The sequence below is a fragment of the Ursus arctos genome, unplaced genomic scaffold (genome assembly GCF_023065955.2).
Source record: "Ursus arctos isolate Adak ecotype North America unplaced genomic scaffold, UrsArc2.0 scaffold_18, whole genome shotgun sequence".
NCBI classification, from domain to species: domain Eukaryota; kingdom Metazoa; phylum Chordata; class Mammalia; order Carnivora; family Ursidae; genus Ursus; species Ursus arctos.
The window spans coordinates 42,533,562-42,677,740 of NW_026622852.1; the positions used below are offsets into that span (position 1 = coordinate 42,533,562).

Below are 144,179 nucleotides of genomic sequence, written 5' to 3' on the forward strand. Positions count from 1 at the left end.
AGAAACCAACCCAGAGAGGTAAATTAAATTATATCAGGTCACAAAACACAAATAATCCAATTAAAAATGGGCAGAAGACATGAACAGACATTTCTCCAAAGAAGACCTACAGATGGCCAGCAGACACATGAGAAGATGCTCAACAACCCTGATCATCAGGAAAATGCAAATCAAAACTACAATGAGATAATCACCTCACACTTGCCAGAGTGGCTAAAATCAACAACACAACAAACAAGTGTTGGTGAGGTTGAGGAGAAAAGGAAACCCTTGTGCACTGATGGTAGGAATGCAAACTGGTGCAGCCATTCCGGGAAACAGCATGGAGGTTCCTCAAAGAGTTAAAAATAGAATCCACTAATCACATTACTTGGTAGTTACCAAAAAAATACAAAAACACTAATTCAGGGGGATACATGCACCTCTAAGTTTATTGCAGCATTATTTACAAAAGCCAAATTATGGAAGCAGCCCAAGTGTCCACTGACAGATGAATGAATAAAGAAGAGTGGTGTATAGACACACACACACACACACACACACACACACACACAGAGGAATATTACTCAGCCATCAAAAGGAATAAAATCTTGCCACTTGGCAATGATGTGGATGGAGCTAGAGAGGAGAATGCTGAGTGAAATATGTCAGTCAGAGAAAGACAAATACCATATGATCTCACTCATATGCGGAATTTAAGAAACAAAACAAACAAGCAAAGGAAAAAAAAAACAGAGAGTGAGAGACAAACCAGACTTTTAACTATAGAGAACAAATAAATGGTCACTGGGGGGGGGGGGTATGAGTTAAACAGGCAAAGGGGATTAAAGAGGACATTTATCATGATGAGATTGAGTAATATGTGGAAGTGTTGAATCACTATGTGGTACACCTGATACTAATATAACATTGTATGTTAACTTTAATGGAATTAAAACAAAACCTTAAAATAAAAAATTCATATCAGGTCACATGACCAGAACACGCAGGGGCCAGAGCTGGAAGCTCAGTCTCTCTGACTTTAAAACACATGCTCTTTTGGGGACACTTGGGGGGCTGAGTCAGTTAAGTGTCTGACTCTTGATTTCAGCTTGGGTCATGATCTCAGGGTTATGGGGTCGAGTCCCCCGTTGGGTCCCCTGCTGAGTGTGGAGCCTGCTTCTTCTTCTCCCTCTGCTCTGCCCCACTTGCACTCTTTCACTTTCTCTCTCTAAATAAATAAATACATATTTAAAAAATAAAAACAGGGGCGCCTGGGTGGCGCAGTCGTTAAGCGTCTGCCTTCGGCTCAGGGCGTGATCCCGGCATTCTGGGATCGAGCCCCACATCAGGCTCCTCCGCTGGGAGCCTGCTTCTTCCTCTCCCACTCCCCCTGCTTGTGTTCCCTCTCTCGCTGGGTGTCTCTATCTCTGTCAAATAAATAAATAAAATCTTTAAAAAAAATAAAAATAAAAACATAAATAAAACATATGCTCTTTTGAGGAGAGAAAGATGGCGGCAAATTAGGAGGTCCCTAGGCTCACCTCATTCCACAAACACTACTAGATAACTATCAGTTTATCCTAATACCCTAGAAATCGACCTAAAGACTGATAGAACAAACTACACATCTAAAGGAGAGAAAAGGCCACACTGAAGAAGACATTTTTGTAAAGAAGATATACAGATGGCCAACAGGTACGTGAAAAAATAATCAACATCAGCAATCATCAAAGAAAAGCTTTGTCCAGTATCACAGTCAATGAGTTTATATGAGGTATGATTATTGATGATTAAGAACTAACCACCAGAAGTATGCAATTCAAAACCACAATGAGATATCACCTCATACCTGTTAGAATGGCATTATAAAAAAGACAAGAAATAACAAGTCTTGGAGAGGATGTCGAATAAAGGGAACCCTTGTGTACCGTGAATGGGAATGTAAACTGGTGCAGCCACTAGGGAAAACAATGCGGAGGTTCCTCAAAAAATTAAAAAAGGAAATACCATATGATCCAGCAATTCCACTTCTTGGCATATATCTGAAGGAAAGATAATACTAACTCAAAAAATATATATATATACACCCACATGTTCCCTGCAGCATTATTCGTAACAGCCAATATACGAAAACAACCTAAGTGTCCAGTGATAGACGAATGGATAAAGAAATATGGTACATATATAAATAAAACATTATCCTGCAAAAAAAAAAAAAAAGAAAAAGCCAACCAAACAAACAAAAACAAACAAAAAAACATATACTCTTTCACCAAACCATTTACAGTCTCTCTGGGCAAAGCAGAAAATGAACACTTAATTTAAGTTCATGCAGAGGATTAGGTCAGGAGATGTCCTCCCCCCCCCCCCCCCCCCCCCCCCGCCCAGGAACACCAAAATAAAACAAAAACCAGGAATTTCAGTATTCCAATTTGGAACATCAACCCTTTCGAGTCCCATGTTCTGGCCTTTGCTGCTTATAGAATATGGGCCATGTCACGCTCTCGGTTGGTGACTTCCCTTATTCCAGGTTAGAAGGGAAGCTATTTATAAAGGAGGCATACATTTTAGTGAGAAAACAGATCCTCTATCATATTTTGATATGTCATGCATTTCATTCATCACAGATATTTTGTGGCAGGTTGAAAAAATGGCCCTCAATCTCTACTCATCCCACATCCATTCACTGTGACACTGTGGCTCGTTCATGAAGAGGGTAATCTATGTCCCCATGCTTTTACTTTGGGCTGCCCCCATGTCTTGGTTCATCCCCCAGAACGTGACAGAGTTAGCATGTGCTCGTTGTGAGGCTGGCCTGTAAGAAGCTTCGCGTGTTTCTGTTTCTCTCTCTTACTCTTGCTCCCGGTCATGCCACGGGAACAAGACTGGGCCAGAGTGTAGGAGGACAGACGCATGTGGACAGTCACGCTCAGAAGCAGAGCTGCTAACCGCATTCTCATGAGAAAGCCCAGCAGAACCCAGAAGAGCCACCCAGCCATGGCTGCCTTCAATTGCTGACCCGCAGAACTGTGAGCTAAATACGTGGTTGCTGCTTTAAGCCACAGAGTTTTGGAGTGCTTGCTTTGCAGCATCAGATAACTGACATACATTTATTAAAATATGACCGAGTGCCAACTTCGTGGCATGCCATGGGGACACAGAGGGGATTAAGTTACGGTCCCTATTCTCAAGGAGCAGCCAGCACTCCAAATGGGAAGTCAGACATGTAATCACACACGTCAAGTTACATGACTAATCAAAGTAACTTGTGAAATCCTTTTCATGGGAACAGTTCTACTTCCTCTGTAAAGAGGCCACCATTCCAAGGAGCACAGTACTGGTTGGTTCCAGTACTTCTGTGATAGTGTCATCCAAACCTCAGACAGCAGCAATGATCACGCAGCAAGGAGCCTTGAGGATTACCCGATGCTATTTATATCTATTCTAGGATCGCCATTAAGTAACCTCAAATGGGAGCCAGGAGCTTGGGGTCAGAACTTTTTGGAAAGACTGCTGTAGAGGGATGATCTCCTCTGTAAATCTGGAATGGCTAATACTTGGGGGTACCAAGCAAAAAGGTCAGTCCCTCGGACTTTTCCTGAATGAAAGAATTAGCAGAGCTGTCAGAGGTTTTCTGACTACCTCTGACTCTTCAGAAAGACAGCTAAGGAAGCGGCAGAGAGATCAGCATGAGAAGCTGAACCTGGGTTTGACTCCCAACAGAGGCTTTCACTATCCAATTGTCAGCTGGTTCCACAATCTCCGTAAGCTTCACCTGGCTTGTCCTTAAATAGGTAAGGTTCTGAGGAGGACTAAAGGCGCCTGGTACCTAATTAATGTTAATTCCCTTTCCCATTTCTTCCATTCTTAACTCCCCTTTGCTTTCTGTTACCTTCCTTCTTTTTCCTGTGGCTCCAACCAGAGTCCCAATACATTAAGCTCAATGAAACCGATCCTAATTATCAGCAAACTGGATGTGTCTGAAGGCTTCCCCAATGTCTGTCTGTAAAAGTACCTCTTCAAAGTGGCTATCAATAACTGCTTGAGTAATTTTATCTATTCATGAGCATGAAGGGCTGAGACAAAAGGGCTGAGACAAGTCAGCTTGGAACAAACTCTTTGCATTGAATGCAAATGCACGTATCAGCCGCTGGCCTGTCACTTCGGTCCACAGGAGGAATGGTGGTTTCATGACATCCTCGGCACCACAATGGACTAACTCTCAACTGGCTGGAACATTAAACATGACCAAGGACGTAACTAGATGGACTGTCCTAGAACTTTTTCTTCGAATGCAGTACATTCGAGATTCTTATGCACACCAGAAAGGAAGTGGGGAAATTCTTTCCTCTTCTTTTTCTTTGCTCTTAACCTCAATCACATTACTCTTGCTTTAATTTCCTTCTATAGAAAGAACGCCTAACAGAAAGCACATGTGAGAATTACACAAAAGTAGAGCAGAGTGAAAACTGAAGTCTGTGGAATATATATATCTCAAGACTTATCAATGAGGAGGTGAAGTGACGACCTCTTGGATGCACAGTTTCCTCATCTGTATGCTGGCAAGAATCATTTCTGAGGTTAGTATGGGATTATAGGAATGCTCCAAGGTAATGGATGTGAAAAACGGTAGCGTCTCTACGAAAACACTTTCCTCAAGACCTTACTGGTCTCCCTGCCGGGGGATCCCTTCCTTTCCTTTAGAGATGTTTGGTGGTGCAGCCTTCAGTTCATTCTGGCCCCTGCTCAAATTGCACCTCCTTAGACTTCCCTTGATGATCTTATCCAATAATCGCCATCCTATCACTCTCTATCTCCTTATCTTCGTTAAGTTTTATTTGGAGCACTTATCTGACATTGTATCATGTATTTACATGTTACTTCGTTAATTGACCATCTCTCTTGCAATAGAATGCCAGCTTTGTGGAGGCAGGGATTTGATCCATTTTGTTCACCTCTGTAGCCCCAGCACCTATAATCCCGCGAGATGGTAAGCATCCAAAATAAACATGTGTTAAATGAATGACTAAGTTAATGACTGCAAGATTATTTTCACATCAAAACTCACAGGCACAGAGTGGGCATCCTATACGGGTAGGCTGAATTAATGAGGGTGCATACTTGTGTGTGACCCAAATTGGGGAGGCAGGATGCTCCAGCAAGCCCGTGTCTCCCTTACTTAGCACCCCTGCAGATTGCGTAAGGAATGTCCAGACGCCTTCTCTTTCCAGCATGACGTAATGTGGAATGAGAAAACTTGCAGACCATGCTGCTCACAGACGAGACAGATGATCTCATCCCCTTCCTGGGCATTCCCGGGCTTTGCTGTTAAAAATTAAATAAATAAGTAAGTAAACCCTACAGTGTTCAGTTCACAGGTGGTTGTTTCAGCCCTCACCGTGTGCTGGCAAAATAGTGGAACCCATCTCTTAGCTCCCTGGTGACTGGGGGAAGGAAAGTCATGTCGGATATCGTCTGGCCTGTTCCTTAGGCCACACGGAATGGATTTTTGACTGAGAAACGAGGACATATGGGGGGAAATACATTTCAGCATCAGCCACAGGGGATAAGCTGTGAGTAACTAGCTGGGGGTGATGGGGAGTTTAAAAAACAAAGTACGCAAAGTGTTTCATTGACACCAGAAGGCTGAGGTTGTTCTTGGGACTGTTTCAAAGGCTTGGGGCCTGAAGGAAGAATGTACCCGATTTCTTTTACATGGCTCACTTTCATTTACAAACTCCTTTGGTTTTGATGTCCGGGTATACATTAAGATGAACAGAATTCTAATTTATCATATTTATTGCTCTACAGTTTGCAACCCCTTTCACATGTAGATCCTCACAAAAGCCTGGAAAGTGAGGGACACAGAATTATCCCCATGTGTGGTTGAGGCTTAGATTCAAGAAGGAAGGTGAACAGGGGTGCCTGGGTGGCTCAGTTAGTTAAGCGTTTGACTCTTGATTTCAGCTCAGGTCATGATCCCAGGGTCCTGAAATCAAGCCCTGTGTTGGCTGGGTGTGGAGCCTAGTTAAGATTCTCTCTTTCCCTCTCCCTCTGCCTTCCCCACCACTTCTCTCTCTCTCCTTCTCTAAAAAAAAAAAAAAAAAAAAAAAAAAAAAAAAAAAAAAAGGGAGGGGAAGTGAATAGGTCACAATCATGCAGTTAGGGTGCAACAGAGCTGCTGGCAGAAGCCAGATCTGGTTATCTGGTTATCTGGTTATCTTTATGTCCAAATTGCTATAATGGAAACTTCCAGACTTAAAAGGTGATCTCTCTTTGTCAATCACAGAGTCTGTCTTCACCTGATTTTCTGTATCCCTTTCTTCCCTCATCAGTCACTTTCCCACCCTATAGACACCCTATTCAGACACTAATGTGGGACAGGTCTGTGCACAAACCAAACGGAAGTCCACCTGGGTGTCTCATGAACAATGAACACATCCAAATGGAGCTGTCGGCTCCACCCTCCAAACCTGCTGCCCCCTCTCTTTGCTCTCCCCTTCCCACCAATCTCTTTCTTTATCCAGAAACCAGTATCACCAGTTGCTTGAGTTGTAAACATAAAGCTTATCCTTGGTTTTTACCTATCCATAACCACTTTCTCCATCCAACCCATGATAAAACTCTTCCAATTATCACTTCCAAACTATGTCTTGGCTCCGTCCACTTTTCCCCATCTTCATTGCCACCATCTTAGTTCTAGGCCACCACCCTTGCTCCCCTGTCTTTACAACAGCCTTATAGCTGCTGACTCCTCTTCCACTCTTGTTTCTCCCATTCATCTTCTTCATTAAAAAAAAAAAGCAATCGTCCTGTTGTATGTCTGTCTTGGGCTTATCCCCCTGCCTCCACACCCAAGGTTTCCTGATGCATTCATAAATCCCAAAATCTTTGATGTGACCACCCAGCTCTGCTTAATCTTGTCCTTGGCTTTCTCTACAAACTTATTTGTGCTCCCTTTACACTAGCTTATTCCATTCTAGGAGCCCTTGGTGGAGACGAATGTTTCTTGAGGATAAAATCTACAGAGAAGAACGCGGGAGCTTGAATACTAGGATAGAATTCTGGTGATACTGTTTGAGCTCCTGGGTCTGGCTGAGCCCTAAGCACAGCACCGAGTTATCCCCTCTCCTACTTTTTTTTTTTTTTTTTTTTTTTTTTTACAAATTAAAAGTCAAGTTGATTTGAGTTGACTTTCATTTGCAACAAGATATTCCTGGATTTTTAGAAACTCACAGTCATGTGGGGGAAAAGTTGACACGTGAATAGGCAAATTCTTTAAAAAAGAGATGGTTGGTATGATGTGGGGAAACACCAGGGACTTTTAGTCAGCCTGGGAGGGGAAAAGGGCCATGGGAGTCTTCCCTGCAGGAGACATCTGGTCTGAATCTCCAAGCATGTGAAGCATTTGACAGGATGTTTCTACCAACCAGAGAATGGTAGAGGCATTCCAGCGATCAGGGAAAGTATGACTCAAGGCATGGTGTGGAACAGTGTGACAGGTTCAAGCAACCACAAGTAGTACTATGGCATAACTTTAATGCAGCACAGAGGATGGAGTCAAGGAAAGAGAAGCTGGAAAGGGAGACAGAGGCCAGACTAGGTGGCTAACGGGGTATCCTAGCAAAATGAATAGTATCCTAGAAGTTTTGAGGATAAACTTTTTCCACTTTTTAAAATGGGCCTTCTGATCCCTGCCCAGCTACCCTAAAAGATTAGGGTGAAGATCGCTCAATAAAATGGCTGTAAGTGTGCTTTGAACAGGGTAATTATTAACTAATTAATACAAAGGAGACAAAAACACTGGAATCTACTGGGCATTTCCTCTGGACCAGGATAGAGACTCAGGACTGGCAGGAGATGCTGAGGACGTGCTTAGTGGGTTTGGTAAGTCCCCCTGAGCTTTCTGTTCCTGGCAGCAGATGGGGGTAGGGCACCTGTGGGAGGGAGGATAGTAGCTAACCCTGAAGGGAGAGAAAAAAATACTTGGGAACTTGGCCTATTTTACAACTGCCCTGAGCAGGATCTGCCCCCTGCACCTCAGCTCTCCTCTCACACCCCAGCAACACAAAGATCCCAGAATGGCTTTTGAGATGTTAAGTCCAAACAACAGCAGCAATCAGAAGCTTTGTTTCCAGAAACTGTGCCCCCAACCTCCCCTCAGGTCTTACTTCCTGTGTATGTTAACCCTTTCCCACCCAGGCCTGCATCATGACACAGTTGAGCAAAGCCAAGAAAATGCCCTAGCTTCAGGCTCCTACATAGGCAGTGCCAGCTCCAGGGTGGGGAGATGACTGGGTTCTTGGGTGCTCGGAGGACTGGAAAGTAGGGTTGTAATTGACAATGCACCAGAACAAGGGTTTGTTCTTCGGAGTGTGTGTGTGGTGGGGAGGGGGGGGACCTATCCATGAAACTAGGAACTCTCAAGCCACATTCTTGGCATCAGCCTTCCCAGACCATTTACTATGGCCACTAAGGCTTGGACTGGTTATGGGCTGATTGCTTCTGCTATTTTACTTTTAAAACGGGATGAGCTGGGATGGTGAGCCTGAACTCTGAGATATTGCAGTCTGGATCGGCCTAAATAAAATGACAAAGGATTGTCACAAGAAATGAAACAATGTGCTTCTTCAGTTTAGATTTACTCACTAGCTGCTGAGAAGCTGTTCAGTCTCAGGTATTGTGTTAGCACCCGGCAAGATCAATACGGCACTGCCCAGCCCTCCAGAAACTGGCAGCCCATTAATGGTGTGGAACCGTGGCATTAGCTCCCAACCAGAAGCCAAAGGATTGCGATCCCTCCCCAGTTCTGCCACAGAGCTGTGCATGCCCACATACAAGGAAATGGCTTTTTGTCCACAAAAATTCTATCTTGGCAAAGAGGGACCATCTTATAAACAAGGTCTGACAAGTCGTGCAGATTTATAGACAAATCTCTCAGTTGCTTTGTTTTTCATAACAAAAATACTACTCAGTGAAAACACATTAGCCTATTAAAGTCAATGCAAAGTGTGTGTATTTATAGAGATTATCTGACCAAATGGTAAAACAGGAGGCAAAGCTATCTATTACATTTTGCAATGTTTCCTGATGGACTGTTTGTGGTATTCAAGAATATACATGTCTACAGAATAAATTTCAAAAGAAAATAAATAGTGCTCTATTGTTAGGCAAGTTAGTCCTTGTGGCTTGTGGATTAAAACAGGACTAGACCTAAAAAAAAAAAAAAAACAAAAAAAACCCAAAACCCAAAAGAACAAAAACAAAAAAGAGTAGACCTCAGATGAATCAGATAAATGCAAAGGTAATGGGCTCTGGAAAGCTGTTAAATGACCTTAGGACAGATGGATCCATGTCAGGAGTTTGTATAAAACAGGTTCACGAAAAGTGAGAGTTGGAAGAAAAAGAAATGACTGAATATATGTATCATTTTAGGACTTGAATGGTAACTGAACTGACTGAATACATGGTAACTGAACTGACAAACTGAATAAGGTAAGTAGACATTTTAGTGTTTCACCCACATCTCCCATGTTCAAATATCTAAACGGCCAAATATCTTGTCTCTTGGAATCTTTCTGGAAAAATGAGACAAGCCTTGATTAGATGCTGTCCTATGCCTCAGCACATATGGTAAGGGGCTGATGAAACCACTTGGTTTACGCAAAGGTACTACTACCTCCCACCTCTGAGCTTCAGTCTCCTGGTCTGTGAAGGGGAAGTGATGAAGTGCCTGCTTCCTCCCCTCACTGGAAATCATGGCACTCGGCAAGGCAGAAAGCTATGAAAAGCCATACATCTGCACACTGGCTTTATTTTGTATTTGATTCCCAGCTAATTGAGTTGGAGAGCCTCATTAAACAAATACACCTCTAGAACTTAACATTCTCTTCCCCAAGACTCAAAATGGGAAAAGTGAATTTCCTTTCTCTTATCTGTTATATAAATTTAGGAATTATAAGGCACCTCAGGAGGAAGGAAATGACTGTTGACTTCATGATACTTGGTGCCTTTCTTGCCCCCAACCAGATGGACCAAAGTGTAAGTGTCATGTAAGGAACATAATGACATTTAAGGGAGGGAATGTGAGAAGCAAATAAAGTTTTGCAAACTCACTTTTTTGAGTCCAGTTGATCTGAGACATTAGCTATCCCATGGGATGGATCATTCCAGACATTTTTTTGTCTTAAATGGCCTCTGACACTTCTATACTTATTTATTTTAACTGGGGAGCCTAGAAATACAGTTCAGCTATATTGGTGGGCTCTGGCTAGCTACGCAGTCTTTATATAACTTGATTGGACACATCTATAGAAAGGAAGAGAGGACATTTTTTCTTTAATGTAAAGTCTTCATAACAGAACTTTGGGCATTCTGAATTTATGTGTAGCTCATAGCTGCTGCTTCTCTCTGGAGAAGGAAAACCATGTTTAATATCTTGCTTTAAAGGCTTTTGCTTGTTCCAACCTTATTGCTGTAGAGCCTAGTTCAATCTGTGTGTATTTAAGAAAGAGGAAACAGGCTGGGAGCAAAACTGTGTGCTGATTTCTTCCCAAAACAACTTTTTTTCTTCTTCTTCTTCTTTTTTTTTTTTTTTTTTTTGCAAACCCTGAGAGCCTTTAAAAAGCTGCTTTGATTAGCTTCCACACCACTCCCCCCCACAAACACAGAGTGAGATGCTAGTTTGTGGCCCAGGATTAGAGAAAGAGAAGAGCCGCGACTCTCACGGGACAGCTTGGCCACTCAAGTCTTCCAAACCCAAGAGACTTTACATAAATTGGAGATGCCCTGGAAGGGGACCAGCAGCCTTTTGAGCTCTTTACCCATCACTAATTCTGGCTCCAGCTGGACTCCGGCTCGGGTGATGAAAGGGACTGAAAGCAGCAGGCTCAGCAAGCATTCGGATGGGATCTATTCAAGCTGCATTTACTCACCCTGCATTATGGGGTTTCCATGGAAACAGGTGTATGTTTCAGTGTGTTACATGTGGAGGGGCTGTACCTTATAGTCTCCCCTTGTCAGGAAAATCTGATCACGTGCTACTTCCTTCCTAGTTGTCTGAATGGGCTCTACCATGAGTCAATCCCCTCTTTCCATGAGATATGCACAGAGAGAAATGCCCAAGGCCAGAGTCCAAGATCCTGAAACCACAGATCCCACTGGAGACACAGGAGAATGGAGTCTGCTCTAAAGACACCTGGCATGATTGTGGCAGATCAGAAACTGAGGCCCGGCCCCTTTCCTGTTCTCACTTGGCTCCCAGCCTTGGCTGGGTTTTGAGGGCCATGAGATGAAAAGATCATCTGGACATTGTTCATTGTGATTCTTTTTTAAAGGGTGCGTTTCGTTAGGCAGCTGGTACCAAAGAGAACTCCATGCATGAGGCTGGAATAATTGTCCTCTAAGACATCCATCTATTGGTCATTTAACAAGCCTGAGAACTGGATGTTTGCTAACAGTTCATGGGATCACAGAGTTGTATTCAAAAGGAATCCAATGTAATGTCATTATTGTAGGAGGAAACACCCTCTCTCTTACTCTCCTGTTCCCACCCACCTTGGGTCATAAAATAAGAACCTCTCCCATCTGAGAACTTTCAGAGAGGAAGAATTGATTCTTCTTTCTAGTCCCCTCACTTAAGACAGTATCACTTGTCTGGTAGTGACAAGGGTCTGAGTTCTGTTTGTCGGTATTTCTCTGCAGGGTGGGTCTATGTGTTAAAGATTGTGTACCATGTGACCGCTCTTGAGTTCTCAAGTATCTTGGTGCTTGTCTTCTAGACTTTTAGACTATGATTTAAATTTATTTATCCAGTTTAGTGATTTTATTTATGAAGACTTAATTCAGGGTTGAAAAATCAGTAGCCCTGAAGATAAATCTTATCTTTTGATACATTATTGTTTCACTTGTAGAATAACTGTGGAGTTTTGATTTAGACATGAAACCTTAAGAACTGGGCACCTGGGTAGCTCAGTCAGTTAAGCATCTGCCTTCGGCTAAGGTCATGATCCCAGGGTCCTGGGATTGAGCTCCACATGGGGCTCCCTGCTCAGCAGGGAGTCTGCTTCTCCCTCTCCGTCTGCCTGCCTTTCCCCCTGCTTGTGCTCTCTCTCTCTCACTTGCTAGCTCTCTCTCTTTCAAATGAATAAATAAAATCATAAAAAAAGAAACGTGAAGAATTGAGAGACTGTACAGCACAATTCTGAACTTCCAACTGACCTTGGAAGATCTGGCAGTGTGGCCTCTACGTGGCAATCATCAGCAAGCAGGAGACAGCCAAGTCTGACCCTTAGGTGGGGCCAGGCTCTCCTGTTTGCCAGAGGGCCCTGGACACCCACTTCATACGTTTGCAATATCTAACACTCCAATGTGCGTTTGAGTGTGTGCCCTCTGCTAATGTGAGGCTTGATACGAAGAGAGAATTCCTGATTCTCTCTAGAGAGGAGATCATTTGTTAAAGTTTGTGTGACATGTAACGTTGTCCTTCAGTGTGTTACTGGGGAGTGTGTGGGAAGCCAGGAGTTCCCCATGGCTGGCTAGGTTAGGGCTTGCTCTCCTCATGTCAAAGGGCTGAGGTCTAATTGTAACAGCACCTGCCCGGCACCGAAGAGCTGGCAGAAAGGAGGCAGAGGGCAGCTTCATCTGGGAAAAGCAGAGCTGGGTTCCAGAGAAGGAACAGGATTTCAGTAGGCAGAGAAGGAGAAAAAGGTTTCTAAGCTGAAGAGTCATCATGGGGGGGGGGGGGGAAGAAAAAGGTAATTATAAAGCATATGAAACCTTAGAAGATTATAAATACTTTGGTATGCCTAAAATGTAGGACATGTGACAGAGACTAGGGAAAGATGAGGCAGGGACCAGGTAACAAAGGGTCCTCCTTGGTCAATGGAAATCTGCTGAAAGTTAATTTTAACTAATTTCTAATTACATAAGTAATGCACAATTACATTTTATTTGAAAGTTCTAAAACATTACAGATAAACTTCTCTTTGACATCTGTCTAATCCTTCTGCCTTCCTCATCCACCTAGAGCACCAGGGCTTCTCAAATTGGGACGCCTGCCATTTTGGGCTGGATAATTCCTTACTGGAGAAGGCTGACCTGTACACTGCGGGGTGTTTAGCGGCATCCCTGACCTCCACCCACTTTACAGCTATACCACCACCACACTTCCCAACAGTTGAGATAACCACCAATGTTCTCTAGACATTGCCAAGTGTCCCATGGGGGCAAAATCACTCCTAGTTGAGAACCATTGACCTAGCAGTAACTGGTGTCATCCATTTGCTGTAGAAGCTCACGGACCTATGTCTATACATTCACCTGTCCATATGTTTACCATGTTCTAGTCTTTTTCTGTTCATGTTCTGCTTCTCTTTTTCACATATGTACTATTATGTTACAGGCATCAGTTTTTACGGTGCTTTCACATACCTATGAGTTTGGGGTAACTAAACACGCTGGTACATAGGAAACTGTCAGGTTTTCTCTTTTTAATGGCATAAATTCTGTAGTAGGGAATATATCACAGTTTATTTATCTATATCTATGTTATTGGACATTCACTTTGATTTTCTTTTCTTTCCTATTTTAAACAATCTTGCAAAGACTGTCCTAACACACATTGCCCCAAGCACACAGAAGTCTGTCCCCAGGATACAAGACAGCCTTGCTGTTATTCATCTCCAAAATGACTACACCATTAACTGAATTCTTTGTGCTTCTTAGAGAAATGCTTCTTTCCTATTGAAAACAACCCCAGAGGGAAAAGAAAAAGGGGGCAAGGGAGAGGAGGGCAGAGGCGAAAATGAAGAAAACAAAGAAGGGTTTACCAGCCACTCCACTGATTGGAACCACAGTGCTGCTGGGTATCAGTTTAGAAGAAAAAAAAAAGTGTTTTTGGTGAGGAGATGAATAGCGCGACAGGGTATTTCAGATGTCAAAGCAGGCATCCTGGCACAACGGGAGGGAGAGAGAAAGATGAAGTTTCCAGATTTGTTTCCCAAAGTTTCTCAAGACTTTGCCCCTCACCCTCTGATCTGATCCACAGCCAAAACCAACCAGCCTCCAATATGCCTTATCCCAAAGAAATGCGTCCCTTTAATTCCTGCTTAAGCCAATTATCTGACATATGTCTTATGTTTTGAGAATATATGTATATATATACACACACACACACACACTCTCAACAGACCCCCTTCCTTCATAGGCTGATAGGTTGGCACAGGGCTGGACTCCCCCATGGGAAATTAGTTTATAACCTCGTCCTTGTTCATCTCACCACATTAGTGGGTGTTTAGTACCCCACAGCCTTCCCTGTACTATATCCGGAGGGAGGAGCGCCAGAGCCTTTGGGATTAATCAGCTCTGTTCTGGGAGAAGCTGAACCATAAGGTTCTCATTCTGTTTGGGCCCATGGCATGCCTGATGAGCAATTTCCCTCCCATCCTTCGAGATCTGGCTTCCCTTGCGTAATACTTTGACCTCCTTGTGCTCCTGACTTGCTTTTTGATGCTTCCCCCTATAATATCTTATATACTTACCTTAGAACCTCTAATGATTCATCTCCCAAGAGCAATACCTTGAGGGCAAGACTCCATCTAAGATAGACTCACGTACCAGACTCTGTATAGCACTGCATTCCACTGGGCAGTGAGTCACAGAGCCAACCCAAATCAGGAGATAGAGAAAAGGACACCGCCTCACAATGGGAGGAGCCTAAAGTGTTACTGCAAAGAAACCTGGATACAGGGAGGGAATTATTGCAGCTATTTTTATAAACAATCTATGCAAGGCAGTTTTATTAAAATTAAAAATGCTTAGACTCAGTGACCTGATCATTCCACTTTTCTCTACCTGAGAGAAAATTTACACATGTGCATAAGGAAATATACGTTAGGACATTCATGGCAAATCTGTCTGAAATGCAAAGCAAATAAACTCAAGATCCAGTAACATAGATACAGATGTACTGTGATAGATGCACAGAATACTACGTCATGTTAAAGAAACAAAACAAAACAACCTGAGAGTTACCTAGGTACCAGCATGTTTAAATATCTTAAACACTTAGTCATGCGAAATAAGCAAGTCAAAAATTGATGCATATAGGGGCGCCTGGGTGGCACAGCGGTTGAGCGTCTGCCTTCGGCTCAGGGCGTGATCCCGGCGTTCTGGGATCGAGCCCCACATCGGGCTCCTCCGCTGTGAGCCTGCTTCTTCCTCTCCCACTCCCCCTGCTTGTGTTCCCTCTCTCGCTGGCTGTCTCTCTCTGTCGAATAAATAAATAAAAAAAATCTAAAAAAAAAAAAAAAAAATTGATGCATATAACGTAACAGCACATACGTGAAAAAGAAAAAAAAGAACACGTTCTACTGATAAATACATGTATGGGTAAATATACAGAAACGGGTCCATGAACTTCTACTGCAAACAAATAACACTAGTTACTGTTAGGTTGCTGGTTCTCAACGGGGGGCTATTTTGCCCCCATAGAACACTTGGCGATATCAGGAGACATTCGGCAATGTTAGGAGATATTCTGGTGGTTAGAATTGGGGATGGAGTGATGCCACTGGCATGCAGTAGGTGAAGGCCGGGGATGCTGCTACTTATCCTACGGTGTGCTGGACAGCCACCTCCAGCAAAGAATGATCCATCCCCTGTGTCAGTAGTACCAAGGCTGAGAAGCCCTGCTAAAGTAGAGATCAGAGTAAAAAGACGCATGTCAAAAAGAAGTTTATCTACCACGTTTTAGACCTTTTAAAAAAAGTGTAATTGTGAATTACTTATGCAATTACAAGTGCCTGAAAATTGACCTTCAGTAGATTTCCACTGACCTGTAGAACCATTTGTAAGCTTGTCTCTCCCAGGTTCCTAGTACACAGCCTACATTTTAGACACGCCAAAATATTTATACTCTTTCAAAGTTTCCTGACTGTCTTTATTTCACATGATGTTCTGAGCTCTAGATAGCTGCAGTGTTTATCCTACATTTCTACTTGGATGTCTAATAAGCAGGCCAACAATAACCTGCACAGAACAGACCTGTGATTTCTACCAGCCCCGAGCTTGCTCTTCCCTCCATCGTTCCCTTATCAGGGCTTCACAACTCTCTCCCTCTGGCTGCCCATTTCCCTCACTTTCCACGTCCACTTCACTCACAGCACCCGTCAGCTCTACCTGCAAGCTGTATCCTGAACTGACCATTTCTTACTACCTTCTGTCACTCTCCTGTCACCCTAAGTAAGCCATCTTTGTGTCTTTCCTAAGCCACAGAAAAGGACTAGAGGGGATGAAGGGGACTGGTGCCACATGGCCAGGAAAGCAGATTGTAGGGATTGAGAACAGAGCTGAAGAAAGCATGGTCTCTAAGAGGGTGTTACTGAGGACCAGAGTATGGAAATATGCCCTTTTTGGTAATAAAAGAAAATCCTAAATTAGTAGAATAAAAAACTTTACTCATGAAGACAGTTGGCTAATTTTTCAGGGAGTTTTTCCAAACTGGGTTTCATGTGGTAATCAGACTTTGGGAGAGGATTTAGTCAGAGGGCACAGCAGCCCTTTGTTAGTGTGGCCACATGGCCCATGGTCTGCCATGGCAACAGAGGAGGACTGCTTGGTGTTCTTGAAGAGGAAGAGAGCACCAGTATAGATCTGCTCAGTGAGTAGACCGAGGAGCCAGCCCAGGTTAGAGCCTGGGGTTGCAATTTCACCTATTTATGGGATTGAAGTGGGAGCCTGGGGTTGCAATTTCACCTATTTATGGGATTGAAGTGGAAGACTGATTATGTTTGATGAGTCCTGGAGTTTAAGTCAGAAACCAGTATAAATCCTCACTTTGAACCTATACTAACTGAGCTTACTAAATAACTGAAGGTCTCACTTTCTTTAGCCACAAAATGGGTTTAATAATTTCTGGCTAACTTCTATTCAACATAGTGCTGGAAGTCCTAGCTAGAAAAATTAGACAAGAAAAAGAAATGAAAAGCACTCAAATCAGAAAGAAAGAAGCAAAAGTGTCTGTTTGCAGATGACATGATTATATTTTAGAAAATCCTAAAAGCTCAACAAAAAACTGTTAGAAGTAATAAGCAAATTCAGAAAAGGCACAGGATACAAAGTCAACATATGAAAAATCAGTGCTATTTCTACAGACAAACCGTGAACTATCTGAAAGGGAAATTAAGAAAACACTCGCAATTACAATAGCAATAAAAAGAATAAATATTTAGGAACAAACTGAACCAAAGAGGTAAAAGATTTGTACACCAAAAACTTATATTACATTAATGATGGAAATTAAAGAAAATAAAGATAAACAGAAAGGTATCCTGTGTTCACGCACTGGAGGAATTAATATTGCTAAAATGTCCACTCTACTCAAAATGATCCACAGAATTAATATAATCTTTATCAAACCTTAATGGCATTCTACCAAAAATAAAAAAAAAAAACCAACAACAACACAGTATTAAATTTCACATGGAACCAGAATACTCAAAGCAAGAAGAAATACCAGAATACTGGGGCAAGAAGCAAAAAGCCAGAGGCATTACACCACCTGATTTCAAAATATACACAAAGCTGTAGTAATCAAAACAGTATGATACTGGAAGAAAAACAGACGTATAAACAAATGGAACGGCATAGACAGTGCAGAAATTACTCCATGAATCTACAGTCAACTGATCTTCCACTAGGATGCCAAGAACATACAATAGGAAAAAGATAGTCTCTTCAACTAGTTGTGTTAGAAAAACTAGGTATCCACACGCTGAAGAAAGAATTTGAATCCTTATCTAATACCATTTACAAAAATCAACTCAAAATGGAATGAAGCCTTACATGTAAGACCGGGAGCCATAAAACTACTAGAAGAAAACAGGGAAATAGCTTCTTGACATTGGTCTGAGCAATGATTTTTTGGTTATGATTCCAAAAGCATAGGTAACAATAGCAAAAGTAGATAAGACTGAATCAAACTAAAAAGCTTCTTCACCCCGAAGAAAGAATCCACAGAGTAGAGAGACAATGTATAGAATGGCAGATAATGTTTGCAAACCATATATCTGATAAAGGCCTAATATCCAAAATACATAAGGTGTTCAACTCCATAGCACACTTATTTTTTAAAGTGTATTTATGGGTTTTATTGAGGTACAATTCACATACCATAAAATTCTCCCTTTATAAGTGTACACTTCCCTGGTTTTAGCATACTCACAAAGTTGTGGAACCATCATTACTACCTAGTTTTGGAACATTTACATTACCATAAAGTAAATTCTGTACTCATTGGCAGTTACTCCCCTATACCTTCCTCCTGCTTTCTGTCTCTATGGATTTTGTCTATTCTGTATATTTTACATAAATGGAATCATACAATATGTGCCCCTTTGTGTCTGGTTCCTTTACCTCACCATGATATTTTCAAGGTTCAGTCATGTTGTAGAATGTATCAGTACTCCTGTCCTTTTTCATAGCTGAATAATATTCCATCATAGGAAAACATAAAGTCCACACAAAAATTTGTACACAAAAGTTCATAGATAGAATTACTCATAGTAGTAAAGAGGTGACACAACGCAACATTTTGTAATTGATGAATGGATTTTTTGATTTATGGAGCTGGGAGCTCCCTGGTGGCAGGAACTATGTCTTATTCAAAGTTTTATACATAACAGGTATTAGGTGAATGGTCAATAAGTGAACGAATGAATGACTACTACCACTATAATAATTTGTAATAACTGACTATTACATTAATTATGATGGGATGACGATATTGAAAATGAGGGAAATTATTACTAATTAAGTAATGAGCTTGGTTAGATTTCTGACTCTCTCTAGATTTTGGTCCCCTTGTAATAAAATGGGGCTGATAGTGATGGTTAAAATAAAATCAGGGATGTGGTTATTATTCTTATTTGTAAACTTAATACCCCACTGTACCCTTCTCCCCTTTGCCAGGCCTGCCATATATATCATAACAACAGGCAATTGCTGAGCATTTAAGATATGTACTAGTAACCAAGAGGAAAGGACCCACTGCTTAAGAATTTCTTTGGATTGTATGATTTCACTCATATGTGGAATTTAAGAAACAAAACAAATGAAAAGATGCTCAACACCATTAATCATCAGAGAAACGCAAATTAAAAGCACAATGAGATATCACTTTACACCTGTCAGAATGGCTAAAATCAAACCACAAGAAATAACAAGTGTTAGTGAGGATGTGGAGAAAAAGGAACCCTTATGCACTGTTGGTGGGAATGCAACTTGGTGCAGCCACTGTGGAGAACAGCATTGAGGTTTCTCAAAAAATTAAAAATAGAATTACCATATGATTCAGTAATTTCACTACTGGGTATTTACCCAAAGAAAATGAAAACACTGAATCAAAAAGATATATGCATCCCTATGTTTACTGTAGCATTATTATTATTATTTTTTAAAGATTTTATTTATTTATTTGACACAGAGAGACAGCCAGCGAGAGAGGGAACACAAGCAGGGGGAGTGTGAGAGGAAGAAGCAGGCTCCCAGCGGAAGAGCCTGATGTGGGGCTCGATCCCAGAACGCCAGGATCATGCTCTGAGCCGAAGGCAGACGCTTAACGACTGCACCACCCAAGTGCCCCTACTGTAGCATTATTTACAATAGCCAAGATATGGAAGCAACCCAAGTGTCCATTTGTAGCTGAATGGATAAAGATGTGATACACACACACTGGGATATTATTCAGTCACAAAAAAGAATGATATCTTGTCATTTGCAACAACATGGATGGATATAGAGGGTATAACGCTAAGTAAAATAAGTCAGAGAAGACAAATACCATATGATTTCATTCATACGTGGAATTTAAGAAGCAAAACAAATGAACAAACTAAAAAAAAAAGAGACAAACAAACAAAAAACTAGACTCTTAAAAACAGAACGAATGGATGGTACCAGAAGGGATGTGGTGGTAGGGATGGGTGAAATAGGTGAAAGAGATTAAGAGTGCACTTACTGTGATGAGCACTGAGTAATGTAGAGAATTGTTGAATCGTTATACTGTATACCTGAAACCAATGTAACACTGTAGGTTAGTTATACTTCAATAAGAGGAAGGAAGGAAAGGAAGGAAGGAAGGAAGGAAGGAAGGAAGGAAGGAAGGAAGGAAGGAAGGAAGAGGGAGAGAGAGAGAGGGAGAGAGAGAGTGGGAGGGAGGAAGGAAGGAAAGAAGGAAGAGAAAGGAAGAAACTTTTCAGACTCAAAATGGAAAAAAAAAATGAATTTCTTTGTATCAAACAAAATTCCCATTCTGTCAGAGCTAAAACTACACTTGTTCTCCTGGATAGTATTAAATTAGTTCTAAAATGTTTATGAATCTCTGAAGAAAGGTTGAGGTTGTGGTTCATGTATTTTAGGATTTTAATGTTTGTTTCATGTTTTTCTCAATTTCAATTTAAAAAAAATCACTAAATCTGAAGCTTCCTAAGGCAGGACCATGTCTTTATCATCATGTCTTCAGTGACAAGCAGAAGCGTTGGCACTTAATAGGTGCCCCATTGATGTTTTGCAGATGACTACATAGATACTTCATATAAAAAGGTGTCAAAACTGGTCTCTGGCCTCAGTGTGAACATGTGAACTCAGTGCTCCCCAGATTTCACCCCCAGACAAGTACCAGAAACAGTGAATTGGAGTAGATCCATCCAAAGAAATCATGCCTTCCAGACATGACCTGTTTCCCAGCCTAACTCGTTGGAAAAGGGTATGACCTCGTGCAGGCCGACTGGGGACTGGCTTGCCGAAGGAGAAAGTCATGTCATGGGAAATGAAATATAGAACCTAGGGCCTTTCACAGACTGAGGGACAAAGCAGATTATTTGTGGTGGGGACAGAGACAGTCATTTTAGCTTGTATCTCCAGACTTAAAAAAACAAAAAAAATATTCTAGCCAGTGTTTGTGGCTGAGCCCTGGAGAAACTAACCTCAGAGCCATATGGCTGATGGGAATAAGGGTAAGGAGACTAATTTCATCTGTAAAATGATAGGCCTGAACGAGATAATGATCACTCATCTCTCCCAGCTCTGATGTGTGGTTTTTGGAGAAACCCTTCTGAGGGGGATGTGGTATCCCCCCCAGCACCCATGGCTAGGAGAGCCACGAGAGGCCCACATGGCTGCCATGGGGGTCCTGCTGGGGGTTTTCTGACTTTCTTCTGCAGCTGCGTGCACCCAGCTTCCCCTCTTTCTGCTCACGTGTGTTCTCCCACGGTACACACATGTTACCTACGCGACAGATGCTCACCCTGAGGGAGGAAGGCTTTCAGCCACACTCTGGTTTCTGGAGCCATCACATTCACTGGCGTGTTTCTAAAACAGAAGCCTGACTTCCCTTTGAAAATTGTACCATAGCATCCATTGCATTGATTGAAGTCCAAATTCTTGTAACAAGACCCGAGACCCTAGAGTGTGGTAGGTAGGGTCTCAGTTAACCTCTCCGGGATCATCCCTGGCTACCGCCTCCCTCAGCTGCACTAGGTTTGCTTTCCCTTTCTTCTTTTTCTTCACAAATACCATGTCTTCTCTCACCTGGAGCTTTTGCGTATATTGCTTTTTATACTCTTACAAAAACTCATGATCTTGAAATATGTGAACAGACTGCAGCTCACCTCTGCTTACAACTTCCAATGTCTTCCCGTTTACACAGAATATAACTCAAACATCTTACCATTCTTTTTTTTTTTTTTTAAAGATTTTATTTATTTATGTGACAGAGAGACAGCCAGCGAGAGAGGGAACACGCAGGGGAGTGGGAGAGGAAGAAGCAGGCTCCCAGCGGAGGAGCCCGATGTGGGACTCAATCCCGGAACGCCGGGATCACGCCCTGGGCCGAAGGCAGACGCTTCACGACTGCCCTACCCAGGTGCCCCACATCTTACCATTCTTTACATGGTTTTACAAACGCTGGCCCTGTGCCCCTTCTATCTCATATCTTCTTTGCACTCTCGATGACAGTCACGATTGACTTCTTTTTGTGCCCAGAACATGCCAAGGACTGAATCTAAGACCCCTGCACTAGCACCTTACTGCTTGCACAGAAGTTGTCCACATCATCGTATGGCTGGCTTCTCCGCCTTCCTGGGGTTTCTTTCAACTGAAATGAAACTTCTTGGAGTGGTCTTCTACAATGACCAAGTCTGAAAATAGCTCCTTTCCACTGAAGTCTGTTTCATTTTTCTACATGGCCTGGATTGCTTTCTGATATTTTTTAAATCACTTATTATTGACCAAAGAGCTTGGCTATTACTGATCAAAGACCTTGGCTGTCATGTTCAATACTGGATTCTCAGTTTTTAGAATAGCTTCTAGAAATGTTCAATACTCAGGACTTTGTGGAAGGAAGGAAGGAGGAAGGAAGAGAGGGAGGGAGATCTGTCATTATCCTGTCCTTCCTTTCACATGTCTAACTTCTAATTCCTCACTTAGACTTCACTTTCTCCAGGAAACCTTCCCCAACCTTGGAAGATGAGTTAGGTGACTCTCATCTGTGTTCCCTTAGCAGTTGCTACTTTTACAAAGTATTATGATGCAAAAGTCTCTTTGCTTCTTGTCATTCTCCCCTTGACTATGTTTTTATAGGCAAGACCTTCGACCTGGACACTGCCACATTCCCAGTGCTTATCCTAGTCGTGAGCATCTGAATAATTTTAAAACTCAGAGTAAACTGTTTACTCTTTTGCTAAAAATATGAAGTGCTTCCTAGGTAGTCACTGCTATTCTCTGGGTTAATTCACTCAAGAATGAGAAGAGATTACTATTTTGGGTTCCTGGACCCAATTCCAACATGGAGGGGGGCTTCCCACACAACACCAAGCAATTCTTGGACACCCTTTCAGAGAATTCAACTCAATTTTGACACACTCTACCCAGAGATTGATCAGGTTCCACAGGTGAAGAGTTCAGTCCTACACGACTGTCTCTACCCACCCCACCCCAGAAGCCAGTCACAAGCCCAGCAGGCTATAAAACAGAGGCTCCTACCCTCTCCTGCTCCACGGGTTTGATTAATGTGCTATAGCAGTTCATAGAACTTAGAGAAACATTCTGCTCATTAGGTCACCAGTTTCTTATAAAAGAATATAACTCAGGAACAGCCAGACGGAAGACATGCATAGCGCAAGGCACAGGGAAAGGCTGTGGAGCTGCCATGCTCTCTCCAGGGCATCTTTTCCACCACCTCCAAGTGTTTGTTCATCAATACTGGAAGCACTCTGAGCCCTTTCCTTTGGGTTTTTATGGAGCCATTGGTGATTGAACTTAATCTCCAGGCCCCTCTCTCTCCCTAGAGGCCGGAGGTTGGACTGAACATTCCAGGCCCCTAAATCACAGGGTTGGTTCTTCTGGCAACCAGCCTCCACCCTTCCTTACCTAAGGGCTTTCAAAAGTCATCTCATTAACATAACAAAAGACTGTTTTCATCTCGAAGGAAATTCCCAGGGCTTTAGGAGCTCCCTGCCAGAAACTGGAAGACCAAATCTATATTTCTTATAACAAATCACAGTATCACAGGGACTATTAGCAAGTACCCGCCAAGTGCTGGTGTTTTACTTAAAATTTCTCCTCTGATTCTCACAAAAGCCCTCAGTAGGAGTAAAAGCTGACTCCCATTATGGAGAATTAAATTTATTAAATTTATGTGGGCATTAAGGCACAGGCAAAGCAATTGCTTGGTCAAACTAAAATAAAACATAGTGTCTGTCCTAACTCTGCATGTTCTCTTTCCAACACCTGTGCTCCACATAGGGGGACCCTGCCCCAGGCACGCTTGGCGATTTTATTAGCCACCCTCCAATCAACAGCTGTCTTCCTGGCTGCTCTGAAAGGAGACCATAATCAGAGGTCTAAACCTGAGGCCCTGGCTCCAGGCACCCCCTGGGGAAGTGGCTGATTGAGGCCTGTATTATCACCTGGCTAAGTCCCAGTGTTGACCTGCCCCCTTCCCTGAGTGTCTCCTGGCAACCCTCTTCTGCAAATAGATAAAAAGAGAAAATGGAGGGGCATTCATGGATGGTTGGTGATGACTTGTTTTTTGAAAGAAAGCGTACTGCAAAAATCCTGAGTGTACAGGTGCCGGCTTCTTTCCTCCCAGGCATCGAGGTTGCTGGCAGGGCTGACAACTGATCAGCGTAGGCAGTCACCTCCAGCCTCACTGGTACCTGCTCATTTAGCTCCTTTTGCTCTTTGACCCCATGCCCAGTTTTTGCTGAGTCCCCTACAATCCTGGCTTAGCGTCTTCAGAGCTCACTGCAGGGGATTCATAGGGAAACAGTAGCCAAATCTAATTGGGCAAATGAAAACTTCACAATGTGGGCAGGTAACAGCTCAAGTGCTCTGCAGGACCCCGGAACCAGCGGGCTTGTCACCCCTCAGTCTCCCCCGAAAAGCTCAGTGTGAAAACCTCTGCTTTGGGGCTCACTCTTCCACATACCATTTAGAGGGGTCCTCCTCACCTGCCAGAGTCTGGTGGCGACAGGCAGTCACTTCCTTTCTCAGCCTTGATGGGGACAGATGTCAGAGGCTCTGGGAGAAGTCAGGACACCCAAAACTGTGTGACCCAGTCTTGCTGTAAACTCACTGTGTCATGACCTTGGGAAAGTCATTCTTCCTTTTTGAGGGTTGGCTTCCTGAGCCACACATTGAGTGGTCCATACATGTAGTGATACGCAGTGTCATCTTAGCTCAAGAGCCTCCTCTGGCTTTTTAATTTTGTGATTTTAAAGATATGCTAAACCAACAGAGAACGCTGCCCACCATTGATTAAGTAGAAGAAGCAAGTTCCAGACTGCTACAAATGTGGGAAACAAAGGCAGAAGGAAATGTAGATAAAATTAACTGTCCCTAGAACTTGCAGCCCATTGACAAATACTTGAGAGGCTGGCAGAGTATAATGTTCCCCCAGGAAACTCCCACCTTGCTAGAGGGAAAAACTACCCTAGTTTGACAATAGCCTGGCCTCCAGTATCCTGTGAATCACCTTTAGCATAAGAAAATCCTTTTGGAACTTCCCTTTGTCTTTACTCCCTCCATCCCACCCCCTAAAGTATATAATCAGTTGCTCCTCACAAGCCTGGGGCAGCTCTTTCTGCCCACAAGGTCCTATCTCTGTGCTTTTATAAAACCACCATTTTGCACCAAAGACATCTCAAGAATTCCTTCTTGGCTCTGGACCCCAAACACCAACATACTCCAAAACACATCACCAACAGAGCAGTCCACTGTTTGCTGAAATACATAACTGATGGGGAAAACAAAGGCAGAAGAAAAATTATTAAATTTCGTTACTACCTACAGTCCATTGACAAGTCCTTGAAACAGGCAGAGTGACATTCCTCTAGGGACTCAACTGCCTCAACGTTGATACTTTGCTAAGGGCCAAAGGCAATCCTAGCCCGAACCTCACCCGCCTGCCCCAGGATCCTCTAAGTCTACTTTAAAATACAAAAATGTCTTTGGAAACTTCCTTTATCTCTAAAACCCCCAAGATACGGGTTGGCAATCACCCCCCAAGCATACTGATGAGGGAACAGAAGGTAAGCCGAGGACAAAGCAGAAGCTGACACCCCACAAACTACCCCCACCATGGGATATATGTGACATTCCTCATGCACTCCTGGCCGCCCTAAAGCTAATTGGAAAGGCAAAAGTTCTAGAGATAGGAGTCTACCTCAGTTTACAAATGTCTTAGCAATCTACAAGAACAAAGCATTTCTATCAATAACCTAGTTTCCAGAAGAGATTGTAAGTACAATTAAATGTCCTTATAACCTGCAGCCCATTGACAGATACTTGAGGCGGGCAGAATATAACGTTCCTCCAGAAGCTCCCAACTATCTTCCTGTTAATGCCTTGCTACAGGGAAAAACAACCTTAACTTGACAATGGCAAGGCCTTGTATCCTGTGAGTCTTCTTTAACATATGAAAATCCTTTGGAAACCTCTCTTTTCCTTACCTCCTCCAACCCCATAGTATATAATCAGCCACCCCTCACAACCCCAGGGGAGCAGCTCTTATGCTTTAATAAACCACCATTTTGTACCAAAGACGTCTCAAGAATTCTTAGTCATTAGCTCCAGACCTCATCCCACTGAACCTCACCTATATTCCAAAACTACATTATATGACCCACTGATAATACATCCGAAGGGTCTCATGACTGAGTTTCTAATAAACAGTAATAAATGACCCTTCCTAACAATAGCTAGCCCCCTCAAGATCTTGGAAACCTTGCTTCCAAAATATCGGGGAGGCTTACACTATCCCTAACCCCGTCCCAGCTTGAAGATATATAATCATCACCCTTCATGACCCCATCGACCCATCGCAGCTTTTTCTGCCCAGAGGACTTGTCCCCCTGCTTTAATAAAACCACCTTTTTGCACCAAAGATGTCTCAAGAATCCATTCTTGGCTGCCGGCTCCGAACCCTAATGTCTTTCCTACATCACATGTCTTTCTAACAAGTGTTGTTTTTGGTAATTTAAAATAATAACCAACATACTAAAAGCCACCTTTTGTTAAATTTCTCATTTCAACAGTTAATCAATTCATTCCAAAGGCTGCTTTGATGCCTACTTGATACCAGGCTTTGGGACACAGAAGTGAGTAAAATAGAGTTGCTGTCCTGGAGGAGTCTAAAGTCTTGGGAGTTTGGGAAGACTCATGATTTATTTTTAAAAGAGTAATTGCCCTGCAGTTGAGGCTGGCCTGCCTCCATGTCTGATAAATAGAAAGGACACTGACAGCCCCTTTTCTTATGACAAAGAGTGTATTGTTCACATTCTCTTCAGTGTCACAGCCTCTCCTTAGTGTTTCCCCTGAACTTGCCCTTCCTAAACTCCTACCCAACCTTGAGTTTGTGCCAATAATCTAGTACTTAGTCATACACATCTTCTTTCCCTATTTCCACCTCCTCACCCCCCATTCCCTCCTTACTTCACTCCAATGAGACTCTGTCCCCTCCATTCCACTGAGAGTTTTCTTGTCAAGGTTACAATGCTATAGATGTTTCATTGCTCACATGCCTGAGCACGCACTCAATCTCTCCCCCCCACACACACACCCAGAAAGACAAACATGCACATTTGCAATAATGTCTATTGGCAGACGGACTGTTGACATTCTCCTGACACTGCCTCCTAGAGCTGGTGGACTATACTTGGGTTCTTTAGTGACTTGCACACGACCTTTCATCCTTGGTCCCTTTTTATGTTGGCAGCCTCACCCCTACTTTGCTGATTCAGGATTCTATCTTCCCTTAGTGTGTCCTTCCCAACACTATACCTTCATTCATGCTGCTCTCCCTGCTTGGAATGACCATCCTCTTTGCGCCTAACTAGAACATTCCTACTCATCTCTGCAGTGAACACTTTTCTGTCTTATTCCCCTCACTCTTTTTTTTTTTTTAAGTTATCTTCTGTTCCCTCTTCCTAGAGTACCTTGATTTCCCTTTGGGGAATTACGTCTTTCCTACTGTTGGCAGAGATGCCTTCTGGATTCTTCATCTCACCTACTTGGTACAGACATGGAATGGGCATTAACCTAATCTCGGCCAACCACATTTTTTCTCTAGAAGAATGCATGTAACGTATGAATTATTTTATTCCATCAATGTTTCTGGGTCCAGATACCAGGAAATATCAGCCACCAAAGCCCTCTAGAGCAGCCTGGCTCCCATGCATTTCAGTCTCTTCCTTTGGCCTCTTCTCCTGACTTTAGACCTTATTCATTCCCAACATATGCCTTTTCAGATTAGGTCATTCAAAATTGGTTTCTTCTCCTTGCAACAGAAAAATGGCAACAATAAGAAGAAATACATCCTTTAAGACTCAGATAGGTGGTGAACGTCCCTGCAAAGTTTACTATGTCTTTCCTAGCCCCTTGTTGCTCTAGTAGACCCCTCTCCTATAGCATTATAACTGACTTCTCCTCCCTGCATAGGCTCCCTGGGGGTAGAGATTACAGCTCATTCAGTGTTGTGCCCCTAGAGCCTAGGACTCACTTTATCTAGCATACCATTGGGGTCCAGATGAAGTCTGTTCAAGAGTGAATGAAGAATCCGAACTCCTGTACCTACAGGGCTGGTATATTCTCTCTTCTAGACCGAGATAATGACTTGACTGGGTATTTTCCTTTTTAAAGAAGTTAAATTTCAACTCAAGTGTCCATCGAGAGGTGAATGGATAATGTAGCACATACATGCAACAGACTGTTGCTCAGCCATAAAAAAAAGAATGAAATCTTGCCATTTGCAACAATATGGGTGGATCTAGAGGGTATTATGTTAAGTAGAATACAATTCCCAAAGCACACCAGGAATTTTAAATAGAGAAGCCTTAATATAAGAAAGAGACTATACGTGTGTTAGAAAGCTGACCGAGCAAAGAGGGGATGCCAGGTAATCCAGACATTAGTAATTAGAGCTAGTAACTGCTATCCCTTGGGCAGCCAGAACAAAAAAAGAAAGAAGAAATTAGGAACTAAGAGAAGGATCCCTGCATTGCTGATTCTCCCAACTCTGAGAGGGGGTGGGTGTTGTCACAGGTGCTTCAACCTCTGAGCAGGGCACCCTGTGGCCAGTGAGGTGCCCGAAAGCCGGTGCTCAGACCTCAGTGGGGGTACATTTTGGCCAGTGCCAGAACTCTCAGAATGTGAGCTTCTAGGGAGGCATCCCACAGTGGATACCAGGAGTGCTGAAGGAAGCTGGAGGCTGGAGCCACAGCTGTCTTGCTTCTGGAAGATGTCTGACAGGATCTGGGAAGAGGAAGAAAAGCTTCATCTTGCCACTTTCTAGTCCCCTGTCAAGGGAGCCGAATGGGACGTGAGCCAGCAAGAACTGTGGGAAATATAGTTTGCAGGTTCCCAGCTCCAGCATGACTCTATAGAGTACAGAAGGCAGTGGGGAGTCTTGGGCCTGAGAGACTCTGGGTAAATAACTGACATACATAATTCCCATAAAAAGCGACTATGTAGAGTTGGCCTCCAAGCTAATATGATAAATACAGTCTCCCTATTTTGTAACCCATTTCCAGCACAGTTCCCACTAACCCTCGAGTAAGAAATTACAGCTTGGGATAGGACCTCCGTGGAAAATTCTGGTGCCAATATAAAAAGTGGCTCCAAAGTCAAAGCATTCCTGCGAGCCATGACACATGGAGCCCATGATTTATTTTAGCTTTTCCTTATTATTATTATTATTATTTTGCCTCCTTCTGCAGTCCCTGGTTCCAAGAACCTCTTCTGGGCCAGATGCCCCCATGGCTCAGATGCTTGGAAATGGGGCCATTTCCTACAAAGCCTGCTGCTCTTCAGACCACCCTGCCAAACCCCTTGCTGTGTGCAGCCACACCCTCTCCTCCAGGCTTGCATTGCTCCACATGTCCTCACCTCACATGTCACCACCCTCTTCCTTCAGAAGAGAACGCCATAACTTGACACATCCCATTTCCAGACTCAGTTCCTTTTCTTCTTCATTGTCTACCACTTTTGCTCATTCCTTCATTCTGAGGTTGGATAGAAGTCCTTGGATGTCTTTCTAATTATTATGCTCTTCTCCTAGGATTACCATGTAAAGAGTGCCCTTTTCCTATAGTGACAGTGAAATTCTGAGGCTATATGAAGCTTTAATTGCTTCATACAACCACAATTTTTTTTTCATCTAAACCTCACTGACCCACTGTTAGGTTTTGGGATCCAAATAATCATATTTAAATCCTGACTCCAGGGGTGCCCGGGTGGCACAGTTGGTTAAGCATACGGCTCTTGGTCTTGGCTCAGGCTGTGATCTCAAGGGTTGTGAGACTGAGTTCCACAGTGGGCTCCAAGTTCAGCAAGGAATCTGCTTGAGACTCTCCCTCTCCATCTGCCCCCTGCTCCTGCTCTCTCCCTCTCTTTCAAAAAAAAAATTAATCTTAAAAAAAAAATCCTGACTCCTACTTGAAAAACTACCTAAATTCTTCTGAACATTAGTTTTGTCTACTTTAAAAGAGGACTAATACCTACTTATAGAATATGAGATGACACAGGCTGTTGCTGCATCTGGCACAGAGTAGGACAAGGGCAATCTTCATTCTCTTTCCGCAAGTGAGAGTGGTATTGTTCTCACACACATATGGGGAAAGGAGGACAAAGCATTATATAAGTCTAGCCTGGGCCATATAGTGGATTTCATAATAAGAAAGGATTTAAGAGAAAAATCTGAGCAATGCTATGTGGAGAATTATTTTTCTGTTCTTATAAGAAGACAGGAGTGATATTATGACCAGATGAGTTCCTACTGTAGACTGACTTCCCCCTCTCAATGTTACCCCTGTGCACATCTGTTATTTGTGTAAGAAGGGGAATAAAGAGGGGAGAGCTGGGAGCAAAAGCATGGGGCTGGGACAATATGGGATATTCCTAGGGAAAGAATGGCAGATTAAGGGCTAGAAAGGTGACTCTGAATCACACTATCTAGATCCTTGAATGCTTGGCAAAGGAGTTTTCATTTTATTACTTAGGTAATAGAAAGTCAAAACCAGAAAGAGTAAAAAAATAAAGAATCTTGGAAAATGGATTTGACATTTTATATATAAAAGCTTTTACTTAAGGAATGGCAGGAAAAGGGATTCAGAAAAATGCAAGATCCAGGGTGATTTATCTTCTGCAATTCTTTTCCCCCCACAAAAGATTTTAGGAAATATATACTTAAGGTAAGTGCCAGAGGCTGAGCTGTGAGCTGTTCCTGTCATTTTACTTCCCTTTTTTCCATTTGCATAGGACACGACTTGCCACTTCGTGCTTCAAACACAAAAGAGATTCCACCAATGGACCAACTGTGATTCTATGCAAGGGAGGTGATGGGTCTCATCATGGATCTGTTCTGGTAGGAGCATTTGGTCTAGAACAAGATCATTGCTGCTTTTAAGGACCTAATGTTCTGGAACAGATGCATAAAGTGACCAGGGTAATCAATATGGTAAATATAATGAGAAGCATGGGCAAGTACTGGATCCTCCAGGTGGGGTTTGTAGGGCATCAGGGAAAGTTTTCTGGAAACCACACATAGTAGAAAGGGATGACTAAGCTAAGTTATCCCTTAAAGAATAAGGAGGGTCAACCATTAGGAGGAAGGGCAGGAGCCAGAGAGAGTCAGGCAGAGGAACAATCGAGGGAACATGGAGAGATGAGAAGCATCCCAGTGCATCAGGGCTGACCACAAGTAATCTGGGGTCCTGGGTGCTGAACAGGTGAGGCAAGACCAGAAGATTAAGTCTAATATGCTTGGCCCAGAAGCTTGCACTTCATCTTGTAGCTGCTGTGGGTATGTTAAGGGGCTCTGAGCAGAAGAGTGATACTGTGGAATTCACATTCGATTCTGTTCTAGTGGCTGCATGAAGGAGAGAGCAAGATGAGAGGAGAGACACCAGATGGGAGGTGTTGGCAGTATTCTAGGAAGGCACAAGGGATGGGACCACAGGGGTGCCTAGGAGAGTATGGAAATAGAGTCTGTGGAAGTTGGCAGTTGATTGAAACAGGGAGATGAGATGTCCCAGATGTCTAGCCATGGACTGGTGGACACTGCTGCCCACCACAAGACAGGGGACACACGAGGAGGAGCCACTGTGGGGAAACACAATATGCTCAGCTTTAGAAGCCATGAATTTGAGTGGCCTTGAGGAAGCAGAAAACTCATCCTCTCAGCTGGACCACTGAGCACCAATTTCCGCATCTCATTTAAGAATGGGAAACTCACACCTGGTTTTCAGGGAAAGATTAATTTGCCCAAGGAACTCGAGCTGTTGCTTTTACCAGACTCATTTCATTAGAACCCTCTTTACATTAACTTTAAGGAAAGAAACAAACTCTGTCTTCAAAGTGGACACAAGCTCCTTTCTGAATCAAAGGTTCTGCTTCTGTTGGTCATCCTAAGCCTTGAAAAATCCCCCTCCCTGTAGAACCGGCCCTTGGGTTTCACATGTGTCCCTGTGTGATGTTCCTTCTGCCTTGTCTTGGTAGCATAGTGACAGATCACAGCATGAGGATCCCAGAGGCGGAAAGGATCCTGCTGAGAATACTTATCAAAAAATTCAAAAGTCTTGAGAAATAAAGATGATTCAGAAAGAATTCTGAAATTTATGAAGGCTTTTGAAATAATCTTTGTTTCATATTCATTTCCCTCATATTTCCAAAGATTTTGAAATTCAATTCACTCTTAAATATTGCCTGTTTCTGTCAGAGTAGGGATGCATGATTTTTTCATCTCTATAAAAGCCATCTGTTTTGAACCCAAAGATTTTTTTCCAGTGGCAAGACAGAAAGGGGGACAGAACAAAAACCCTCAGCCCACATTTACTACTAGTAAGCCATGAAATAAACAAGTCTCACTATCCTCACCACATGTGCTCCTGGAACAAAAGGGATTTTGGTGTGACGGATCCAATTTTTGCTATGAACTGCGAACTAGCATATTTTTAACTTGGCTTCTGAGGTTGATGAGGGAGCTTTCTTGTCTTTCCCTAATAAAATGCAGATGACTCTCCTTTCCAAGCTCCTAAATCCCCAAAGCTGTGTTTGAATATGAATCTCATCTTCTTCAAGGATAAGAACAGATTTGCAATTCAGTAAGTCACATTGTGCATCAACTCTGTTCCTCAGTCCAAAAATATTTCTGAAGGGCTTGACAAATAGTAAGTAAGTGTACACTAAATATGTATTAAATGAATGTGTGAGAGGACATTAGCATTAGCCCTAGAAGATGAAGACCTGGGTTTAAATTCTGGCTTTCCAACTATCTAGAGTGGGAGGGAGTACTGGGTGCCAGTTTAGAATAATGACCTTTAAGTGAGTTAGATCAGGATTCGGACCCTGGTTCCATGCCTTCCCAGCCATGAGTGGGTTGGATTTGGGTCAAACTTCACAACTCTCTGTAACTCAATAGGATGCAATAGTTGCGCTTGAGGACCCTGGGGTTGCATCCTGCTTTTGTCATTTATTATCAAGAGCGTCTTGGCAATTCCTCAAACGGCCTGATTTCCTTACCTGTAAATTAGAGAAAATAACTGTGCTTATTTTCACGAGGTTGTTGTGAGCACTTATGAGTTAATACATGCAAACCACTTAGAGTAGAGCTTGGCATATGGTAAGCACTCTGTAGGTGTTAACTATTATTCTATTATTTTTATTATACTACCACTTACTGTGCTATTCTGACTCTAAGAATGTACAGGTTTTTTGCTTTTTTTTTCTCTAGAAAGAGGTTCCATAACATTCAACATCTTGGGGGTGGTGTTAGGATAGTCATTTAACCTTGAACACTTTAGGTTTCAGTTTTCACACATGTCACTGAGGTAATGCTCCCTCCCTACCCCTTCTCTCTCCCTCTCCCTCTCCCTCTCCCTCTCTCTCTCTATATATATACACACACACACCTATAGCATAGGTTTTTGTGAGGCTCAAATAAGATCACAAATGTGAAAACACTTAGCTAACTCTCAAGTGCTCCATAAAAGTGAGTTTATTAGTTGGAACTCTTTCCACTACGAGTGACAAAAACTCAACTCAAATCAGTATGCCAAAAAAGATTTATTGGCTCTTGCAACTGGATTCTAGGGTAGCTCATAGTCCCAAAGGAAGAACTGTAAAAACCAGACTTTAGGAACCCAAACTGATGCTCATTATAACTCAAACACACAGTTTACACCTGTGTGTCATCTCTGATGGCTGAAACTCTTTCCCTCTCCATATAGTTCTTTGTAACGAGGAAGATGGCGTCAGGATCCCAGCTTCATATTGTTTCAGTATTCCAAGCCAGCAAAAAGAGAAAATCTCCCTTGTATATCCCTCCCTCTCTTGTATATCCACTTCAAGGAAGGATTCTGATTGACCCTGATTTAATCTCTTGCCTAAACTTGGGCCAATCACTGGGTATGAGGGGATAGATTACTAAGACTGTTCAGGCTTGGTCATAACCCTTTCCATTTAGTGTGGAACAGAGGCATATTGTAGTAGGTTTCTCCAGAGAAACAGAACCATAGGACACGTATATGTATAACTACATCTGTACCTATATTTATAAGGAGAGTTTTTCTTTTTCTTTCTTTCTTTCTTTCTTTCTTTCTTTCTTTCTTTCTTTCTTTCTTTCTTTCTTTCTTTCTTTCTTTTTCTTTCTTTCTTTCTCTCTCTCTCTCTCTCTCTCTCTCTTTCTTTCTTTCTTTCTTTCTTTCTTCTTTTCTTTCTTTCTTTTTTTCTTTATTAAGGAAATGGCCAATTATGGAAGCTGCCAAGTCCCAATATCTTCAGGGCAAGTCAACAATCTGGAGAACTAGGAGAGCCAATGAGGTAATTCCAGTCCAAGTCTGAAGTCCTAAAAACCAGGAGAGCCAATGATGTAGTTCTAGACAAAAGGTCAGCAGGCTCAAGAACAAGCAGAAGCCAATGTTCCAGTTCAAAGAAGGTCAGGGAGGAAGAATTCTCTCTTATTCAAGGGAGGGTCAGCTTTTTGTTCTATTCAGGCCATCAACTGATTGGATGAGGCCCACCCACATTATAGGCTGCAATCTGCTTTACTTAGTCTGTTGATTTAAATGTTAATCTCATCCAAAATATCCTTACAGAAACACCCAGAATAATGTGTGACCAAATATCTGGGCACCCTGTGGCCAAGAGAAGTTGACTCATAATATTAATACCAAGAGATATATTACCAGAAGGGGAAAAGTAAAAAACAAAGATACTGAGCAGATTAAAAAAATATTATCATAGATTATCATTATTAATAGTAGTTTATTTAACTTCTGTAGAGATGACTACAATGAGCCTCTGTGTATCTGAAAGCCAAGATTAATTACACCCAAACCCTTCAGTGTTACTCAATTTCTGGCAGAGATAGTTAGCAGGATGTTGATCCCATTAGAAGCTGTTTTGGTAGGAGAGAAATCCTACTAGTACAAGGTCCTCAACCTTGGAAATATTGACATTTGGACTGGAAAATTCTTTGTTGTGGGGACTGTCCTGTGCCTTGTAGAATGTTTATAACATTCCTGGCCTCTACCCACTGGATTTCAATAGCGCTTAGTCCCCTTGCATTCCACCTTGTGATAATCAAAAATGTCTCCAGATACTGTCAAATGTTCCCTAGGGAACAAAATCTCTCCCCATTTCTCGTTGAGAAGAACTATATTACTGAATCCCAGCTAAGTAATAATTTATACCTCTCTAATCTTCACCATTATTCCCAAAGGATGGAGGGAGTTTTGGTTGGCATTACAACTTGATAACCTCCCCCTTCCTCCTCTATACACATTTCATTACATTGAAATTCCCCACCACTGGGGCACTGAACTGTTGAAAAAGACTGCAGAATGTATGACTCAAGATACTTCAGGGTCTAGTCCCTCCTCTGTCACTGACTTATCATATATGGCTAGGCATCTCCTTCCTCTCCAGACCTTGGTTTTCCATATTGGCAAAACGAGAGGTCCTATAATCTTTCATGTTACTCTAACATTTTATGATACAAATTGATCAACTAGAACTATGAAATGGGAAATCACCAGACAGTATTCAATAGTTGAATAATTTGTGGCTAAGACCCTAAATTTCCCACAGCATCTCTTTTGTTTCTCAGAAGTTTAGATTACATTGGGTTCCTTGGGGTGTACAGGGAGTTGGGGCAAAAGAAAGAACTGACCTATTTAACCCAGGATCTCTGCTGTTACTTCATGTTTTGTTTTGGGGTATCTATAATGATTCCATCTCTGCATAGGAAAACAGTGTCAACTGGAGAATCACTCAATGAGGCTGAAGCATAATGTTTGTGAGAAATAAACTGGGGGACTGTGCAGAGTCTAGGATGCCAGAGTAATGGGCATGACCCTACTCCCCAAAGTGAGGAGCAGTATGATGCACAATAGAACAAATACCCATACAGCTGGTTGAATTGTTTTTCATCTTTGTGTTTGAAGTTTAGAGAGATGATAGAGTGAAATTAGCCAGATGCAATTTGCAGTAGACAACAGTTTTGCCTCTTATCGTAATTAGTTTTCTTATCGTAATTATTATAGTACAAAATATTCGCTTTACTGATGAAAAAAACTGAAGCTCAAAAAGGAGGAGTTATGCGCAGTGTGAGTTGATGGCAGAGTCTAGATGGACAGCTGGGGCTCAGGACACCCAGTCTAGCAATGTTTCCACCATATCATCCCCCGGGAAAAACTCTGTGGGGAAAAAAGTGTAGAAAAAAACACCATCCCCTGCCCCCAACCCAATATTAGAGCTCAACAAAGCAGGTCATGTACGTGATGGGTTTCCCCTTTTCCTTTCCTCTGCCTGTCCATTGTTAGGTGGGTTTTTCACAAAATTTTCAGTCTTATTTTTGCCACTGGTTCCTAACTACAAGCATATCAGAGCTCATACTGGGACCAAGAACCAAGCTCATGGAGAATATGGCTCATAGTCCCATCCTCCTTCCTGCCTTCCTGAAGAAGCAGCAAACAGAAAGGATGAAAGGCATTAGCTATGCTTCTGTAATGACCTTGCTGGCAGATGGAGATGAGAACCTATGCAGAGCTTTTGAACACTTACTACATTCTAGTTTCCAGTTACTATACTAGTTTCCTGTGGCTGTCATAACAGATTGCCATATGGCGATCTGTTTGGTGGCTTAAAACAACAGAAATGTATTTTCTTACAGTTCTGGAGGACAGAAATGTGAAATCATGGTGTCAGAGGGGCCACGCTCCCTGTAGGGGCTCTGGGGAGAGTCTGTTTCTTATGTTCTCCACTTTTTAGTGGCTCCATTAGTCCTCTGGCTTGTGGCCACATCATTCCAGTCTCTACCTCAATGGTCACCTTTTCTCCTCTTCTTTGTGTGTCTCTTATAAGGACACTTGTCACTGGATTTAGGGCTATCTGGATAACTCAAGATTACATCCTTATCTCAGCATTCTAAACTTCATTACTTCTGCAAAGACTCGCTTTCCAAATAAGTTCCCTTTCATAGGTTCTGGATATTAGGTCATGGATGTATGTCCTGGGGCATCATTATTTAGTCCACTACTTCTAGGAACTGTGCTGATTTTTCTACCTACAGTATCTCATGGACTTCTCACAGGTCTGTAAGTTATGGGTGAACATTCCCATCTTACAGATGAGGAGAATTTGTAAAGGGACACAGAGTTAGAAAGTGCCAGAGGCAGGGTGCACACTTGGGTATTTTCTAACGAGTCTATGTTCTTCCCCAGAGCTTTGGATCTTCCTTCTAAGAGCACACTTATATTGGCTTTGTTTGTTAATAAATACACTTTGGGGTGACGGTATGCAGAAGAGGAAGCAGCATCTATAGATGACATAAGTATCAAAACACTAGGTCGGATAGGGGGATTCCTTCTGGAGGATTGTTACCCTCTTGCAGATTTAAAGGAATCTTAATTCAGTTCTTGGGTTCTGGCCCTGTCTCTGTGTAGCTGTGAATGAATTTTAACAAGTCTGTTTACCTCTTATCCCTCAGATTTTCCAACTATGAAATGAGCAAGTTGGACTTTGAGCTCTCGGTTTATGAATCAAAACTTCCATCAACATCAATCCTCAGGACCTACTTTTTGAAGAAATGATACCATCTTTACAAGTATAATCTATGCTGAAAATATCCAAATTCTTCCTGCCCCTGCTTAACTGGTACAACAGGACCCAAATGCTGGGAAGCTTTAGGATTCACTCTGGTGAGGGACCCTGAAATACTCCTCCCTTCCAGGCCATATCTCCTTCTCAGCCTTGAAAGCCCATCTTGAATATTCCTCCTGTCCTGATCTTGTTAGGCAAAATTAAGTATTCCCCCTCTCTCTTCCTGTATCTTGGCTTGCACACACTTGAATAATGAGACTTACCTTTATGTATGATTATTATTTTCCTTATCTTAGTCTTCTAGAGTGTGAATAAACAAATGAGGGAATCTAGACCTTTTTTTGAGAAGGTGTAAAGGCAGAGAGCCTGCATTCTTATTTTTTCTTGACATTTGATTGAAAAGTGCCACAGCCCTTAGAGGGAGACAGCCTGTGTTAGTCAGATAGGGAACATGTTTTTAAAAAAGACTAGAATTTGGTTCTTTGCAAGAGAGTTATTTCCTTTGTTTCTTTTCTCCTTTTCCTTCCTTGCTTCACCCTTTCCTTTCCATTCTTTTCCTTCTTTTATCAAAAACACAGCCTGAGCCCCTACTAATTGCCAGATGCTGCTAGTTCCAAGGATATAGTGATGAATAAGTCACTACCCTGTAGTCAAACAGTTTAGTCTTGTGGTCAGTGTAGTCAAGGAAACAAAAAGTTACAACATCACATTATTATATCATACCACATAATATATAATATATACTACATAATATAGAGTACATATCATTTTGTCATATATTTTTGCATATCATTTTAAGCTATATATGCACCATTTTGCATACTACATGGGAATGTAGTAAATGCTTTAGTAGTTTTCTTCATGGCTTCAGGGGAGGCCATGAAGAAGAAGGGTTAGAAAATGGAAGTGTATTCATCAGACAGAAGGAAAGAGATGAAGAACGGAGCATTTTCTAAAGCTCAGAGCCTGTGGGCTTGAATGGCAAGCTTGGACACATAGATGATAATTCAACAAAATTTTCTGTGGCCACTTCTTTCAAGGAAGATAATTTTGGGGGCCTATCTGGGTGTTCCAGTACCCGCTGTAGAGCTTGTACCTTGTTCTACATAGCAGAAAGCTGGGCCAACATCACCATCTGCCCACAGTCCAGAACTCCATTCAAATTAGACTCTAGGATACTAGCAAGCAGACTGAACACACGGCCCTTCTCACTGAGTGCTCAGCCTGGTTCTCATTAGCCTCTCTCTCAGCTACTTTGGACTCCACAAAAGCCATGTGTATTTCCATTGCTAACTTAATCTGCAAAGCATTCAGCAAACTTCTCAATTTTCTTTTATTTTCCTATAATCTGATGTTGCAAATAAAAACAAATTATACAAAGGGGGGAAATTAGTGAATGAAATAAATTATTGATTACTGTACTTTAATACCACAAATAGCTGTTAATTATTAGGTCATGAAAGTACAAAGCATGAGCTGTTTTATCTTGATAACTTTATATCTCTAACAGTGCTTGCTATAAATTTGGTACTTAGTAAATGTGAATTAAATTAAGTTCAGCAGTATGGAAGGACTGAATGAAGCTGGCATTATGGATTCTCTTCATATATGAGAAAATGGATCAGAATTCAACCTCATTTTTTAATTTGTTTTTTGTATGCTCATTAGAGCTCAAGAGCCATTCCTGCCTTCAGTGCTAAACACTCATACTATCCTGTTGGAGTATTTCTGCTGTTGACTTAAGAGAGGTCTGCATGCACGGCCTCCCTCTTTTTCAACCCTCCTCTCTTCATTCCATCTTTCCATGCTTCTAGCTGTGAGATCTTTCTGAAATGCAGATTGGATCACCTGTCTGAAATCCTGTCTGGGTCTACAGCCCCATCTCTCACACTCAACCATGTATGCCCTATGCTTGAGCTGCTCCCAAAGAGTCTTGTGCTTTCTCGGTCCTCCCTATCAGCACATGCTGTACCACTTTCCAGGAAGATGTCTGTCCACTACTCCTCCGTTCAGTTGACTGGTATTTCAAAGCCTAGCTCAGACTCTACTGCCTCTTAGAGGCTCTCTTTGAAGGCCCTTGACTTAACTGGGGAAATCACTCTTTGCTTTCCCACCCTGTTGTATTACCACCCTATGGCAACTGATCATGTGTCTGTCTATTTCTCCAGCTTAGCTCTGAGCTCCATGAGGATGGAAACCATGTCCTTCTTCTCTGTTATGTTCTCAGTTCTAGTCCCAGGATCAAGCATTGGTTAGTTGCTTGAAAGACAGAAATGAAAGAACGAAAAAAGAAAAGAAAAGAAAGGAAGGAAAGAGGGAAGGAAGGAAGGAAAGGAGGGAGGGAGGAAGGAAGGAAGAAAAGAAAAGAAAAAGAAAAAAGAAAGAAAGAGAGAAAGAAAGAAAGAAAGGGAGAAAGAAAGAGAGAGAGAGAGAGAGAGAGAGAGAGAAAGAAGGAAGGAATATATTGGCAAGGATAGTGCCACCAACTGGCAGCCGAAGATATTCATGGTCTCATGGTCTCATGGTCAAGCTCAGCCTGAATTATTTTATGTATAAGCCCTCAGGAAGAATTTGCAACAGCTGCCCACTATCTTGGCTTTGGGGGACCAGGGATATATGGCCTCCATAAACAGTGCTGGGGAGCAAAGGAGGACTTCACTGTTCATCCCTGGAAGCCAGTAGATTGCTTTTGTTTGTTGTGTTTCTGCTACCATGGTTCCCAGATGACACCCCATCTGCACAAGCACCACTGCAAATATACATGGAGCTGCCAGGAGGGTTTTCTCAAACCCAAGAGCCTCAGTAAACCAGCAGCTGACAAAGGCTAGGAGCAGGCCCCAGACACAGGGGAAGGAATGCGGATTTGTCTTGATCTGCCTCATCAGAGGGGAAATGATAAAAGAAGGAGTCATAAAAGACTGGCAGCAGCTCAACTATTTGGCACCATAGGCTTCTTCCAAAGAACCATTTTCCAAGATGGGTCTGCACCCCAGCAAACGTGATCACGTTCACATGAATGTCGTGTTTGCCTCTTCTCCTTTTCTTTTTTCTCTTTATTTTCTTTCTTTTTTTCTACCTTTTTCCCCTTTCTTCTTTTAAAAATTTCACTGGCCCCTCAATGAAAAGAATTAGTAGAAGAGTCAGGTCTCAGGCATCAGGTAAAGACTGAAATAGAAAGAAAGGGGAGTGAAGCAAATACCTCTCTGGAGAGACACAGTTCTGTCTGAAAGGAGAGTTTGGCTCTCTGCCCTCAACTGACCCTCATTCCCCCAGGATGTTTCTGGTCCTGGGAGCTATGGATGCAGAGCCCATTGAGCTCTTCTGTCTATTGTGGTGTTGGCCTGATCCCTGAAATTCTGACCCCATCATTTTCCCTAATGGCTTTCCTTCTCCCAGTTCCCTGAGGAAGAAAGGACACCTAATGCTCTTTGTCAGCTTTTCTTTCTACTTTCTAAAGTAACTCACTGCAGACAAGAGTATAACTGCACCTTCTTCCCTTTCCCCCAGACAGATCATGTCTAGTTTCCTTTTATGCTGCTGACATTTTGTCTATTCATTTGCTCATTTCTCTAGGGTCAGGTCCCACAGGTCCTGGCTCTTCTATTTGCAAAGATCACCTTGTTTGTTATGATGAAGGTACACATGGCTCAAAGCCCCATTTCACAGACAGTGAGATCTCAAGTGTCCTGTGATGACCTGTGGGTCTCAGAAGGTGAGCTTTTGTTTTACATTGTCTTCTTCTTGCTTCCCCCAATCAGTTGCTCCCACCACTGCCATTCATCATTGCTTAGAAAAGACTTTTAATTTATCCTTTTCAATATCTCCCCCAAACTCACATATGGGGATTGTGGATAGATTTTTACTTTTCACTTATGTGTGTGTGTGTGTGTGTGTGTGTGTGTGTGTGTGTGTGTGTAACTTTACAGCTAAAGATGTGGCCTTCAGTCTTATCATTTCTCTTCCTCCCTCCTCCTTCATGGCACCTTAAACCTCCATCTCCAATATTCTGGTTTATATGTTGGGTAGCACAGTTAAGCTGGTTTATCCTACCTTGGCCAATGCTACTTTAATAACAAAATAACCCTCAAGAGATTTCACTACTTAAAAGACATCCTCTCCCCTAAGTACAATTTCATCACCAGTTCTTAAGGTAACAAGTGTCTGCACTACACACACACTCAGTAGACACACCCTGGGTATCACTGTGTGATGTCCCAAGCTCTGCCGACAATGGTGAGAAAGGAAACGTTCCAATTTCCAGCTTGCAGTTCAATTTTTTACATAACAATCCCTTCCAAATCTTGAGGGCAGGTGCCAGGTTTCACTTGTTTTGATATTTGTGGTTTCTAGTATCTTATCAAGTATATATCAACAATGTGCAGTAAATATTTTATGGCAAAATGGTTTCAGGTATTATTATCATCATCATTATTATTATGCACATTTTATAAGTGGAAGGAAGAAACTTGAAAACCTCATGAGGTCTTAATTATACAGTAAATAGCAGAGCCACATCTTGAAATGCCCAAATATTCAGACATCAAACATTACAGTTTATCTTCTCTATCGTGTTGATGGCATGTTTATGGCAAACTATTTTTTTTTGTCAGATTTTACACACATGTGAAATCACTTGCATCCTTATTACTGTCACCCATACCTATAGATTGGTCTCTATGGCTCTTATGTTTGTGCAGGGATGGGTGGGCAAGGACTGGGGAAGGCACACACATACAAGCTACATTCTTGGCCCCTACTCAGGTATCAGATGTTCCCTCAGTCTCTATAGCTGGCTGCTGAAGAAAGCCTCTGTAAATCAGTCATAAGAATTCCAGGGCTCTTTTTTACACAGCTATCTCCTGAGGGCACAACACTCGTCATAGCAACAGAAGATTACCATTTTAGACAAGGGAAAACCAGATATAGGAATGCTGCCCGGTGTATTAGTTCTCTAGCATTTTGTGACAAATTGCCACAGATGTATCAGCTAAAAAATAGCACACAGATATTATCACACAATTTTTGTAGACCAGGAGTCCAGAAATGGCTTAACTGGTCCCAGAAAGCTGTAATCAAAGTGCTGGTTGGGCTGTGTTCACATCTGGGGGCTTGACTGGGGAAGAGTCCATTTCCATGCTAATTAGGGTTGTTGGCACAATTTATTTCCTCTTGGCGAGATCGCTGAGGCACCCCAATGTTTGGGTGACTGCCAGCAGGATTTAAATGTCTTCTCTGTGGGGACGCCTGGGTGGCTCAGTCAGTTAAGCGTCCAACTCTTGATCTGGGCTCAGGTCATGATTTCAGGGTTATGAGATCGAGCCCTGTGGGGGGCTCCATGCTCTCACCCTCTCCCTCTGCCCCCCCCCACTCGTGCTCTCTTTCTCAAAAAGGCAAATAAATAAATAAATAAATGTCTTCTCTCTGGATTCATTTCCATTAATTAGTTAAAACAATATAAATATAAATAATATTCCTTAGTGTAAGCACTAAAATTTGCTCAAAAATCACATGGGCATCAATTTTGAAGTGGAACTTGACTATTACACTCAAACCAAATACTAAGCCAGAAATTTATCATGTGGAAATATGATCAAGATTGAATTAAGGTGACTTGACATTTTTTTCTTTCACATGTGGGTCTACATGTTGGTCATAATGATAGAGAGAGTGGCCTGAGCTCAAATAGAAATGCCCAGGTCTTCAGTTAGAACTACTTTACCACTTCCTTTACTGCCCCCACGACACCCTCTTCACTTCTCCTACCACCACTATAGCCCTTCTCTTTCCACCACTTAGGTGGCTTCTACTGCTTAGTGTCCTTTACTATGTTCCTGGTCTGACCTGGATTCATTATTTCAGAAGCATTAAAGACTTGGCTGGAAGCCAGATCCCAGCACCCCAACTCCTAAAGGCTCAGTTCAGCTCAATACATGATTTCTTGGGAGTTGAATGTATCACAGTCCCAGTAACTAAAACTGAAGATAATTTTTCAGATGAAAAAGACGTCATTTAAGGAGTTGTAAATGACTTATAATTTCCTGGGGTAGGGATGTAACTTGCTTTAGGAGGCAGAGATTGTGTCTTTTACTCTTGTTTGAAAAGGGACGACGTTGGTAGGCCCTCTCAGTCATATAAATTCAGGCGTTGGCAAACTTGCGCTGGAAAGTGCCATAGAGTAAACATATTAGGATTTGTGGGCCAGGTGGTCTCTGTTCCATTTGCTCAATGCTGGCATTATAGCATGAAAGCAGCCCTGGACAATATATAAATGAACGAGTATGGCTGTAATTCCAGTAAAACTTTAATTATAAACCCTGTAATTTAAATTTTATATTATTCTTATGGGTCATGAAATATTCTTCTTTTTTTTTTTTTTCAACCATTTAAAAATGCAGGAACCATTCCTGGCTTGTGGACTGTGTGAAAATGGGCAGCAGGCTAGATTTGACCAATGGGGCATAGTTTGTCAACCCCTGCTACAGATACAAAGCAAACACCTACCCACTATTCTTGGAAAAAAGAAATTCTCTCTCTCACCCCCTTGGAAGTCTGTTGGGGCTGCATTCAGAGTTGCAGGGTATGTCCAAAGATTCTTGGTGGGGAGAACAGTCTCTGAGATTGGACTTTCAAAATAAACACTTGCTATGTTTAAAGGCAGCAGCCAAAAGAAGAGCCTTCTAGACTCCTTGGGCCATTGTAGCTCTGTGGAGGACAGCTGGGCCCAGCCAACCTATGATTTTAGTGATCTCGTGGGCAGGTGAGGAGGCCATACTAGGAAGATGAAGGTTAGCAGCTGCAACTTGGATGAAAATCACCTCAGTAGAGAAAGGAGTGACCTGCAGGAGAACAGATGGTGCTCTGAAGACAAATGGCTGGGGTATACAAAAAGTGACAACCAGGATAGATTTGCAGAACATTGCAAAGTATCCTGGAGATTCCCAGAGATACTGTGGAGTACGGCAAAAAATTTAAAAAAAAAATGAATTTTCTATATTTGAGTTGCTTGGGGGATAATGCCCCTATAATTTAAAAATACAAAGAAGTGCAATGTTTTTGGTAGGGTTTGGCTTGTGAGATGTATGTTATCATAAAAACACTTGGTTGCCAAGCAACATCCGTATGCCTATTCTTCTTCTTTTTAAAATTTTTCTATTTTGAAATAATCTGAAATCCTCAGAAAAGTTGCAAAATAGTACAGAGCTCCCATATTTCTGCCACCCAGATTCCTCTATTAGCATTTTTCCACATCAGTCTTAGCATTCTTTCTCTCTTACATATACATTCACACACGACATACATACTCATAATACTATTGTTTCTGAACCGTTTGCAAAGAAGTTGCATCAGTTTGTATTTCTTAAAAACAAAGACATTCTACATAATGATAATACAACCACCAAAACCAAGAAGTTAGCAGTGACCCCATATTGCTTTCTAATACCTATACCCAACTGGAACTTTATTGATGCCTGAATAATGTCCTTTTTATGTTCTGGCTCCAATGCAGGAACACGTATGCACTTAGTTGCTATGTATTGTTATTTCCCTTCAATATAAAACAATTCCCCAATCTTTATTTTTCATGACTAACATTTTTGAAAAAGACAGGCCAGTTGCTTTGTAGACTGTCCTGAGTTCGAGTTTGATTGATGTTTCCTAACAATTTACAATAGTTTAACAGTAATATCTGCCAAATATTCCTTTCATGGCATAATACCATTAGGTACCAAATGCTAATTTGTCCCATTGCCAGTGATATTAACTTTTATTACTTGGGTCTAAGGTTTTTCTACTGTGAGGGTAATTAATAAGTATTCTGTACTCACCACCTAATGATTAATAAAAATGTATTTTGAGGATTGATACTTCAGGTCTTCTACTGTAAGTTAAGAGTTTTTTGCTTTGTTCCCATTTATTTATATCAGTATAGATAAATTGGATGGATTTCTATTTTACTCACAACATTACAGCCTGTAAATGTCATTGTTTTGATGCACAAATTGTCTTAGACTTGGCCAGTGGAGACCCTTCAAACTGGCTCTGTTGGCATTTTGGCCTGCGGCCATCACTCATGAGGCAATCCCTTGCTTTAGGTTACAAGACATTCTAGACCTATCTGCATTTTCTTTTCTCCAGCTCTGGGTAACCCATTACTCTAGTTTCTTTAGTGGAGAATAGCACATAGAAACCAAGGACTGGACATGCTTATTGTGAAAAGGGTGCCAGTGTTTCTAGTTCCTTTTAATGGGCAGAGATAGAACACCCCCCCCCCCACACACACACTCTATATTTATTTAATTATGTAAGTTAAAAATGGTGTGTTTTCCTATCATTTTCTATTTCAATCTTCACCATGTTGCTACTTTTATTTGAGTCTTATCCTTTTCCATATTTGTAAATCCCTCCTGTATCAGAGAAATCCAAACTCCCATTTTCAATGTACTTTCTTACTTTTTCAATTCCTACTGTTTATAACCCATACTGAAACATGCATGAGAGAAAGACCTAGAGAATCTCACAGGTGCCAGTCCTGATAACTTCAGGAGGCTGAGTTATTAATACTAGCGGGCACATAGTTCCTGTTATGTGGAAAAAGTAAATCCCTATTAATTTAACTACTGCAAGTCTAGTAGTTACTCTTAGCTGAGTACATTCTCGACTGAATTCCAACTTGAGCAGTGTCTGGTGCTGCAGAGGAAGTTGGCCCCACCTATAGCTCTAGGGATAGATCTGATTGATCTTAGGATTCATTCCATTTTACCGTAATTGACTTAGGGATGGGCACATGGCCCAATTCTGGAAAAGACGTGGAAGGCAAATCTGGCCACGGGAAAACAGTGTCTCTTCTATAAGTTACTGTGTGTGGGTATAAGGCTTATGATTGCTGTGGCCATCTACCTACCTTCCTAAAGACAAAAGAGCACATGAGAGGAATCAGAGCCATAACCTCAGCATTAAATCAAAACTGCCCCACCTTCAACTCTCAATTATTTGAATCATTATGTTTTCTTATTAACTAAGCCAATTTGATTTGAATTTTCGGTTACTTGCTGCTAAGAACAACCAAATTCATAGATGTAGATAACAAAAATATGTACTGGGCTCAGGCCTTAGCAGTGAGAATACAGAGAGAAATATGCAATAAATCTACTTTCATGAGCTCAAGCTAAATATTATGAAGAAGACATAGGACACAATAAGAGCTCAGAGGAAGTCTCGATGAGGTGTTTGCCTTACCTAACCAGGAGTTTATTGTGCTCAGAAGTTACAAAGGGAATAAAGACCGCTGTAGACAAAACTAAATGGTGAGGGAGGATAGTGATAGGGGTTTTAATATTAAAATGAAAAGTATGAGCCATTATTGATTTCATGAAGAAACATATGTTGGTCACATATAGGTACTGCAAAGATATCTCTGCCAAGTAAATGTGGATAAATATGTGTAGAAATTATGTGGAACTAAAGATGTAAGCCTACTGGCACCCAGGGCAGAGGGAACCATAAATTATGAATCCATGCCTCTGAAATGCTTCTTCTTATGAGAATGGTCTGTGGGGTGGACCCTTCTCTGAAGGCTATACTGAGTTTGATCTATGAACCTGAATTTTCTTCATTTTACTGAGAAAATGAACCTGTGTTTCATGGACCTGAGAGTAGACGCCAGGAAGCTGTCTACCTCAAGACCTGAGGCTGTTCATACCTCTAAACCAAAATGGCGGCTATACCTACATAGAAGTTTTCTTCAATGAGATTAAGAAACAAAATCTCCTGGACAAAGCCCAACCCTGCTCTGAACTAGTAGCATTTCTGTACTCTGGCTTCTGTCTACTGCTTCAGAATTGGCCTTTACTCAATGGCACAGATCTGATGCAGTCTTGATTTGATGCTGTTGACAGATGCACCATTTGAGAAAGGACAATAGAAATCTCCCCTCCTTAGCTATCACCATGGAAACTCAGAGCACCAGTCAAATCACTATGTTGTTTGTCTCATTCCAAAGAAAATTTAGCTTGTTTTATCTGAATTAATTAGAACCCAACAAGAGGACAATGATGCAATGAAGAAAAAAAGAAAGGAAACAAATACTGGAAAAAAGACATAAAATGATTATTATTTTAGAGAATGGGATTTTACATCTGGGGAATCAAAGATAATTAGTAAAAATTGTTTTAGAACAGGTAAGACAATTTAGAAATTGGCCAGATACAGGCTAAATATACTAAAAACCACTAAATTTTTTTAGATACCAGCATTACAGAGATAGAAAATTTAATGATATACATTATACAAAACCACCAAAGCAAAACTGTTGAAGAGATCCAGGATATCCAGCAGCCCTACCATCTATCAGATAACGAAATATCACTGTCAACTGAATGGGAGTGAGCAGACACCCCCACTTCCCACCACCACATTTACTTAGCATATACCATGTCTCTTCTTGCTGCCAAGTACTCTCACAACTTGTACCATGATCCTCACAGCAATTCTTATGGTACATACTATGAACCCCATTTTGCATATGAGAAAATTGAGACAGGAGAGAGCTCCAAGATCACAGAGTTGGTAAATGGCACAGTGGAATTAAAATTCATCTCTGCTTGACTCCCAAATTCATAGTTTTGTTTTTGTTCTTTTTCTTACTGTTTTCTTCCTTACATACCATTAGGTTGAGTTCTCTCTTTGTGGAAGTCTAAGTTGAAGTTGTTCATTTTTTATGGGAAGACCCCCAACTCCTATCTTCCCCCTTGGGTTTTTCGTACTTGTAGGCCAAAACATGTTTTTATATTTGGCTTCCATGCAATTTCCTTCTCATTCTCACAGCTGAAATGCACCTACCTGAAGTCAGTAGCCAATGTCTGGTTTAACTTAGAATAGCTGGTGGTTGTAAAAAGGGAAAGCAAAAGTGTAGTAATTTTCTTTTTAAATCAGCCCTTTTGTTTAAAAGTCCAAATTAGAGAATTCATGGCATTTTTGTCTTGATTGTTCACATTAAAACTTGAAAGTAGGAGAAGGAACTGTGGAGGTCTTGTGTTTCTCTAACTTGATTGGATTAAGTGTCCTCAGTAGAGTGAAGTTCTCAGGGAGCACCTCAAATGAATCCCTAAATGTCAGGACCTTCCTAATCAATGCCATTGTGCAGTATCCTTCCTGTCTTGACTGTAACAAAATTTTCCCCAGGAACAGGATCTTTCCATTATCCTTCCTTTAGAGAAATATGTCTGTGTCTAAACTGGAAGGAGAACATGGGAGAGTCTTTCTGAAAAGACTTGGCTTTTGCCTAAAATAAGAATGCAGTGTCTTCGGGAATTATTCTACAGAGAATATTTTTAAAAAGGAAAAGTAACCTGAAGTCCAGAAATTGCCTGCAATTGAAGATACTGACCTTCAAGAAGCAGATCTCATTATCTCTTCTTCTGTTGATGAGTATTTCACAATTGGTGGATTAAGAATAAATGAGTTGATGGGGAGGGTACGTGATGTGATGAGCACTGGGTGTTATATGAAACTGATGAATTATTGAACTCCACATTTGAAACTAATAATGTACTATATGTTCGCTAATCGAATTTAAATAAAAAAATAAAGAGTTGGAAATACTGTTAATAGCTATACATTGGTGAAGTTTCAGATATGAATGACAAATAAGATATGATATAGTAGAAACACCATGGGTCTGGAATTGTATATAACTCCATTCAACCCCTGGTTCTCTCACATATGAAATGTACAAAATCGTTACATGGCTGCTTCTGTTTACATGTAAAATATAAAGTAAGAAAACATAATTTGCCATCCAGCACTTGTTCACATACTTTTAGTCTTCCCAGAATGTCTTCTCCTTAGATGCTTAGATAATGTTTATTTAGACTTGAAGGCTTAACTCAATGTTCATCTCCCCTGTAAAGACCTCTCCCTTGGCTATTCCTCAGAGTTGGGTTTTGTTTTTTTTTTTCCCCTCTCTGGCTTCCAGGTTACTTCACACTATTATAAACATCACACTAAATTAAAGATATTTATTTTCCCAGGTGTGTCCCTGATCAGACGGTGCCAAGACCCTGTCTTCTTCATCTTCATAACCATAATGCCTAGCCTAGTGTCTGATGTCCTGTATTAGAGAATGCTTGGATAGACTTGGCATGTATACATGTTTTCAGAAAAAATTTACTTTTGTTTGCATGTTCAGATAATCATCCCCATCGGCCACTGGGGATAGACTTGCAGGGTCAGATGTTGGACTGTCGGATCCAACTCCTCTAATCCCAGTTGTTTGTGGTCCACTTTTGGTGTTTGTCATATCCACATAACTCCTCTGCTAATGTTCAAATTTTCTAATGCCGATTCTTTGAAAACTAAATTATTTACTTTATGCTCATTCCAATCAATTAATTATGTGATACCAAGTATTTGATAGGATAATTATTTTTTAGTGCACAGTGCAATGATTCAAAGCAGCTGAAATGTTTACAAGTTTGTCCATGTAGTGCCTGTGACCATTTCACATACTGCCAGAGGTACGCAGACCCTCTCTGGGACAAATTGAGCTTTGAGCCCTTCTCATTTACAAATGAGGACTTAGCATGCTCAGATAAGTATATGTCTAATTCGGGGTGCCACAGCAGCAGAGCCTGATCAAAAATCCCAGCCTTCTGAGCTGGCCTTCAATAGAAGTTCCATGAATTAAGCCAAATATGTACATTTCCTTGGAGCTCCAGCACTTTGAGCAGGCTTTGTCATTGCTCCAGGCTTTTGTGGCTGGGGTGAAAGCAAGACACTACATAGCGCTCTGCCTGTGCCCTAGCAACCAAGCACAACACAGATGGCCAGCTTGGCAATCTGCCCACCAGACGCTGATTGCATACCTGGTGGTGAGACACAATGGCAGCTTCTCCCCCACAGGGATAGCGTGTACTTGCACAGTGTGGCTGGAGTTTATAGTGATATGCAATAAAGATTATACCCTGTGCCTTCAGGCCAATTTGCTAGTTTCCAGTCTAGAGGCAATAACTTTCTGCTGGTGTAATGACAACTTGTCTCTTGCAGCTGGATCATGTTAGGACAGTAGGAATTTGCTTTTTTGGTCCCTTTTCAATAGTGCCTTGTAATAACAGGGTAGCATTTTCCCAAGATGTTCCTTGCCAGTTGCACATATGTACTGGCTCATGAAATCTTAAGCATTTCCCAACATCAAAGAATGGGAATTCTCTCTATCCAAAGGAGAGAATAGTCCCCATTTTACAGGTGGAGAGGCCAAGGCCCATTTCAATTCAAGAAGAATTTATTATGTGCCCATTATCACTTGATAAATTGAATGAATGAATATTTTGTGTAACCAGGCCCTGGACATATAAACAATGCACAGTGTGGTTCAGTAGGCATTCAGACAAGCAGAGGACACAGATATTTACACTAATAACTATAATACAACATGGTGAGTGGACTAATAAAGGGGTGTACCCAGTACTGCATGAGCAGAGAGGAGGGGGCACTTAATTATCCCTGGAGGAGGTTAAAAATGAAAGCTAAATTTGAGCTGGACCTTACATCCAGAAAAACGCATTCTGGCAAAATGGTGAGAGCTTCTGCTTTTCTGCCTGATGAATCTGAGCTAAAGTTTCTACTTTACTACTTATTTTGTGACTTTCGGCAAGTCACTTAACATTCCAGATCTGTTTCTTTATCTATAAAATAGGGAGAAAAACAGTCCATGCCATAGGTATGTATATAGAGTGAGAACAAAATGAAAAAATCATTATGAAATGCTTAGCTTCTTTTCTGGCATCTACTATGCATTCAATAAATATTAGCTTTTGTTGTCATTCTTATCATTACTATTATGATGTGATGATGATGTGAGTTGCTTTGCAGGCAGGCTTGTGATGTGGTATTATCATTGGCATCAGAAAGCACTGGCTATAAATTTAGCTCTGAGTTTTACTACCTATTTGTCCTTGAGCACAGTCTTCACTGTCCTGAAGTAATTTATATTAGCTGACCAAGATGGAGAAGTTAGCCATTGTAATAAGTAAGATACACGTATTTGGTCTTCGTTCCTGATTCCCGGCACACAGCTCCTAAAATTCTTGGAACCTCTAGAGTGGTAAGAGTATCTTTTGTATGCTAATGAGTTGACTAGTGGCTGGGGCCCTCAAGATAGCTTCAGTATGGGGACTGGCGACGAGAAAGACCAAAACATAATTTGTAGGTTGGGACTTTCAGTCCCATTCCCAAACTCTGCAGAGGAGAGAGGGCTGGAGATAATTACTGATGCCCAAAGATTTAATCAATCATGCCCATGTAATGGAACCTCCGTAAGACCTCTAAATGATGGGGCTTGAAGAGCTTCTGGGTTGGTGAGCACATCAAGCTGCTGGGAGGGTAGTGCACCTGGAGAGGGTACAGAAGCTCTTTGCACCCACCCCTCAGACTTTGCCCTCTGCAACTCTTCCATTTGGGTGTTCCTGAGTTGTATCCTTTGTAATAAACCAGTAATAGTAAGCAAAATACTTTCCTGAGTTCTGTGAAGCATTCTAGCAAGTTATTGAACCTGAGGAGGGGGTTGGTTGTGGGAACCTCCTAAATTTATAGTTGGCCATTCAAAAGTACTGATGACAACCTGGGACTGGCATTTGAATTGGGGTCAGTCTTACAGGACTCAGTCCTTATGTTATGGGATCTGATGCTATAGGGTCAAAAGTGAATTGAATTGCAGGATACCCTGCTGGTGTTAGAGAGTTGGAGAAGTGGTGGTAGAAAAGACAGTGTTTGGTGTCAGAAGTGTTGTGAGTAAAAAACAGGTTAGAGCTGCTTATCTTCATCCACTAGGTTTCATCCTCAAAGCAACTCTTCTGAGTAAGGTGGCATCTTCAGAACTGTGGTCCTTTAGAACATCTCATTATGCGCTCAGAGGCACTGCCTATTAGGTTTTGAAAGTCACATTTTCTTGGAGAAACACCACAATATGATCATGGCATATTGCATTCTCTGGTATGAGAGGTATATATCATCCTCACAACTTGAATTCTGATGAAGCAGGAAAAAATGGACAGGGTGATGGCCTGTCCACTGGGGTGATGGCCAGGAAGTGAGGAAGGCTGTGTGGAGAGGAAATGCTTCCAGGCAGGGAAAGCTTATAGCTAATGGGGACCTAATGTGATGGATGTTCGGCGGGGAGGTGACATGCAGTGCATTGTGGGAGCACAGATGTGAGTGCTTAGTCCTTCCCAGGGAGCTGGGGGAGTGAGGCTGGCAGAGCCCTGAAGGCTGAATCAGAGTCACCAGGTGGAACAGATGAGAAAGTACAGCCTAGGCAGCGTGAAGAGAATGGTAAATACCTGGAAGAATAAGTGTTTGTAGTACATCTGGGGAATGAAGAGATGTGAGTGGTCTGTTGTATCTGGAAGGAGTGTCAGACTAGACTGGAAAGATTGGTTGGGGGCAGATTTGGGGAAGGGAAGACAATGGAAAGCTGCTCTCACCTGAGTATCCTTAATGTGCTTCCACACCCTCCACGTCACTCTAACCACCATAAATGCAAACAGTCAATAATAAATGTCATCTATGTGCTATGCTAGTGTTTTACCCACTAAATATCTCTTAATCCTCTTAATCCTCACAAAAACAGAAAGAATTAGTGTTTCAACTAGGGTTAAATTTGGCTGAGAATAATATTTGCATTTCTCCCATCCCTCAACAGCAATGACATAAACAAGATACAAATGTGTTTTTCTCTCATGTGCAAGTCTGGAGTTCAGGGGTATGATGGTGGCTCTGGTATAAGACGGTGTCTGGTACCTGGGCTGCTTTTTCTTTGCTCCTTCACTTCCATGCCCCAGGCCCTGTCATAGCCCAGATTTAGCTACTCTAGCTCTAGGTATCTTGTCTGCATTCTTGTCAGCAGCAAGGAAGAAGGGATAAAAGAAAGAGGGTCATGGGAGTGTATTAGAAGTTTCCTAAGAAAGCTTTCTGGGAGCTGGTCCACAATATTTCTGCTTGCATCCTGTTGTCCAGAAGTTAGTTACATGGCTGTATCTAGTTGCAGAGAATGTAGTAGTTATTCTGCAACCGTGTGCTCAGTTAATAATGTGGAAAAGAGATGAATGCATAGCTATACCTACTAACGGCATATTTTCCAGATAAGGAAATTAAGGTTTATAGAAGCAAGGTAACTTGCTTCTGGCAACACAGCTGTTAAATGCCTAAGATTACAACTCATTCCAGTTCTGGTGGTCCTAACAATAGGACTTGCTTCCCAACATGACTTAATAGATCTTAGTGTGGGCTCCTCCCAAAAGCAGAGCCCGAGACAATGACTTGGGTGAGAATATTTGGAAGAGAATCATAAGGGTGACCAACAATCCCGGTCTGGCCACAACAGAGAGGGCTTTTGGGATGCAGAACTTTTAGTTTCACAACTGGGATAGTCCCTGGAGAACGGTCCTAGGGATGGGATGGTCAGGAAGCAGGCAAAGGGAGACAAGCAAGAAAGAAAAGCCAATGCAAGGGTGCATCATGAGCCTATGGGGCACCGCTTCCTCAGGGCCTTTGACAAGTTTGCAGAATTCCCTTCACAGATGGATGCCTGCAGGATGTATCCAATAGCCCCTTTCCTCATCAGCTGAGGGTTGGTCCCAGAGGGTAGCACCAGGGGAGAGGGAATGCTCTACTGTGGTGACAGCAACAATTAGAGATGAACTGAGAGGATAAGGTGGGCACCAGAGAAGCCTACTACATCATGTGTGTTGCTTTACTTAAGTGCTCTGAAAGCTCATGTATTAGCCACAGGAGAGTGACTTTTCACCTGAACTCCTTTGATTCCCTTAGCTCCCTAGGAGCTGTTTCTGAAACAGGCCTCCTGGTGAGTATGTGCGTGCGTGCGTGTGTGTGTGTGTGTGTGTGTGTGTGTGTGTGTGTTTCAGCTGCAGGGATGCCTTAGTGCTTTGCTTCTCTTCTTTAACTTAAACCAGATCTGTTCTAATTTTACCTCTTTCTGTTTGTATTATGTATCATTGTAACTTTCACTTGAAGGAAAGGTTCCACAGTTTAAAAAGTTTGTACAGCACTGCACTGGGTAACGGCGAGCCACTGATGTGTTTATGTAGGAGAATGAGTTGTCACATGAATGCTCTGGAAATCTCATTATGACTGCAGCCTGGAGAATGGGTAGGAAGAGCAAGGCTATAGGCAGCAATTACAGAGTCAATGGGTGATACACGATGGGCCAGGGAAGAAAAATGGACCAGAGGACCAGTTGGATTTGGATGGTAATGGAGAAAAGACTGAGGAGGCTCCATCCACAATGGATTTCTGATTTGGTTAGCTTAGGTTCAGAACGGGGCCATTTAATGACAAAAGATACACAGATACACAGTGGAAGGAGCTGACTTGGAGAAATGATGATTCATCCACTTAGTGAGTAAATGACCAGCACCTGTCCTATAATAGGGCAAATCTGTAGTTGGGGAGTGCAATGATAATTTTGAGATGACCCCAGGCTATTGCCTCCTCGTGGGGACCCAGAGGGAGGATCATCCAGGAAGAGTGTCCTTTGTCCTCAGGGACCTTGGAGAAAAGTGATCAATTCTTCCTTCTCTGAATAAACTAATCAAGGTGTGCTGTAGTTGATGCCTGGGGTCCTCACCTTTCCATCCATTGAATGAGCACTTAGACATGAAAGGAAGGAAGACTGGATTTCTCCAAGTCTGAACCTCAGTCAGATGTCTATGGTGGTCACTTTGACTTTTTAAGATATAATATGAGACAGCGGAGAACTCTTGAGAATACCGCTTTAGGGACACTCCTCTATTCCTTTAAGGCCATTCTCTGTCACAAAATTCACCCTTATCCTCTTTTTTTTTTTTTTTTAACAATGGACATTTTAGGGGGAAATTTCAAGAAGTACAGAGGTATCGAAAAGTATTTTAAAATTATGTGTGTTAAAAGGGAAAAATAAATACTATTATAAAGATGATTCATTCTAACTTATACCAACTAGCTACACCAGCAACGTATACCGACCAAGCATCTTTGGAACCCCAGATACCTTTCCCTCCATTAGACAAAGGCCACCAGGAAATTAGCTGCAGGGCTGCTGTTCATAAAGAGAGTGCTGAAACTATCAGGTTATTTAGTGCCTGGCTGGGGGTGGTGAAGTCTGCCTTACCCAAATCCCTTCCCAATTGAGAAGAATCATCTGTTAGTTCCACCATAAATAGGGTGCAAATTAAGTGAAAGCCAACATGGTGTTAAATATGGTCCTTCTCTACCACTCTGGGGTCCTCACTGACCCAGCTGTGCCAGAACCCCATGAACTTTTTTTTTTTTTTAAAGATTTTACTTATTTACTTGACAGAGAGAGACAGTCAGTGAGAGAGGGAACACCAGTGGGAGAGGAAGAAGCAGGCTCCCAGCAGAGGAGCCAGATGCGGGGCTCGATCCCAGGACCCTGGGATCACGCCCTGAGCTGAAGGCAGATGCTTAATGACTGAGCCACCCGGGCACCCCCAGAACCCCATGAACTTCTATCTCATAAAGCATGCTCCATCTAGACCAAGTTACTTAATGCTTGTCAGCCACAAAATCCTTTATTTAAATGAGATCTCTTATGAAAATTCTACACATAAAAGTAATAAGAGCAATTCTGCAGATATGAATGTGAAGACCATGGAGCCCATCTCACATGGATTATTCCGAACATTTGGCAGCTCCTAGCAATCTGCAGAACTTAGCATGCAAATACATGATATAGACAATTCCCACTTGTAAGTGCCCATGAGAAACTTACCTGAGTCAGATTTCCTGGGTATGAATCCTTGCCCAAACTCTCTCTCTCTCTCTGTGACTTTGGAAGACATTACTTAACTTCTCTGTGCCTCAGTTTCCTCACCTTCTAAGTAAATAACATTTTGTTCACTATCAAGTAGGGTGACCTGTGTGGATTACATGATGTAAGATGTGAAAGCTCTAAGAACCAAGCCTGCCACATAGAAGGCACCCAGTAAATATCATATGTCATTGTTCTGATTAGTTATTGCTCTAAATTAAGTCATTAGTAATTACTTAGTCTGAGGAATCAACCCATGCCAGCATGCCTATACGCTTTTTTTCCCTGAACGGAAATACTGCTACTACTACTACTAATGACAATAACCACAACCATACCAAGAATAATATCAACGTCATCAATAACAACCATGAAACCCACCAATAATCACAGGACTGCTTTGCAATGATTACTCTGTTTAGGCACTGTTTTAGACTAAAGTGTTCTCTGACCTCACAACAGCCCTCCAAGGTAAATACTTCTTAGATCTATTTCATGGGTGAGGAAATCAAGATTCTAAAAGCTTAAGCCACTTGCCCATAACCAGAGAACTAATACATGTCAGAGCCAATGTGCACAGCTAGAATTGTCTAACTCAAAAGCCCAAGATATTTGCTTTTCCACTAATGGCTCCATGCCCTCCCAGATTTTTTTCTCCAAGGAACTTTTCAAGCAATGATTCTAAGGATAGTTTTCAAGTCCTGATGCTTAATTACGTGGATGATGCTCAGACATAAGTGGCACCTTCCTCGCTGATGTCCTATGAACTCTGACACGTGGAGATGGCGATAGTTATGGACCCAAGAGCTCCAGGTCTTTCTTTTTCACTGTTAAAAATGGAGTGACCTCATGGTGGTCACATATGAAATCCTAACTCATGAAAATACTCCTCCACTTTCTCCATCCTGAATACTACTTCGTTTTAAATTGGCCTCTTTCCTCAGATACTGAAAGATGAGACAGTGTAATGTGAACTTTGTTAGCAGACTGGGGTTCAAAGAATACCTCGGCCATGTCCTACCTATGTGAGATTTCCAAGTTCTTTCTATTCTCTGAGATCCAATTTTTTCCTTTATAAAGGTAATTACATCAATCCAAAAGAGTGGCTATGAGATTAAATACAGTAGAAAGCCCTGATCCCAGTGCCTGGAGTCCTCTGTTTATAGGAGCTATTATTGTAATTAAGTTTAACATCCCCGTAAGTTTCAGAAATCTCTGTTTCCAGCTACAGTTCTCTCAAATGTGAGCTCCTTTCCCAGGAGTCTGTGTGCTCTGCATGGTTGAGAAGGCACCAGGCTATTATCTGCTCTCTCGATAAAAGCACTTTCACCATCAAATGGCTCTGCTGAATCAACCCAACATTTTCCCCTCCCCTCCCCCCTCTCTACTAACTACATTTTGGCACTTCTTCAAGGGGCTTTCTGTAATGAGCAGGTTCCCAGAGAAAGCGTTTCCTGAAAGGCTTATAGCATTTGAAAGAAAACAAGTTTAGGGTCTCAGCATTCTTGCTTTTGAAGAAGGAAAGAAAGAAGCTTAATCTGCAGGCCTGGCAGCGATAGCAGGAGCCGCAGGCTTTCCTGATCACAAACCTAAAGCACGTCATCTCATCTTGCACGCTTTCCCAGCCCCTTTTGCAACTTCACTCTGGCTTGCCCATGTGCCTGGGAGGGTTTGGTGGGAAACCCAACCTCTCCCCTAATTCTTTGTTCATCAAATTAGGGCTGAGTACTGTTGCCATCCTGATCAGATCAGCATAAATAAGCCCTTTCCTTATAGTAGCATGAAATATAGCAGCGTGGGTGTGCACATTGTCTCTCAGACAGGCTTAGAGACTTGTGGTAGAGTGGTGAAGAGAAAGTACATGCAAAGAAGCCAGACAGCCTTGGGTGCCAAGCTGGCCACCAGCTGTGGGACCTTGAACAAATCACCAATTCTCTCTGAACCTCCATCATCTTTCTTAGTTAAATTAGAATTACTGTGTCTACTTTGCTTGAGTTCTGAAGACTACATAGGCAAGGCACATTTTATGTCTGGAACAGTCTATGTGCTTAATAAATGCCAGTCCATTTACAAAGTAAGTATTCATGCCTTTGATGGAATATCTTCTGAGCTCTTTTATGCATGTCACACAGTAATAGACATTGGAATTAAGGAAGCCTGACACGGTGTCACTGCTTTCATGGTGGTTACAGCTGGTGAGCGTAGGCTTTATACATCCCATGAGGAGAGTTTGGGATAAATGGCTAGTATGATATAGTTCATCATAAAACCATTGCATATTAAAATTGTATGGGGCCTTGGAGACCAAATAATCTTTTTATAAATGAGAACAAATGGTATAGCCAAGAAGTGATCTACTTAAAATCAGTAAAGCCACTGAGAAAGCTGGACTCCTCTCATAGTTCAATGCTTTTTCCCTTTTCTCTGCTCTTGAGATGCTTATAGATTTACTGACACATGAAATGATTTGCAAAGACAATACGTCAGTATGTATTAAATATTTTGGAAAGAAAGAAAGCAAGCAAGCCCACCCACCTGGAAAGAGCTCTGCTGTTAGGGAGGTATTTAAGGAAGACTTCTATAGGAGGGAGATCTAATCAAGGTCTTGATGTCTGATGACATGGGAGAGAACATTCTGGACATGGAGAAATAAATGAAAAACACTGCCATTTTGAAACTCTAAGAGGCTAAAGTAGTTTTGTATTTTGTTTTGTTTTGTTTTACAGACTCTTAATCTCAAGGGTCTTTTCTCCTGGAAACAGCACTGCTTAGTGTAGATATTAGGCTTAGTGGGTAAAAAATTACAAATAAATGGGCATTATATGCATAGATTTATGTTTCCATGGTACTCCGGATTATAAAAACATTACCCCACAGGAAGATCATACTAGATCTCTGATTTTTTTTTTTTTCTGAGGGGCACTGAAAGATTAAATTTACTCCAGCTCCAACATGAATATCTTATTAAAGAGCCATTTTTAAAAAAGCATCTTTTCTATCTCTAAAATCTGTGAACTGGAAAATAAATGCATCCCTTTTTTTTTTTCTGATGGGACCTCCCACAGACTTTTCCTTAGAAGTCTTTTTGTGCTTTGAGAAAGCATCATTTGGCAAAAAGAACATTAGTTGCTCAGCCTAAATCTACTGGAAAGATGTGAAAGTCAACAATTAATATGATTCATAGATATTTGGGCCATAAGGAGAATCCATAAACAGTAGAATTAACTTAGATGCAGAAACATGTAGCTTCTTGAATAACGTTTCCTACTGACCCTAGGACTCTCTCAGGGCAGGGGATTCCTTCCAGTGTAATTATATGCCATAGGATTCGTATGATGGTAGTTTTCTTAGAAACTGGAGTTCAAATTATTTTGGATATGGTGAGGGCTCTTGGAATCTTATCCCTGCTTGTCAAATGGGGAAAATTTGCTCTCTTTTGGAAAGCTCTGTATCCAGGAGGACTGGGCCAAGGTATCCTGGGCATCTCTAAGCCTTATGGGCTTTGTCTATAAGGGCAACCTGCCAGCCTCAGCTGATTCTAGAAGCTGCTTTCCACCGAAGAGTGAAAATGGAGGGTTGGAACTGATCTAGGTTGGAGCTTTCACAGCTTTCCATTCAAATGCTGAAATAGCTTTTGACAGGTTGCAGAGTTAGATGGGCAGGGTGGGAGACCATTCCCTATGACTAGGTAGGTACAGGTTTTCTATAACCCAGAGGTAAACAAAGAGGGCTTTCACAATTCAGAAAATTTCCCTCTGCTTCTTGCCAAAAGAGACAATCCAGGGAGGAAAGAGAACTGGGTGTCGTGAACTTTGAGGCTGACTGTTGGTTGTATCCTTTACTGAGTTCTTGGAGAAGTTTACTTGACCCTTTGCCTCATCTATGATATAGAGACACTGATATATAATTTAAAGGACTGTGGTAATATTCAACTAAGAGACGACACACAAAGCACTTGCCAAATAAGAGACCCTTAAAGTGGCAGCGATTTAAACAAGCAAACATACAAACACCAGATTGCGAAAGAATTTTAGGGGAGTGGAAGGGGGAAGCCTTTAAAGGGAAAGACCATCTAAGATGTCCATTAGAATGAAACAAGTGAGTTCTGGAGTTTAGCCCAGCTTTTCTATGCCTGTTCCATTTTGTCAGCATACCTAGAAGTGATCAACTGAGCACACTCATCCCCCACATGTCTGCAGGTGACTGAAGTCTAAAGCAGAACAGCACTTTACTCACTCATACCCAGAAAGAACTATGATTACCCCATGGGCGTGAGTGCTTATTATCAGCGGGTCAGCTGATTCTTTCCACTGTATACCTTTCTAGGTTTCCAAGGGGCGACCAAATATCTACTAGGGAGAATATGACTTGAAGATATACAGTGGAAAATCGGTCAACTCAAGGCTCTTACTGGCTAATGGAAAGAGGCATGACTTCTTGGCTGACCTCCAAGGTAGAAACAAAAATACCAAACAAATGTTCGTGCTGATGGGACAGTGTCCACGCTGAAACACTTCTTCTCCCTCACTCACTTTCTTTTGTTCCTACCATGTTGGATGAGAAGATTAGGTGGGGTACAATCAGAAAGTGACTATATTTGCAGCATCTGGGTGGCTCAGTTGGTTAGGCATCTGCCTTTGGCTTAGGTCATGATCCTGGGATCAAGCCCCGAGTCAGGCTCCCTACTCAGGGGGAGTCTGCTTCTTCCTCTGCCTGCCTCTCCCCCTGCTTGTGCTTTCTTCCCCCCACTCCCACCGTCAAATAGATAAATAAAAACTTTGAAAGAATGAGGAAGAAAGAAAGAATGAGGAAGAAAGAAAGAAAGAAAGAAAGAAAGAAAGAAAGAAAGAAACCATATTTTTCCTCTTCCATCCCTGCCCCCTTGGATGAAAATCCCTGGTAGCTCAACAGCTGATCTGCTCACCCTTAGAGAAAATGATCTTGGGGTCCTGGAATCAAGCCCCACATCAGGCTCCTTGCTCAGCGGGGAGTCTGTTTCTTCCTCTTCCTCTGCTCCTCCCTCCTGCTCAGTGCTCATATTCTCTCTATCTCACTCTCTCTCTCAAATAAATAAAAAGAAAACGTGCCTTCTATCCATTTTAAACCACAATATAATTCTGAGTAATCAAAAAGTCCTGCCCCCTTTAGTAGTCAAAATGCTATACTTCATTAAAATTTAAGCTTTTCCCCTTCTCAGCTTAGAAAGCCCATAGTAGGTAAGGGGTGTAAATGAGGGGTGTTCTTTGATGAGTTGTTTTTATTCTTCTTCTTCACTTTATACTCTTAATTATCCTTCCCACTTACAGAAAATTCTGTTTCTGATTCCTTCAGGAGCAAAACTGAGTCAGAGATGAAGAGGTGAGCTGGGCAAGGAAAGGTTTTGAGATTAGTACTACTGTGCGCTGGCATCAAAGTTCTCTGGTCTTGGCAGTTGCTTAAAGATAATTCTCTTATAAAGTGTTCTGTGAATTAATGAAGACCTCCCTTTGCCCCCTTCTCTTTCCTGGGGCTGTCTCTCCAGCATGAATGATAGGGACAAATGCATGTCCTCTAGTTGGCCATTTAGGAGGTCACCACCTCCTGCACAATCTCTGCTGGGTTTCCACCATTGCCACTGGTATCTCTCTTAAAGCCTGTTCAGACGGTTCTTGCCTGGCTGGTTCGCTCCCTTTCTTGGACCTATCATTATGGAAGAAAATGCGATTCTATGGGAAAAAAAAAGAATATGAACCTAACTCTGGTCTGTATATTAGATAAGGCTACTATTCTGTATTCTCTAGAAGTCTCTTGTCCATGCTGAGACATGAAAAATTAATAGAATTTGTTAAGGCCAAAGATTTGGGATGAGGGGAAGCACTGAGTGGAATGGGAAACACCTGCATATGCCGGAAGGAAGTACAAAGATGGTGCATTCCAGATACTAAAGGAAATTCAGTTGAACAGAAAAAAAATTTCTGAGAGGTGGGAGGAGTGTGAGATGAGATTAGAAGGAAAAGGGCAGCTAGATCATAAAAGCCTAAGAGGAGTACAATGGGAACATCTATGCTTTTGAGGAAGGGAGTCTGTTTACACAGTGTAGATGATCTGAAGTACATATGGTTATGTTTCATCTCAGAGGATCTATCACGTTCATCTTGATTAGAATGAAGAGCTCCTTGAGTCTCCACAACCCTATTTTCACATACCACCTTGTTCTCCCATTAATTTGTCAAGCATACATTGAGTCCCAGCGCTGAGCCAAGTCATATACAAGGGCCTAGGGACTCATATATGAATGAGACATGTTCTATCCATCAAGGCTAAGGGAGAGACAGAGAAGGAAGTTGATGGTGCCAGCTTTGAATTATATAATAGAGCATCTATTCTTCTAAATTCTATAATAGAATTTAGAACATGGAAGAAAAAACTAAAACATGGAAGATAAAATAAAACCAATTTGGAGGTTGGCGAGGGTGGTGAACAAACACTTCCCAGAGTAGGCGATATGCCTGAGCCAAGGACTGGAGAAGTGTAGGTGTTTACCAGGTGAGTGACGGGCTGGAAGAATCACCAAAGGCATTTGTGAAGAAACAGGAAACATGAAGGCTTGATGTCTTCAGGAAAGTGTAAGTTGCCCAGATAGGCTGGAAGCTAGCATGTATGCATGTGGGAGTTGCAAGAGATGTGGCTAGAAAGAGAAATAGGGGCCAGATCAAGAAAGCCTTGTGTGCCTTATTAATCAGTGTAGACTTTTGTTTTAGTGTAGTTCTGAAGAGGTGATACAGTCTCTGAGCTTTTGGGTGCATCTTTCTATATCTGGTCTGTAGCCACAACCTTTGGTTATTATTACTCACATGAGAAGTGTAGCTCGTGGAAGGTGGATCATGGCTCTAGGAGTTACAGAGGAGTAGCAAACTTAAAACTTCCTGGCAACAGTTTGCTGAGGTTGTCATGTAGAGGAATGCAGCAGGGTAAAACGAACACGGATGGAAACAGATCACTCACCAACACAAGAGGTTAGTTCATAGAACTCGGAGCTGTGTGTCCTAGGAAAGTGTGAGGCTCAGGAAGACAGGCTGAAACCCAAGTTTGCCTATAATGATGCCGAGTTGTTCATGTTCTTCTGCAAAAGGAGAATTAGGGAGCTCAAGTTACTCTGTGAAAGGCTGGTGTTCTGAGATGCAAATATAATGGGTTCATTATCTAAAGCTTAGTGTTCTCCAAACATTCCAACTTGGCACGTTGTTGCTGCAGTGGCAGCTTTGCCATTAGGAGCTGGGGATTTGGCTATTGTTGTTGCTCCTACCCACTCCCTTTCTCCTTGTCTAGCAACTCCCTGGATGCCAGAGCATTACCCGTTGCCCTCAAGGGCAGGGGCTTAGTGGATCTGATTCTTTTGGTAGTATGCACTTTAGTGTACATATGTGTATGAATGTGTGTGTGTGTGTGTGTGTGTGTACATACAGATAGATAGCTTTGCATGATACACACGGAGTGAAAAACAATTACATTTGTCATTTCAAATATGTATAAGAAGTATAGTCCAGCCAAAAAAAAAAATCACTTGAATGTCATGATGTTAGCTTATTTTGTTAACTTCTTATTTTATTATCTCATCCTTTTTTTTAAAAAAAGATTTTATTTATTTGAGAGAGAAAGAGAGAGGGAGAGAGAGACAGAGGGAGAGAGAGAGAGAAAGAGATCACAAGTATGGGGGAGGGGCAGACAGAGGGAGAAGCAGGCTCCCCACTGAGCAGGGAGCCTGATGCTGGGCTCAATTCAAGGACGCCGGGATCATGACCTGAGCAGAAGGCAGACACTTAACTGACTGAGCTATCCAGACACTCTTTATTATTCCATCCTTTTAACTGTAATTCATATGAATACCTAACATAGATTATATCCTGGATATCAGAATTTAAAATTTCCATAAAGTCAGATTTATTTTGGCGTGAAATTTCATTGAGCTATTATTATCTTAATGGAGAGGTGAGAAATAGAGTTCTTATAATCTTGTGATCTTCCCACCCTTGTTTCAAGTTCCTAATTTAATTTTAAATAGATGTTGTCTTATGTTCCCTTCATTGCACCTTTCTTTCAAGATGCTTAAAATAAGCCTCCATATGAGGTGGTGATATAATGAAATTGCCTAGTGTCACCCCTGGTAATGCTAACAACAAAGCTTTTTTGTGACAATTGTCCCTGAAAGTATTTTCCTCTTCCATGGAGTGGGCCAAGCCTACTCCACCACGATATGAAGCATTTGGTCTGATCATATGATCAATTTTGGAGGCTCAGTCCTGTCCTTAAGATGCACCAAGGCTGCCATGATCCACATTGCCAGAGTCTGACAAAAACCCATTCACTTCTTTCTAACCTGAGTCATGAATCTTTCACTTTTATGCACCTCACAGCTTTCCAACACAAGTCTGAAATCACTGGATTCTTTCCCCTTGTACCAAGCCCTAAGGCCTAAATTCTGTATACTTTTTCAAGTGTGGATCTCTGATTTCCTTCTTTAATGGCACTCTACATTGTTTCAAGGAATAAGTCAGATAACCTACATAAGGAACTTAGCACAGCCTAAGCAATCAATACATAAAAGAATAAAATTTGCTATCCTATTAATATGTGCCACCAGCCTTAGGATGGAGTTTGGTGAAATACAGGCCCATTGAAAACCCTATCCAAGATCTTTTATGACTGGAAATCCCTTCAACTGGGTTCCCAGTTGGCTAACTACTTTTTTTTGCCCCTGTTCACCGTCCTCCACCTGCTTACCCACTCTCAGTGGGTCACTATAATGCAAAAGCCAGCTAATCTCTTCCCAGTGAGAACGCTCATGAAGATCCCCGAGTTTGAATCCACATTCTGTTACTGACTAGCTTTGTGACTCTGGGTAGGTAGCTTCTCTGTGTCTCTCTTTACTCCTTTGTAAAGTGAGAATAATTAATAGTACTTGTCTCATAAGGTTGCTGCAAGGATTAATTGGGTTAAAATATGCAAAGGAATCAGTAAACTGTCTGGCCCACGGAATCACCACATGAAGGTATATTACTGCTAGCATAATTCTCCCTGCCTTTGGTCCAGAACTCATCTGAAGCTCCCAAGAAAGGAAAGTCACACAATGGCTTTCATGAAAGGTCTGCAGAGCTGCACGTCTATCCACAATGATGGACAACTTTATGCTATTATGCAAAGAACAGTTTATTTTTTTGTCGTCTTGAAATAAAATGCGATTTTGACCTTTGAGAAACAAAATGTTCATTAAAGCATTGGATCCCCCCTCCCCCTGACAAAGGCACAATCACCGTTCAAAGGTGAATTTGAACATCCACTTTTAGATAAACTTGAAAAGTAATTTGCGTATCATTAAAGTAGGAAATATATACTGCCAAAATTATTGGAGAGCAGTTTCAGCTAGGGTCCCTAATGACATATGAAATGCATGTGAGATGTGGTAGATTTTCAGTAAATGCAGCCAACTCTCAAATAGGATTTGTCATGGTAACGCTAAACTGCATTACTTTTATATAAATATTAAAGATTAGAATATATTACATTACAATCCCAATACAATAATTATATATTTTATATTCATGTGATTACCTTCATTACCTTCATTTGATAGTGAAGGAAGGTCTTCTATCCCATGTTGCACCTGAGGCTCTCGTTTGTGCTTACATAATTCCTCTACACACGTGCTACCAGCAACCTTGATCAGTATCAGAACAGCTTTCTAAGGACATGAGATCTGCATTTCAATTTCCCAGGCAGCTTTCACAATAGGATGAACAACGGACTTACCCTGTTTTCGCCTCTCACTCTCTCTGTCTCTGCCTCTCTCACACACAAACTCTCTTTCCCTTCCTTTTTATTCAACATCAGTTGTACTTGAAACCTACACCTAAATAGAGGTGAAAGGACCTGGATAAACATAAGAACCTCCTGCATCACGTTGTCGCCAATTTCAATTTTAGTAAAGTCACAAAGTCCTTATAAACTTTCATACTTCAATTGCAGGCATCAAACAAACCTCTAAATATTTTAAGAGACATTATCTCAAGGATCTAAAAACTGTTTTGTCAGTAGCTACACAAAGGGATCTAATTTTAAGTTCTGTGACAAAATGCACGTGAGATAGGTTTATCATACTCCTAGGCTAGCAGAACTAGAGACCCCTCCACAGTGAACACTGCATTAAATTCATCTTTAAAGCTCAATTTTCCAAATATTTCTGATTTACTTGCAGTGACAATTCTTTACTTTTGACAATGCTGATGATAAGATAGCACATGAGAATAGCATGTAAAGCCTATTCTAAAAATGTAATTCATTAAGATCATTTTCCTGCATGACAAGGTGTAAAGACAGAAATCCACAGATTTCTGTTATGGACTGAACTGTGTCCTCCTCTCACTCCCAAATTCCTATGTTGAAGACCTACCCTCAACGTGACTGTATTTGTAGGGAGGCAGTGAAGGTTAAATGAAGTCATAAGGTGGGACTCTAATCTGATAACTGGTGTCCTTATAAGAAGAGAAGAGACGCCAGGGATCTCTCCCTTTCTCACTCTGTACATGCAAAGAGAAGAGGCCATGTAAGGACACAGTGAGAAGGTAGTCATATGCAAGCCATGAAGAGAGGCCCCCCCAGAAACCCGAATGACACCTTAATCTGGATTCCTGGCCTCCAGAATTGTGAGCAAATAAATTTCTGTTGTGTAAGCCACCCATTTTGTGGTATTTTATGATAGTAGCCTGGGCAGACTAATACAATCTCATTCATGAATCATTTTATAATGATGAATTATACTATTGGGAATTAGACCCTGTGCCAAGTGCTGGGACACAGAGGTAAGTGAGACATGGTCCCTTACATTGGTAGGGACCCTAAATTCATCTTATGTTTGGTGAGGGAACAGACTCACAGAGGGGACTTTTAATCTCAAGGTCCCAGAGCTAGTCACAGCAAAGCTGGGTACAAATGCAATTCTTCTGATTAACTTCAGCCTGCCATTGAGGCCTATGCTCTTTTCATGGAAGTGAATGGTAACTTCCATTATGACAGGGAAGTATTAAAAACGCCATTTTGGAAAATTCAAAAATCCACTAAAAAAACACTCATTTGATACATAGACTGTTTCTTTCAATTTCCCATTTCCAGTTCTTGACCTCAGGCCTCCCACAAGCACTCAGAGCTTGATAATGTCTTTGGGTCTTCAAACCAATTCAAGGGACCTGTTCCTCTCCACTAACTATGGCTAAACAACAAGGTGTGCTGTCTAGTGGGGACAGATTGGAACCTTTAATTTCCTGTCAGCCATGGTCCACACTAAATTTCCCCAGAACTTTCTGGAGGCAAAAGGCTAACACAGGAAGAAAACCATAGAATTCAACTGGAAACCATCCAAATTTCCTCTTTTTTAGCTTCATCTCAGGCAAGCCTTAGTCAAGGACAGCCAGACTGCAAAGCTATGGTGTAATTTTTCTTTGTCTGCCAAAATAGAGATAATGATGAAGAAGAAGAGTTTTAATTGAAAAAAGACAGCTAGGAGGATTTTTTTTTTTTTTAACTTAGGGAAATGGGATTCTTAGACTAAGATCTGTTAGTGTATAGTTTATATAAGAATGTTAAATCAAAGCAAATAAAGGGAGACGGGAAGGTAACAATGAAAGAAGATTTAATTATTGGTGTTTTCTTTAGGTAATGGGAAAAAAGTCTGTCTGCAACACTATAATTTATGTTTTAAGTAAATGCTGGGGGAATGGGGTTGCGCCAGGAGGGAAGCACAGATACTATACAATGAACCTGAGTTAAAAACTTTATGGAACTGTTACAGATTTAAGAAGAGATTATAATGTCAGATCTTCTGATTGTTTTTTGTTTTGTTAGGAGTGGAGACTTGCATTAGATGACCCTCTTGTTGAGGGAAAAGTGCTCATGGCTCTGTGAGTTGCCCACTGTACCATAATTTGCTGGTGTTACTGATACTTATGCTCTCCTTGACGTCCCAGCCGCCTTTGCACTTGGCTGGACCATGTGACTCATTCTGATCAACAAAATATGAGTGGAAGCAATGTGCTTGCTTTCAGGGGTGGTGGTTAAGTCTCAAGTGTGCTTCCCCTCCACCCATTATTCCTAGAGTTGGAAGGGGAGGCTTTGTGTTGGCAGAAACATAGAATGGAAAGGGTCTGGATTCCTGAATCACTCCTTGGGGGAGATCCATCTAGGAGAGCCACCAGGCCTACATCAGACCCTGAGTAAGTGAGAAATAAACTTTTCTAAAAATAAAATTTAAAAAAAAGGTCACTAAGATTTGTGGATTGTTACAGCAGCTAATGATGAATATAGGTCGATTAAATGCATCCTCCCCCTTTTCTTGCATCTACAGCTCTGATCTTTTTCAGATGTCACCCCTCCCGCATAAGGCTTAGGGAGAGTGATTGTTTCTCTTGTTCTAGAAGAAAATCCTTATTGGTCTTTTTTTCTTCTTTCTTCTTTTCTTTTTTGGTCCATTCCCTTTGCTGGTGATTAGTCTGGGGTGGACATGGGACTAGACTGTGAAGCTTTTGGGGGGCCTCTGAACAAGGTTTTCGTGTTCCTAGGAAGGAGCAACAGATTGAGATTTTTCCTTTCTGATTAGAGATGAAGAGCTGGGAGGAGGGATAACACAACAAAGCAACCTAATGTGATTTGCTTCCTAAGTCAGGTCACTTTCATCATCTAGCTGTAATGTCTAAATACTAAATAGAATTGATGGGGGGCCTAGAATTGAGAAAGGGAGGAAGGGGTTGAAAGAGGAAATCCCAGAAGCACTGTGGTGGGCAGGGTCAGGGACACACAGAAATACAGCTCTATGGAAAATGGCCTATGACCTTTCAGAGTGGTGATATCTGCCCCTGACTTTAGGTGGCCGCAGGGGTGATGATGTCCTTCTGTTATTGCAGATTCTTGCGCACTCAACACGCTTAGGGGTGGAGCTCAGGCAATGGAAGAGAAGACCCGAGCAAGCAAGAGCAGCAGGAGAGGGACTGCCGAGGTGGCCTGAGCCATGGAGCAGAAGCTGGGAACAGGAACACAAAGCAAGAGCTGGAAAGAACTATACGCAGAGCAAGTAAGCCCCCACATCCCTGCAGTCTTCAGAAGGAGGCCAGGGGGAAGACAGTATTAAATTTGAATGTTAACAACAATAAAGGAGTATGGAGAACACTACAGATAAAATTTGAATGTTAACAACAATAAAGGAGTATGGAGAACACTACAGATAGGAGGGGAAAAAACGCACCCATTTTTTGCCAGACAGACTTAGTTTGAAATCTTGGTTGTGACATTTACAGGTTTTGTTTCATTCGGCAATTTATTTCACTTTTTGAGTTTCAGAGAAACTTCTATTGTACTGCTATTACTAAGCATACTTTTTAAAACTTTTCAGCATACATTTAGCCATCTGTATTTGTAAAGTCTTGTCTAGAATTCAGAAGATCCGCATCTTGACATTTGCTCTGTATTTAGATATTTGCATTAAGTTATCTCATGTGTAAAATGAGGAGGACGGCGTTGTCATACCCTACCAGGTTGCCTGGAGCAACAAAGGTGACGCACACCTTGGAAGCCCTATTGAAACATATAAACTATTACTGAGATCTGTGTGCCAGTTCAATCTGAGGACTCCTGCTTTGCATGAGGAATGTACTGTTACTTTTTTTCTTTTACAAACAGCCACACTTCACTGTTATTTAGATAAAATGTGACAAAGTCAACTATAGTTCCCAGCAAAACCTGGATCGTTTTCATTTGACCTTGTATGGGGACTGGCTTTGGGGACCTCAGGAGCTGAGAAACCTCATTGTTGGAAACTCTGAGAATGCCCTGTCACCCACACAGCTTTGCCCTTTCTGGCTTTTCAGCCTTCCACCCACCAGCCCCATCTGGCTGATGCTTTGGTCCTTGTGGGAGAAAAGAAAGGAATCTGTTCGGCTGAGTCATGACCCAGGCCTAGCATATGGTACAAAACCAATTAAGGCCCCCTTGTCTGTGGCCTGAATCCATGACACAGTGGCATGGCAGGAGGTGAAACCCCAGCTTCCTTTCTCCTGGCAGCCCCTCTGCCCTCGGAAGGCAAAGGGTTGGAGCTCCTGCTGGTCACAGAAGATGAATAGGGTAAACAGACAAGGGGGCTAATTGCTTCCACTTCACCCCCGCTGCCTCCCCCAGAAATGTTCTCTGGCCAAACCAAATTCAAGGGCTCCCAGAAGACCCAATCTCCCCAAAGCCAAGAGCAACTCCCACTTCCCTGCCGCCACTTACTGTCCCCAAAGGCCTATCCAGAAGATCTGGTCAGGAAGGTTAAAAATAGCTGAGTGTGTGGTGACAAGTCTTGTGCATTTGCTTTGTAAAAATATTCTGAGCGGGGAAATAAACCTTTCAGCAGCTTATTTTTCCACTGCTCTGGGGAGCAGCTCCCACCTTCTGCTGCCGTAAGCACTTTGAGTACCTTGAGGGTGGGGGTGGCTGGAGGGGAGGGGCAGAACTGACTTAGGGCCTGAGTGGGGGAAACTCCACAAAGGGAAAAGTGTCTTGTCAGGAAACCAGGTGTATGAGGACCAATGGCTTCTAGGATCCAGAGGGCAGGGTCCAGGCAACGTAACATTTCTGCACATTCTGAACACAGGAGGAAATGTAATCCCAAGCCCCCGAGTTGCTCCTGGCATGCAAGGTTCTTCCAGGTCTAGCTCTGGCCACCCAGCATCACCCCTTCCTGGCACAATGAGGTCCAACAAATGGATGTAGGAGCAATTGCCCCATCACATCACGATGCTTCATGCCTACATGCCTTCCCATACTCTGCTCCTTCTGCTCAGAAGCTCCTTCCCAGCTCTGTACCCTCACTATCACCCCCGACCCCTGTCCCACCTATTCCATTATTAAAATCCAGCCCAGAGTCTGCCTTCTTGAAATCTCTCCTGACTCCCCTCACAGAATATCACTGTGTTTCCTAAGCCACAATTCTGCCATCATCCTGTCTATCACATGGTGGAGTATTCCCTCTCAGGGTCTGTGTTTTATTCATCTTGATTTTTTTTTTGTAGCCTCACATGGGATCTGGCAAGAGTTCATGCTGCCAAACAGGTTAATTGAAGAAGTTAAAAACTGTAATATTTCTGCCGAAGAGAAGAAAGAGATTGAACTGCCAGTTTTCAGGAAGCCTGGGTAAAAATCCAGGACCGTGTGGGGTTGAGAATTTATGAAATGTTCACGTCTACTTCTTCCAAGGCAGCATTCGCTTCAGTAAATCACTCTGTTCGTTGTCACAAATAACACAGTAAAGGACTCTGAAAACTTCTGAGTTGACAGAGAACCTTAACATCATCTTTTTCCTTTCCAGCACTCCCTTAAGATGCTATGAACCTATTTTTACAGGTGAGAAAACAGTTTCCACCCAAAGAGGCAGGAGAAGAGCAGAGAGGAGCCGGGCCTCAACTCAGATTGGCCATTTCCAAGAATTTTCTTTTCCCACAAATGGCTAAAAACTCCTGAAAACAGGGGCGAAAGGGTGCAAAAGCTTCTGATAGTTTATTATTATTATTTCCAGAAAATATAAAACCCATCTAAGATTTTGTTCATCCAAATTCCAGAAAATCACTGAGGGACGGTGCATAGGGCAGCAGAGAATAGGATCTGTCCTCACCGGGATACCTAATTCAGAAGAGTTTGCCTGCCCTCCCTGGTGAGATGGTGGTACTAATACTGCCATCCCTTGGTACCATTATCAAGAGGTGGGACAGTGTGGTCATCAGAGGTCAGGCTCTGCGGCCAAGCTGTCCAGGCTCAAATCCCAGCTCCCCCCCAGCTACTCTCCATGCGAGCTGGTACATGTTACTCAAATCTCTCTGTGCCTCAGTTTCCTCATCTTTAAACTGATAGTAACAATTAGACCTCACTAGCATATAAAATATGAAATGATCAGTGTGACCTCTTATGCGCTAGGTCTCACCCTGAAACCATCAGATTCTTTCTTTCATCCTAATAACACCCCATTCGGGTACTATCATCTCTGTTCCACCTAGGAATTACCTGGGGCTCAGAGGCAGGTGTTTTTCTTAATGGGTGTTCTGGATTTTGAGTCCCAATCTTTCTGAATTTAAAATTCTAGGTACATCGTCTCTGTGTCTCTGAAACTCCTAGAGACAGTGCTCCTCTGAGAATATGCTAGAAGGAGTCACATGGCCTAGATCTATGGGGATCCAGACAAAGCTGGATAAGCTGGGATTCCCTGAGCTCTTGTCAGCTTCCCAAGACAGAGTTGATGCTGAAAGTTCTGCATGGCGCATGGGTGTAGCGTGGATAAATACCCAGAGGCTTGGGAGGTAGAGTGAAAATATTTGGAGCCGGCAAGTCTGGTCAATTAATATGTGCTTGTGAGGCATTTTCAAAGCTGAAAGATCTTTTGTAAGTGCCAAGTGATATTAATTATTAGTATGAGGGTAGGTACTGCCAGCAAGTAAGAGGCGCCCAAATTTACGTGTGTGCACATGAGTCATCTGCGGGTGATGCTGTGCGTGCCGACCCTCCGGTTGTGAGGACAAAATTCAGTAAATGGGTGCCCTTAGGGAGTGAGGCAATAGAGTCTGAACGTCTCCTTGGCACAGTGTAAGGATCTGGTCTTGCAGGAGAGAGTCACTCTCAGTCTTGCTGGAGTCCCGCTCAGAAGGTAAAGGTCTCGGTGAGGCCACCCATAGGGAATGAGCATGCCAATGCGCATAGCCTGGATCGGAGCAGGCCAACTGGGAGAAGCACAGTTAGTGCTTTGCCAAAGGGTAAAGCAGGGCCATAAATGGGAGAAAAATGAACCCTGAGCTCAGAGACGGAAACGATATACAACCTGTCAGGAAGTAGAGTCCAGTGTAGGTCTGGAAAGTGGTTCAGAAGGGAGTGATGAATGGTGCGAGAGCCTGGCAGCTCTGTGAGTGCTGGATGCCTCCTGCTCAGTGTAGAGTGACCTGGTCTCTTAGAAGCTCTCAGGAGAGGTGCTTGGGTGGCTCATTCGGTTGAGTCCAACTCTTGGTTTTGGCTCAAGTCATGATCTCAGGGTCCCAAGACCTGGCCCCATGGCAGGTTCTGAGCTCAGTGCAGTCTGATGGAGATTATCTCCCTCTCCCCCTGCTCTTCTCCCTGCTTGCCCTTTCTCTCTTTATCTCTTAAATAAATGAGTAAAATCTTTAAAAATAAATAACCAAATAACTAACTAAATAAAATCTTTCAGGACAGTCAGGTGAACCTAAAATCTATGCCTTCTCCAGGTGGATCTCACTTTACATCTCAGGCATGTTTCTGATTTTGGTTGTTGTTGTTGTTGTTGAAAGGGGGTAGAGAAGACAGTCTAATTTTAGAAGCAAACGATCTACATTTGAACGTGTGTCCATTCATCAATGAGCTCTCTGTGGCTGCGAGCAAAGTATTTCTTGTCTTTTGTAGTCACTTCCTAATCTGGAAAATGAGGAATGGGCTCAAAATGTTGCCTAGGTGCTCTTCCAGGGTCAACTGTCCGTAATTTAGAGAACTGACAGTTCCCTTTTTGCTCATTCTGCAGAACTCGAGGGTCTTTCTGAGATGTCCTGTGGGCCAGTTCAGTAAAGTTGGAGATACCTAGAAGGCAGGGCTGTGTTCAAAAGAACAGCTCTGTTTCTATCTGTTTTAGGGGTTCATTAAAGTTTCAAAAGCTATCCTTTGGGGAGAAATGATACATATACATTTATTTATGTGTATGGTTCATTCCTTTTGTGGGATTTGCTTTGGGTGAGCCTAATTCTTTAAAATAGATTTATGGCAGTTTGTATAGATAACTTTTGCAATATGAGTAATAATCCCCACTTGCTGTTTTGGAATATCAAATTTTGTTAATACTAATTTCATTTTATATCTATGAAGTATGTTAGAGTTTATAAAAGCTAGTTGTTTGCATAATCTTAATGGGTCCTCAAAACCACCGGTGAACGAGGCCTTTTTTGAAAGATTTTATTTATTTATATTAGAGAGAGAGAGAGAGATGTGAGCAGGGGGAGGAGCAGAGGAAGAGGGAAGGAGAAACAATCTCAAGCAGACTCCATGCTGAGCATGGAGCCTGACACGGGGCTTGATCCTAGGACCCTGAGATCATAACTTGAGCCGAAACCAAGAGTCAGATGCGTAACCAACTGAGCCAGCCAGGCGCCCCAGGCCTTTTCTTTTTATTATTATTTTTAATAGTCTTATTGCTTTTTCCATTGTAAAATGAATGTGTATAGCAGGGTGCCATATTAAATATTTAACTTTTTTTTCTTCCTGTGAAGAAAATACAGAAACTACCATGGTCATTCTTGGAAGGATGATTCACTTTTGAGACAAGAATGTGACTCCTTTTCCCAAAATGGAAGGAGAGGTCTGCCATCAGAGACAATCGGTATTGCTTGATAGGGGAAATGAGCTTGGCAAATTCTGTTCTTCTCTGTTATGGGGATCTGGATTGTCTCAAAGAGTTCAGGGAAAGAAGAAAAAGGAGCACTTTTATTTCTGAGTATTTACGTAGGAGAAACAAACAGGACTCCTGTGAGGAATTGCAGAGAAGAGAAGATTGCATCACCAGTAAGCAGATGACTGAGCTGCTACTTTGGACACAGCACCCCTGGAAGGGTTTGGCCCCCAGCTCCAGATGGAGCTGAACAAGCAGAATTTAGAGATCTCTGGGCCTGAAAACCTAAAGACATTACAGTCACAGGCTTGGGGCTGAGGGAGTGGAAGCTCTATCCTTTAAGGAAGCACGTGAGTGACCCACCCAGTGACGTTTTCATAACTTTGTAGCGGGCGTCAGCAAATGTCTTTTGTAAAGGTCCAGAGAAATTTGGGGGCTTTGGGAGCCACATGGTCTGTGCTGTAATTCTTCAACTCTGCCCTTGTAACATACAGGCAGCCATAGGTGATATGTAACAGAACAGGTGGATGGCTGTATTCCAAAAAACTTTATAAAAATAGGTCAGATTTGCCTATGAGCCATAGTTTGATGATCCTTGGCTTATGAAAGTCCCAGAAGTAGAACTGCTAAGTCAAAGTATACATACTTTTCTATGTTTTTCTAGGTGTTATCAAGTCACCCTCCAGAAGGGCTGTACCAAATCCTTACTGCTCATGAATGAAAGTAATTGTTTCCCTCTGTGATCCTCAACTCTCAGTATTTTTATTTTTTGAAAGAACCAAGAAGGAAAAAGTAAATCTTCTTTTCTCACCAAAGATCATGAAACAAGGTATTGACAAATTTATGATTAGAGTCCAGAAGTTGTAACTTTAACTTTAAATTATATTAATATATTGAGTGTGGAGAATCTCTGCAACATGATAATGAGCTATGTGTGGGGAGGGTACCAGCAGTAGAAAAAAGGAGAGGCTGTAGAGGATCATGTGAATTGTAGTTGAAAATAACCTTTATTCAATGCAAACTGGTGTAGCTACTATGGAAAACAGTATGGAGGTTCTTCAAAAAGTCCCTACCATGTTAGGTTATACGTTTCATTCTTGGAATATGGAAATGAACCAGGAATTAACTCTGGTGCTAGGGAGCCTCACATCATAGAGAGAAATATAAACAATTAACATGAAACATTTTTAATATAATCTGATAACATCTTGGTAAAAGGTTTAATGGGAGAAATCATGAAATGCTACAGAAGCAAAGAGAGAAAGTCAGATGACTTGGATTGAGGAAGACTTCCATAGAGCACACAGAATTTAAGTCTTATAGAATAAAGATGTGGTGTATATGTGAGTGTGTTTGTGTGTGTGTGTGTGTGTGTGTGAGAGAGAGAGAGAGAAAGAGAGAGAGAGAGACATTCAAGAGAGGGAATTCATGGTGCATAGAAGGAATGAAATAGAAGTTTTATGTTGCAGGAGATGTGAGGTGGTAGTTGAGCAAAAAATGAGGTCAGTTATGAAAAGCTGGTCAAAGTCTTAAAACTGTCATCCTCTGGAAGCTATTGAAAGATTGTGCAGGGGAATGACAAGATCAGATTCATGCTTTAATGCCTTACAGAGACCCTCTTGGCTTTAGTGTAGAATGGATAGGCTGGGAAAACCTGAGGCTGACATACCTGCTAAGAGGCTACTGCAGTCGTTTGTGTGAGAGATGATGGTGGTTGAGCTGGGGAAGTACGTGGGAAAGGGGTAAGGGACCTATACAGTTAATATTAATTAGTAAAATTGGAAATATTGGGCATGAGTTTCGTGTGGAGGGTGAAAGAGAGTGATTCTAATTCCCAAGTGTCTGATTTGGGTTCTGGATGGTTGGTGGGACTGTCCTTGAGACTGGAAGAGTGGAGAAGGTGGAAATGATGGGTTTAGAGAAAGGAGAGACTGCAGCCAGAAACCTCTGGCTTCTGACCTACACGACCATTGAGGATGGGCAAATCATGCTCCCTTTTTAGCTTCTCCAATTGTATCATGAAGGTATCAGATTCTAGAGTGGTTCCCCAGCATGCATACGTTGCCTCACAATTATAGACTCTGATTCAGTAGGTCTGGTGTGTACTCCAGGAATCAGTATTTCCAGAGAAGTTTTGCAGCTGACTTTGCTGTTTTACAGTTTGGGGACCTGTGGATCAGGAGAATCTTACAGCTTAAACTTCTCAGAATGGACTTCTCCCCTGGTTCCTTCTCCTTCCCGCTGACTCTGCAGATCTAGGTTGGCAGTGATATCCAGAGTGACCTCCAGTCACTACCACTGCATTCCAGCAACCACAGGAGCCTCCCTACCGCCCCACACCCCTCCCACCACCCACCACACAGGTTGGGCAGGCAGAAGTAGCAAAGATGATTCGCCCTCACACAATTGGCACGGAGGCAACTCCCTGCCATGTTTTTTTAAGGCCATATGGTTAATCTTCCTCCAGGGTACTCTATAATGAATTGCTTCTGTGGTTCACTGGGATGAAAGGTTAGTTATTTTTTTCCAAGTATGGTGGTGGTCAATTCAAGAAAGAAAGAAAAAAAAAAAACAACCTTCCTTAAACTCAAAGTTTTAGTAGACAGAACACATCCAAAAATTGAGTTTTATTCTTCCAGCTATGCTCAGAGGACACATTCTCTACCCTGTCCTCTGGTGTTTTTCACTGATCCCACTTCCTGCTACAGATGAGCTCAGCAGACACTGCATGTGGACACATGAGGAAAAATAATCCAACACATCCGAAAAATTCATCAGGGCTTGGCCGTCAACAGGGAGGCTTTAGGTGTTACTTCTTGCAACCTGCAAACATTAATTGCACTGAGACCTCCAGGCTGGACCAAGAAGGGGATTCCCTTACATCACACACATGAGAACTTTTGGCTGGAGTGAGGCAGACTGGTCTTTCCCTTACTGCAGGGCTGTGATCAATTCTTGGCCCCCACATCCAAAAGGGATGTGGGAATCTGGTGGGAGCGGCAAAGGCCTGGAATATAAGATGTATATGCAAAGATAAAAGGCAGTCTTTTTAAGCCTGGAGGGGACTGTAAGATGGCTTAATTATAGTCCTCCCAGTATATAGAGGGTTCTTATATCTTGGATGAGGTAAGCCCACTACTAAATCCCAAACTGTTCTACAGCAGAGACCACACCTTATTTATTTTTTTATTCTTTCCGTGATGTCTGGTATGAAGCTCTGAATGAAGTGGTGGCTGAGAGCAGATTCAGCAACTGTATTCCCTGGTCTTTTTACAGAACTTAACTTTGGGGTCACTGAAACCTAGGTTTGGACTCCAGCTACGGCAGTTATAAACTGTAATTTTGGCTAAACTAATTAATTTTGTGTGTTGGAATTTTCTTACCTATAAAATGAGGTTAACATACTGAGCATATAGGGCTGTCTTGAGGATTAAGAGAGACTAAGGAGTCTGGTAAATTCATGAAATGTCTGTTGAAGGTCTGGAGAGCATTCAGGTCAACTAAAGAAGACAGGTAAGCAGGGTGATTTGAAGTGGTGATTTGCCTTGGGCAGCGCTGGTGTAAGCAGGCCAAGCAGACATACAAAGGGATCCCAGATGGAAGGAATAAGGTAACATCCCTCTAGTCTTGGAAGAACCTAGCTCTATGGCTTGTGGCAACTTAGCACTGCAGCTGTGTACAAGCAGTCTCTGTGTGTGTGTGTGTGTGTGTGTGTGTGTACACATGTGATGCCTCACGTCTACTACTCTGAAGTAATTCCCTCTGTCCTGGAAAGACTCTGGGTTTCAATACATGTGAGACAGAAGCAGCAGTGATTAAGCGCCTTCTATAATCTGAGAACAGGAAATAAAAACAACCACTCTCTTCCTCCTGCTGTTTACCTTCAAGTGGCACAGTCAGATTTTCTCTCTGAAGTCTTCCCCCCCCCCACCGCCCTGCCACCCCCTCGCTGGCTATAATGTTTAATATGTACTCACCATTTGATTGATTTTTTTAAAAGTATAGAACATTACAGATAAGCCTGAAGTTCCTTTTCCCTCTATTATCATCCTTAGAGGCAATCCCCAACATGAATTTTGCAGTCCCTAATTTCCATGTTTATTATGAAGTATATCCATACATAGTATACATAGTTGCTGTTTAAAAAAAATTACATTATGATTTCATACTAAATACTTTTTAATAACCTTAATAAGCTGTCCCCCCTTTCTAGTCAAGACTGCATTTTTTAAAGATACATTCCTGTTTTTACACATAGGTCCAATGAACTCATTTTTATTTTTATTATTAGAGTAAATGTGTGAAAGTATCACAGTTTATTTGCCTATTCCCTATTGAAGGACATAAAGCTTGTTTCTAATTTTCTCCATCATAAACAAATAATACTTCAATGAACATCCCAGATCCTCTGGTACATATGAGCAAGCATTTCTCTAATGTAGAATTGCTAAGTCACTGGGAATGCACATTTTAAATTTCATGGTCTACAGCCAAATTGCTCTCCAGAGTGATTGTGCTAATTTACACTCCCACCAGCAGGGCATAAGAGTTCAGTTTTCTCATGTCTTTACCAACAGTTGGTGTTGACAGACTCTTTAATGCCTGTCAAACTATTGGGTGTGAAATGGTGTTTCACTGTTGTTTCGATTTGCATTTCTTTTATCACTAGTGAGGGTAATTATCTTTTCATATGTTCATTGATTCTTCTGAATTGTCTGCTCCCATCATATCCCCATTTTTAAGTTATATTGTTGGTTTGTTTAAGCTTATATATAACTTCCTTACTTGATCAGGATTCTAATCCATGTTGCTTTTATGTATTATAGATATCTTTTCTAAGCCTGCCATTTTTTTCTTTAGTATGTTTCCTGGTGTGTTTTGTAGAGAACAATTTAATATTTATGTAATTAGTTTTATCAATGCCTTACTATAAACTACTGATTTGAGAGTTCCAAGGAATCTATCTGGTTCTTCTCTTCTTGCCAAAATCATTATACTACATTTTCTTCTAATTTAAATTTTTTTCCATTTACAATTTTGATTTGTTATTTTTGTGCATGAAGTGAGTTCCAAATGAAAAATCATGCCATTGACTGAGTTTTCTTTTTTTCTCCCATTGATTTATAATGGCACTTCCACTCTATGCCAGTATTTAAGGGCTCCAAATTCTGCCATATACCTGGCTTTCTCTCATTCCTCCAATATCATTGTTTTAATTTCTATAGCTTTAAAATGCCTTAGTGAATAGGTAGTTAAGTATTACCTTTTATTGTTTTTTCTTCCCCCCCCATAATTATCTTGGCTAATCTTTGGTGTTTGCAGGTACAGATGAATTTTAGAAAAAGTATGTAGAGTTATAGGGGAAAAATCTTGCTGGGATTTCATCTGAAACAACATTGACTATATTGATAAAACTCATCACTGTGATTTTGAACATTTCCATTTATGGAAATGGCACAACTCTCCATGTATTTTGTTTTCTCTTATGTTTGTTAAGGATCTTCTGTAATTTTCTCCATAAGGTTTTACACATACATATTTTAAAATTTATTTATAAAAATCTTAGAATTTTTTGGCTATGATGACTATACTTACGTTACATTATTACTGATATGTATACATTTTTATATATTATTCAACCCTTCCAAGGTTTCAAAGTTGTTCACTTAGTTCATTTATAGTTTTTCTTGATTTATTATGTTGATAATCTTATAATCTCTAAATATTTAATGAAATTTCCAATTCTATGTGTCATTTCTTTTTCTTGTTTTATTGCATAGTTAGGACATCAAGATGACTAGTAATGGTGACTGTGCTACTCTTCACTACTATGTTTTCTTGACTTTAATAGAAATGCTTCTAAAGCTTCATAAATGAGTGTTCTACTTGCTAGATTTATGATAGCTGCTTATTATCAGATGAAGAAAGTATCCTGTTGTTGACAATTTGCTAAGAGTTTTATCACAAATAAATTGTAAACTTTTATGTATCAATTGAGACATTTATTTGTTTTCTTTGTTAATTTGCTTGTTGTATACATCATTCCTTGATAGATTTTTTTTCTTAATCAATCATACCTGCCCTTACATGATAAATTCTACTAAGCCATGATGATGTTTGTTAGGTCTTAAGTAGTGCTAGTACTTTAACTAAGATATTAAAATTTATTGTATTTAAGATTTTATTTTGTTTAATATTTTTAAAGTCTTATTTATTTAAGTAATCTCTATACCCCACATGGGGCTTAACTCATGACCCCAAGATCAAGAGTTGTATGCTCTTCCAAAACTGAGTCATGAGCCAGTCAGATGCCCCTATTTAAGATTTTTTTTAAGTATTTTATTTAAGATTAGTGTTTTATTTAATATTTTTTTAAATTAAGATTTTTGCAGCCAATAAATTTCTTTTCTTGAACTTTTAAATTTTGGGGGGGGGGGGTGGGAGATCAGTGTCTAATGTCACTGTCTTTTTTGATATTCTTATTTTAATCTATATAGTTCTTCTCTACTAGACTATCCTCCCTATTATTTTCCCCATACACACTAGATATTGAAAAAATCACATTCTATCTTGGACTGCACTCTAATTGTATTACCTGTATGTGCAATTTTCTCAATGTAAAACAGATTATATTTTTTGACGTCTACTTGCTGTGCCAATTGTGCTTTCAGAGAAATAACTGAAATTCTTTTTTTTTTTTTTTAAGATTTTATTTATTTATTTGACAGAGAGACAGCCAGCAAGAGAGGGAACACAGGCAGGGGGAGTGGGAGAGGAAGAAGCAGGCTCCCAGCGGAGTAGCCTGATGTGGGGCTCGATCCCAGAACACTGGGATCACACCCTGAGCCAAAGGCAGATGCTTAACGACTGCGCCACCCAGGCGCCCCAATAACTGAAATTCTTAAGCAGAAAAAAAATCAAGGTAATCATTTAGTCTACTCATCTTAGCAACAGCTAATAATGAAATTCCCAGATAAATCAAGGAAATATTTCTTTTCACAGTAATAATTCATTAATGGTAAGTAATCAAATTGACAGCTTCCTGTCTGCTAGACACTATGCTAAGCACCTTGTGTACATGATATTGTATAATATTTACAGAAATCATATGGGATAGGTAGTCCTATTCTCAGTTTAGAGATAAGAAAACTTGATTATGGGGTTTAAATAACTTAAGTGTGCACAGGTGGTAAATGGTGATTTTCATCCAGTCCTGACACCAAATCATACTCTTACCCATGTTGCTACACTGTGTCTACACCAAGGTTTGACGACTCTAATGCCATCCATGATAACTCCATGCTGGCACATAACAAGAACTTAACTCAACCCTGTTTCCTGATTAACATATACCTTGTACCTTAGTTCTCTGATTAACAGAGAGGAATTCAGTTTTAAGACATATGCATTTTGTTTGTTTGTTTTGTTTCATTCTTATTTATGTCTCATTTTCCTGTCTCCTTACACTATATCAAAGAAATATCTACTCATGCTCTCACATCTTCTTTCTTCTATTTCTTCTTCCATGCCTCCAGTTTTCTCACTGTCTAGTCATTAGTCACTGATTTTTCAATATTTTATAATAGAAAAAACAGAATTCAGGAAAAAAAATTTAAAAAAGAAAAAGAGGAAATTGTTCTGCATTAGATTATTGTGCCTCTAAGGCAGGAAGCTGATACTGGATTCTCTGATGCCCTGGAGTATGACTGGTGACTTAAGCTGTGAGAAGTCCAGCACTCTCATGAATTAACTTGGTCGCTTCCATACCCTGGGCCTCTCTGACAGGCAACGTGCTTCAACTTTGTCAATGGGTAAGGGTTTTTTTGACTAGCCAGGCATAAGACAGAACATGAAGGCTGAGCTGCTTGCCCAGCGGTAAATGTTTTCCTGTTTCTGTAACCTACTCACTGTCAACTCTCTCTTTTCCTTTATGATATTTAATTGAAATCACAGCATAATGAGCTTTAGTCAGCCTCTTTCCTTTGGCTGAAGACTTGATGTTACTGCCAGCAATCTGAGTAAGAAGAGAGCAATTTCTGGAGAAATGGAAAGCTTCAGGAACTATTAAAGTCCATAGAAATGAACTGTTTACATGATGCATTTCCCCCTTATGTTTTAACAGATTAATTTGCTATTAAACTGAAGTTTCCCTCAACAATGATGATTTTTATTTGATAGTTTTGGAATATCCCTGGGACTCAAGTCCAGCCAAGAAATCTAGATTTTCATTGGTTGAAGTTCAGGATATATGATCTCACCTGAATTAGTTCCTAGGAGTATGCTTGGAAATCTAAAAATTTGAGCTTTTACATTTCCCCTTTCTTTTAACCCAGTTCGGATGCCACATCCCTGTGAATTTTTCCTTAATTCCCAAATTGCACTGTTATGCACATCCAGAAAACTTGTATTTGTTTTTTTTTTTTTTTTAAGATTTTATTTATTTATTTGACAGAGACAGCCAGCAAGAGAGGGAACACAGGCAGGGGGAGTGGGAGAGGAAGAAGCAGGCTGCAGCAGAGGAGCCTGATGTGGGGCTCAATCCCAGGACCCCAGGATCATGCCCTGAGCTGAAGGCAGATGCTTAAGGACTGAGCCACCCAGGCGCCCCAAGAAAACTTGTATTTGAACCATTTCATTTGATCCTATGCAATGAGACCCAATGCCTTAGATGAGAGGATATAACTAGTGGAGCAGGACAGGGATGTATTTGAATCCTGGGGCAAGTGTTAACCAGCTGAGTGATCTTGAGATCTAAGTATTTCATTTTTTGCAAAATGATAATATTCAAAATAATCATGATTATTTGCCTTAACTAGCTGTTGAGAGAATTCAATGATGTCACACATATAGTAGACTTGGTGCACAGGAGGGACAGTCAATAACTATGATTTCCCTATTCTTTATCTCTATCATCACTAGTACATGCAAAGAACAGCACTTTTAGAAAGGATGAATCTACACTAAACATGTGACCTAAGAGATTTTCGTCAGGGTAATCTGTCTCATCATCAATCATTTTTTTTTTTAATTTTTGGCACTTAAACCTAGTAGACTTTATTTGACTTAACCTCATAAAATATTATTTCCTTTCACACAGGGACTTCAGTTTTGAAAGCCACCTAATGATATTTTTAAAAAATATAAATCTTATTTTATAGGTACCTAGGGGCAACTAACTATTAAAGTGAATCACGTGGTTAATCCTTTTGCATAAAGTAAAGGAGGCTTTTGGAAAGTGAATAATCCCTTTTAGTTTATCATGCTTATATGCAGGTATCATGTGTATCAAGTATTCAATACAATCTTATCCTTCTAAAAAAAAAAAAAAACTGCCACGAAAGCCAGGTATGGGAGTATATGGATGATATTCTTCCATTTTGTAGAATTTGTCTCTACATTGTTATGAATTAATGTAGAAATGGGTTAGTACCCATGTGAATTCTCCACAGCAGAAACTCCTAAGACTTACTTTTAGGAATACTTATAGAGTCAAGGGAAAATGAGAAGCAAAGCAGTATTTATGGAGTATCTGTATGTAAGCATTATGGTAAGCCTTTTCACCAACATATCACAATTATTCATTGATATGTTATAAAAAGCATTGTTCCCATTTCATTGGTCAGAAAAAAAAAAGGCTCAAATAGGCTAAGTAATCTATGTAAGTATCAAAGCCAAGATTTGAAATCAGGTCTTCCTGATGCCAAATCCTTTCCTAATTGCAGTAAAGTAATTCCTTCTTGAGAACAACACACTAAGTGAGGCAGGAAATAAAATTTAAGATTTGTGTGGCCATTTACCTTAATTTGGGGGTACTTAAAAATATCTTACCATGAATTATCTTGGGGCCTCACTTTTTATTTGGATATGGAACATGGGCCTAAACCTCAGCTGAGGCAAGTTTTAGTGGAGTTCTGAAGGAGTTAATACGTTCCCTTTTTTGATAGAAGATGAAACATGGACTGAAGCTAGAAGCCACAAAGTAGAGTATTTATTAAATACACTTATTTCCCTTTCATCTAGTTGGCCAACGTTCCCAACTATAATCTAATTTCCTCTAAAACTTTCCATGGAGCAGCATGGTGGTTCCAAATCCTGAAACACTGAAGAAACCATTTAATGACCAGTGGTGAGTTTCTATGAACTCATCCCAGAATTGGTAATGAGAGATTGGAGAGGACAGATGGGTAGGCTCCAAGTCTCTCCAAAATGATCCTGCTAGTTGCAATTAAGTACTTTCTGGGGGTATTTGGAAGTTCTAGATGACCTTTAAGGGAGCCTATTTAGTTCAGTTTGAGAATAGGGTGCTATTAAGGTCAATGGTCTGAGCCCTCTGTTCCATTCTAGTGCTCCTAACTATATTCCTCACTCTGGACAACCATTTAGCAAATAAATGATGTATGTTGTAAATAGGCAAAACAAAACAAAACAAAACAAAACAAAACAATGGAGATGGCATAGTGTGTACCGTTAACTCTGTTTACTCATTCAACATGAATTTGCTAAGAGCTCATTTGGTACTAAGCTCTACAGATAAAACTTGAGCATGGATTTCCACTCAGTAAATCATAGACTAAGGGGGAATACATAAATAATTATGAAATGTTACAATGAGTACCATGGTAAATTTAGGTCTAAACCACATTTGTAAGACTAACAGAGGAAGAGCATTGATTAATAACAAGTGGAGTTTAAGTATAATGAGCATTATAATGGTAATTATAGCTATCACCATTCACTGATCTCTCTGAGGTAATCCCAGTACTAACATCTATACCTGAATTATTCTGTTCAACCCAGCAACCTTGAGATACTGGTAATTATGATGATAATGATAAGGAAATTTATATAATAAAAAATGTAACAGTAAGTATTAATTTCAAGACATTATGTTGAGTCTTTAAGATATTATTTTACTGGATCTTGCCTGCAACTCTGGCATCAGTACTATATCACCATTTTGGAGAGGAACAATCTGATGCTAAGGCAGTCTCCAAAAATTCCCCCACAAACATACAGTGATTAGGTAGAAGGTTCAAAACCTAGGCTAACTGACTCCACAGTTCATAGTCCCAAACAGACTAAGCCAGACTATTTTCTGAGAAGAGTAAACATAACAGGGTACTAGGTAGATAGAAAAGGAAAAGGAAAGTATTTCAGGAAGAGGAAATTGTATGGGGAAAAAAGCATACAGATGTTTAAAATTTTTTTTAAAGATTTTATTTATCTATTTGACAGAGACAGCCGGCGAGAGAGGGAACACAAGCAGGGGGAGTGGGAGAGGAAGAAGCAGGCTCCTAGTGGAGGAGCCTGATGTGGGGCTCGATCCCAGAACGCTGGGATCATGCCCTGAGCCGAAGGCAGATGCTTAACGACTGCGCCACCCAGGCGCCCCATGATATTTTAAATTATATATTAGACAGATCGCTTTGTGAAAATGTATTGCACAAGAAGGAAAACAGGTGATAAAGCCCAAAATATAGATTAGTGTCAAATTATAAAAGATTTTGAATTTACATTTTATCTTCTAGGCTAGAGATTCAAGGATAGGTTTCTAAGCAAGGGGAAAAAAAGATTCAAATCTGTGATTTAAAAGAAAACTGCAAGTGCAACAAAATATAAATAAAACTCCTTGCTATGAGTGGGAAATGCAAACTCTACTGGGATTATGCAGAGTTTTTGGGAAAATTTGATTTGAAAAGAATTGCCCTTTATCTCTGAAAACCCACATGGTTCACAAATATAGGCAAATAGCTTCTATCACACAATATTCTCTGGGATTCTTTATCTCTGTGGTTTGAATTCCTTCCATGTCAGTTAGTATTGACAGATAGCATCCAGAGGCCAAACACATACTGTCCTGAGTGGTGTCAATGTGAAATTGATGAAAATTAGTTGAGGAAATCAGTCTTTGACAAATGTTTGAGTAGAAAATCTAGCCTTTGAACCCTAGGCAAATCTACCTTCCCATGTCCCACGTCCATAGATGAGATGAGTGAAACAGCATAAAACTTCTCTCTCTGGAATGGTGCCTTTGGAACATTCTAAATTTATTATTTCATTCCTCTATACCTACCATTATTATTTTTTATTCCAACTCTGCATTTCCAGCTTTCAAAAGAATTACCCAATGCCAAGAAACTCATCTAATATTATTTTCAACTTGTAAAGAAGGACTAAATTTCCACAACTATAGACTCCTAAAGTTGGCTTCTTCTGAATAGAAAGATGAAGATTGACCTTCCTTTTTTCTTTCCTTATTCTCTCTTCCTTACTTCCTTCTTTTTCTTTTCGCCCTTCTTTCCTTCTTTCCTTGCTTCCTTCCTACTTTTATATTTTCTCTCCCCTTCCTGACCTTCTTTCATCTTCATTTCTTCTCCTATCTGCTATATTATTTTTTCACCTTGGTTTTCCTAACTCATGTTTTGACCACTGAAACTATGCCATTCTCCTGGGAACCAGGAATCCAGAGCAAGCAAAATTCAGTCCCTGCCTTCCTGGTTTCATTCAGTGAGAAAAAGAAATAACAAACTATATAATTATAGTACAATGTTGTAGGTGTTGTGATGAAGATGTGAACTATGGGATTACAAAGGTGGGACACATGATCCAGGTTCAGAATCAGTGAAGTCTCCTTGAAAGTGGTGACTAGATAAGAGTTTTAAGGTAATATTTATACTCAGAGAATCAATACTACAAAGCTGTGAAAGGCGACATCCTACACGAGTAGGATGTATTGGGGGTCTGCTGAAGTGTGGAGAGGCAGAAACTGAGGATGTTTGTGGAAGATTTGGGCAGAGCAGATGCTAATTTCCTGTGAAGTGAGAGTCTTTTCAAAGTTGCCTCTTGAGAGCACAGGTCACACCAGTATTTCCAACACAAGTCATGCATGTGCCTCCAAGTTGCAGATGACTGTGGCTTGTTGAGCTAGGAGGTCAGCTGATTCTCCCTCAATGGCTGCTGGGAGAGGTTGATCTAGTATTGCCTGTCCTCTCCATCTTAGTGTAGAATGAAAGCAGGCCACAACTTAAACAGATACAGACTCAGAGGAAAAAGAACTTCCATGTTCAGAGCATTTAATTGTGACAAAACTGTGATCTGAGCTTTTTTTACATACACAGTCCCACTTCATCTTTGGCATACTCCTTTGTGTATAGAAACTGCCCTAACATAACATAAAAAATTATTATTAAAAAAAAGAAAAAGAAAAAGAAACAGCCCTAAAAGAAATTAACTGGGCTGAAGAGAAATCTGGTTGTTGGCCTCAAAAACAACACCCCCCCACACTATTTCTGATTGGTTCTGGTCTTACCCTTAACTGGTGGTCTTTTGGGGTTCCTGAACTTGATTCCAGTGTGTGCATGTGGAGGTGTCCCCACACCAACAAACAATTCTTGTACATCAGCCTCAGAGTGCCAGAGAATTAACTCAACCCAACTCAGCTCTGACACTTTCTACCCACAGGCAGCATCAGATATCACAGGTAAGGGCTCAGTCCCACAAGACTACCCTCCACTTCAGATGCCACCGTGAGTCTGGGTTGTGCTTGTGACCGATCAGCTACAAATTGGAGGTTCCAACAAACTCCTTCAACTCAAGATGCCAATTGCCAAGTCCAGGTTGGTACCTGTACTTCTGACCAACTGGCTACAAATCAGAGATTCCCATGACCCCCTCATTGGGTTCAATTAATTTGCTAGAATGGCTCACAGAACTCAGGAAACCCATTTACTCATGAGATTACTGATTTACTACAAAGGGTATTAAAGCATATGAATCCACAGCCAGTTGAAGAGATATATAGGGCAAAGTCCCAAACAAAGGAGCTTCTCCTTGTAGAGCTTGGAGCCTGGTACGTGCCACATGGAAGTGCTGTTTCCCCAACCTGAAAGCTCTCTGAAGTTCCTCCTTTTGGGTTTTTACGGAGGCTTCATTATGTTATTTGACTGATTAACTCACTGGCCATTGGTGATATAGATTCAACGTCTAGCCCCTCTCCCCTTCCTGGAAATCAGGGGATGGAACTGGAAGTTCCACCCTTCTATTTGTGGTTGGTTCCCTTGGTGTTTACAGCCCCCATTCATAAGGGCTTTCCAAAAGTCCCCTCATTAACATAAATTCAGCTGTGGTGGAATGAGACTCTTTGTGAATAACAAGACATCCATTTCACCTTTATGGCTGGGAGGCATTTTAGGAACTGAGGACAAGAAACCAAATAAAATAAAGGATGCTCCCATTGCTCTTATTCCTCAGGAAATTCTGAGACTTTTGGGACCTGTGAGGCAAGAATTGTGGACTAAGACCAAATATATATGAGAAATACCTGAATGACCAAATAGATGTATTTCTTATAAATCACAATATCACATAGGGACACTGCATAGGTGAGAACAGTTCTAAATATGACTGCATTAAGCAGCTGTCTGTTATTTAGGAGTTGCTTAAAGCAGCTACAGGGAAACCTGGAAAGGGATAGATCTTGTGGTCTGCTTGGGAAATCTGTGAACTTTTGTCTTCTTTGCACTCTTTTGACAGACTGGTGGACATCCTTCCCCTGGCATTGGCATACCTTGAGGTTTTATCTGGTAGAAAGTGAATGTACAAATCTCCTAAACTGGAGTCTGAGGTTTAAGACAAAGAACTTTATTATTCCTCTCGCCTTGTGCTTTTGGGTTGAAATGACATGTATATCAAAACATATGAGGCCCTAGGAGGTGAACTTGGTATGCTCAAATGAATACAATATACTGGGGACAAAAAAGAGCTTTCTGAAACAAGGTGAAGAGAGGGGGAATCATGGGCTTTAGTAGGTGTCTCCTGGCTTGAATTCTGTGTCCTCACAGTTGTGATACTCTGAGTGGTGGGTTCTGGAGGTGGACTGGGGCCAGGGCTGAGAGCTGAGGGCTGAGGGGCTGACTATTGTGGATACTAGAGTTAGAAGAACAGTGTTCAGCAATGGGATGTAGGTCATGGTTCTGAGTGTAATCCCAAATACAGCCTTCAGAGATAAACTCAAAAGACAAAAAAGACATTAAAGCCAAAGCATCAGTCTGAAGGGTATTGGAAGAGATTTGAATTTAATTATGAATCAATGGGACAGAACTCTGGCCCAGAGCAAGAGTACATAGAAAAGGGAATGGGAGAAGGAGATAAGAAATTTCATGATCTTAGGAATGGAGCCACAGGGGTTTTCATAAGGATATTGAAACAGTTTACGAAACACTGAGTAAATTTACATAAGTCAGCTAACTTCTCTGAGCTTTAATTTCCTCATTTGTCAAATGTGAATCATTATACTGCCTTCCAGGATGGTTGTATAGTTATAAGGAATGTATTATATTTATATTTATATATAAGGAATATATATATATATATATATATATGCATATCGTGTCTGTGTGTGGCAAAGAAGATATAGCTAAATTCATCATACTGATCCTCCTTCCTGTTGTTTTCCAAATAAAAAAGATTAATTGAATCGAATCCACATTAATTTAAAACTTAGTTTGATCAAATAATTTAAATAGCTTTTGGTATTTTTTCAGTCTTTCTATGATATTTACTGTCTCTTAGATTCCTCCATTTCCCCCCACATTCCTCTCTTATTTGAGTTCATAAGGGAAAACCTAATGGCTTTGAAGGAATGGATTCTCCTGGTTTCATAGCACTTTTTAGTAGTGTCTGGACTAGTATCCACTGGGGTAGAATTTGTCCATCATGTTTTGGGGTCTTCTAGTAGGTATTCTGCTTATTCCTGACTTATTCTTATGTCTAATGATCTCGTTCTTGACACAGATCTATCCCCCTGCTGACTCAGCTTCTCCTTAGCTCTTACTGGTACAAACACTCCTCTGACATTCTCTCATGGCTTTCATTTGGATCATGATTTACACTATTTCCTCTACAGTCTCTGCTTTGGGAGCATTTTATTCTGAATCCCTGTATCATGACAAGGCTACTGACTTTCACTTCAGTGTTCATACCACATAGAAAAGGGAGGAATTGGATAGTGCACTCTAATCTTTCATCCTACAGAGCAAGGACTTTGGGTCACCCATACACTCATTCCTCTTTCTCACCCCCTCTCTCTCCTCTTTTCCCACTAACCTTTGGTTCAGAAGAAGAAGGATTTCCCTTTCTCCTCTGATCTGAATGGAATGTCTTCTTATATCATATTCTCATTTCTTTCCCAATTCTCCTTACCCCCATTTTCTTGCTCTGGAAGAAAATGTCTTAACTATCAGGGAACTTACTTCAATTTGGAAATACTTCAAATATACTAGTACTTCTGAAAGGGTGGTGGGATCGAGAATTACTTTCCTATCATAAATAACTAGAATACTGGACAAATGTAGAAAACAACAACTTTGAGACATTCAATGCAGAACTGTGGATCCTGCATGAAGGGAACCAGATTAGGTAAGCCCAGAAATCACCTAGGCTTTCTGCTTAGAGGAAATTTCCAGAATGTCTCATAGGGAGGGGCAACCCAGACAGCAAGAGTGGTCTTGCTGAGTAGATCAGACAAAGACTGGAGTTTGGGGAGGCCAAAGTGGTTTAATTTTATAGGTAAGTGTTCCAGAGAGAAGGTAGCTGAGCTAAGAAAAAAGTATGAGAAAGGTGCAAAGGGGTCCTATGGAATCCTGGCCTGAATACCAACTGTCTAGGCTTAGAGTAAAAGCTTCAAGTTTGGACAAAGAACAACTTCTGGGCAAAGAACTCACTGTAGAATTTCAAGCCAAATGATTCCTGAATACAGCATTCGAGTTCCCACAAGCCACAGAGGAGGGGCCTTGTTGGATGCATGATGCATTCATTAGAGATCCCAGAACTGTCACATCATAGAAGTTAGGTTAAATTAATTCTAAAGTAAAGACTAGTCTAGAGTCACCCTAAAAGAGTATAAAACAAACCTCAAAAGAATCAAACCAATCTGCAAGTAGCTTAACTATTTGCCATAAGAATATCTCATGCTCTTGAAAGCAACATAAAAAATACAGTACTCAAAAATTAAGCTTTTGATACACCATACTTACAGAGAAAAGGCTAACCAGGACCCATAATCCACTGAAAAATCAATCTATGGAAACAGATTCAGAGACGACAAAGATGATGAAATTAGCAGATAAGCACATTAAACACATTTTCATAAATATGCATCATATGCTCAAGTATGAAAAAAAGCATAAATATAATGAGGAGAGAAATTTAAGCCATAAAAGAAAACCAAATTGAATTTCTAGTAGTAAAACACGCATATCTAAAATTAAAGTTTCACAGAAGGGGATAAGCTGAAGATTAAAAACTGCTAAAAAAATTTAGTTAGCATGAAGACAACAGAAACTATTGAAAATGAAGTACAGAAAGCAAAGAGAAAAAAAAAAAGAAAAAAAAGTGAAAAAAATGAACAGAACTCCAGTGACCTGCTAGAAAGTATCAAGTGATTTAAAATACATGTGACTGGAATCTAAGAAAAGGGATTTGAGGTAGCAAGGTCTGAAAAATTTCCAAGTTTGACAAAAACTACCAACCTATTGATCTAAGAAATTCAGCAAACCCCAAACAAGATAAACAGAAAAAAGCCACATAAAGGAACATCATAATCAAATTTATGAACACAAAGTTTGAAGCAGGAAAAAAATGTATAGTGTGGACAGAACAAAGATAGAACTAACTGCAGACATCCAATGAGAAATCAGGCAAGCAATAGAAACTAGTGGAGTGCCATCTTTAGAAGGCTGAAAGAAAAGACAGTAACAGTATATTATTTTATACCCAGATAGACTATGCTTCAAAAATGAAGGTGAAATAAAACATCTGTAGAGAAAAAAAAATCAAGAATATTTGTTATTGACAAACCTATACTATAAAAAATGTTACAGGAAGTTCTTCAGGCAGAAGGAAAATGAGTCCCACCCCTCTTAGTATTCCTTTGCATAATTTCCTCCCACATTGCATCAGGTTTGGTCTATATAACTAATAAAGTATGGTAGATGTGATTATATTTTTATGTTCTTTCAGAGATTAGGTTATAAAAAACAAATTTCTCTCCCTCCAATACCTCCCCCATCAATCACTCTGTGGGAAGCCAAATTCCATGTTCTGAGAATACTCAGGTAGCTTATGAAAGGGCCCACATGGGGGGAACTGAGATTTCAGCCACTCTCAACTGTGAATAAGCTGAGAATATGAATGAGCTTGGAAGTGAATTCTTTAGCCCCAGATGACTTCATCCCTGGAAGACAGTTTGACTACAACTTTTTGCAAGATACTGGCAGAACCATGTAAGTTACTCCTGTATTCCTAACTGACAGGAGCTGTGAGATAATAAATATTTGTTGCTTTAAGTTGCTAAGTTTTGGAGCAATTTGTTATGCAGCAGTAGGTAACTAATACACATCCAAACTAATTCTAATACAACAGCATTTTGTGATTTAAAAAAAGATCAATATTCCTTATAAACAAATATGCAGAAATCTCTGACAAATATTAACAAATTTAATAGAGCAATATATAAAAAGGATTATAGCCTTACCAAGTGATATTTACCCTAGAAATGCTATATTTATTTTTTTATCAAAATGACACAAAAAATTTACCATATTTACAGAGTAAACACAAAAAGAAACTCAAAAGATTAATTCAACAGATGTTGAAAAATGCTTTGAACAAACTCAATATGTATTTTTGATAAAAAAAACTCAGAACGCTAGAAATAGAAGACAGCTTTCTCAACCTGATAAAGGCAATTTACAAGAAAAACCTACAGCTAATCTCATATTTAATGGTAAAAGACTGAATGCCTTTTTCACAAGATCAGGGAGAAGGCAAGATTGCTTACTTTGATGACCTCTATTTTATAACTTCAACATTGTACTGGAAGTCCCAAGCAATGAAATAAGGCAGAAAATAAATAAATAAATAAATAAATAAATAAATAAATAAATAAAGGATTGTAATGTAAATTTTAACACTCTGTATTTTCCTGATGCTTCAACATCCCCAGAAACAGGCTATGAGCACCCCATCCATGTGCCCAGTGAACTGATGTGATAAGGTTGGTCCCTGTTATAGGGGACCCTTCTTGCTCTCCCCTATCTCTGAGCTAGTGACATTCAAATACACCAATAAAACTTCCTTGTGCCTTTTACTTTTGTCTTCCACACTGACCCTCAATAGAGGCACTTGCCCATGGGTCCTGATTCCCACCTGCTTGGTAGAGCTGCTCCCTTGGAACTCCTTCCATATGGCCCCCTGAGTGATGAGCCATGCTTCCCTCTTCTGGAATTTGTAAGTGTAACAAATCCTTTGATTTCACATGTCTCTCTGTGTGGTGTTCTTCTGTGCCTGTACCTGACTGAACATCAAAAAACCCCATTTTAAGTAACAGAGTTATTCCTTACAACACAAAGGTGAACTTATCAAAAAAAGAAGTAGAAATTTATACTTATTTTTAGGCAACATACTTGAGTGCATAGACTATTTTAAGAAATCTGTAACAAATGGTACTTAAACTAAAAAGCAAATCTAGTAATGTTATAAGATAACAAATAAATGGTACTTCTTTATAACATCAATGAATAGTTAGAATCTGAAATTCAAAAACTATCATTTATGACAGGATCAAAATCACAACATCCTTAAAGATAAACGTAACCTAATATGTTTAAGACTTGTATACTACAGTTACAGAGCACTTTACATGAAAAAATGTAAATGGAGAGGAATGTTATGTTAATAATCAGACATCTTCATAAGATATCAATTCTCCTCAAATTGATCAATAGATTCAATACAGTCTCAATCAATATCCCAGGTTTTTTTTTGTTTGTTTGTTTGTTTTTAGAATTTTACATGAAAATTCTAAAATGTATTTAAAAAATGGAAAGCCTAGAATAGTCTAAATAATTCTGATAAAGAACAATGGTGATAGAGCTCTCTTGCCTGATTTGAATACCTACTACTAAAAACATTAATTAATACAGTATATTATTGGCATGAAGAGAGGTATAGAGGTCAATGGAACAGAATCGAGCCTCCAAATAAACCCCAAATAAATAAATACGCCTATTAATTGCTTTTTCAAAAAGGTGCCAAGGTAAGTACTGAAGGAAAGAATAGAATTTCAACAAAGGATGCTGGATCAAACAGATATTCATATGGGCAACAATGAAATAACCCTCTTCTCACACATTATACAAAAACTAACCAGAAGTGGATCATAGACCTAAATGTAGTAGCTCAAAGTATAAAATTTTTATAAGAAATTATAGGAATAAAATTTTTGCTACATGAAGTAGGACACGTTTTTTAGACCTAAGGGCACAAAAAGTTTGAAATACAAACACATTTGATAAATCATACTTTATCTGATGTAAACATTTCAGCTCTTTATTTAAAAGGTACTGTTGAATAAAATGGAAAGGCAAGCTATAGCCTGAGAGAAAATATTTTTAATATGTATGTCCAACAAAGGACTTTATCTGGAATATATAAAGAATTTTTACAACTGAAAAATAAGAAGATAAACAGCTCAATAAAATAGGCAAAAAAATTTAACACACACTTCACAGAAGAAGACACAAATGGACAATAAGCTTATGGAAATATGCTCAATGTTATTAGTCACCAGACAAAGACAAATTAAAACCACAGAGAAATAATCACTACACAACCATTATAGAGGCTGTAGTTGAAAAGACTGACATCAAGTTTTAGTGAGAAGCGCAGTGACTGGAATCTTTCCTGTGTCTAGTGGGAATGCATAATATTTTAGAAAACGGTTTGGTAGTTTCTTATAACTTAAACATACATCTACCATATGATCCAGCACTTCCACTCCTATACGTTTACCCTAAAGAAATGTAAATGTGTTTACACAAAGGTTTGTGCTTGAATGTTTATAGCAGCTTCCTTCATAATAGCCTCAAATGGAAATGATCTAAATATTCATTATCTGGTGAATGGAAAGCAAATTGTGGTGTATGCAGACAATGGACCACTATTCTGCAATAAAAATGAATGAACTACTGATATGTTCAGCATCATGATACGCATCTTAAAAACATTATGCTAAGTGAAAGAAACCAGACTCAGAAGACTATACACTATGTGATTCAAATTTTATGAAATTTTAGAAACAGCAAAACTATAGTGATGGAAACACAGAAGTCATTGCCGGGAGTTTTGGAGGAAGGGAAGTAGTTTATTACAGAGGGGCACAAAGGTACTCTTTGCAGCAACAGAAATGTCCTGTATTAGATTCTGGTGCTGGTTATACAGTTGCATACGTTTATCAAAACTCACTGAAATTTGCACTTCATTTTCAGTGAATTTTATTGTAAGTAAATTATAACTCAATAAAGCTGACTTTTTAAAAGAACAGTCATACACTCATTGAGCAATACATGCTCATATGTCACCGAACAACTAAAAGAAAACAAAGTTGTAGTTTAAAAATAGATCATTAATTGAACAAATACTGAATGATCACTTACTAAATGCCAAAGTCTGGGCTAAGTGTTCAAGACAAAGTTGCAAAGTAGATAGTGGGTAAGACAGGTGAGTGAACACAATTAAAATACAGTGTAACTGATATGATGGAGATAATCACAAGATGCTGTAGGTGCACAGAGGAAAGATACCCAATCCAGTGCTGGGGATATGAAAGGCTTTTTATTAAAGGTAATACCAGAGCACAAATCTGATGGAAGAAGATGAGCAAGCTAAAGGAAATGAGAGTGTGCGGGCAATAGTCCAAGGGGAGGGGGACACACAGCTGGAACTTGGAGTAAGAGAGCAGGTGGTTTTCTGTAGGTGGTATTGAAACTACATGTAAGTAGGTATATTCAAGATATAGCTGAGAAACAGAATTCATAGGATTTAATAATTGTTACACATGAGACCTGAGGCAAGGCAAGAGAACAAGGCTGTGTTTACTTTTCTAGCTTGAGAAACTGGCACTATTTACTGAAACTGAAATGTGGCAGCAAAAAGAATGGGTTTAGTGACAGGTTGGAGGGGTGTTTCATGAGCGCTGAGTATGAAGTGCCTGTAAGAGATCCTACTGCATTGAATATAAAAGTCTGTGGCACACAAAATTAACCAGAAATAGATACGCCTTCTTGACCTCAAGAAAGTGTGAACATGATGAATTTATCACAAGAAAGGATGAGATTAATCAGGTATATGGTGAAACATGAAACAAGATGGTCCAAGAGAGGGAAAGGAATGAATAGCCAGACAACTGGGAGGATGACTAGAATACAAGGGCCCAGAAGTCACGGATTGATATAATGCTTTGAGTGACCAACAGAGGAGTCAAGTAAGACAAAAGGTGAAAAGTGCACATGCAATGTCACAAGGAGGAGAAAACCAGACACTTTTTCAAGTGTAGCCTTAGTGGTGTGAAGGTGGGGAAGCCAGATACTAAGGTCTGAAGAGTGCGTGGAAGGTGATAAAATGGAGATACTTAATACAGACCTTCGCCATGAAAGAAGAGAGAATGCATATGGAATCTGGGGGAGTCCCTTGAGATTGGAAGCAGAGCCATGTCCACATGCTAACAGGGTGCAGTCAGTAGAGAGAGAGAGATGGATGGAGTAACATTCCTGAGAAGGCAAGAAGGGAAGGGATCCAGAGAATGGGATCCATTTTTCAGAAAGATAAAGAATGTCTGTTCTGGTCCATCAAGATGGGAGGAGGAGGGGATGAGTGAAGACGCTAATATGTAAGTCTTATGGCAGGAAGTTGAGCGAGTTTTGACTGATGTTTTCTATTTTTCTGTGGGAGGCAAGGTCATATGGAGACTAAAGAAGAAGTGGGGGTCCTGCCTTTTCGAGCAGAGACAGTTTGAAACAGCTGCCTCACAGAAGATGAAAACTGCCCATAGACACATTGTGGGACTCCTGAGCGTCATAAAGGGCTGAGTTAAGATCAGAGACCATGAATTAATACTGTTTCCAACTCAAAGTGATTTTTTTTTTCTCCACAATTACCCAGTAATCCAGGTGCAAATGTGGAATGGATAGCCAGGTGAATTCATTCACATTTTGTGTTCTACACAGGACTCACAATAAGATCATTACAAAGTAAGAAACTGAGGATTTTGAGAAAAGTAGTTGCTGTGACGGTCAATGTCAGCTAGATGATGGAGGACGTAAAAACAAGGGAGTCCTGGAAGATGAGGAGAAAACATTGTGGCTCTGTAAACTGGAAATTTCTAGAAGGCTATAAAATGGTGTATTGGGGATAAGTGAATTGAGCTAATGTGGAGAGATAGAGAAGATCATACAAAATAAAGAGGGCAAGGAATCCTAAAGGTCAGGATGTCAGAAGAATTATTTAGTGCTAATGTCACCAAAGATGGTAGCAATACAGGGATGGGGAGAAAGATGGAAGACAGAGGTGAATCTTCAAAGAATTAGGAGTGTCTAGGATAGAAGGTCTTAGGCAACAGTGCTAAGAAGGAGTATAGCAAGGCAGAGCCACAAGGCAAACACCTTAAATGAGAGAGAACTAAATAGGTCTGAGAAAACTTAATCCAGAATCAGTTGTTATAAGCAAGGAGGACCAATTTCCAACCTTTAGTGACATGAGAGGTAGGAGAAAGAACAGCCTCCACTTGAGGTGTCTTGTGTGGCTTGAATGGGTAGGGTCCATGAAGTTTCTGGGCTCAGTGCAACTGACATGGATAAATAGAGGCTTTTTGGTGATGGGAAGCCATGGAAGGTGGGTGAATGTGCAGACATTCTGGTGGTGGAGGCAGTGACTTCTGTCGCATTCTGCATCAATGGTAGTCGCTGTGTCTCAACTAGAGCAATTAGTGAAGTAATTAAAGCTCCAGAATCAGCCAGACCTGGGCTGAGTCCAAGTTCTGTCATTCACTGACCACGAGAGCTTCTTTGAGCATCTGTTTCTTCCACTATAAAATGAGGATAATATTTACATCAGAGTTGTCTTAAAACTTCCAAAACATTATGCTTGTCAAACAGCATGGTACAGTCAAATAGTAAGCATTTAATAAAGACTATTGTTATTTTTACTACAATTCTGGGTATATGCGATGCTGGAGCCCAAAAAGAAAGTACTGTCATTAATGAGATAACCTTTCAGTGAATCTGGGTGGAAGGAAAGGTGGAGGGTATGAGAGCTTGCCAAACGTAAAAAATGAAATTGTTCGGTGGATGAGACCTTTATTCTCAAGATAGATCATTAAACAATGTGCAATGTCAAACAATCTGATCATCAGGTTGATTTTCCTACTCTCTTATAATCGTGGGTCCTAAGATTCAGGATGATTTCACTTTTCCTTTGTTGACAGGAGCGAAGTGTTTAGAAAGAGGACCTGGGGGAGAGAGCTATAACTTCCACACCTCATTTAGACACCCCAGCCCTGCTTACGCAGTCTGCTGAATTCTGATGAGAGAGTTGTATTCTTATAACAGACATCATTGTCCAGATGTAGACACACTATGGTAGTTTCCAAGTAGGAAACAAAGATCACTTGGAAGTGGAAACTTTCCTGAGTTTACTCCTCCGATGAAGGGCCCTTCCTCTGCAGCAACATGAGTCTCCATGCAAGGGAGGGGGCTCTTTCCACCTCTCTTTACAACCTCTATCCCAACCCCTCCAAGGGCCTTCAAAAGGAAGCAGCCTGCTCAGTGGTTGTGGTGCTTTTCCTGCTGGTATGGAGGATAGATTACATGATTTAAAACACAGCCCTTCCCTGACCCAACTTAATCCCTGCACATAATTTCCTGGAGCCTGATCAAGGCTCCTGATGATAGCTTGCCCCAGCGATCTGTTCCTTCTGAAACTATCCTCTTCAGTCTATTTTTTTTTTTTTAACCCTGAGAGCTTTTGGTCTACTTTTGTTGTTTACATTTTATACATTTTTCAAAATCCCAAAGTTTTCCTTCACATGCTACTTATTCATTAATTTTGTAAATACATTTCTTTAATTTGTAGTGAGTTGGGAGGGGGAAATATCTGGCTTTCCACTTCTCTATCTATCTGATGAGTATATAGAAGTTAACAGCACAGACTCTGGAACCAGACTGTCAGAGACTGAAACATAGGTCTACCACTACCTATGTGACCTTGAGCAAGTTGCTTCATCTCTCTGTACCTCTGTCACCATCTGTAAAATGGGAATATAATAACAACAATCTCATGGAGTTGTTTTGAGGATTAAATTAGTTCAAAAATACAATATGCTTAAAACAGTGCCAGTGCAACATAAGAACACAGACTTTAAAAAAAGAGATTTATTTATTTATTTTAGAGAGAGCAAGCTGGAGCGTGTGGTGGGGAGGGGGAGCAGGAGAAGGAGAGAGAAATTTTAGCAGACTCCATGCTTAGCATGAGCCTGATGGGAGGCTTGATCTCACAACCCTGAGATCACGACGTGAGCCGAGACCAAGAGTTGGATGCTTAACTGAGTGCACCACCCAGGCATCCCTGGAACTATAGACATTTTTGTATTATTTATCTTAGCATCCAGCACTGGAATGCCTCCTGGGAAAAGGGGCAGGTGGAGCTTAATAAATTCTTTTGAAGTAGATGAGATATTCCAGTTGTGGTCAAACTATCATGAATGAGAGTGTCAGCTTTCTGTGAGATGGGAACATGATGTATTAATTTCGTTCCTTAAATGGAATGCGGGATGGGTAATGAGATGAAAGAAAGGAGGAAGGGAAGGGAGAAGTCAGTGAACTGGAGAGAGGCTGACAGGGTGTGATGAAGGGTTTGAGAAATGCCTTGGTAGTAAGGTGACTGGAAAACATTTCTTGAGGTGATACTCTATTCTACTGACAGTTGTTTTCATGGTGGTGATAGAGATTTCTCCTCTGGGGCCCCTCTGCTTAGTATTGAGTATGGTCTATTTTTCTTATACATGCGTAAGTGGGTATTTTAGATACTCAAAGAAATAGTTTTGTCCTGTGCCCCACCCCCTCCAAGCTGGGTCGTTATGGAATAGGACAGAGACACCCATCTAGAAATAGACCCTCAGAGGCAAAAGGCTCCAGGGTTCCTGGGAATTTGCTGAAGTATTAGAGAAGGTTTTGGGTGTCCATAGGCTGCAGAGTGGGGGAAGGTATGAAGCAAATTTTGCTGAGCTCTCAAAGGTGAGGAAGACCCCTGTTGACATCTCAACCAACATTTACTGAGAAATGTTATGTGATAGTTATTGAGAGAGGTCCAAGAATGACGCCCTATCACTAGTCCTGTGACATGCTTAGTGCAGTGGCAGAGCTAAGTTTCCAGCCTAGCAGGAGGTGAGAGTGGTGTGTGAAGAAGTCTGGGGGACTCTGCTCCCCTCCTTGAACTATACCCCTCAACACTCTTGTTGCCTTGAACTACTCCCACAGACTGAGGCTCCAGACTCTACGGCTAGTAGCATTTCACATACAACCATATAAAAGATACAGAGAGACAGATTCCTTCAAAGAGATTTCATTTAGTCCTTCTAACAATCCCAAGAGGCAGATCATATTGCCATTTTGAAGAAAGGGACAGTGAAGAAAGATTTGTAGTTATAGGTATGAATGGGCTTTAAAGGCTGATATGTGAAAATCTGATTGACTGATGGCTTTGCCACATTCTACTTGTAGGACCTTGGACAAACTTCTTAACTTCTAGGAGCTTCAGTCTGCCTTAAACAAAGAGATCTTACAGGATCATGTAAGGATGATAACAAAATACTGATCTCTTGGAAAATACTAATAAAGTAGTGTGTTGTTCTTTGGTTATTCCTTTGCAGACAATTTTTCATATCTGTAGACATTAAGTACCTAATAATTTAGAGACAAAAATTAAGTAAATCATCTTCTTAAACTAAGAAGTTAACTTGTTAACTCTTGCATATAGTTTACAATGAATCCTTATGTTCCATGTGGAAAAATCTGCTTAGTTTATCAGCTCTGCCAAGTTCTTATAAAAATAAACAAACAAACAAAAAAAGGTGGAAGAGGTAGCAGGGAAAAAAAGGAAAGAAAGAAAAATATTCTTGACGTAGTCTTTTGCTGTTGACATTATATATTTCCTTTCCAACAGAAAGAACTAAAACTTTACAACTGAATGGTTCATAGAAGGAACCAGAGCTAGTCTGGAATTAGCTGGTTCTGAACTGCAAGGGTTAGGCCATCTCAGAATTTTGTATAGGCCAGTACAAGCAGGGTCCTCTGGTTTATTATTCTCTTTTTAAAGTTCCAGGTAATAAAGAAGGAAACTCCCCCAACATGTTCTGGCTTGGGGCCTATGCCCCGGTCATGTTGGTGGAGCAATGGAGTAAGTGTCCGCTGCCCAGATGCATATGCAAAGGATGGATTGCAACTTGGACTCTTGATTGAGAAACCTTCTGTGTTGCTGCAGATGAGGGTCTACTTCTTCCTCTTCCTTCCTCCCGAGGCTGAAGTGGGGAGGTACCGAGGGCCTCATATAACACTGATTCGGATGAAAGGATCTTTGTGAAGAGAGGCCATTCATCAACTCCAGGATCATTTTGGTGAATGATTTAACTATAGTCTCTATGCTGCTGACAGGAACTTTATATCCAAACTCACAGTTCCACCTTCACCAAGCAATCTGTAAGCACATACTGGGTGCACACCTATGCTGACCTGGTGTTTTGGGGGGCTTTCTTTAGGTTTCCAAGTGTTTCATTTTTATTTGCATTTGAGGAACTAGGGAAGAGAGGAGATAAAAAACAAAAAACAAAAAACAAAACAAAACAAAAACTTAAAAAGGGAGACTTTTTCAGGGAATTTAGCCAGTGTTCCAAAGAGCTGTGTTGATGAAATGAAGCAGCTCAAGTGAAAACAAATTGAATTTGGAAAAAAAATTTACTCCACCCAGTGGCAGTTGGAGCTTCCATTCTGAGTTACTTCTAATGTCCTGGAGCCACGTTTACTTTGCTGAACAGACTAAATCATTTAATTTGTCAGCTTTTCCTTCCCCCTACCAGACCTCACTCAAGGAATGCTTCCAAGACCATGGGAGCTCACCAAAGCCTTGGCCTGTCTGAGTCACTCCCTGGGGGCCACGTGTCCACAATGCAAGGTTCTCTGTCCTAATTCAAGGCTGTCCAAAGTCAGGGGAGAGTATTTCTGCTTCCATCCACATAGGAGGTCAGAAGTATATGATAATACCAATAGCTAGTATTTTATTGAGTATTCTTTGTGTGTAGCAAGCACCATATTGAGGGCTCTAAACCCATTAATTCATGAATTCTTCACCACCATGGATATGGAGAGCTAATATTCTTTCGGGCTTTAGAGATGAGGTGCCTGAGGTTCAGAGAGTAAGCAACCTGATCAAGGTTATACCACCATGTCAAGCTTCAAAACCAGGCAGTCTGTCTTTGAACTTGGCTTATAATACTCATTATAAGAACACTGAGTATCATTGCAGTATTCCACTGAGCAGCACACTCAGTACTGGGGTGTGTGCAGGATGGTGGGGACACAGTGATGCATTGGCACAGACCTTTGCTCAGAACAAGCTGACTTCTGGAGAAAATGCAAGCATATGAACAAACCACAGTGACTATGTGAGCAAAGCCTAAGGGTACAGAGAGGAATAAGAAATTAGCTTTATCTCAGGGTAAAGAAGGGGCCTAATAAAGGAAGATTTGAAGAGAAGGTAATCCTTAGACAAGAACAGAAGGATAAAAAGGAGAGACCAGTAGGGTCAAAAGCACAGAGGTGTGGATCTGAATGGTATGGCAGTCAAGTACAAAGAGTCCAGAGTTGCTCTAGGGTCAGCTGGAAGGGAATAAGGCAGAGAATGCTAATCATCACCAATATCTAATCTTCCAACTTCCTTTCTAGTTAAGGTGAAACAATACTGTGATTTCATTTCTGGCCAACAGAATGGGATAGGAAGTGGTAACACATGTCTTCTAGGTCTGGAGCATAAACCTTTCCATGGGTGATCCTTTCTCTCTTTCCCCATATTCTGGCAGTCAAAAAAAAAAAAAACCTCTGAGAACCCAGAGAAGGAGGGTAATCCATAAGACCAAAGGAAAAGAGAGTTCTGATTTATTGCCCAGAGCAATCACCCCTCTCTCAGCTGACCCACATTCCATGGAGGCATGGATAAGAAACAAATCAAACTAGCTGTATTATTTGCTGAAATTCTGGGGTTATTTGTCCTAACACTTGGTCCACCCTGACTAATTCTGGAGGTCAGTCAGAGGAGAACATCAGCCTAGTCACTGAGAGCCTTGCTCATGGGGATGAAGAGTTTAGGATTTGCCTTTAACATGATTGGGAGCTATTGAAGATTTTAAGCAAAGGAGTGGCTCAGATCTGTAATTTAGGATGTTTGTTCTGGATCCTGCATGTTCAATGAGTTGGACTAAAGGCAAGATGGTAGGAATGAGAAGAGATGTGCATGGCTAGTGGTCCATCTATGGAGCCCACTAGAGTGAACCTACCCTACCTCATATCATCTTATTCTATTTTTGTACACTGTGGACACTGCACATAGAAAGGCCTTGTAACAGAGATACATGCAATGTCATAAATGAATGAATGACTTCATTACTGCCAATTACTTTATGCCAATCCCTGTGGTTGGTGTTGATATGCAACATCTCATTTAAATTCATGATCACCATCTGCCATCTAATGGATGAGGAAAAAGAGACTGAGACACATTATACTACTTTCCCAAAGTAGTAGAGCCTAGAGCCACTAAATTCTAGATCTGAGACTGGAACCCAGGCCTCTCTGACTCCAAAGCTCACAATCTTTTCATTACACCCTGCTTGCCCAGTCATCTTCAAGTAGGGAAGAGCTTTTTGGGTTGGGTTTAACAATCTCCCGGGTACAGAACCCCTTTCACTACACGCTATTCATGTGGATTCTGCCTGGTATATGTAGTGACAGGAAATAGCTTCAATTACCATGGGTTGAATGAGATTTCGAACCCTTTGGATTCTCAGATATGGTGAGCAAGGCTTTCATTTTACACATGAGGGAAGTGTAGTCCAGAGAATGGGAAGGATTATTGGGCCTGCAATACATTCTTTACTTTTCTTGGGGATGCCCTGGGGGAAGAAATGTGAGCTGGCCAAATCTCCTTATAAATATGCTGGAAGGATTCCAGGGAAAACCACACGTGGTATTTCTTAGTAGCAGAGTCTTTACCTTTGGAGTACCTTTAACAGCATGTACCTTATCACTCTAGGATTGCTTATGGTCAATAAACCTTGAATCTACAGATTCATGGAGCATGGCTTTTTGAAAAACGTCATATAATCCATGCAATTACCAGAGTATAAAATTGAGATGTTTCATGACCGAAAGATTTGTATTTTGTGTAGGTGATGTACTTTATACTTCTTTTAGAGACCTGTATGTGACATTTGGGTCAGAGCAAGTCCTAATGTGACAAGAAAGGGTCCAGGAAGTAGCATGGGCAGTCCTGAGCTTCTCTGTGCTTCCCCTGTGCCTTGAGACTACTTGTAGCTTTGAAATTACTCATAAAGCTTGATACTTGGTACCATACTTGATTCTTGTGAGTCTGATTTGAGAATCCAATGCTTGTGTTATTGCCAAAGGATACTGCCTCATCTAAGATTACATGTTTGGCAACAGTAGAAGATCCAATCTCAGATCTCCTGTCTCCTATGTCCCAAATCAGTTTAATGTTGAAGTTTCCTTTGTTCCTACATCTTCTTTTTTTTTTACTATAGAGTTTTATTTTTTTTAATTTTATTTTTTTTATAATAATATTTTTTTATTATATTATGTTAGTCACCATACAGTACATCCCCGGTTTCTGATGTAAAGTTCGATGATTCATTAGTTGCGTATAACACCCAGTGCACCATGCAATACGTGCCCTCCCCACCACCCATCACCAGCCTATCTCATTCCCCCACCCCCCTCCCCTCTGAAGCCCTCAGTTTGTTTCTCAGAGTCCATAGTCTCTCATGCTTCATTCCCCCTTCTGATTACCCCCCCTTTTTTTATCCCTTTCTTCTCCTATCGATCTTCCTACTTCTTATGTTCCATAGATGAGTGACAAGAGATTGTCTTTCTCTGCTTGACTTATTTCACTTAGCATTATCTCCTCCAGTGCTGTCCATGTTGCAGCAAATGTTGAGAAATCATTCTTTTTGATAGATGAGTAATGTTCCTACATCTTCTTTCATGGTTTAGGATGACGATGATGATGATGATAATGACAAAAACAATGATAGCAACAGCAACTACCTTTTATTAAATACCTACTATATATTAGACACAATGCTATGTCTTATATAACAATAACACAAATATGTACAAACATTCACTATTTGTTCAAGACAAATATGTATAGATTGTATTAGGTTGAACCTTATGAAACTTCTAACATTAAACTACAAAACAGCCATTTTGTATGGCTCAACCTAATACTGTATGCCAGATAATCTGAATTAGGTGGTCAAGGGAAGCCTCTCTGAACATCTTTGATCTGAAAGACAAGAGGGAGCCTAGTATATACAAATTGGAAGGGTGACTATTGTATGAAAAGGGAAATTTCTACTGTAAGGCTCTTAGGAGGGAACCAGTTTGGGAACTTCAGAAACCGGAAGGGTATTGCTATGACTGGGGCACAGTGAATGAGACAAAGAGGGATAGAAGTCAAATTTGGACAAGTTGGCAGGAACCAAACCATTGGGCTTTGTAGGCAGGACTAAGGAGCTTAATTTTTTATCCTAAATGGGTTTTGACTTGGAGTAGGAGAGGGGAAAATGAGATGTAATTTACATTGTTAAAGAGTCTCTCTAGCTGCCAAGTGAAGAAAGGGTTCTTAGGGTGTATCAGTGATGACAGAGGGGTATCGCATGATGCTCCTGTAATAGTCGTGTAAGAGCTAATGGTGGCCTAGACTGGAGTGACAGCTCTGAGGATGGAGATAACTACTTGCATGTGGGATTTATTTTGGTTGCTTCTGATAAGGAGATTTCCCCTTTGCTCCCAATAACCACATTACAAAAGCTCTTGTTGATGTTTCAGAGAATGTTTGCTAACAATCTCTTAACTTGGAGAAAGCTGTGGACACTGACAAAGGTTGTACTCACTTCCTTTGATATATGACTTATGAGTAAGATATTACAAGTTAATTCTCTCCTTTCTCGCAGAACAGGATTTGCTTTGGGTGGTGCCAACATTGACGGAAGGAATCTATAGGAGGCCTCTTAGCCAAGGGTCCTGTCTTTGGTATAGAGAAAACTAGACACCAGAGCTCATATGCTCTTCTCCAGAAAATGAAACTGCTTCCCAGTCCAAAGATAATTAGACAAAAGTCTCACGGCTGCAGTGAACAGAAAAGAAGGGCTATGATGGGCAGATTCTTGGCATAGCTGTTCAGGATACACAAGGGCTTGCCCAGTGACCAGGAGAGTAGGGGCCACTAAGGAAAACTGGCTGAGGATTAACTGAATGATGATGAGGAGGATGAGGAGGAGAGGAAAGGGAGATTGGAGTCTGGGACAGCGCCCGGGCTGCCTTTGTAGGCAAGTTCCCTAACAACGCATTCTGGGGGAAGGCAGGGGCTGATTGAAGCTTAATTCAGATTCTTTGAATGTGCCTTAAGGAGACAGACTAAGGAATGATCTGATGAAATGCAACGGGAAGCAAAACTTGGCAAGGGCACAGTGGCAAATGAGCTGAGAATATGGGGAGATATCCTGCCAAGACCCCATTCCTCCAGGACCACCCTCAGTGTATCCGGAGAAATCAATCAAATGGACGGGACTGGATGGCTCCCACAGAACAGCAGTGGGGGACCCCTGTGAGGGTTGGGGGTCTTCCATTTACAAACAGGATTTGAGTCTCAACAGAGCATTAAGACGGGTCAGTGAAGACATAGGGGAGGCACTCAAAGTTTCTTAATATCCTGTGGGTGACTCAGCAGTGCCAAATGCTATGCCCATCCTGGACTGCACCCAGGGAATTATAGCCCTGCCTCCCAGTTCGTGTGAAGGCCCAGGAGCAGGGAACGTGACATGATTCCAATGTCCCACCACACTGGGGAAATTTGTGAGAACCTTGTAGAGCGTTCACAAAATCACCAACTCATTAAACATTCCCTGTCCTTGCTCTTGAGCAGCTCACGTCTCCCAGTGCTGCCTCTTTCCTCTCTTGGATGTTCATAGCACTCTTCTCTAAAAGTCTAGCTTGATGTATGTATTTGTGCCTCCATTCAGGCAGTCAAATCTCCATGAATGTCTCCCTGTAGACCACTCACAGGATCATCTGTCAGGGTTGTCAAAATTAAAAATTGGAAAGAACTTGGTATTGATGGACTCCTTTTTATATGTAAACTCCTTCCTGCCCCCCTCATCAATTTCATAAAAAGTCTCTTTACAATATCCAAAGTGCTTTACCCAATATAACTTTGCATCTCTCTTTCATTTTGTGAAGTAGCTATCATTATGCCCAGCTGACTGGCAAGGAAACAGACTCAGACGGGACAGATCTACTCAAAATCACATGGTAAGTTTCATGGAAACTGGGTCTCCTAGTCTCCACCTCGCTCACTCATCTCTATGCAATGCTGTCTTCACTATCTTCTTATTCTGCCATGTAAATGGGTAAAATAGAACAAAATAATATTCCTTAGTCCCATGTCCACACAAACATGGATACAGCTTGGATACAGCCTCTAGCTGTATCCTTCCTTTAGCTCAGCTGAGAAAAACTCTCATCTGGAAAAAATTTGTTTAACATTTCCAGTCTCATTGACTGCCCCCTCCATAATCTCATACGTTTTGATCCAACAACCCTCTCCCATCCCAGCTACTCATAATGATAAAAAAAACAAACAAACATAAAATTGTTATTTCACACTACTGTCTGTTCCTTTGCTCATTCTCTTTTCCCTGTTCCAATTGCCTTCCCCAGCTTTAACAGGGAAACTTCTGGAAACAGGAAACATCCTTCAGGAAACATCCTTCAAGCCTCGGGAATGTACCCTTGACTTCCAACTGGGATGAATGGGTCACCTCCATTCCCACAGCCCCTCTCTCTCTGCTTTCCCCACCACAGCACTCACCAGATTATATTATTATTGCCTATTCACATGCCTTGCCTCTTCCTCCGGCCCAGAAGCCCCTTGAGGGCAAGGACTTCCTATCTTTAGCATTTAACACATATCTTAACCCATCATAGCAGGTACTCAGGACTATTTCTTACCCTGATCAGAAATCACAAACTATATATCGTTACATTTCCAGGCAATTAGTTTTAATAATTAAACAACCATTTTCCTGCTTCCAGAAACAATTTCATTGGCATTTTCTTTTAATTTTACATATAATAAAAATATGCAGTTCTGAAATATTGAGTTAGATGATTTTCGACTTTTGTATATACCTGGGTAACCACCACCTCAAACAAATTATAGACTATTTCCCACCTGTTTTCTTCCTTGATTCCAGCCCACAGGAACAATCTTCTTAACACCTTGGCCAAGGCTAAGAATTTGAGTTTTAAATCAATATCTGAATGTGAGCTGTCCTCTACAAGTATAAACCTTGGCCTGAGGGACCAAGATGGCTGGAGCCAATTGGCAGGATCATGGTGAATGATGCAATGCATGGCATTACTCTTTTGAACAGAAATGGCAGTGTTGGTGATATATAGTTAGCTGAATAACATTTTATGTCCCTCTCATTCATGGTCAGTGGTCAGTGCAAACCCCTCTTTTCTCCTGGTCTAAGCAGAGAAGTTCCAAGGAATCCAAATCAGCCAGGGACAGATAATTGAGCTCAGGGTCCTAAATAATCCTTAGGCCTGTGGCCTGGTTTTCATTTGGTCCTAGAGGATATCTTTTCCTTCCATGGGTTGTGAGCCAATATTTTTTTCCTGCTGATTTATGACCTCCTATAAATCAACAGAGACCTTTCAACTGGGAACTCCACATCCCAAAGGCATGAATCTTCCATAAGTAATTCCTCCCTGAGGAATCTAGAGTTAACTCTCAATTACATACTGAGATGGAGATGCATTGTGGCTGAAATGATATAAATGCTACTTATATTCAAGTTGGAAATGTCACACTAAGTCACAGGAAGAGAACAGTTGAATTTGCGTCCCGGAAGTATGAAAGCTTTGCCTGCTCTGGCAGAGGAAGGGGTCTTATCATGTCTTTAGCTATAGTGAATATTGGTTTATTAAACACCTCTAATGAGATACAGCTATAGGGCCATGGGAACACATTGTCTCCTCTTAAAGCATTCCCAGCTAGTGGTGAAGACAGACACATCTTTAACTACACTACAAGCTAATATTTTCCACTTGCTTGGAGATTATTTTTACCAATATTTTAGTGGCTTAGGCATCTAAAGTTATAATGAAATGGAAAAAAGGCACTAAATCACAATTTTTACTAAGTCTGGTACTGTATGTCTTCAATTCATTCCTTCTTTTCTTCAAACATTCACCAAGTATTGCTAGGTGCCAGATATTGTGCCACGAATAATGTCATACAGAAGAGGTGCTCCTTGCCCTCAGGGGTTCACAGCTCTGGTAGCTAAGGATCTATGGACTGTGCTCCCACCAATTGTACACTAGGTAGACATAGCTGTGGAATAAAACAGAGATTCAAAGTTTGAGGCAGAAAATTTATTTATGGGTTCTCTTTTAAGATTTTTTTTTCTTACTAAGAAAGGAAAAAGTGGGTTATAGTAGAAAAGGTTCAGAACTAGGAGTCAGGAGGTCTAGTGTCTATTCCCAGGTCCTCTTCCCATTAACTGGTGATTTTATAAAAGCTTACTTAAACTGTTAGCTATAATTTCTTTATATGTACAATGGTGACAATGCTTATCTTGCAAACTGAAGTGTGTGTGTGTATTTGGTTAGAATCATCCACTGTATAATTCATTCTTCTACACATTCAATACTCATTCATTCCTTCTTCTAAGTATTCATTTATTCCTTATAATAATTTACGGGGTTTTCCTGTGACTGCTATAACAAATGACCACAAACTTGGTGACCTAATGGAAAAACTATTTTCTCACAGTTTGGAGGCCAGAAGTCTAAAATTATATCCCTGGGCTGAAATCAGCACTCTGGAGGGTCTAGGGGAAAATCTGTCCTTTGCCTCTTCTAGCTTCTGGTAGTCACTGGCATTCCTTGGCTTGTGTCCACATCACACTCCAAGCTATGCTTCCATGGTCACATTGCTTCTGTTTGTAATCTCCTGCCTCCCTCTTACAAGGATACTTGTGATTGCTTTTAGGGCCCACCCAAATAATATAGGATAATTTCTCTATCTTAAGGTCCTTAACTTAATCACATATGCAAAACTTATTTTTGCCATATTAGGTAACATTTACAGGTTCCAAGTATTAGGAAATCTTTAACAGGGCCATTATTCAGATTACCACATCCTATATTCATGTGTTCACCTGGCACTTTGAGAGTTGATGAAATATATGGATTAAGAATATGGGATCTAGAGTCAGAGGGCCTACTCCTGAGTACTGTCTCTGCCACTTCCTAGTTAGGACCTTGGGTAAGCAAATTCTACTATAATAATATGATTTACATGAGATTATTCATATAAATTATCTAGCACCGTTAGTTGAGGGTATTAAGTAAGTACTCAACAGATGTCAGCAATGATCAATATTAGGCATCCATGCCCAAGAGTTGGAAGTTCTTGTTTCTTCCATTGGAAAACTCAAGGTCTGGTGGAAAAAATGTGCAATACACAGTTTTAATGAAGTTCAATAGCTGCGATTAGCAAGGGAAGGTCAAGGCTGTGGGAACCCAGAATTGGGTCTTAGAACCTGAAAGATAGGAAGTAGACAGTGCCTGGGAATCTTGGTGGATAGCAAGTAGTTAACTCGAAGGAAAAGAGTCCAGGGAGAGTACGTATGTACAATAAAAAGAGGCAAGACAGAGCACGAGGCTTACTAAGGAATAACGTGCAGTCTGGGCAGCACCTGAGAGCCGCCAGTGGCTGGTTCACGTAGGACTGCCGGTGCCAGGCAGGGTCTGTTTCCCGGGCATGCAGCCTGTGCAGCTGCACACGCGCTGTATTCAGAAAGGCTTTGTGCCTTCTTTAACGCCTTGCTGTTGCTGTCTTAAAATTCCTAATAATTTTTTTTTAACAAGGAGTTCTGCATTTTCATTTTGCACTGGGCCCTGCAAATCTTGTAGCCAGTCCTGATGCCAAGGAAACGAGTCTAGGCTTTTTCTTAAGGACAAGAGCTTCCTATTAAAGACTTTTAAACAGAGGCGAACATGATCAGACTTGAGTTTCAGAAGCATCAGTCACAAGTTGTTTCTGGGGAGACTTGTGGACGGCACGTCAGTGGAAAAGGTGTTGTAACAATTGAGGTTGGAGGGTTGGAGGTCTGCCTGCGGCAGAAAGAAGAGTTATAGGAAGGAGACATCAGATGTGATATATTTAGTGGCAAGAAGCAGTGGTAGTTGGATGCCAAATGCAAAGAGGAGAGAGAAGATCAGGGTAACTCCCATATTTTTATTCCAAATGATGGAGAGAAGCAAAGCCAGGGAACCCAGGCAACGAGTGGTGGCAAATTCTAGAAAGAATAATGCTATTGAGTTGGAAGGGATTGTGAAATTCTCCTCTTCCTCCTCTCCCTCACCTCCCTTCTCCTTGTCCTTCCCCTTCTCCCACCCCCTTCCCTTCCTTTTCCTCCTGTTCATGGAACTGGGAACATCGGTTACAACCCAATAGGAAAGAGTGAGGCAGATTTCAGACTTCACAGAAATTGTCTTTTCCTGTCTGTTCCCCAAACAGCTTTCAAGGTGCCAAAAGCTCTCCTACCTAGGCGGTCTTTTTCCTTCCAACCTGATCCCTCTTTCTGGAAGGTTTTTGTCTAACTATCCTCACTTGCCTCCTCACACCCGTGTCTTCACACACACACACACACACACACACACACACACACACACACACACACATTTAACCCACTCTGTCCTCCTCCTTCTTCAGGCTGTTTAATTTATGTCAGGAAAATCTTCACCATTTTAAAGCATTACCTCCCAACCCCAGAACACACGCAGTGCATTCTCCGTTATATACTTCACTGATTCTTGTCTTATCCATCTTTTCAGCACTATCATGACTACAATAAAATGTTTTAATGATTATTTGTGCAATGCCCTTCTCTCCCATTAATCTATAAGCACCAAGACAGAAGAAACATGACTCCTTTGCTCACTGTGGCAACACTTGACCTTGTCAGAGCCTGGAAAATAATTGATAAATGAATATTTTCTGAAGGAAGTACTATAAACGAATGAACGGATAATGAATGAATGCCGTCGATTACAGTGATGGCATAAGGAGACACCTCCAAGCACACAGAGGCATAAGGCAAATCTTTGGGGGGCGGGCTGTGTACCCAAACCCTGTAAAATGGGTCTCCGGTTAGAAAGACCTAAGAACAACAGCTCTAATAGTGGAAAATTAGACTACCTGATTATAACGAGAATTACTTACTGGTCAGCAGTTTGTAGTTTATAAACTGTTTTTACTTGGATTATCTCATAGGCTCCACACAGCAATGCTGAATCAGAGGAATTACTCTTCTCAATTGCAAATGAGAAAAGGAGTCTTGGGGAGATGTGTAACTGCCCAGGGTGTCACAGAGACGAAGGGACAGGATTAGTACTGAGAGCCAGGTGTGTCTGGCTCTGAAGTCGGTGCTCTCATCTTCACACCTTGGTGCTTCTCAAGCAAACAGACAACTACAGAGCACCAGCTCTGTGCCAGGCTCTGGCGCTGTGCTTGGGCTGCAGAGACAGACCTGCCTCTTCGCAGTGAGAGGAAAATGGACAAGTAGACAGGACAGGCTCCTAACCCAGTGTGCAAGGACCGGGAAGGAGGGGATGACTGAGTCAGCTCTGGGCTTAGCTCGGCGTCTGGGACCAGGACACGGAGCCGGCCAGGGCAGTGCCTTCCTGAGAGACAGGGCTAATCCCTGGCACGCCAGGGTGGCGCAGTACTTGGGGAATGATCTCAGAGACAGACAGGGAGGGCCCTGGCCTTGCTTGCTCACTGCTGACAGTCACAGCTCCTGGCCTGCCCACTAACGGTGGGGGAGGGTTGGAGCTGCCCTCCATCCTCAGTCCTTCCATGGCCTTTGCCTTCCTTCTAGTCCTCTCTCCTGTTTTCTAGCACCTTCTCCTCCTGGACACCCAACAGGCCTCATTCTTTGTCCTTGGCTTTGATTAAAGAAATAACTGACAAGGACGGACAGTGATGTGCCTGCAGAGGAGAAGAGAAGGGAACTGTGTGTATTAAGAAAAGATTATGTTGCATAGAGAAGTCACATCGACCCTGAGAGGCAAAGCCCTGTTTGTGGGGTGCCATTCAGCGTGACTGCATTTTTATGAATGTGTGGATATTTGGGGTGAAGTGATGAGCTATGTCACAGAGAAAGATAATTTCTTCATTCATTTTGGAGTAGGGGAAAGACTGTGTCTTTGGAAAGGGCCATAATTTGGTGTATTTCTATACACTACCATTTAAAGGCAATCATGGCAAATTGTTTTATCACCTTGAGGTTCCATCCCACATTACAGTGAGGACAACATAGTACCTGCCCTATGGGATGATAGTATGAATTAAATCAGAGAATATATGGAAAGTGCTTGACCTATCACTTGATATATGACTGCTTTTTGCTAAAACAGAGCTGTTTGTATAATCTTTTATTTGACGTATATTTACTCTGATCTACTGGACACCAGGTGGAGAACATACAAATGAGACACTGAGCTTATTCTCAGGAGCTAGTTTAGGAGAGGAGACAGATATATGAAAACAGTATCCAATGGGTTAGAAGCACTAAGTGAGGTAGAAAAATGACAAAGAAATTTGGGATCACAGAAGAGAATAAAACTGTTTCTGAACTATGGGTTGGAGGGAGTCAGAGAATCCTTCAAGGAGGGAGCAACTGGCTGAAGTTCTCTGCTAGGGACATCCAAGGAAAGGGACCCTTCTCCATAAGGCCACAGAGATATCCAGTGACTTGGTCAATATGAGGGCTTCTTTGCAATATCCATTTACCAACCTGATATGAAGGTATTTTGCAGACTTTGGTTTGGGTTGGGGAGAGTTTGGGATACCTTGGGTGATAAGAAATGAAGTAGTCAGAACATTTAAGATCATGGGCTTTGGAGTCAGCATCTGGGTCTAAATGTGCTTCATCACTTTACTTACTAGTTGTACCACCCCAGGCATCTTACCTAGTATCTCTGGGTGTCCCTTTTATTGTCTATAGAACAATGGTACTAGATACCACCTTCATAGAGCTAGCCCAAGGATACAGGCACAGAACTTAGTCCAGCAGCTGGGACCCAGTGAATGATTACTGTGTTTGTGTGTTCATGTGTGTGTGTGTGTGTGTGTGTGTGTGTGTGTGTAAGAGAGAGAGAGATGGAGAAAGAGAGAGAGAGAGAGAGCTTGTGAACATGAGTTATCATTTATGGAGTGCTTACTCTCTATGGTAGAAACTAAGCTAATTATTATGCATACATGATCATATGGAATGGTTCTATTAAGCCCATTTCGCAGATGAGAAAAATGAAGTTAATTTGTTAATTTGTTTTAGGCCACATGGCTAGAAAGCAGGAGAGCCAGGATTTGAGAACTGAATCAGACTGCCTGGTATAGAAACACCTATATATTAGTTGTCCTTCTAAGACCTAGTCAAGTGCAAGCTGACCCTCCGACCCTCTTGGTTTTGAGTCATTCCTTGTGGCTAAGATTCCAATTAACATGTGGCCAATCAGAATTAGACTCTTTGAATCATAAAGTCCCAAGAAAAATAACAAGTTTCATCTCTTGGGGGATGAAGGGTCCCACCCAAAGCTTGCTCCAGAGCCTTAAAGGGAAGGGAAGGGAAAAGGGAGGAAGGAGAGATGGTTTTACTCAAAAAGGCAACACACATTTTTCCAGGGGCCAGAGAAGAGATGGAGAGAATGAGCATAGTGGTTCTAAACTTTTTATTCAGTTTTTCATTCTTTCTCCAGGCTTGGGCAAGGGTATACTATTGGATCTTGCACAAAAATGGAAGAAAAAGAGAAGGCTTTAAACTGCAAGTCTATGGGAAACCCTTTCTGGTGTCACATGATGCGGCCTGCACAAGGACACCAGGCCAGATTCTACTGGTCTGGTTACCTCTGGAAAGGGGAATCTGTATGTGGCAGCCAAAGAGGTGAGGGAGAGGTTTGGGAAAAGATGGGCCTCAGCTCTGAAAAGGTGGGATTTGCTTTGCACAATGAGTTTCTTGAATTACTTTGCTCAATTGCCCAATGTTTGAATGGCACTGGTTGCTATGTCTGGTGCTAGGTTCTGCAGGGGCCCCTGCACCGAAGGAAAAGTGATTGACTCTAAGTGGTATGATAGGGGAGTCTGTCCCTAGTACAGAATGGGCAGAGAAGGGCATGATGACCCAACTTGGGCGAAGTTCTCTTCATCTTATTTTAAACACAGCAGGGGAATGTGTCCTTCAAAATGACCCTATTTCACTGAAGGAGGTGAGTGAATACAAAGATTCATAGCAAGGAGAAGGAGTGAACCAGGGCACTGGTTTCTTAGGAACCATGTTGGCAAGTTCAAGCTTCCATCATCTCTTCTCTCATCACAGGAGCATCTCATACCTGCCTCACATGCTCATTCCAGCTTTTCTCTAGCTGGTTAGAAAATGTTCCACAAAATAAAGATGATTTATTTTTTTAAAGATTTTATTTATTTATTTGACAGAGAGCCACCCAGGCACCCCAATAAAGATGATTTAACAGAAAGAAATATCACTGGATCTTATGGCAAGAAAGTTTTACATATAGTAATGAGCACATATCCTAGTAAATTTAGTATATTCCAATACTAGTGCTACTACTAACAACAATAATGATAAAACTAATATGGAAGGAAAAGTTCAGGCTTGCCTGATGTTTTTCCATGGCAACATGTAATGGCAGGAGACAGTGGAATAGGGTCTGTAATTTATGGAGGAAAAGAAATTGGTCTCCTTAATTTTATATCCAGCAATAGTTTGTCTAATAAATCTACATCCTCAAACATGCAGAACCCCATCTATAGCATGCAAAAGCTTCCTCAGAATTAAAAGAACAGACACTAGACAAAGAAATGCATACAACGGAGAGATAAGATAAGAACTTAGGAGTAGAGAAGTCATAGTAAAAAGGATTGGTGGTGATCATTAATCCATTTAAATATATAATTAATATTAACGACCCTGAGTGTTAATGTTACCTAGAAGAATAAAACCAGTATAAAGCTTGATAATAAAAAGTTATTTAAAGTTAGGAAAGGGGGAAAGCAAGGATCAAGGGTAGAAGCATATAATTTTTAAAAATGTCTCCAATGTCAATGTTTTAAATAATGTCCCCCCTTCTTTAGGGGGTTTTAAAAAATGGAATCTATTTTTGTAAAGAAACTTTAATTTAAAATTCAGAAACTCCTTTAGTGTCTGCTACATTCAAGAAACTTGGAAATAATCTAGGGGCACCTGGGTGGCTCAGTCAGTTAAGCATATGCCTTTGGGGGCGCCTGGGTGGTGCAGTCGTTAAGCGTCTGCCTTTGGCTCAGGGTGTGATCCCGGCGTTCTGGGATCGAGCCCCACTTCAGGCTCCTCTGCTGGAAGCCTGCTTCTTCCTCTCCCACTCCCCCTGCTTGTGCTCCCTCTCTCACTGGCTGTCTCTCTCTCTGTCAACTAAATAAATAAAATCTTTAAAAAAAAATTAAAAAAAAAAAGCATATGCCTTTGGCTCAGGTCATGATCTCAGGGTCCTGGGATTGAGCCCCACATCAGGCTCCCTGCTCAGCGAGGAGTCTGCTTCTCCCTCTCCTTTTGTTTCTGCCCTCTACTTGTGCTCTCTCTCTCTCTCTCGAATAAATAAATCATTTTTTTTTAAAAAGAGAGAAAATAATCCTCTATACTTTAAAATGGTCTACATTGGATGATTACAATTTCACTGAGAGGTGACATATGGGTGATGTCTGGTTTCAAAAATGTATTTATCTGTGCCTTTTTTCTTAATCAAAGCAGACATGCTAATGAAACAGAAAAACAAACAAGCAGAATTAGGTTGAAATGAAAATCTATGAAAGTGAAGAAGGAAAAAGAATAAAGAAAGAGATGCTGACCAGAAATTAGGAATATGTACTATATGCCTTTGGACTACTCAATACACAAATAAACCAATGTCTATAGAAAAGGAGAATGTTGTAAGAAATATGTGTCACAACTGTGATTTCTACAGAACTAGGCAACTCTTTATAGGCCTCTTATTATATATGCCCTTTGTATTAAAAATACAACAGTTTCCTACATATTTTACCTGTGCAAGGGTCATCAACAAGTCATCAGGACTTACATTTGATGAAATATGCTTCTGTCTTCTGCAATTTGTAACTAAGGAGAGTTATATTGCTCTTTCAAGAGTTCTATTCTTAGACTCTGGTATCTGTCCCTCTGATGACCATAAGCTCTGTGAGGATAAGGATTGTGTTTTTGTATGTTTATTTATCATCCTTTAGAATATGGCAATGTACCTGGTATATAGTAGCACTTAATATATCTTTGTGAATAGAATAAATACATGAATGATGTATGCATGGATATTAAGCTCTATTCCCAAGGTCAGCTAGAAAGAGAGTTATAGAACTGGAACTTGATCCTTGGATTCCCTAACTCCAAACTTCCTCTGCTCCCCTCTACTTCCTAAGTTCTGGAGAAAGGAACAGTAGACATTCTAATCATGAAACATTTTGTCAAGTGTAAAGTGACACTTTGACAGTCCACATTGGACGTGGACAGATTTTCCTTCTGATATGTTATGAGTCTGAAGAATAAAAGGAAAAATATTAGAAGAGATTATGTCTGTAGATACAAAAACATAAAAGATTATAATCCAAGGTCCTTAGCCACTCACACCACTTTGATAAAGGGCTCACGGGTTAGAAAGAGCTCTCCATATACTCTCTACTCAGCACTCAGCTTCAGTCTGCCAACGGGTGGGAGTGCTGGGATTCTATCCCCCTGCTGGTGCTGCCTCATCACACAACTCCAGGAGGCACTATAAGACTTCAATGCAATGGTGACTTTGGTATTTTGGAAGGTTGCTTTCTGTAATGAGATGTTAAAATAGGACCTTTTGTGATTTACTTTCAGAATATATACTGCCAACTACTTCTACCTTCTAGATTGTGGTGTTAGCTGACACACACAGAACTTGTAAAAAATGGGGTCAAAGGTTATGTGACTATTAGCCCAATATTCATCTGGAGGGTATACAAATTAGTGGAGAGAAGATTTAAAAAGTTTTCACTGGAAAAAGTTGTTAGAAATGTGGCTTCAGGCCTAACCCATGCACAAGAAAACAGTTGATCAAGATTAGAGCAGAGATCAATGAATTAGAAACCAGGAGCACAGTAGAGCAGATCAACAGAACTAGAAGCTGGTTCTTTGAAAGAATAAATAAGATCGATAAGCCACTGGCCAGAGACTTATTCAAAAGAATAGAGAAAGGACCCAAATTAATAAAATTATGAATGAAAGAGGAGAGGTCACAACCAACACCAATGAAATAGGAAGGATCATTAGAAACTTTTATCAACAGCTTTATGCCAATAAATTAAACAACCTGGAAGAAATGGATGCCTTCCTGGAAACCTATAAACTACCAAGACTGAAACAAGAAGAAATTGATTTTTTAAACAGACCGATTAATTATGAAGAGATTGAAGCAGTGATCAAAAACCTCCCCAAAAACAAGAGTCCAGGGCCTGACGGATTCCCCGGGGAATTCTACCCAACATTCAAAGAAGAAATAATACCTATTCTCCTTAAGCTGTTTCAAAAAACAGAAACAGAAGGAAAACTACCAAACTCATTCTATGAGGCCAGTATTACCTTGATCCCTAAACCAGGCAAAGACCCCATCAAAAAGGAGAATTATAGACTGATATCACAAAAATTCTCAACAAGATCCTAGTTAATAGGATCCAACAGCACATTAAAAGGATTATCCATCATGACCAAGTGGGATTCATCCCTGGGATGCAAGGGTGGTTCAACATTCACAAATCGATCAGTGTGATAGATCATATCAACAAGAAAAGAGTCAAGAACCATATGATCCTCTCAATTGATGAAGAAAAAGCATTTTACAAAATACAGCATCTTTTCTTGATTAAAACACTTCAGAGTGTAGGGATAGAGGGTACATTCCTCAATTTCATAAAAACCATCTATGAAAAGCCTACAGCAAATATCATTCTCAATGGGAAAAAGCTGGAAGCCTTTCCCTTAAGATCAGGAACATGACAAGGATGCCCACTCTCGCCATTATTATTCAACATAGTACTAGAAGTCCTCACAACAGCAATCAGACAACAAAAAGGGATAAAAGGTATTCAAATCGGCAAAGAAGAAGTCAAACTGTCTCTCTTCGCAGATGACATGATACTCTATGTGGAAAACCCAAAAGACTCCACCCCCAAACTACTAGAAGTTATAGAGCAATTCAGTAATGTGGTGGGATACAAAATCAATGCTCAGAAATCAGTTGCATTTCTATACACGAACAATGAGACTGAAGAAAGAGAAATTAGGGAATCCATTCCATTTACAATAGCACCAAAAATCGTATGTTGTCTCAGAATTAACTTAACCAGAGACATAAAGGATCTATATTCTAGAAACTACAAATCACTCTTGAAAGACATTGAAGAAGACACAAAAAGATGGAAAAATATTCCATGCTCATGGATCAGAAGAATTAACACAGTTCAAATGTCTATGCTACCCAGAGCAATCTACACTTTCAATGCCATCCCGATCAAAATACCAATAACATTTTTCAAAGAACTGGAACAAACAGCCCTTAAATTTGTATGGAACCAGAAAAGGCCCCGAATCGCCAAGGAATTGTTGAAAAGGAAAAACAATGCTGGGGACATCACGCTGCCATTTTTCGAGCTATACTACAAAGCTGTGATCACAGACAGTATGGTACTGGCACAAAAACAGATACATAGACCAATGGAACAGAACAGAGAACCCAGAAATGGACCCTCGGCTCTTTGGGCAACTAATCTTTGACAAAGCAGGAAAAAACATCCAGTGGAAAAAAGGCAGTCTCTTCAATAAATGGTGCTGGGAAAATTGGACAGCTACATGCAAAAGAATGAAACTTGACCACTCTCTCACACCATACACAAAGATAAACTCCAAATGGATGAAAGACCTCAATGTGAGACAGGAATCCATCAAAATCATAGAGGAGAACATAGGCTGCAACCTCTTTGACATCGGCCACAGCAACTTTTTTCATGATGCATCTCCAAAGGCAAGAGAAACAAAAGAAAAAATGAACTTGTGGAACTTCATCAAGATAAAAGGTTTCTGCACAGCCAAGGAAACAGAAAAACTAAGAGGCAGCCCATGGAATGGGAGAAGATATTCGCAAATGACACTACAGATAAAAGATTAGTATCCAAGATCTACAAAGAACTTCTCAAACTCAATACACGAGAAACAAATAAACAAATCAAAAAATAGGCAGAAGATATGAACAGACACTTTTCCAATGAAGACATACAAATGGCTAACAGACACATGAAAAAATGTTCAAAATCATTAGCCATCAGGGAAATTCAAATCAAAACCACATTGAGATACCACCTTACGCCAGTTAGAATGGCAAAAATTGACAAGGCAGGTAACAACAAATGTTGGAGAGGATGTGGAGAAAGGGGATCCCTCTTACATTGTTGGTGGGAATGCAAGTTGGTACAGCCACTTTGGAAACACAGTGTGGAGGTCCCTTAAACAGTTAAAAATTGAGCTACCCTGTGATCCAGCAATTGCACTACTGGGTATTTACCCCAAAGATACAGACGTAGTGAAGAGAAGGGCCATATGCACCCCTATGTTCATAGCAGCATTGTCCACAATAGCCAAATTATGGAAGGAGCCGAGATGCCCTTCAACAGATGACTGGATTAAGAAGATGTGGTCCATATATACAATGGAATATTACTCAGCCATCAAAAAGAATGATTACACAACATTTGCAGCAACATGGATGGGACTGGAGGAGATAATGCTAAGCGAAATAAGTCAAGCAGAGAAAGTCATATGGTTTCACTCATTTATGGAACAGAAGAAGTAGGAAGATCAGTAGGAGAAGAAAGGGAAGAAGGAAGGGGGGGTAAAAAGAAGGGGGAATGAACCATGAGAGACTATGGACTCTGGGAAACAAACTGAGGTCTTTAGAGGGGAGGGGCGGATCGGGATAGGCCGGTGATGAGTATTAAGGAGGGCACGTATTGCATGGTGCACTGGGTGTTATACACAAGTAATGAATCATGGAACTTTACATCAAAAACTTGGGATGTACTGTATGGTGACTAACATAACATAATAAAAAATTATTATTAAAAAAAAAAGAAATGTGGCTTCTTGAACATGGAGGGGAGATGGAGCTCATTCTACCTCACTGCAGGAAGAATGAGTTTTCAGGAATTTTACGAAGACTGAAATCTGTAGGCTGACAGTGGTTGATAATGGACTCATGCCTGCTGAAGCCTAATGGAGGAAAAAGGTGCCTGGTATCTGTTCTGGTGATAGATGAAGAGAGGCCATTTTGCTGGGAAAGACCTGCCCTCCCACAGTTCACTGATGCAAAGAATAGAGATGTTTCTAATGGATCAGATAAAGGGTGGTTGCCAGAAAAGAGGAAGCTAGGAGTCATCCTAAAAAGATTTTTCCCAAAGGGACTTCTGGATGAGTGTTGGGATCCCAGTAAAGACAGTCCCTATGGGACTGCCAGAGGCCAAAGGGGGAAGTTGCAGATGGCCCATTTTAGGGAACTGAATGAATGTGAGATATCCAAATGTGTTGGAAGACTGTTTATAAAGAATTCACAAGTATGCCACAAGAAAGTACCAGCTTTGGGGCACCTGGGTGGCTCAGTTGGTTGAGCATCAGACTCCTGGTTTTGGCTCAGGTCATGGTTTCAGGATTGTGGGATGGAGCCCTGCAGTGGGCTCCATGCTCAGCAGGGAGTCTGCTGGAGACTCTCTCCCTTTTCCTCTGCCCCTCCCCTACTTGCTCACTCACACACACACACACACTCTCTCCCTCTCTCTCAAATAAATAAATAAATAAATAAATAAATAAATAAATAAATATTTAAAAAGGATCAGCTTTGAACATCCACTGAACCTAGTCTCGATTTTTATTTCCCATTATGCTCAAGGGAAACCGATATCAGGTTATAGCAGGAGTAATAAAGGGAGATTATTCCTAGCCTTTGTCCTCCCTCAGCCTTCCACTTCAATCCTCATGAATGGATGAAGGAAAAAGAGAAAGGAAACTGTGAGCACCAAACCTTGTGTAGGCCTGATCTGGGGAAGGAAGAAACTTAAGTGAAAAATAAAGTTAAAATTGTGATAATTCCACAGGATTGAATATGTTCATCATTAAACTGAACTGAACTGAATCATTGAACTGAATTGTTTGGGGGATGTTTTTTATTATCAAAGAGCAATCAGACAAACCATTGAGCCAACTCAGTATTATATCCAGTCATAGGAGAAGAACTGACCTCCAGAGTGTGTCTGAACGGGCAATGGGGAAAAGAGTAGTATGCTGCCCCACACCTACGCTGCCTTGCCATGCCATTCAGAGTCCTGATCTTTCAATGTCTTGGTTATGCTTTTATTGTTTGCAGGAGCGAACTAGGGGATACAAAACTCACTATGATTTGAATTCCATCTATTCTCTCAGTCCAACCCTACCCTATGCAAGATTCCCTCTAATATAATTAAAATAACTAGTATCAACTACAGAGTGTTTGCTTTGTTCCATATACTATGCTAAGTGCCTTATGAAAATGAACTAATTTAATCTTGTTATTCACCATCCCAAGGAGGCAGGTATCACTTTACAGATTAAGAAACCCGCTAAGATTGAGGAAGCACTTGCAACCAACACCACATGACTAGTGAGTGGCAGAGTCTAGGTTTCAGTGAAAATCTCACCAACCCCAAAGTTTATCTACTAACCAAGACTCTACTTCCCCATCTCTTAAGCAGATGTTAAGAAGGCACTTGTTTTTTTTTTTTTTTTTTTTTTTTTTTTTTTTTTTAAAGATTTTATTTATTTATTCAACAGAGATAGAGACAGCCAGCGAGAGAGGGAACACAAGCAGGGGGAGTGGGAGAGGAAGAAGCAGGCTCATAGCAGAGGAGCCTGATGTGGGGCTCGATCCCATAACGCCGGGATCACGCCCTGAGCCGAAGGCAGACGCTTAACCGCTGTGCCACCCAGGCGCCCCAAGAAGGCACTTGTGATAAAGACTTTGTTAGTCTCTAATTAAACTCTGATGCCGGGGAAAGAACTAACTGTAAACAACTCATTCTAATTTAATTACGCCATTACGCTATTGCTACAGGGATAACAGCAGAAATCCACTCCTTGAGATTTCTGCTCATTGCTATTAGTTCTGCCTCACAGCACCACATGAAATAAGTTTAATTACTTTAATACAGGAGAATCTTTGTGCTACAATGACCATATTTCCTTTAAATCTCTTTTTTTCCTATTGAACTGTCTTGGTAACTTCTAACATGTGTCATCCTTTAACCTGTCCTTACATGATACCAGTTAAAAATGGCTTCCCTGACACTTCTTTTCACTAAGAGATAGAGACAATACTTTGCTCACTCCACTGCACTGTAGGCAATTTAAACATCCTATATGCAAATTGCATTTACTATTACTATTACTTTAATAGTAAATGCTTATCTGTTGGTTGGGTTGATGATTCTTCATCAGATCCTTCTTTAATCTGGATTCTTTAATCTAGATTCTCCAAAGTTTGTTAGTGTATTTCTAAAGTCACTCTGATCAGATTAAATCCTGACTTTGCCCCTCGAGGGATCTGAGATCTATTTTGTTTTGCTGAGAACCATGGCCTTATTTGAGTCATTTAAACAGTTCATGCTTCTGCTTTCCCCTTAGTGACCTTTTAATTCATTCCTCATACATTTGAGCTTGTTTGCTTTTTGACATTCCACTTTGGATATAATCCCATGACATTCAAGTAGAGCATTTTCTAGATATTTAGAAACAGAAGGCTAGACTTCAGGGGAAATGTTAATGATAGGGCAACTTTTTGCCTGTTTTCAACTTAGAGGTGAATCCGTTTTAAGAGAATGTGTAAATACTGAAAGAAAGATAAGCAGAGAAGGAAGACTAACCTTGGAAAGGGGGAAGGAGGCATCTGAACAAGAGATGAATAATAATGATTCTAGTTAATAACAACTACCACTTATTAAGTAATGACTACATTTCAGACTCTGAAAACTGCTTTACCCACATTATATCATATAATTCTAGACAAACCATTGAAAGGTGAATATTGTTTTCCTCATGTTGCTGAGGAAACCGAGACTTGGAGATATTAAATCACTTGCTACAAGTCTTATAGTGATTATATTGCAGAGGAAGAGTCAAACTTAGAGTTTTTTAAATTTCAAAGTCTAGTGCGCCTTAACCACTGTGTTTTATTGCCTCCTAAGTCTGAAGGAATCTAAATGAAGATGCTAAAAACAAATAAATAAAACCTGCAAAAGTCTCTGATGTGAAAGAGAGATTGAAGAGAATACAAAACTACTGGATTTAGTGAGGAGGTTGAAACTGGAGGCAACAGCTGTAGAAGTTTCAGCAGCGTGGAGCAGCATGGTGGTCTTCACTTTACTGGGGGTGCTAGAAGATGATATTACCACTTTTAACCTCAGAGTAGGAAATTTTGTCCCCCAGGGGATATTTGGCAATGTCTGGGGACATTTGTGGTTGTCCAGGTGCTGAGTGTAAGAAGAAAGGGATGCTGCTGGCATCTAGTGGGTAGAGGCCAGGCGTGCTGCTAAACTTCTAGCAGTACACAAGACAACCCCTACAATAAATAATTACTTGGCCTAAAATGTTAAGAATGCTGAGCCTGAGAAATTGTGGAATGGACTAAAGTCACCAATCTTTATTAAAATCATATTTTATATCTTTAATATCATGTAGCACTAGCATGTCTGGAGGGACAGAGCTTAGGGGCCGTGAGGACACAAAGAAATGGGTTCACCATGTAGGAAGAAGGGGAAACGGAATATACTTTGGGGTGGGACTTAGAGCCTTGGAAGGAATGTGCTGAACATGAACATGCCATTGTTAATACTAAGTTCTGAGTTAAGACTCATGCCAGCCATCCTTTGCATGGGTAGTTTTTGAGTCTAACTAGAAAGAATTGGCCTTTGTATCAATACTCAATGATTGTAGCAGATTTGCCTGTCTCCTGTGTTTTTGTTATTCCTTCTTTATGAAAAAAATCAATGTCCGTTTTAAGTTTTAAAAGGAGGATCTGTTACCTTCTATATTTAGCATCATGAAGGAGGACTGCAATATTTGCTTTCCATAAATTTGCAAAAAGAAAGGTATTTTCCACACACCGCACCCATTCCATGGCTTTCCACTGACAGCTGCATATATGGATATCCTGCCATATATCTCTGGAGAGCAGGAGAGCTGGGAGGCGTGGGCAGGCCCATGAATGGGACCATTGACTTAGCTGTTCCTCGATGGGCAGGCACGATTGCTTTCAAGGGGCCAGTTCTCTTGCTGTGACCACATAGCTGGGGGCACTGCCAGTGGATGGGCTTCATCCAATAATTCCTGGTTGATTCACATTTGGGTCAATGATGTGGTGGGCAGCATCAGCTGCAGCCCCAGGCTCCAAAAGGCTACTCTCCAAGCTGGGACTCCTTATAATCATGCCCTGTTGATGGAGGTGAGGGGAAAATCTAGGGTGGGTCATTCCAGGCATGATTAGGAGAGGAGAGGAAAAAGAAGGAAATGGTTTCCATGAATTATTGCTAGGGTTTTTAGAAAAATAAAAGCCTCATTTTGAGGAAGAGGTAAAGGGATCTCAGCATCATGCCACTCCCATTGCTCTTCAGATAAAGTTAAAACTGCCTAATGTGGCCAACCAGGCTGGGCATGAACTGGTCTGTCTTGCTAGGCTCCTTCAGGGCTACTCTTATCTTCTCCAGCCAGGCTAGTCCCTTTAATGCTCAAAGTCTTTGCAAATGTTATTATCTTATCCTGAAAAGGTTTGTCCCCTAATCCTTCTCCTGGGTAAATCCTACTCATCTTTAGGATGTAATTGAAACATAACTTCCTGACCTCCCAGATTAGGTCAAATTGCTGTTACAAGTTTCCATAGTAGCCTGATCTTCTTCCTTCTGGTTATCCCAATTGCAATTCCATGGCTATGTTTCCTCTATCAGTCTGTGAGCTATACAAGGGTTAGGACGGATCTGCCGTGGTCATCCCTGTACCATCAGTACCTAGCCTAGCACCCCACCCATAGTACCCATGACTGAATGTAGTACTAAATAGGAGGTAATGGTGGCAAGAAAGAGCCAAAGGAGGAGTGGGGGAAGGAAGGAAAGGATGGGAAAAAGAAAGAAAGAAGCAAGGAAAAAACTCCATATGAAAGAAACAATATCAATCGTTAGGTTTAACTTCTGGATTTACCTATAAGTAAATGGGAGAATGGAAAAGGTTACAAGCTAGATCTGAATCTCAATCCAATTACATAAACAGACAAATAAACACAATAGAGAGAGTATTCAGAAAGAGGTCAACTATCCTCATACTTGGAGGGAGTATTGAGTTTATGTCTCTGTGTAAGCAAATTCCTTGAGATAACCTATTAAGCAGCCACATGTTCTGTCTCCCCCCATTATTGAGAGAATGACTACGGGCATTTGTATTTACCAAGTAGGAACTCTAGGCCAAGGATTGTGCAGAGCACATCAAATACATTTTTTCATTTCATCCTCAGAAACCACACATTGAAATAAGGATTGTTTCCCTGTGGTGCTGATGATGGAAATTGAGATTCAGAATCTCAAGGTGTATTAGAAAAAAGCACCCTGCCCTGGGTACCTGGAGACCTCATTCATTTATTCACTCTCTGATCCCTTGCCTAACTGATGTCTTCTATTGATAATTCAACTGTTACTTTCTCAGGGGGGTTCTCCTTACTTCCCTCACTGGGTCAAATCCTCTCTTGTGGACTTCCATCTCACCTTCTTTGTACATATCATAATTCTAACTTGGTGTTTTTCAGTGATTAGCTAACTACTATCTGGAGGCAAGAGACGTGTCTGGAATGGATTGGCCTTGTTTCCCCAGCCCCTGAATAGTCCCCAGCACATAAAAGGTTGCCAGTAAGTATAGTTACGAGCAAATGACTTAGATCCTTTTATGGTGTTCTTACTGTGTTTTCGGCCCTGTACTGGTCTCCCTGGATACAGAGAAAATGTGTACATGACCACTGCTTTAAAGGAACCCTTAGTCACTTAGGGGAAAAAGTGCTACTAGAAAGAAAGAGATTGAGAGAGAGAGAGAGAGAGAGAGAGAGAGAGAATTGAAATAGGTAAACAGCTTTGGGGAAATGTTTTCTAGAGAGGAAACTTGATGAGAGCCCTCAAAGGTGAGAAAGCTTTTGTCAGGTATGCAAGGGTCAAATGTGGTTAGGGAGAAGGAAATGCAGATGGTCTGAACAATATAAGCAGAAGAAAAAGAAAAGGAGGTATGAACGTATAACAGATTGCTTTGCCTGGAGCGCAGAGTTAAGAGCATTGGCCAGGGAGGGACTGCAGAGGTTCAATGTAGGCTACATCACGAAGTGGTTTTCATGCTTGCCTCAGAGGTTTGAATTCTTTATGGTAGGTGATAGCAAACACATGTTGATGGTGAAGCACAGTTGGAAGAATATTGAATCATTCATCTGTTCTTTGAATACATATTCACTAGGTATTGATACCACACCATGCCCTGTGCTACTGAAGAATGTTGGTAGAAATTAGAAATTAATGAGACAGATTCCCTCTTCCAAGAAGACTGCAATTTATTAAATACGTAACAGAAGTCAGGTCCTGACCTCTACTTTGCCTATTGAGATGCAGATGCAAAAATGAAATGACTTGAGAGAAATCACAAAGTCCTCTCCCACGCAGTATACCCAGAGCAACTTGGTGGTGACAGACTGAGCAATGGTGCGAGGCACCATTGAGGAAGGAGGGACTGCCATAAGGAGAGGCTATGTAACTCTCAAGGAGAGGAGCTCCTGAAGAAATTGGGTCATAGTATCAATTCTAAAGCACCAAGAGAAGAATGCGTATATTTTTCTGCTCTTAAATATCTGTTGCAATTTTTCTCATAACTCTGGCCTAAAAAAAATTCTCCATCTATGACATCAGATGGCTGCCCAAATTTTATAATCCTCCCATATCCTCCCCTTAGCTAATCTTTATCAGGCACCTACTTTTTGCCAGGCACTTCCATAAGCATTTACTTATACTACCCCATTTAACCTACTAACATTTGAGATCAGTTCCAGAAACACCATTTTACAGATGGGAAAGCTGCAGAAAGTCTAGGAAGTGGTCCAGCGCAAAATGTGTTTCCAAAAATGTTCCACAACAAAATCTAAGAACTTTCCAATACATCATGTTGCATAACATGCATTTTAGTTTGGATTTAAGCATACCAAAATTGTTGTTATTAAAACACCATTAAGTGTTAGCAAAGGAATCATCCAGTAATTATTATCCCACAAGTATCCATTATTTCCCATGAAGTCAGTGGACTTCATGCAAACCCAACCCTCATTTCTGAGACCCAGGGAAATTCAGCGCTGGCCCAAGGTAATAGTGTATTGGTAGCAAAGCCTGGATGGGGACCCATGTTTGTAATTCCTGTTGCCCTGATATTGACACTAAGAGTTATAGATTCTAAAACTAGATTCAGATGTTTGATTCCCATTTCACTTTCCCCTTACAGAAAGGTGTGTTGGAAAGGGTGTGGTTTTTGAAGCCAGTTGGATCTTGGTCCAGATCCAAGCTCTACCATTGGCTTACTCGGTGATTGTGATTGATTTCCTCCTTGGGTTTCAATGTCCTGTGAAATGAGGTGACCAATATCTTTCTAGCAGGTTGTAATGAGTATAAATAGTTAGCACATGTAGAGCATAGAAAGCACAGTGTCCAAGACATAATATAACTTAATACATGTTAGTTCTCCAGCTTCCTTTGCCAGAAGATGGAAGGAAGGGACAACTGCCAGTATCACCTGGATACTCAAGGGCACAATACTCTCAAAAGATATGAACTTTATTTGCTCCAACCAGGATTCATCTCTTATCTCTGTGACTGTGCCATCAGGTGGGGAGTATTGGTTGGAAACACTTTCTTAGATTAGAAAGACTGGCTGGGATTCACAGAATGCCTCTCAAGAGTCTCCATGTCAGCATGCCTTCATAGTCACCAGCTGAGCAGACAGTTACTGTTCTGGGTTGATAGAGCAAATCCATTATTCATCTGCCCATAAAACTATGTCCTTCATTGTCAGTGTTGACGTGTTAGTTTCATTACATGAGGGAAGACTCTGGGTTGAGGCCACTCTCTAGTCTCATTTCAAAGAGAGGGGCTTTTCTTAGAAATGGCAGGAATGGGCTGTGTCTGTTCATGGAAGAACACTTTGCTGAAATAGTGGGGCTTTGTAAGTCCCTATGGGAATGGAAGTGGCTGCATTTCCAGACTTGGATTTGGCTACAGGAATTTCTGACAGACACATCCCTTTAATTGCAACCTTGGCCTCACTAGAAGATTCTGGAGCAGAATGAAACATGTTTTGCATTTTGAGAATAAGAACCATGCCCTTCTCCCTCCCCCTTCCTCCTATTTTTTAAAAAAATTTTACCATGGCTATATAGTAAGAAAGTAAGTAAGAAATGTCAGAAGCACATGAACCTGCAGTCTCTATTTCCAGTGGAAGAGAGCAAGATTCAGACACTTCTCCAGATGTTTCTAACCCTACAGCTTTCTAGAATTGTGTAATTTTTTTTCAAAGTTTGAGAAGTCTCCTTGACCAAATGTTTTCAATATATAAGTGATATCTTCTATTTTTTCTCTTTTCGCCTCTCTCTAAAGGTCCACTTTTAGGTACTCTCATGAGTTGTGTGTTTTTTTAAAATAAAATTTTGACCTGCCCAACTCCCGTGGTGAGACACCAGTGAGTGACTGGGATGGTACTGACTGGAATGAAAGCAAAGACCATGGAGTAATGAAGTGGACAGAGTGCCTGCCATGTAGCAGATATGATACTGGAAGCTGAAATCATAGCAGAGCAAAATAAAAGACATAGTTTTGCCCTTACAGAGCCACTTTCCTGTAAATTTTTGGCTGAATTCATAGATTTTGATGTTTTAAAAAATAATTAATTTAAGATTAATCAATTAAATTAAAATTAAATAAATAAATTTTTAGAGCAGTATAAGGTCCACACAAGGAAGGCAGAGAGTTCTCTGATGTTTTGTTTTGTTTAAAGATTTTATTTATTTATTTGACAGAGAGAGACAGCCAGCGAGAGAGAGAACACAAGCAGGGGGAGTGGGAGAGGAAGAAGCAGGCTCCCAGGGGAGGAGCCTGATGTGGGGCTCGATCCCAGAGCACCAGGATCACGCCCTAAGCCGAAGGCAGACGCTTAACAACTGCGCCACCCAGGTGCCCCGAGTTCTCTGATGTTATACATGCATAGCCTCTCCTATTATAAACATCACCTATCAGTGCAGTACACCTGTTACAACTGATGACCCTAAATCAACACATCATAACCATCCAAAGTCCACAGTTTACATTAGTGTTCACTCTTGGTCTTATACATTCTATGGATTTGGACAAATTTATAATTACAGGTATCCATCATCATATTATCATACAGAATATCTTCAGTGTCCTAAAAATTTGCTGTGTTCCACCTATTCATCCCCTTTTCTCCCCTAAATCCTGGCAACCAACCATTGTTCTTTTTACTGTTTCCATAGTGTCGCATTTTCCAGAATGTCACATTTTTGGAATCATCCAGTATATAGCCCTTTCAGAGTGACTTCTTTCACTTAGCAATATGCATTTACATTTCCACCTTGTCTTGAAAACTCATCTCTTTTTAGCGCTAAAAAATATTCTATGGTCTGGATGCATCCTAGTTTATTTGTCCACTCATCTACTGAAAGATATCTTTGTTGCTTCTAAGTTTTGGCAGTTATGAACAAGACTGCTATAAATATCAATATGTAGGTTCTTGTGTGGACATAAGCTTTTAACTCCTTTGGGTAAATAACAAGGGGCACGATTACTGGATTGTTTGGTAAGAGCATGTTTGGTTTTGTAAGAAACCACCAAACTGTCTTCCAAAGTGGCTGTACCATTTTGCATTCCCACCAGCAATGAGTGAGAGTTCCTTATGCTCCATATTCTCACCAGTATTTGCTGTGCTCAGTATTCTGGATTTGGGCCATTTCTAGTAAGTGTGTAGTGGTAGCCCATTGTTTTACTTTGCATTTCCCTGATGACATAGAATGTGGAACACCTTTTCATATGCTTATTTGCCATCTGCATATCTTCTCTGGTAAGTTACGATCATTTCTTCATTTATAAACTGCCAAGACAGCTGTGAGAATTAAGTGATATGCTATCTATGAAAGTGAGGGGACATGGCTAACTGGTTAAGACAGCAATCTCTGAAGCCAGAATGCCAACGTTTGAAACCTGGATCTATGCTACTAAGCCTCTTTCTGCTTCATGTTTCTCCTCAGTAAAATGAGGAAAGTGATGATAATTACTTTATACAGTTGCTGTAAGGAAAAAAAAATAGATAACTCATGAAAAGCACTTGATGTCTAGAATCGAGAAAGTACTCAGTGATGCTGTTTCTTGGGTACAAAGTAAATGCTCAATTAAATTTGGTTGATGTCACTCACTAAACCAGAAGAAAAGAAATTCTGTGATGAGGAGTTTGGTTTGCTTTTGGATGTATAATTTTCCTAAAACAATTAGGTTTGGGAGGTGTTATTTCCATCTAAGACCTTAAAAATTATTACACAACTCATGGGAATTTGGGAAAGCTTTACTCATTCTTTCAAATCATTTCCCTGAAGACTAAAATTTCCCCCCCAAAGTTTCCACTTTCTTCATTGGTGTGGAATTTGCTCAGAAACATATTATTCTCCCCTTAATGGACATCTTAAATCAAGCCTTTTTCTTGAGGTTGCAACTGAGCACGTGATTCCCCAGGAAGTTATAAATGAGAGAATTGTGGTGTTAAATCAGGCACTCAAGCATCAGGGATTAACTGGAAGTAAGCTGATTGCTGAGATCCCTTGAAACTTGTTATCTTTCAGACTCCTTCCAGCCTCTGTGAGCAGAGGTAGGTGGTGACTCCCAGCAGCATCGCCCTCTCCTTTCAATCCCACCTTCACTGGTTGAAAGATCACAAAGCTGATTCATTCATTAATCAAATATTTACTGAGCTTACACTGTACATGAAACACTATGCTACGTGTTAATAATTTACATATGAATAAATCATCACCTCTGTTCGGATCAGTGCTGTCTTCTGGTAGAGGGTTAGATAAGAAGGCAGGACTTTTCAACAGACTGTAGCAGATGGGGTGCTGGCACAAGGACAGAGCTGGGGCACAAAGCAAGGCTCCTACCTCCTTCTGGGGGCAGAGCACAGAGAGCAAGCTGTCTGATCTGAGGTCTGAAGGACAAGTTAAGTGCCAGCCCAAGCAAAGTAGACGTGGGCCTTTGGGATACATTTCAGCTAGCAGTAACTGCCTATACAGACCCAGGAACTAGCAAGAGCATGGTACATACAGGAGATGGCAAAGAACCCATGAAGGCTGGTGTATGAAGTTGGATGTAGCAAGACTTGAGGTTGGAAAAGCAAACAAAAGACAAATTTGACAGCCTTGTAGGTCATCTAAGGAATCTGAACAAGCACAGTTCTTGGAACATTGATACAACTTTGTTGAAAGACTAATTGGATCAATGACCTTCATTCCGAGGGCAACAAAGAGTTCTTAATTGATTTTTAAATTAACTTCTGATTTGTGTTATGTGATATATGATTGAGGTAAACAAATGACTCACCCAGTGCCTTGTGTGGGGGATTGACACAACAAGAACAGTCTTCCTCCATGTGTTGCAACCCCTGGGAATATGGGCAATCAGGAGAAGGAGCCAGATAGAAGAGGTTTCATCCTTGGGAACAGACTAAGTAAGACAAGTCTGTGTCAAGCCCCCCAAAATGCAGACTATCAATTCAACCAGGATGGATAAGCAGATGAATGGATTTTGTTGTGGTTTAAGCCAGTCTTCAGAGAGGATGGGGTTCCAAGCCTGCCTCTGTCCCTTACCTTCTATGGGCTTCTCTTCATATGGAAGAGAATATATCCTGGCACAGTGTTGTTGTGAGTCTGTATGCTTTTATATACAAAATTCCTAGCACAGTGCCCACATTTTTGCTGAGGTACTCAGAACAGACGATTTAAGATGAGAAGCCATCATAAAATTTGGATATTTTCTAAAATACCACCAAGAATAACCATATTCATTGAGTGCTTATATCATGCAAGGCACTGTTCTAAGAATTTAAAGTGATAATTGATTTAATCTGTCTAAAGACCCTTTGAGACAGGGAATTCTATTATCCACATTTTGTTATGTAGAAAACAGAAGCACAGGAGGAGAAAGTCTGAGCTCATATGAGGATGCACTGCCAGAAGTGGCAGCGCTGGAATTCAAACCCAGGCTGTCTTCTCCAGGGCATGGGGCTGAAATGCTTTCTTATATTATCAAAACTCATCAGCCATATAATAAATAAAAGAGCAAACTGTCACATGTGAAGTCTCTGGATCTGGCAACCCAGCATGGGGTCATAGGCTGAAGTCTCAGGAAAGTTGTCTTTTGGAATAATCTTAAATTATCTCAGTATCAGTATCCCCTGATACTCAGAACAGAAATAATCCTATTTTGTGTTGATTGTTAGGCAATTATCAATCACCAAACTGCAGTTTTGCCTAAGCCTCTCTTTGAATCATCCGATTTAGCTGGAACAACTTGTAGCATTGATAAACACTTTTTTTTTTTAAATTATCTAACTAGGAATCACCTTCTATACAGGAAGCAAAACAGCGCTCTATTTAACATGAAGAGACTTGCTTAAGCACCTGGGATCTGTCCACACCACCGATTTTCTAACAGAAAAGACATCTGGGGCCATGGAGTTTGACAAGTAGGAAAGGATATTCAGGTATGAGCTAGTCTTCATCACTGGACTCACTGGACTCTTTGGTTGTATGTAAGAGAAACAAGTCAAGGTTGTTTAGATAATTAAGGAAATTCATTGATGTTTATATCCAAAAGTTCAGAGGTAGAGCAGGCCTTCTGTGCAGATCACTCCAGTGGCTCAACATTATGACCAAAGACCTATTTTCTGTCTTTTCTTCTCCATTCTTCCTACCTTTTTGTTATCATCTTAGAATATAAACTGGATATAAGATATTGGCCGGATCCTCTAGGTCTTCATGTTTATTCATAAACAGGGACAGATAGAACTTTGTTCCCATTAGCTCTCTTTGAAGAGTGAGAAAGCTTCACTTCCAGAAGTCCTTAGCATATGTCTCCTTGCGTCTCATTGGCTTAACCTGGGTCACATGCCAGTCTCTAATCCTGTGGGCAGGTAGATGGGCTTCACTGATAAACATATATCAGTCAAGGCCTACCTCTGGAGCTGGAGGTAAGTCAGTTCTACCTAAAATGCATAGCTAAGAATGATGGAGGGTCAGTTCTCCAAAGGAAATCTGTGGAACTGTTATCCTCAGAAAGGGAAATGGATGGTAAATAGTAAACCAATGTGTACCCAGTCATTTCTTTCTAGGAGGACAGAGTCTAGTTCAAAAGTCCCACGTATTGTCTTGAAGCAACATTTACATTTAGAATGAACTTTTCAGCTATTCGATCTGGTAATCTGGGGTCAACTTAGCATGATGGGATCATGTGGCCCATCACTATCTGGAGGTCATCCTCAGAGCTTACAGGAATAATAAGAGTGTGGATGTTTTATTACCCAGATAGAGAGACTGATGCTCTGGGGGAGAAAGTGCCTTATCTAAGTTCCTCAAGCTGGTAAACACAAGCAGTCATGAGAACAACACTATTCCTTGCTGTCTCTCTGAAGTACATAGAGATAAACAAGAGAGGTTTCAACTAGTCATGACAAGCACCAAACTATTCAAGAGATTACCCAAACAACTTAGCTAATTCCTCTGATTATTTTAAACATGAACTCACAAATGAGGCGGGACAAGAGTATGTCAGAGGCACACACATGCACTTTCGGCATGCATGTGAGTGGTAGTGTGCTTGTGCTATTATTTGTTTACAGGGCTTAGTATCCAAGGGACATGTTGTATTGTCATTTATCAAGACTGGGGCTTGAGTCTGACTCTGGTTTAAGTTTTCCATGATCTGCTTGCTACATTTCTTCCTTTACGCAGCTCTTCCACAACGGTAAAAGCATTAAGCGACAGCTTCCATCTGGCCAGGCCCAAGTTACTTTTCATATAATTCATCATTGTGAGCTAGCTCCCAACATGCTGGACGCAGCTTGACAAGCCACGGCTTTTTATGAGACATCATTCTAAATATCTTAGGATCTTAGAAGGAAGAACTCCACAATTATCTTTTATGGAAAGACGAGGGACACGCATTTTAGAAATCACATGCCCAGGACGTTATGTGCAGAAGAATCAAGGTATCATATTATCCAATGTCCCTGGCAAATCCCTAGGACTAAATTTCAGGCTACAAGATGTTTGTTGTTCATCTCAAAGGTCAGATTTGACCACGTTTATTAAATTACAATCTTGCTTGTCTTTTGTCATCAGAAGATGGTATGAATTAAAGGCTTTCTTGTTCTGGTCACAGTGCAGATTAGAGCTGAAAACATCTAAAGAAATTAAAGTGACCAAGAACATTGAACAAAAAAAAAGTAATAAACACTCACTGCCCTTGAGGGGACCCATCACACTATTTGATACAACACAGAAATGAACCATTTGTTAAAACATAAGACAGACCAAATATCAATCCCATTCTCAAAATAAATCAAGCTGTCAGTAGATAAGCCCTCTTGCCACCAAGCTTTGCGTACTTTGGTTCCCAGTACAATGGTTGTGATGTGTTCTTACCACTTTTGTAATCAAACAATTTCAATGGATTTCCATTGCCTTAGCGATAAAGTTCAAATGGCTTAGAAGATATGGAAAGCCTTCTCCAGCCCCAAATCCTGCTATTCTTCAGACCCCCAATTTTGTCACCAAATACAAAACAACTTAATTTTCTGTTACAAGCTAACCTTAGTCACACACCTAAGCTTGTGCAAAAAAAATAATTCAGCCTGGAATAAATAATAAATAATTCAGCCTGGAATGCACTACCCTACTTATTCCAAATGACATCACCTTTCATGATGTAGCGTTTAAGTATCAAAACTTTTGGGAAGAGTGAATTTTATGTTATGTGAATTATTATATCGCAAAAATACTATTAAAAATAATAAAACTTTGAGAACTCTTTTCTGATGAACTCCTATCTCTTACCTGGCTCTACTATACACAGTCAGGTACCTGCAAGCTTATATCAGAATACACACACACACACACACACACACACACACACATACACACACACAACCAGGTTAAGGCACCATAATTTGTCTTCCTCAAGCACTCTATATACATACCTATCTTCCATGTTTTTGAATTTACTTATTTATTTTTCATCTAGACTTTGGCTTTCCAATATGGTAGCCATTAATGACAGGTGGCTGTTGAGCACTTGAAATATGTGCTCCAAGGTGAGATGTGCTGGAAGTGTAAAAATCCCACGCTAGGAAGTCTTGGTATAAAGAATAATGTAAAATGTCATTAATAATTGTAAATGATTACATGTCAAAATTAAAATATTTCAGATACACTGGGTTAAATAAAAGTATTAAATTCATTTTATCTTTTTAACTTTTTTTAAATGTGTCTATTTGAAAATTTTAAGTTAGGTTTGTGGTTCCTATTATTTCATTTGGACAGCACTGATCTGGACTGTGAGCCTCTTGATTGAAGGGATAGGGTCTTGTTCATCTCTGCATATGGAATCTGGCCCACTGTAGGTGCTCAAGACTACTTCTCTGCATAAGGTGAGCAAATGGATATGATTAAGACCTAAATGAATAGCACAGACACTGAGAACAATGGGAAGACAAGGGAGAGGATTGAACACTGTTCTCATGCAAGGCCAAGAGTGTCTGTGCAAAGGAGGGGAGATTTGAGCCTTGAAGCTGGGAGGGGTTTGGATAATAAAGAAGACACTACTGTGTGACTCTCCCAAGTACTTCTTCTCTCTGAACTCAGGTTTCCTACATGAAAATAAAAGGGCAGGGCAAAATGACAATGCTTTGATGTCACTCCTTTAAGAATCTATGATAAGATGATACCCAACAACTAACGGTGACACTCCATTTGGAATATTTATTTTACCTTTGATTTCATGTTTCTGATTAGCTCCCAAGTTGTGTAGAGGATCCAGGCATGGCTGGAGTTGCTAGAAAGAGTTTTTTAATGCACATGTGTTGATTCAGCTGATGAGCTGGACAAATCATTCTAATGCCACCTCTACTTTAAACATCATGCCCACAGTCTCTATTCATGAAAGCCTCTGTAGGCTGTTCTTTGTTTCTTTGACTGGACTATAAGTGGGCATGCGACCTATGATAGCCATTGGCTGATGACCCAAAGGTGATGTTTTTCTTTCTTTCTTTCTTTCTTTCTTTCTTTCTTTCTTTCTTTCTTTCTTTCTTTCTTTCTTTCTTTCTTTCTTTCTTTCTTTCTCTTTCTTTCTTTCTTTCTTTCTTTCTTTCTTTCTTTCTTTCTTTCTTTCTTTCTTTCTTTCTTTCTTTCTTTCTTTCTTTCTTTCTTTCTTTCTTTCTTTCTTCTTTCCTTCCTTCTTTCTTCCCTCCTTCCCTTTCTTTCTTTCTTTCTTTCTTTCTTTCTTTCTTTCTTTCTTTCTTTCTTTTGATTTATTTATTCTAGAGAGAGAAAGAGAAAGAGTACATGGTGGGGAAGGACAGAAGGAGAGGGAGAGAGAGTCTTAAGCAGACTCTGCACTGAGCATGCAGCCTGACGCGAAACTTGATCTCACGACCCTGAGGTCATCACCTGAGCTGAAACCAAGAGTCGGACACTTAACTGACTGAGCCACCCAGGTGCCCCAAAGGTGATGTTTTCTAATTAATCCATTCAGACAGACTACCTCTAAGATTTCGATTTGAAGATATGAAAGAAGATATGATAGTTATTTGTAAGAGAAATCTCTCCCAACCATAAATATAAATATAGATATATAATATGTATTATAAAAACAATGCTAATAATAACAGCATTTCCTAAAATTTCATACTGTATTAGGCATCACATGTTATTTACATTATCTCATTCAAACTCCACAAGAATAAAGTTGGACTGTTATTTCACATTTACAGACAATATAAGTGGTTCAGAAAGCAGAAGCAACTTGGCCATACAGTAGGAGAGGAAGAATAAGAACCCATGTCTGTTTTTGCTTGTTTTTGCCACTGTATGATGCTATCCTTCGTTTCCCAGGTGTAAATCTGGTCCACGCTGTCCCACTGCTGATTTCATAAATCAATCCTTTGGGTGGAAATGACCCCCACCCACAAAATCTCCAACTCATTCGAGAAAACAGAAGCTTGCAATGCTGATTCTCTGTTGAGTATCACCCTCAGTTCTGAATTAGCACCTAGAGTACTGGGGGTCCCTGCTTTTTCCCCTGGGATTCTGCATACTGCCAGGTAGTTCACATCCTCTCATGAAGCCAGGTCATTAAGGATCACCTTAGGGTCGACCCTTGTGTCAGGGAAAAGGAGCCTCTCCACTCAGCTCTTCAGATTGCAGAGCCAGCCCATCCTTCCTAGATTCCAGGAATTCATGTCCAACCTTTATTTTTCCTTTTGATGGCCTTGCACAGGCTGACATTTGTGAACTGACACATAAAAAAAGAACATGAAAATCTGGTTCTGAACCACATGTCCGAGTCTATAAATGGGACCCTTTCCTGGATGTGTGGAAAATATAACTGCTGTTTTTTTCCTTCCCTCTTGGACTGTGACAAGGGTCCTTCTTTTAGAATGGGCAGGGATGTCTATAAGGAGCTACCCCCCCAACTCCACTTTTTTCCAGATTATAATTTATCTCTGAAAACATTTTCTATGATTTAGAGATATTTTTAGAAGTATGAGGGTGGTCTCAGGCAAAATATTAAATACTCCGAATTTTCTGAAAACTTTCAACTTCTCAATTTCTTTTTTTTAAAAGATTTTATTTATTTATTTATTTGACAGAGAGAGAGAGAGAGAGAGAGAGACAGCCCTTCGAGAGAGGGAACATAAGCAGGGGGAGTGGGAGAGAATGAAGCAGGCTTCCAGTGGAACAGGGAGCCCAATGTGGGGCTCGATCCCAGCACCCCAGGATCACGCCCTGAGCCGAAGGCAGACACTTAACGACTGAGACACCCAGGTGCCCCCAACTTCTCAATTTCTATCCTTAGCTTTCAGTCTGGACGCTGACCCTTTCACCAGAAAGCCGTCCTTATCCTGTGTTTAAGTCTGTCAGGAAACACCTGATGGAGGAGATGGCATCTCTGATATTTGTCATTGGTAAGTTGCATTCTTCTGAAGATCACAATTTCTGTTCTGACTGAAGCCTCCTATGCCTTAAATCAGAGAGACAACAGTTTCTAGGTTGCCCATGTAGACTGTATACTTGGGGAGGGTGGCACTACAGAGTTATTTTATAGGCAGCCTCCAACCTCATCTGTGGGCACAGAAAGGCAGAGGAGATCCTTACTCTATAGTCTTTACAGGAAGGTGGGGTTTTAGCACTGAAGAGATCCTAGACCAATGCTCCAGTTAATGTGCAGTGTCCTTTATGCAACACCCCTGACAAAGGAGCACCAAGCTTCTATTTGAATACCTCTGGTGGTGGGGCACTTACTACTTTAAAAAGCTGGCTGTTACTATCTTGTGCTTCTTATCATGAAGCACATTCTTAGAGCCCATGGAGTGTTGGGAGGATCTCAAACCATTGGGGAAAAAAGCAGTGCTCTGTACATGCCCTCCAGACAGATTACTTCCCAGGTGCAGTCACCATGTCTGGTGCAAAACTGAAGAGTGAAATAACAATATGGGGCTCACAAGCATTTTTACTCACTCCTGGTAGGACCAGAGGGGATTTTAGAGATCTGGGGTCAAAGACTATTATAGATGAAACAGCAAAGTGTGATGGCTGAGGATATGGCCTCAGGATCCAGAGCACCAGGGTCCAAAGCCTGGCTCTACTACTCGCAGCCTGTAGAAAGCTGGCCTTAGTTTCAGCATCTATAAAATGAAACTAATCACAGTATTTGTCTCATAGGGATGTTGAGAGGATTAAATCATTTAATACATGGCAAGTACTGAGAGCTCTGCCTAACTCATAGTAAGCACTCAGTAAACTTTTCCTATTACTATTACTGTTGTTGTTACTACTACTACTACTACTACTACTACTACTACTACTACTACTCTGGCTCAACTGCACGCTGAGAATTCCTAAATCTCTAAGTGCAAAATCACCTCTTATTGGGATACAGTACTTGGGGGTCAAACTCTTGCATTTGCAAAGATCTCACTGCATACTAAGTTGTTAACCTTCACAGTGCCCTTTGCCCCTCTCCAAAATCCTGTTGTCTGGGCACATTTTATTAGTCCCCATATTACAGACAGGAAACCTGAAGCTCAGAAAGGTCAGATGCTTTTCCCAGGGCCTCCATTTAAATGTCACATCTTCAGAGATAGCTGTTTTCATCCACCCAATATAAAGCAGCCACGCACTCCCCCTTCATATTTACTCTAAGATTATCATCTGCATATTATTTACTGTCATCTGGTATTTTCCTTATATTTCCATTGATGATTTTGTTTATTTTCCCTCACTTCCCAGCTAGAACATGAGTATTGCATGGTGCACTGGGTGTTATACGCAACTAATGAATCATTGAACTTTACATCAAAAACCAGGGATGTACTGTATGGTGACTAACATAACATAATAAAAAAATATTATTATAAAAACAAACAAACAAACAAACAAAAAATGAGTTATCCATGTACCGCAGCCCTTTCTGTCTCCCTAAAAGAATCAATCCCCAGTACCTAGTTCATTGCAGGCCTTTAGTAAACATTTGTTTTTTATTTGTTTTTGTTTTAAAGATTTTATTTATTTATTTGAGAGAAAGCGAGAAACAAGTGGGGGTAAGGACAGAGGGAGAAGCAGACTCCCCACGGGGCAGGGAGCCCCATGAGGGACTTGATCCCAGGACCCTGGGATCATGACCTGAGCCAAAGGCAGACACTTAACCCACTGAGCCACCCAGGTGCCCTGGTAAACACTGGTTGAAGGATTATGTGAAGGACACCAGGAGGCATAACAGAATCAAACAATATTTCTGTGAGAGCCACTGAAGGAGCTAGCTTTGCATTCCAGTGCTGTCCCCAATTTTCTGATCTTGGGTAATTAACTTCCTGGCTCTAATGTGTACAATGGGAATAATATCTCTACTTTCTTATAGCTGTGCTGAGGAAAAATAAAATGAAGTTTATAAACCACTTAGCATCATGCCTGCACATCATGAGGACTCAAGAAATGCCAGCTCTTACTCATCTGTGAAGATAGGATTTGTGGGATTTGGGTCAGAATCCTTCCTGTCATGGGCTTTGCCTGTGTAGGATGAATAACAACTTTGATGGGCACAGGGAAGTTCAGTAAACCAAAAACCATCATCTTTCTGTTTCCTTTGGCTACTTCAAATTCAACAGTTATCTTTTAATGGAGAATTGAACCAAATGTTCTCATTATTTTCCTTCCAGACCAATGCTCCTTCTCAAACCAAGCATCTCAATTCCACCTCATATGTGACCATTTATTTCTTCCCACCGGTGCAAGGAATATCTGAAAAGGAACCCTAGCGTGTGACACTTAGTGTGATTGCAGAGAGGGCTTAGAGGTTGCCTAAGGTGACTCCTTCCTATGTCAAGGAAACTGAGGCCAGGAGAGGGGAAGGGATTTACCTCACACGACGCAGTGGACAAGCCAGGACTTGAACCCAGGTCTACGTGACACACATTCTGCCACATTTTGCTGCTGACATGTCTAGAGAAAAAACAGAGCCCAAACAGTTATGTCTCCACCTCATCAACCTTCCATTCTCCATGACCACTTCCAAATGAATAACAATGGCAGTTACAGGAATAAATTGTTACTTTTCCATCTTAAATTGTTATCCGGGGACTCCCATTTCCAACAAATTTATATGAAAGATCAGGCTGCTCTCTGCTGTAATTGGTCATTTTTCCACTGACAGAGTTGCATGAGCTCAGCCTGACACAGGCAGTCTCAGTGATATATGTATGTTTTAATCTGTCGGGGCCAATACGGAAAGAAAACTGTTCCCTACTTTTTGTTTTGACCTCCCCATTTAGCCATGGCTCTCTGAGAGAGGACTTCACTTACTAAACAACCCGCTTGGTGGCATCAATAACTTTTTAGATTCTTTAAAGAGGACTTCATATGACACTCAATTCTTGATTCCCCAATAAAACAACACAGCTGTTCCCTTGCTACTCGGCTCTCAGCAGGAGCTGCAAAATCACATTTAATCAACTCTGCTTTAAAAGCCATCCAATTTCCTTTAGGGCTCTGGCGTGCTTCCCCAGGCAAGGATGGCCCCTGCTGACTTGTCAGCAGCAGCAGCTCAGCCCAGTCAGAAGGAGCTGCCATTTCTTAAGCGCTCATGCGCCGGGCCCTCTACCGGGTACTTCACTTTCGAGATTTCATTTCATCCACCTTGCCATCCCATGAGGTAGGAATTATTCTCAGATTTAAAGACAAGGGAACTGAGGCTTAAGAATGTAAAGTCATTTGTCCAAAGCCATAGTAACAAGTGAGAGAATTGGGATTCAGCCAAATACTCTCCAATTCCAAAATTGGAGCATTTTTGACTTTTCAGTCTGGCTTTCTACGTAAGGAAGTACCACAGATTTAGAGAATTTGATCAGTCTATCAAAGCTGTCAACAGAGAGTCCCTGCCTAATGCTGTAGGTCCTAAATTCCCTTAGGCTCACAGCCTTGTTGGACCACAATAAATTTTCTGTTAGAATAGGAATACCTTTTGGGTCATCTCTTACTCAACAAT

At 40.9% G+C, this 144,179-nt stretch overlaps 1 long non-coding RNA gene across 3 annotated transcripts; it reads left to right on the forward strand.

The window, feature by feature from the left end:
* The first annotated feature begins 3,357 nt into the window (after positions 1-3,357).
* Positions 3,358-81,802, forward strand: LOC130544047 (uncharacterized). 3 transcript variants are annotated; one of them, XR_008959957.1, is made up of 8 exons: positions 3,358-3,776; positions 4,393-4,562; positions 9,418-9,477; positions 69,391-69,557; positions 71,829-71,863; positions 74,773-74,882; positions 75,556-75,720; positions 81,598-81,802. It is a non-coding gene; the product is annotated as an uncharacterized LOC130544047 (long non-coding RNA). The 3 variants fall into 3 exon arrangements; XR_008959956.1 differs by lacking the exon at positions 81,598-81,802 and having other exon boundaries at positions 74,773-80,828; XR_008959958.1 differs by lacking the exons at positions 3,358-3,776; positions 4,393-4,562; positions 81,598-81,802 and adding an exon at positions 7,536-7,869 and having other exon boundaries at positions 74,773-80,828.
* Positions 81,803-144,179: the final 62,377 nt, after the last annotated feature.